General features: G+C 36.8%; 1 protein-coding gene, 1 non-coding gene and 1 pseudogene across 2 annotated transcripts; 1 reads left to right on the top strand and 2 right to left on the bottom strand.

Annotated features, from left to right (window-relative positions):
- Positions 1-30,993: 30,993 nt before the first annotated feature.
- LOC110580719 lies at positions 30,994-31,441 on the bottom strand (annotated as a pseudogene).
- A 13,662-nt stretch (positions 31,442-45,103) lies between these two features.
- C5H12orf40 (chromosome 5 C12orf40 homolog) lies at positions 45,104-114,076 on the top strand. The gene is made up of 13 exons (XM_021690396.1): positions 45,104-45,165; positions 46,771-46,810; positions 50,533-50,671; positions 54,718-54,865; positions 55,247-55,280; positions 56,382-56,566; positions 59,362-59,481; positions 78,286-78,815; positions 79,047-79,116; positions 80,188-80,248; positions 96,510-96,573; positions 103,408-103,490; positions 113,609-114,076. Exons 1-13 carry the CDS (start codon positions 45,104-45,106, stop codon positions 114,074-114,076), a joined length of 2,004 nt encoding a protein of 667 aa, XP_021546071.1.
- Positions 114,077-114,533: 457 nt separating this feature from the next.
- LOC123324985 lies at positions 114,534-114,638 on the bottom strand. Its single transcript, XR_006540159.1, has one exon. It is a non-coding gene; the product is annotated as a U6 spliceosomal RNA (small nuclear RNA).
- Positions 114,639-144,179: the final 29,541 nt, after the last annotated feature.

Here is a 144,179-nt window from a genome sequence, read left to right as displayed (position 1 = left end):
TCCGCAGAAACCGCAGAGGCTTTCGGGAGGCTCGCAAGAAGCCAGCCTGGGCGCAGAGGCTGTCGGGAGGCTGGATCAGAGCGCCCCAGGGGCCGGGAAGAGGTCGGCTGAGGCTGAAGAAGCTGTGGAGTGGCAGAGAGCAGAGACGTCTGAGCTCCCGCCTTTGGGGCCTCAGAAGTTTCTGAGAGATGAATTGGGTCGGGGGATCCCGGTGAGTTGTGCTGCTGGAGCTTGAGACTTAGGCCTTGAGTCCCTGTACATTCATTCCCGTAAATGGCGCCTCTTTCCTAATCCCTGGAGGGGCAGGCATAGCCTGAGCTGGAGAGACCTTGCCACCAGTGTGTCTTTTCATTGGTAGCCGAGCTGGGAGACCCTAGTCACCACCTCTCTGTTATAAACCAAAAGTAAATCGGTTCTCCCCACAGTCTTTCCAAAGGCTTCATGTGTGGGGCCCACCGTGGGTGAGGTTTTCTGCGCTCAGTCCCCCGTGTCCCACGTCTTCCTTCTCTAATGAGGCCTCTCAGCACCTGAGCCCCCTTCTGCCTTCTTCCCGCCTCTGCCTCTCTCTCGGGAGAAATTTTTTTTCTCAGGCAATATATAGTTTCTGCATGAAGTTGGAAAGTACTATGGAAGAGACCATTCCTTGCTGTCCCTAAATCCATTGGGGGGGGGGCGGTGGCAGTATCAATCATAAATTTAATTTAGTTTGCTTTTTTAAAGGGAGGTAAAGTGAACAGTTTTAAGATTTGTTTGAGAGAGAGCAGGCGCGCGCATGCGCGCATGTGAGCTCAAGCGGAGGGAGGGGCAGAGAAAATTTTCAAGCCGACTCCCCTACTGAGGAGGGAGCGTGACTTGGGGCTCTATCCCAAGACCCTGAGATGATGACCTGAGCTGAAATCAAGAGTCTGTGGGTTAACCAGCTGAGCCACCTAGGTGCCCCTAAAGTGAACAGTTTTTAATTGCAATAACTTAGAATTTGCAATTTATTTTGTATTTAGCATTAATCACATAAAGCATGATGGGTTGACAGTGTAGTTTTATATAACATTTTCATTACTATTGGCCTACAGTCCATTAGGATAGAAATAATGTGGGCCTGTAATTTCATTTGATGAAATTCCTTGAGGAAAGGAATTTTTAAAATTGAAATACTAATCTGTTAAATACAATTTTCATCACAAGTAGACCTAGAGGAGTGGTGATATGGTTAGAATATAATACATTTACATTCTAAGGAATTTTGTAAGGAGAAAGACAGCTTTTGTGTACACCAAGTATTGTAACTATGCCCAGTAATTTTAGCAGAAGCATTTATTCTGTTGAAGAATATGTTAGCATTGTATTTTAGAAATGTCTCTGAATTAATTCTGGCTGGTGTTCTAGCATCACATTTCTACTTTGGAGAAAATGGAAAATTCGCTTACAGGCTTCGCAAGATTTAGGTGATATGTGATTATAATTTGATGTTTTTGAATTTGACAGTCTTTAAAATGTGAATATTAAATGAGATATGAAATCATTTTACAAATGCTTAAGTACTGTTAAAATGTAGGTGCTATTATTCTCTCATATATTTAAAACTTCTGGCTATTTAAAGAGTAATATTTTAGTTGCTATTGGGAGGATGCAAAAGCAATATACTGCAGGAAACTTAGTCGAGCGGTGTGTTTCTCAAAATGAGGTAGTGCTGTGCCTGGAGGTATTAGGTACCACTGGGGCTTAAGAAACCACAGAAGAAACATGACACCTCTCCCTGGAGCATCAGTTTTACTCAGGGATTAGAGGAGAAAATATTTTTAAATTTAAACAAACATGGATACATTATGGAGTAAAGTGCGAAACTCTTGCGATACTATAAGGTAAAATCTGCAATTTTTAATATATTTTCTTGGGGGAATGGACTCCTTAGGTTAAACCCCAGATTGGTAATGATACAATGAGTATTTCCATTTTCTACTATCACAGTAGCAAGGGTGAAAAAGATTAGTTGATCATGATATTATGATCATGAGGCCCTAAAGGGCCTCAGAATAAGACAGTGCTTAATGACTACTAGCTGCTGATTAGAGCTATTATAGAACAGACATTTTAATCCATATCCCAGTCCATCCTAGAGTACTTGTTTATTACCCTCCATTATTAGAGTTTTTTTTTTTTTTAAAGATTATATTTTATTTATTTGACAGAGACACAGTGAGAGAGGGAACACAAGCAGCGGGAGTGGGAGAGGGAGAAGCAGGCTTCCTGCTGAGCGGGGAGCCCGATGCGGGGCTCGATCCCAGGACCCTGGGATCATGACCTCAGCTGAAGGCAGCCGCTTAACGACTGAGCCACCCAGGTGACCCTAGAGTTGGTTTTTGGTTGAAAATTTTGAGAACTGTTAAGAACTTAAATATAGACAAATGAAATAAAAGCTCCATCAGAACTCCCTGGGGGGGCAGGGAGAACTCCCTCAGAGCATTCAACATTAATTAAACAAATAGGTTGTCACATCCCTCCCTGTTTAGGGCATTGTTAATCTCTGTATGGGGTGGGGGAGGGAAATTCAGAAAAGAAAAAGATGTAATTTTGATCCACAAAAATAATCTGTGGTAGAATGGTGAGAATAGAATTAGGTAAATGACTATAATACTGAATAGTTAAATAGCACTTAATATTAAAACAAGCACTGTTATAAGTGCTTTTTACATATTAGCTCATTTACTCTTAACAAGAATCTCATGAGGTATATACAGATGTTATCCCTACTTTAGTGATGGGGAAACTGAGGCACTGTTAAAGTTAAGTGACTTTCCCAAGGTCAGCCAGCTGATCAGTAGCAGAGTTAGGATTTGAGAACAATGTGCTTAACCACTATGCTTTGCTGTGTAGAAACATGAGTATTGTAAAAGTGGCACATGTAAAGGGCTGTGGATACTTAGAGAACAGAGAAACAGGAAATTACATGGAGCCTTGAAGGCTAGTAATATTGCACAGAACAAGCACCACAGAGAAGCAATGAAGCACAGGTTCTTAAAATTTGAAAAGGAGGTGAGATAAATAATTGATCAAATTGGAGACCTAGTTTTTAGCAAGGCTTAGAAGAGATGGGTTGAGAGGGGAGGTATTAAAGAAATTGAAAGGGTTATTTGTCAGACAGCCCGTGGGTCTGCATTAACACAGGAAACCAGTAAGGGGCTTTACACATTTTTGATAAGGGAATTAAAGAAGCAGGTTATAGCAGTTTATGTTTTCATCATGGCAGTCTGATTGTATACACAACATGGAAGCAGAGTATTCTTGTATGTTGTAGGAACCTGATAAGTTTAATTGCAGAATCATTTGGTAGAATTTTTATTTAATTTTTTTAAAAGATTTTATTTATTTATTTTAAAGGGGGGCGGGTAAGGACAGAGGGAGAAAATCTGAAGCAGACTACCTGCTGAGCTTGTAGCCCCATGCGGGCGCGATCCTGCCACCTCCAGATCATGACCTGAGCTGAAACCAAAAGTCAGACGCTTAACCGACTGAGCCTCCCAGGCGCCCCAATAGGAGAATCTTTATAATTGCAAAGGTCTTTACAGTTTTTCTTGGCATAAAACAAACTTGGCATTTGATTTTTTGCTACTCTTCAGCTTGGGGACTCTTACAGTCATACATAAAGTGTCTTTTTTTGTGTGTGAAATAAAAAAGGGAAAGGATTGATGGCTAGGGAAGAAGTAAGCTTCCCTCATATTTTTCTTTTCAAAATTACTTGCTTTGGCTTTAGTGTTATAGTTTGTGGACATTTTTGCAAGATATCATAACATTTCATTTCAGTCTCATTTTGGTTAGAGATTTGGTCTGAGAGTAATTTACATGTCTATGATAGCAATTCCCAATCAGCTGTCTCTGAAACTTACTAATCTTGGTAATGTCAGGTTTTTCAATTTAATAGTCTGTTCTTTCTTTTTTTCCAAGATTATATATATATTTTTTATTTTAAAATTCCCCTCCCCTTTTAAGTCTTTCTTGACAGAGTTAAAATATCAGTCATTTGTCAGTCTTGCCAATTAAAGTTTTTTTTTTTTTTCTTTTACTTGTCTGGGAATCATTGCTCTAGAACTCTGATTCTTGTTTTATACTTCCTATAAGTCACTTAGACCCTGTATTTTCCTACTCAGATTGAGGTATAAATTTGAGACAGGAGAGGTATAACCACTGATTTTTTTTTTAAAGATTTTATTTATTTATTTGAGAGAGAGAGAATGAGAGTGAGCACATGAGAGGGGGGAGGGTCAGAGGGAGAAGGAGACTCCCTGCAGAGCAGGGAGCCCGATGCAGGACTCGATCCAGGGACTCCAGGATCATGATCTGAGCCGAAGGCAGTTACTTAACCAACTAAGCCGCCCAGGCGCCCTAACCACTGATTTTTTAAAATTTGGACATGATTCTCTTTTATTTTCCTATTTATTGGTCAGTGACTTGTTTCACCAAATTCATAGCCACCTCATACATGAAGGTGTTAGGAAGATCGAAGAAGAAGGAGAGTAAAAGGATGTATCCAGTCTTTGGGCTACAATATGCGTTTTAGATGAGTTCGACTGTAGATGGACTATATTGCACTATATATGAAGTATAAGAAAAAATTTTTTTAATTAGGGGAAATTAATTTGCAACTTAGATTGAATAATGCAACCAGTGTCATAAGATGGACACAGATAAATTTCTGTTTAAATTTAGGTAAGGGAGAGGTTTGCATTTGTAAATGTAGGCCTAGACCGTTTGTGCAAAATATTTGTTGAGTGCTGTGTACCAAGCACTGTGCCAGGTAGGCATGCAAAATAATGAAATTTAGTCTCTTTCTGAGAGATTTATATTTTATTGAGGGTGGGGATATGACATGCCATTAAGTTTGAAAATGTTTAAGGGGTCAAAATGCATGCTTTAAGAAATAGATACTCTGAACAATAGTAGAATATAGGATAGTTTTAGCTGAAGCTTTGGCAGTTAGAAACAAGAATAAAGGATAGTTTAGATGGAGAAAACAGATGCAAATAAACATTACATAAGTAGTTGAAGATAAGATTATATATTTAAATATTTAAAATGTGTATATGTGTCTGCTTGATAGTGAGGTTGAAAGCCAGACTGAGAAGTTGAAATTTAATCTGTTATTGAGTCATACAAATTTGGAAGTAACACAATCAAAATTGTAATGACTGTGTTATTAGTGTTATGTAGTTTGGAAATAGTGGAGGAAAAACTTTTAAGATAATGATACCAGTTAGGATTCTGCTGGGGGAAAAAAAAGTTAATACTACTTTTCCATTTTCTGGTATCACTGTATATTCTCCAATTCAAATTAACACAAGTCCTAACTCGTTTTGTAGGTTTCATGGGCCGTGTGATTTTGGGTTAATTATTAACCCTCTCCATACAATGGCAGAACCTTCTGTATGGAAAAATAATGCAAAATCACAACTACAAAATTAGATACAGGGCTTGGAAGGGGCATTTTCATGTTAAGGGCCCTGAAGCTTAACCTTAATTAACTTTACAATAAACTCTCTTTATAGTAAATTAGTCTCTGTGCATCTTTATCTGTTAAATGCACTGTGAACATTGCCCCGTTTGCCTGATGCAGTCATGATTTATGCTAGCGGTCCTAGAGGCATGCCCAGTTTAGCATGTGTCTAGGGAGTTTTTGTTTTTTAACTAAAGAAACTACCATTACTGTTTCTGTTAAAATGAGCCCAGATAGATTCAATGAGTGGCCTATTTTTTTTTTTTAATTTCTGCTGCCATGGTCTGTATTAGTGCATGAGCCGAGTGTGCAGTGAAGAGAGTTCTCACTTTAACATGTGGTTAAATCTAAAGACATGCAGGGCGCCTGGGTGGCTCAGATGGTTAAGCGTCTGCCTTCGGCTCAGGTCATGATCCCAGCGTCCTGGGATCGAGTCCCGCATCGGGCTCCCTGCTCCTTGGGAGCCTGCTTCTCCCTCTGCCTCTCTCTCTCTGTCTCTCATGAATAAATAAATAAAATCTTTAAAAAAAAAAAAAAAAAAAATCTAAAGACATGCAATGATAACTCGGGAAAGACACTTTCCAGATCGAAGATAATTAACTACTCTTTTTGAAGACAGAACAGAGGGCACTAGTTGATAGGGTGTGCTAGGACATGAGCAGCTAGGGACAATTAACTTGCTGGTTGGGTTGCAGAGGTATTAAATGCCGCTGTCCCTGCTGGCCAGTTGTACCAGCTAGTTGTGCTATAGCAAGCTAAAGTCTGAGTGATTTGTATAGCTGCCATACCAGAGGGTGGGGTCAGTATGAAACATGGGAAATTTTAGGTTAGATGCAAGTGAAATTATAAGGAATAGAGGCTAAGCTCCTATCCTGTTAGAGAGCATACAAAGAGTAGTAGGAATTTGTTGCTGTAATGGTTTTTGTCAACTATTTTTTTTATATTGTTTGGTAATGCTTTTGTAATCTTTTTGGTAGCAGAGAACTCAAAGGAAAATTAATGCTTAAAAATAAATTAAGTACTGATATTTTGTTTATAAGTTGATGATGAATGAACCTGTAAGTTATGCACAAAATTTTTACCAAGAATTTAGCATCTCTCCTGTTTATATCATTGACTACATGACAAGCTGAAGACACAAATCTACTGAAAAAGCATCAGGATTTACTTTGAGATTTAGTAGTTATTTATTTATTTATTTTTTAGAGATTTTATTTATTCATGAGAGAGAGAGAGAGAGAGAGAGAGAGAAGCAGGCTCCCAAGGAGCAGGGAGCCCGATGTGGGACTCGATCCCAGGACCCTGGGATCATGACCTGAGCCAAAGGCAGACGCTTAACCATCTGAGCCACCCAGGCGCCCCAGATTTAGCAGTTATTTTAAGGAGATGATAGTGGCGAACAATAATTTGACACATGTAACTGCAGAACATTGAAGATAAAAATTATATCTGCAATGATAATGTGAATACACATTTGGTGGATTAAAGCCTCATGTGTTAAAGAGGGTTCTTACTAAATTATATAACCTATGTGACCAAGGTATACTTGGATTGATTGTGGTTTACACGTATTTCATAGTTGCATCCAAAGAAGCTTGATATTTTACCAAATGGAAGTTGCAGTTATCAAAATTTTGAACAATTTTATATATGCACAGTTAATGTAACTGAATTACAGTGTTTCTGAGACAATACTAATGTTGAAAAATACTTTGGCATGTCATTATAAGCTCTCTCTGCTGCCTTTCATTAATTGAATTTCATAAACATTTGAGTCTTTGAAGAATTACTTTGTAAATCAATCCATGTGTCTTACAGTGCTTTGAACATTTTTATAAGCAAGTCCTCTAAATTTTGGTGACATTTTGTTAAAAAAAAATCTTTATTCAAAATAAATAAGTCTTTATCCCATAAATAGAGTGGAAAAACTTGAACATTTGAAGCTTTAGTGAATTAAAATTATTGAAAATAAAGTTTTTGAGATTTAATTGTGAATAGCCTGAAACATACATTCATGTTGGGGTATCATTCACTTTCTAAAATCTCTTCCACTATGTGACTCAGGAGATGGCTGCTCATGTTTATCATTGTAGCCTGTAACTGTGAAATAATGTTTTCTTTGTGAAAATACTATAAAAATTCAGTCTGTAAGAACTTACTTAATTTAGGCCCTGTATTTTCAGTATTAGATTTCTGCCTTATTGATTTGACAATTTTTTCTCAATACCTTACCTTTTATAATTTATGCATCTCTAAAAACTTTTTTCTCGTATTATAAGAAAAAAATTTATGTAAAAGCCATAATGTTCTACATATATCGTTACTATTCCTGACACATCAGGTAGACCTGTCTTAGTTTTGTGGAAAGCCAATGTAAGTACTTTTTCTAGGCTAGTTACTGTCCTGAATCTTAATAAGTTTGCTAGCTAACAATGTTGGATTATGATGTTTTAGATTAAATTAATTTCAGTGTAATACGAGCTATAAAATACTGTTTTTCGTTTGTTATTGCTCTATTTTATTTACATTTTCCACTTTTAATCACACTTAAGATACTATTATAAGATCTTAACAGTCTGGAAACAGTTTCTTTTGCATGGCACCATGCCACTAAAAAATAAATTATGCAGCAAACTAAAAAGCAAAACAAAAGAAACAAAAAACAATTCAAGACAGTTAAGACATATGATACCCATAGTATTTAATTCATATTGTAGTTTCAATATCTCCTGCATACTCCATGTAAAATGTATGTTAGTGTTGTTTTTTATCTTTGTCAACCTCTTGCCTTTGTGTCTTTTTTTTTTTTTAAGAAAGTATTTCTTCAGCCCTTTTCTTTAAATCTTTCCTTACTAGAAAGCATAGCAAAGGGCAGAATGCTCTGATACATTACTGTAGTCAGCATGCTTTTGTTTCTTTGTGTGTTTCTGTGTCTCTCTTTTCTCACCCCTTATCCTTTTTCCTCCTTCCCTCCCCCATCTCTTAACTTCTTTCCCTCCCTTAACCTTTTTACACCTCTCTATTTTACTGTATTCTTTCTTACAATGAATAATCTAACAAATATCTATATTCCTGCTTCCCAGAATTGATAACTTGTAGAGTGTTCTGTGAACAGGTTATGACCTACTACTGATTTTCTTTTAGTGTGTAGCTATAATGGCAACTAATATTGTTCATTCTTCTATTGAAAGAGATGGCTGCAATATATTTTTGAAAAAATCCATTTCCCTGAATAACATAGTAATTGCTGTTAAAAAGATTAGCCTCATTCCCACCTCCACACCTCTAATTACCTAGTAATTTAAATTTAAAGGCAAAATTTAGAGAAACTCTTAGTTACATAAATGCATATAAATTTCATGAAGAAACTTGCATATGATTAGGGCCTTGAGGGTATTGAAAGTTTTGAATACTGAAGTGTGGTGGGAGAAGTGTCCATATAAGAAGAATAAAAGCATATACTTTAATTTGATTGGGTGTTAGAATGCATGAAGTAGAAGAATGGAAATAAGGTTGAAATCTGAGTTGTGGACAGACTATGGAAGTCATGTCCCTGAGTGATAATCAGAGCTGTGTTTATTGGGATTCCAAAATAGTGAAATGTATTGGAGAACATTTGAATAAAATCCAGGAAATTCTAAAATATAATTATGGTAGTTAGCTACATACTTAATATTGCAGTTGTCAAAGTAACAGATGACTTTTGGGGGATTCATATTATATAATGGCAAACTGTCTTAATTATGTGCACGTTTTTCTTTGTCAGGTGTAAAATTCTAGCTCCCCCTTTTATTTAGGGGCTATGTTCTCCCTTTGCTGTCTTATTTTTTTCTAGCTTTATTGAGGTAAAATTGACAAATTGTAAGATATTTAGAGTGTGCAACCTGATGATTTGATATTTGTATACATTGCGAAGGGATTCCCATCATCAGGTTATCACATCCATCACCGCTCGTATTATTTCTTTTGGTGAGACCATTTAAAATCTATTCTCAGTAAATTTCCATTATATATTACAGTGTTACCAACTATAGTTACCATGTTATACATTAGATCCTCCACCTCATTCATCTGAAAAACTTTGTAACCTTTAAAAATTCTTTCCCTGTTTCCCCAAACCTCCATCAATCACTTTTCTATTTTCTGTTTCTGTGAATTTGACTTTTAAAAAGATTCCCATGTAAGTGATACCATGTGGTATTTTTCTCTGTCCAGCTTATTTCATTTATCATTATGCCCTCTACGTTCATCCATGTTATCACAAATGTGGTTTTGATGTTTTTTGTTTCTAAAGGCTGAATGATATTCCATTGTGTGTGTATATGTGTGTACACACACATATACACACAGTACACCACATTTTCTTGATCCATTCCTCTACTGACAGACACTTAGGTTGCTTTCATATCTTGGCTATTGTGAATAATGCTGCTGTGAACATGGGAGTAGAACTATGTCTTTGAGATATTGAATTCTCTTTGGATATGTACTCAGAAGTGGTATTGCTGGATCATATGGTAGTTCTGTTTCTACCTTTTTGAGGGAACTCCATACTGCTTTCTATAGTGGCTGTGCCAATTTACATTCCCACCAACAGTGCAGAAGGGTTCCCTTTTCTCTACTTCCCCAGCACTTATTATTTCTTTTCTCTTTGATAAAATTCTTCCTAGGTATAAGGTGATAAATCATTGTAGTTTTGATTTGCATTTCCCTGATGATTGGTGATGTCGAACACCTTTCACGCTCTTAGCCATTTGTATGTCTTTGGAAAAGTGTCTGTTTAGGTTCTTTGCCTGTGTTTTAAAATTTTTATTTTTATTTATGTTTTAAATAGGCTCCATGTTCAATGCAGGTCTCGAACTCATGACCTCAAGATCAAGAGTCATGTGCTTTACAGACTGAGCCAGCCAGGCACTCGTATGATTTTAAAGTTTTAATTCCAGTATAGTTAACATAGTGTTATCTTAGTTTCAGGTGTACAATATAGTGATTCAGCAATTCTGTACATTACTCAGTGCTCGTGATGGTAGTGTACACTTAATCCCTTTCACCTGTTTTACTTTCCCTACCTTCCTCCCCTCTGGTAACCATCAGTTTGTTCTCTATAGTGAAGAGTCTGTTTTTGACTTTGTCTCTTTTTTTTTTTTTCTTTGTTTTTTAAATTCCACATATGAGTGGAATCATATGGTATTTGTCTTTCTATCACTGGCTTATTTCACTTAACATTATACTCTCTAGATGCATCCATGTCACTGCAGATGGCAAGATTTCATTATTTTTTATGACTGCATAATATTCCATTGTATGTATGTTCCACCTCTCTCTTTTTGATTTTTTATGTTTTTCATTTTTTTAAATTTAATTTAATTTTATTATGTTATGTTCATCACCATACAGTACATCATTAGTTTTTGATGTAGTGTTCCATGATTCATTGTTTTCTTATAACACCCGGTGCTCCATGCAGCACATATCCTTAATGCCCATCAACCGGCTAACCCATCCCCCTGCCCCCCTCCCCTCTAAAACTCTCAGTTTGTTTCTCGGAGTCCGTAGTCTCTCATGGTTCGTCTCCCCCTCTGATTTCCCCTCCTTCATTTTCCCCTTCCTTCTCCTAATGTCCTCCATGCTATTCCTTATGTTCCACAAATAAGTGAAACCATATGATAATTGACTTTCTCTGCTTGACTTATTTCACTTAGCATAATCTCCTCCAGTCCCATCCATGTTGATGTAAAAGTTAGGTATTCATCCTTTCTGATGGCTGAGTAGTATTTCATTCTATATATGGACCACATCTTCTTTATCCATTCATCTGCTGAAGGACATCTTGGCTCTTTCCACAGTTTGGCTATTGCAGACATTGCTGCTATGAACATTGGGGTGCATATGGCCCTTCTTTTCACTACATCTGTGTCTTTGGGGTAAATATCCAGTAGTGCAATTGCTGGGTCATAGGGTAGCTCTATTTTTAATTTTTAGAGGCACCTCCACACTGTTTTCCAAAGTGGCTGTACCAACTTGCATTCCCACCAACAGTGTAAGAGGGTTCCCCTTTCTCCACAACCTCTCCAACATTTGTTGTTTCTTCCCTTTTCAGTTTTTGCCATTCTGACTGGTGTTAAGGTGGTATCTCAATGTGGTTTGATTTGAATTTCCCTGATGGCTAATGATGATGAACATTTTTTCATGTGTCTGTTAGCCATTTGTATGTCTTCTTTGGAGAAGTGTCTGTTCATGTCTTCTGCCCATTTTTTGACTGGATTATTTGTTTTTTGGGTGTTGAGTTTGAGAAGTTCTTTATAGATCTTGGATATCAGCTTTTTGTCTGTAATGTCATTTGCAAATATCTTCTCCCACTCTGTGGGTTGCCTCTTTGTTTTGTTGACTGTTTCCTTTGCTGTGCAGAGGCTTTTTATCTTGATGAAGTCCCAAAAGTTCATTTTTGCTTTTGTTTCACTTGTCTTTGGGGATGTATCTTGAAAGAAGTTGCTGTGGCCGATATTGAAGAGGTTACTGCCTATATTCTCCTCTAGGATTTTGATGGGTTCCTGTCTCATATTGAGGCCTTTCATCCATTTTGAGTTTATCTTTGTGTGTGTGGTGTTAGAGAATGGTCGAGTTTCATTCTTCTGTATATAGCTGTCCAATTTTCACAGCACCATTTATTGAAGAGACTGTCTTTTTTCCATTGCATATTTTTTCCTGCTTTGTCAAAGATTATTTGACCATAGAGTTGAGAGTCCATATCTGGGCTCTCTGTTCTGTTCCATTGGTCTATATGTCTGTTTTTGTGCCAGTACCATGCTGTCTTGGTGATCATTGCTTTGTAATAAAGCTTGAAATCGGGCAACGTGATGTCCCCAGCTTTGTTTCTCTTTTTCAACATTTGGCGATTTGGGGTCTTTTCTGATGCCATACAAATTTTAGGATTGTTTGTTCCAGCACTTTGAAAAATGTCATTGGAATTTTGATCGGGATGGCATTAAAGGTGTATAGATTGCTCTGGGCAGCGTAGACATTTTAACAATGTTTATTCTTCTGATCCATGAGCATGGAATGTTTTCCCATCTTTTTGTGTCTTCTTCAGTTTCTTTCATGAGTGTTCTGTAGTTCCTAGAGTATAGCTCCTTTACCTCTTTGGTTAGGTTTATTTTGAGGTATCGTATGGTATTTGGTGCTATTATAGATGGAATCGTTTCTCTAATTTCTCTTTCTGCAGTTGCATTGTTAGTGTATAAGAAAGCAACTGTTTTCTGTGCATTGATTTTGTATCCTGCCACGTTACTGAATTGTTGTATGAGTTCTAGTAATTTGGGGGTGGAGTCTTTTGGGTTTTCCACATAAAGTATCATGTCATCTGCGAAGAGAGTGAGTTTGACTTCTTCTTTGCTAATTTGAATACCTTTTATTTCTTTTTGTTTGATTGCTGTTGCTAGGACTTCTAGTACTATGTTGAACAATAGTAGTGAGAGTGGGCATCCTTGATGTGTTCCTGATGTTAAGGGAAAGGCTCTCATCTTTCCCCCATTGAGGATGGTATTCACTGTGGGTTTTTCATAGATGGATTTTATGAACGTGAGGAATGTTCCCTCTATCCCTATACTCTGAAGAGTTTTAATCAGGAAAGGATGCTGTATTTTGTCAAATGCTTTTTCTGCATCAATTGAGAGGACCATATGGTTGTTCTCTCTCCTCTTATTAATGTGTTCTATCACACTGATTGATTTGCGAATGTTGAACCTCCCTTGCATCCCGGGGATAAATCCCACTTGGTCGTGGTGGATGATCCTTCCAGTGTATTGCTGGATCCTATTAGCTAGGATTTTGTTGAGAATTTTGGAATCCATCTTCATTAGGGATATTGGTCTGAAATTCTCCTTTTTGACGGGGTCTTTGCCTGGTTTGGGGATTAAGGTAATGCTGGCCTCATAGAACGAGTCTGGAAGCTTTCCTTCTGTTTCTATTTTTTGAAACAGCTTCAGTAGAATAGGTATAATAATACCTATTCTTTGAATGTTTGGTAGAATTCCCCAGGGAACCCATCAGGCCTTGGACTCTTGTTTTTTTCCGGAGGTTTTTGATCACTGTTTCAATCTCGTTACTGGTTATTGGCCTATTCAGGTTGTCCATTTCTTCCTGTTTCAGTCTTGGGAGTTTATACGTTTCCAGGAAGGCATTCATTTCTTCCAGGTTGCTCAATTTACTGGCATATAGTTGTTGATAATAATTTCTAATAATTGTTTCTATTTCCTTGGAGTTAGTCATGGTCTCTCCCCTTTCATTCATAATTTTATTAATTTGGGTCATTTCTCTTTCCTTTTGGCTAAATCTGGCCAGTTTATCGATCTTACTAATTTTTTCAAAGAACCAGCTTCTATTTTCATTGATCTGATCTACTGTGTTTCTGGTTTCTAATTCACTGATCTCTGCTTCTAATTTTAATTATTTCTCTTCTAATGCATGGCTTAGGCATCGTTTGTTGCTTTTTCTCTAGTTATTTAAGGTGTAAAGTTAGTTGGTGAATTCAGGATTTTTCTTTTTTTTTGAGTGAGGCTTGGATGGCTATGTATTTCCCACTTAGGACCGCCTTTGCTGTATGCCATAGGTTTTGGACCAATGTGTTTTCGTTGTCTTTGGTTTCCATGACTTGTTTAAGTTCTTCTTTTATTTCCTGGTTGACCCAAACATTCTTGAGCGGAGTGGTCTTTAGCTTCCAAGTGTTTGAATTTCTTCCAGGTTTTTTCTTGTGATTGAGTTCCAGTTTTAAAGCATTATGGTCTGAGAATATGCAGGGAATAATCTCAGTCTTTTGGTATCGGTTGAGACCTGATTTGTGACCCAGTGTGTGGTCTATTCTGGAGAAAGTTCCATGTGTGCTCGAGAAGAATGAGTATTCTGTTGTTTTAGGGTGGAATGTTCTGTATGTACCTATGAGGTCCATCTGGTCCAGTGTGTCATTCAAAGCTCTTGTTTCTTTGTTGATTTACTGCTTACATGATCTGTCTGTTGCTGAAAGTGGAGTATTGAGGTCTCCTACAATTAACGTATTATTATCAGTATGAATATGACTCTTTATTTTGGCTAACAGTTGGCTGCTCCCATGTTGGGGGCATAGATATTTAGAACTGTTAGATCTTCTTGTTGGATAGACCCTTTAAGAATGATACAGTGTCCTGCGTCTCTAACTACCGTCTTTAGTTTAGAATCTAATTTGTCTGATACAAGAATTGCTACCCCAACTTTCTTTTGAGGTCCATTGGCATGGAAGTTGGATCTCCATCCCTTCACTTTCAGTCTGGATGTATCTTTAGGTTCAGAATGAGTCTCTTGTAGACAGCATATGGATGGGTCCTGTCTTTTTTTTTTTTTTTTAAAGATTTTATTTATTTATTTGAGAGAGAGAATGAGAGAGAGAGAGCACATGAGAGAGGGGAGGGTCAGAGGGAGAAGCAGACTCCCTGCCGAGCAGGGAGCCTGATGCGGGACTCGATCCCGGGACTCCAGGATCATGACCTGAGCCGAAGGCAGTCGCTTAACCAACTGAGCCACCCAGGCGCCTGGGTCCTGTCTTTTTATCCAATCTGCAACCCTGTGCCGTTTTACGGGAACATTTAGGCCGTTCACGTTGAGAGTGATTATTGAAAGATATGAATTTATTGTCATCATGTTGCCTGTTAAGTCCTTGTTTCTATAGATTGTCTCTGTAAATTTCTGTTCTATATCACTCTTGGGGTCTTTCTCCTTTTATAGAATCCCCCTTAATATTTCTTGCATGGCCGGCTTAGTGGTCACATATTCTTTCAGTTTCTGCCAGTCTTGGAAGCTCTGCATCTCTCCATCCATTCTAAATGACAGCCTTGCTGGACAAAGTATTCTTGGCTGCATGTTCTTGTCGTTTAGAACCCTGAATATGTTTTGCCAGCCCTTTCTGGCTTGCCAGGTCTCTGTGGATAGGTCTGACGTTATTCTGATGTTCCTCCCTCTGGACATAAGGATTCTCTTCCCCCTAACTGCCCTTAAGATGGTTTCCCTGGTTCCAAGATTAGCGAGTTTTACTATTACATGCCGGGGTGTTGGCCTGTTTTCCTTGATCTTGGGAGGGTTCCTCTCTGCCTCTAGGACACGAATGTTTGTTTCATTCCCCAGATTAGGACATTCTCAGCTGTGATTTGCTCAAATACATCTTCTAGTCCTCTCTGTCTCTCCACCCGCTCAGGGATTCCAGTAATTCTGACATTGGAACATTTCATGGTGTCACTTATTTCTCTGATTCTGTTTTTGTGGATTTTGAGTTGTTTCTCCTCTTTTTCCTTCTTTTCTATTAATTGGTCTTCTAGATCACTAATTCATTCTTCTGCCTTGCTTACCCTAGCTGTTAGATTATCTAGATTAGATTGGATCTCATTGATAGCATTTTTAAGTTCTGCCAGTTCAGCTTTCATTTGTGCCCTTTAGAGACTCTATGTTGCCATTAATCGATTTCCCCATTCCTGCTATCATCTTCGTAACTGTTACTGTGAAATCCATTTCTGACATCTTAGTTATATCTGTATCCATTTGTAAATCTGTGGCAGAAGTCACAATCCCTGCATCTTTCCTATTTTGGGGGTTCCTCCTCCTAGTCATTCTGTTGAGGGGTGATTAAGGGAATGTACAGAGTCCAAATTATTGACCACAACCCAAGCAAGATGCACCTGTTTTATAGGGACCTTAGGGTTGTCAGCCTCTTGTTCTCCCAGCCTGTCTTCTGTGGGAGGGGCCTGCCAGGCTCTTACTCAGGCAACCCTGTGTGTGCCCTGCCTGCTGTGGCGGGGGATGGGTGCAGTGAAAACCATTTTTCGGGGGCTTTTATTCTCTGGTGTCTTTCTGCGTCTCTTCCGAGAATCAGAGCAGAAGAGATCATTTCCAACCCTCTGTCTCAGAGTAGAGCAATCACAGTCTGTTCTTCAGTGAGCTCTCCAGGCCACACTCTCCGTTTTTGTCTGTGCTGCTATAAACTGAAGCGTCCTGGGTTGTGCACCCCTTCAGCAGTGCTCCCAGTCCTCGCGTCCAGGTTGGGGCACATCTCTGCCCTTTGTGCTTCTGAAACCACCAGCCACCCCCAGTTTGCACACGTGGCCCCACCCCTCCAGGTTTCAGTCGGGGCGCTGCCCTAAAGTCCTTTTCTTGCTGCTTCTGGTCTGTGAGTCTGTGCCCTGTCCCCAACGTGGGAGGCTTTCACTCACTGGCATTGCAGGATCCCCACGGCTCCCTTCCCCTTCCGTTTATCTTCCGATATCTGTCCGTGGAATCATGGTTCCCCGCTCCATACCTCAAATCCAACCGTCTGCAATATTCTGTTTGTAGAGATCCAGATCTATCTTCTTACATCTCAGGCTGATTTCGTGTGTATTCAGAGTGATCTGGTAGATACCCCGCTCAATTCAGGGGACTGGTTGGAATAGGGTCCACTACTCCTCTACCATCTCTTCCCCAATCCTACATTCCAACTCTCTTTAAAACTTATTTATTTAATTTAAATTTAGTTAACTATATTATTAGTTTCAGGGATAGAAGTTAGTGATTCATCATTTGCATATAACACCCAGTGCTCATTACATCAAGTGCCCACCTTAATGCCCATCACCCATTTATCCCTTCCCCTCACCAACCTCTCCTCCAGCAACCCTCAGTTTGTTTCCTAGAGTTCAGGGTCTCTTAGGGTTTGCCTCCCTCTCTATTTTCATCTTTTATTTTTCCTTCTCTTCCGTTATGTTCATCTGTTTTGTTTCTTAAATTCTACATATGAGTGAAATCCTATGGTATTTGTCTTTCTCTGACTTATTTCACTTAGCATAATACTCTCTGGTTCTATCCATATCATTGCAGATGGCAAGATTTCATTCTTTTTGATGGCTGAGTAATACTCCATTGTGTGTGTGTGTGTGTGTGTCTGTCTGTCTGTGTGTGTGTACAGCATATCTTCTTTATCCATTGATGTGTTGATGGACATCTGGGTTCTTTCCATAGTTTGACTGTTGTGGACATTGCTGCTATAAACATTGGGGTGTATGTGCCCTTTTGAATCACTATGTTTTATACTTTGGATAAATACTTAGTAGTGCAATTGCTGGGTTGTAGGGTAGCTCTATTTTTAACTTTTTGAGGAGCCTCCATACTGTTTTCCAGAGTGGCTGCACCAGTTTGCATTCCCTCCAACAGTGTAAGATGGTTCCCCTTTCTCCATATCCTCACCAACATCTGTTGTTTCCTGAGTTGTTAGTTTTAGCCATTCTGATCAGTGAGGTGGTACATACCACCCCTTTTTTCCATTCATCTATTGATGGACTCTTGGGCTACTTCCATAGTTTGGCTATTGTAAATAATGCTGCTATAAACATGTATGTATCTCTTTGAATTAGTGTTTTTGTATTTTGGGGGTAAACACCCAGTAGTGTGATTGCTGGATCATAAGGTAGTTCTAATTTTAACTTTTTGAGGAACCTCCATACTGTTTTCCACAGTGGCTGTACCAGTTTGTATTCCTACCAACAGTGCAAGAGGGTTCCTTTTTCTCCACATCCTTGCCAGCGGTTGTTGTTTCTTGTGTTTTGGATTTTAGCCATTCTGACAGGTGTGAGGTGATACTGGAATTTTGATTTGCATTTCCCTGATGATCAGTGATGTTGAGCATCTTTTCATATGTCTTTTGGCCATCTGTATGTTTTCTTTGGAGAAATGTCTTGCCTATTTTTAAATTGGCTTATTTGTTTTTTGGATGTTGATTTGCATGAGTTCTTTATATATTTTGGATACCAACCCTTTATTGGATATCCAGTTTGCAGATATCTTCCATTCAGTAGGTTATATTTTAGTTTTGTCAATTGTTTCCTTTGTTGGGCAGAAGGTTTTCATTTTGATATAGTCCCAATAGTATATTTTTGCTTTTATTTCACTTACCTCAGGAGACATACCTAGAAAAATGTTGCTATGGCTGATGTCAGAGAAATTACTGCCTGAGCTCTGTTCTGGAATTTTTATGGTTTCAGGTCTCAGATTTAGATCTTTTTTCCATTCTGAGTATTTTTGTGTATGCTGTAAGAACGTGGTCAAGTTTAATTCTTCTGCGTCTAGCTATCCAGTTTAACCAACACCACTTGTTGAAGTGATTGACTTTTCCTATTGTGTATTCTTGCTCCTTTATCATAGATTAATTTGCCATATCAGTGTGGGTTTGTTTCTGGACTTCCTTTTGTGGTCTGTTTATCTGTGTGTCTCTTTTTGTGCCAGTACCATACTCCTTTGATTACTACAGCTTTGTGGTGTAACTTGAAATCTGGGATTGTGATACCTTTATTTTTGTTCTTCTTTTTCAAGATTGCTTTGGCTATTCATGGTTTTTTTGTGGTTCCATACGAATTTTAGGATTATTTGTTGTATTCTTTGAAAAATGCTGTTGGTATTTTGATAGGGATTGCATTAAATCTGTAGATTGCTTTGGGCAGTAGGGACATTTTAACGTTTGTTCTTCTAATTCAGGAGATGGAATCTCTTTCCATTTGCATCATCTTCAATTTCTTTTATCAGTGTTTTAGTTTTTGGAGTATAGGTCTTTCACCTCTTTGGTTAGGTTTATTCCTAGGTATCTTATTATTTTTGGTGTAATTGTAAATGGGGTTGTTTTCTTAATTTCTCTTTCTGCCGCCTCATTATTAGTATACAGAAATGCAACAGACACCTGTATATTGATTTTGTATCCTGCGATCATACTGAATTCATTTGTCAGTTCTAGCAGTTTTTTGGTGGAGTCTTTAGGGTTTTCTATATATAGTGTCATGTCATCTGCAAATATTGAACGGTTTACTTTTTCTTTACCAGTCTGGATGCCTTTTATTCCCTTTCCTTGCCTGATTGCTGTGGCTAGGACTTCCAGTCCTATGCTGAATAAAAGTGGTAAGAGTGGACATCCTTGTGTTGTTCCTGATCTTAGGGGAAAAACAAAAACTTTTTCACCATTGAGGATGATGTTGGTTGAGGGTTTTTCATATATGGCCTTCATTGTATTGAGATATAGTTCCCTCCAACCCTACTTTGTTGGAGGGTTTTTATCCTTAATGAATGTTGTACTTAATCAAATGCATTTTTTGCATCTGTTGAAATGATCATATGGTTTTTATCCTTTCACTTGTTGATGTGGTTTATCATGTTGATTGATTTACAAATATTGAACTACCCTTGCATTCCAGGAGTAAATCTCACTTGATCATGGTGATTTTTTTTTTTTTAATGTATTCTTGGATTCAGTTTGCTGATATTTTGTTAAGGATTTTTGCAGCTGGGGCGCCTGGGTGGCTCAGATGGTTAAGCGTCTGCCTTTGGCTCAGATCATGATCCCAGGGTCCTGGGATCGAGTCCCACATCGGGCTCCTGACTCAGCGGGGAGTCTGCTTCTTTCTCTCCCTCTGCCGCTCCCACTGCTCATGCTCTCTCTCTGTATCTCTGTGTCTCAAATGAATAAATAAAATCTTTAAAAAAAAAAAAGGATTTTTGCAGCTATGTTTGTCAAAGATACTTGTCTGTAGTTTTCTTATTTTGGTAGTGTCTTCATCTGGTTTTGGTATAGGGTAATGTTTGCCTCATAAAATAAATTTTGAGGCTTTCCTTTCTCTTCAATTTTTTGGGCGTAGTTTGAGAAGAATAGGAATTAACTCTTGTTTAAATATTTGATAGAATTGACCTGTGAAGCCATCTTGTCCTGGACTTTTGTTTGTTGGGAGTTTTTTGATTACTCATTCAATTTCATTGCTGGTAAATTGGTCTGTTCAGTCTTCTATTTATACCTGATTCAGTTTTGGGAGGTTATGTTTCTAGGAATTTATTCATTTCCTTAGGGTGCCCAGTTTGTTGGCATATAATTTTTCAAAATATCCTCTTATAATCCTTTATATTTTCTTTTTTTTTTTTTTAAAGATTTTTCCATATTTAGAGAGCAAGTGAGCACGAGCTGGGAGAATAGAGGGGGAGGGAGAGGGAGAGCGAGAAAGAATCTAAAGCAGACTCTTTGCTGAGTGCAGAGCCCGATATGGGGCTCTATCTCATGGCCACGAGATCATGATCAGAGTTGAAACCAAGGGTCAGAGGCCCAACCAACTGCACCACCCAGGTACCCCAATTTCCTTTTTTTTCTTTGAAGATTTATTTATTTTAGAAAGAGAGTGTGTGCAAGCATGAGTGGGAGGGGCAGAGAGAGAGAGAGAATCTCATGCAGACTCCATGGTGAGCATGGAGCCTGACATGGGACTTGGTCTTACGACTCTGAGATCACAACCTGAGCCAAAACCAAGAGTCAGATGCTTAACTGACTGCTCCACCCAGGCACCCCTAATTTTTTGTATTTCTATGGTATTGGTCATTTCTCTTTCTCTTTAAAAATATGTTTTTCTGATTTTTTTTTCCTTAAAGATTTTTTATTTATTTATCTGAGAGAGAGAATGGGAGATAGAGAGCATGAGAGGGGGAGGATCAGAGGGAGACGCAAACTCCCTGCCGAGCAGGGAGCCCGATGCGGGACTCGATCCCGGGACTCCAGGATCATGACCTGAGCCGAAGGCAGTTGCTTAACCAACTGAGCCACCCAGGCGCCCCTGTTTTTCTGATTTTTTGATGAGACTGAAAGTTTATTTCTTATCTTTTCAAAGAAGCAGCTCCTGGTTTCATTGATCTGTTCTACTGGTTTTGTTTGTTTTCGTTTCTATTTCTTTTATTTCTGCTCTGATCTTTGTTATTTCCTTCCTTCTATTGGTTTTGGGTTTTGTTCTTTTTCTAGCACTTTTAGGTGTAAGGTTAGATTTTTCTTCATTCTTGAGGTAGGTCTGTATTGCTATAAATTTTTCTCATAGAACAGCTTTTGCTGTATCCCAAAGATAATGGACTGTTGTGTTTTCAATTTCATTTGTCTCCATGTATTTTTTTTGCTTTCTTTGATTCCTTGGTTGACCCATTTATTGTTTTGTAGCGTGTTATATCTCCATGTATTTGTATTCTTTCCAGATTTGTTCTTGTGGTTGATTTCTAGTTTCATAATGTTGTGGTCAGAAAAGATGCATGGAATGACTTCAGTTTTTTTGAATTTGTTGAGACTTGGCCTAAAATGTGATCTCTTCTGGAGAGTATTCTTTGTGCACTTGAAAAGAATGTGCATTCTGCTGTTTGGGGATGGAATGTTCTGAATATATCTTAGACCCATCTGGTCCAGTGTGTCATTTAAAGCCACTGTTTCCCTGTTGATTTTCTGTTTGGATGATCTATCCATTGATGTAAGTGGGTGGTTAAAGTCCCCTACCATTATTGTATTATGATCCATTACTTCCTTTATGTTTGTTATTAGCTGCTTTATGTATTCGGGTGCTCCCATAAATACTTACAGTTGTTATATTTTCTTTATGGATTGTTCCCTTTATGATTATGTAGTGTTCTTCTTTGTGTCTTGTTATAGTCTTTGTTTTAAAGTCTCTTTTTTTTTTTTCCGATTAAGTACTGCTACCCCAGCTTTCTTTTCACTTCCATTTGAATGATAAATCCTTCTCCATTCCTCCACTTTCAATCTACATGTGTCTTTAGGTCTGAAATGAGTCTGTTGTAGGTAGCATATGTATGAGTCTTGCTTTTTTAACCCATTTTTTAACCCATGTCTTTTGATTGGAGCGTTTAGTGTATTTATACTCAAAGTAATTATTGATAGGTATGTACTTATTGCCATTTTGTTACTTGTTTTATGGTTGTTTTTGTAGTTCTCTGTTCATTCTTTTGCTTTCTTTTCTCATGGTATTCTGGCTTTATTTAGTGATGTCTTGGGTTACTTTTTCTTCAGTTTTTGCATATCTATTACTGGTTTTTGATTTGTGGTTATCCTTAGGTTTTTTTTTTTTTTTAAGATTTTATTTATTTTAGAGAGAGCGAGCATTCACGTGCTAACAGGGGGGTGGGGTGGGGTGGGGAGGTGTAGAGGGGGAGTGAGAGGAAGAGGAAAAAGAATCCTAAGCAGACTCTATGCTGAGTGCAGAGCCCAATGCGGGGCTTGATCCTATGACCCTTAGAACATGACCTGAGCTGAAACCAAGAGTTGGATGCCCATCCAGTTGAGCCACCCAGGTGCTCCACTGTTAGGTTTTTATATAACATCTTCCATATATAGCAGTCTGTATTAAGTTGATGGTCACTTAAATTTGAACCCATTCTTTACTCCTCTCCTCACATTTTAGGTACAAGGCATCATACTTTACATCCTTCTATTTTGTGAATCCCTTGACTGGCTTTTATAGATATGTTTAATTTGAATGCTTTTGTGTTTCCTACTTCTCTTACTACTGAGTGTGGTCTTTTCCTTTCCATTCAAAGAATCCCCTTTAGCATATCTCATAGAGCGGTTTAGTGGTCATAAATTCCTTTAACTTTTGTTTTTCTGGGAAACGGTCCTATCTCTCCCTCTAGTCTGGATGATAGCCTTGCTGGGTAGAGTATTCTTGGCTGCAGGTTTTTTCTTTCAGTACATTGAATATGTCATGCTAATGCCTTCAGGTCTGTGAAGTTTCTGCTGAAAAATAGCTGATAACCTTATGTGATTTCCCTTGTATGCAACTGTTTTCTTTTCTCTTGCTGCTTTTAAAATTGTCTTTAAATCACTACTTTTTACCATTTTGATTGCTGTATGTCTTGGTGTGGACCTCCTTGGGTTGATTTTGTTGGGAACTCTCTGTGCCTCCTGGATCTGGATTTCTGTTTCCTTTCCCAAATTTGGGAAATTTTCAGCTATCATTTCTTCAAATAAATTCTCTGCACTCTTTTCTCTGTCTTCTCTTTCTGTAATGCAAATGTTATTACACCTGATGGTGTTGCCGAGTTCCCTAAGTCTATTTTCATTTTTATTATTTTTTTTCTTCTCTTCTATTCAGCTTGATTGCTTTCCATTACTTTGTCTTCCAGGTTGCTGATCTGTTCTTCTGTTCCCTCTAGTCTACTGTTTATTCCCTTTAGTGTATTTGTAATTTTTAGTTACTGATTCTTCATCCCTGATTGGTTTTTGTTTTGTTTTTTTTAAAACTTACTTATCTTTTTAACTTTTAAAATATTTTATCTGACAGAGAGAGTGTGTGCACACGAAGGGGGGGGGGCAGCTGGCAGAGGGAGAAGCAGGCCCCCTGCTGAGCAGGGAGCCTGATGCAGGACTCTATCCCAGGACCCTGGGACCATGACCTGAGCCAAAGGCAGATGCTTAACTGACTGAGCACCCCAGGCGTCCCCTTTTTTACGTTTTCTATCTTTTTGTTAAGGGTCTCACTGAGGTCCTCCCCTCTTTTCTCAAGTCCAGTGTTATCTTTATGACCATTATTAAATTCTCTATCCTTGCATATTATCTGTTTAATTTAGTTTTCTGGCTGTGATTTTGCCCTGTTCTTTCATTTGGGACATATTCCTCTGTCTCCTCATTTTGTCTCTGTGTGTCTCTTTCTGTGTGTTAGGAAGTAAGCTACATCTCCTGCTCTTAAAAGTACTGGCCTTATGAAGAAGAGGTTTTTGTAATGCCCTGCAGTGCAGTATCCCCTGTTTAGCAGAACCTGGCACTTCAGGGGTGTCTCCTGTGTGTTTGTCCCTTGCTGTTGTTGCAGAGCCAGTGTTGCCTTCAGTCCAGTCATCTGAAATGGCTTTCTTTGCCTATTGTGGGCAGGGTTAGGTCCCTGTGTTTTTAGTGGGCCTGTCTGGGGCTGCCTTGGTCTTGATTTGAGTCAGACCAGGCATTTGCCAGAAACGCAGTAGCACTGAACTGCAAGGTTCTTTCCCTGTGTTGTCCCCTCAGAAGCTTTTGCTGGTGGGTGGAGCCTGCTGTCAGACCAGATTACTGTCCCCAGTCTACTGCTGGGGCCATAGTCTGACTGGTGTGTGTAGTTATCTTTCCCTCTCACTGGGGCAGGAGTCACTTTGGAGTGGTACTGGCCCCTATTGGGGCTGCTTGCACACTGCCAGGCTTGTGGCACCACTTTGGATGGATCTGGCCAAGGGTGTATTGGAGAGGGCAGTTGGACAGGAAAAGGCAGGGGCATTTATGCTTTTGGCAAGTTAGGTAGCTAGTGTTGGCACTGTGTTGATTTCTGCAGGTATCTAAGGGTCTAGGCTTCAGGGTTGGGGCGGGAAATGGCACCTGCCAGACCTTTTGTTTCCAGAGAAATCTCCCAATGATCCCTACCCCTGCAGCATACACTCTGAGATTAGTAAACAAATCTCCCTCCCATATACCTCAGGTATTTTTTCAGACTGCTCCTTCAATGCTGTATCATCACTGGGCTGTTGTGCTGTGTCTTTAAGGGTGGGGACTCAGTTTCTTGTTGCCATCCTGGCTCTCCCAGAGCTGAGCCAACTCATTTTGTAAATTCTAGATGTTAAGCCCCCCTGATTGTAAGAACTCATGAAATTATGCCCCTCTGGTTTTCAGAGTCAAATATTATTGGGCTTGTTTGTCCCAGTGTGGGTCCCCTATGCCTGGGGTACCTGGTTTGGGGTCCTTTCCTCTCTCCTCTTCTCATGGGCAGTGTCCCTCCCTTCCAGGCACAGTCCCACAGGTCCATTTAGCTCTGGACTGCATCTCTGCCCTTCCTGCCCTCTTTGATGTGGCCTTTTTTCTACATTTAACTGTTGAGAGTCTGTTCTGCTAGTCTTGCATCATTTTCTGGGTTATTTAAACTGATGTGGGTGTTATCTAGTTGTATCTGTAGAATGAAGTCAGCTAAGGGTCCTGCTACCCTGCCCATGACCGATGGGCAGGATGAGCTGCCTCTTTGCCTCTTTTTAAATTGAGTTAATTTGTTTTGTTTTGTGTGTTATTGAGTAGTATGAGTTTTGTATAGATTGAGTATATTTACATCTTATCAGATAAAACATTTGCAAATATTTGGTCCCATTCCTTAGGTTGCCTTTTCATTTTGTTGATTTCTTTTGCTGTGTGGAAGCTTTTCAGTTTGATGGGAGTTCTATTTATTTTTGCTTTTGTTGTCTTTGTTTTTGGTTTAATCTAAATAATTTATTGCCACAACCAACGTCAATGAGCTTAACCCCCTGTGTTTTCTTCTAGCACTTATGTTTTCAGGTCTTAGGTTCATGTCTTTACTTCATTTTGACTGAATTTTTGTGTATGGTGTAAGATAGGGGTCCACTTTCATTTCATTCATTTGCATGCGACCATCCAGTTTTCCCTACCATTTATTTTAGGACAATTTATTATCTTTGCACCATTATATTTTCTTGGCTCTTTTGTCATCAATTAATTTATGACATATATGCATGCTAGGCTCTCTGTTTTATTCCAGAATCTCAGTCTGTATGTCTACATTTATGCTAGTACCTTAGGTTTGTCAGTCCCTGACTGATGATGGTGTGACTTAAAATTTTTTGACTTTACAATGATGCAAAAGCAGTATGCATTCAGTAGAAACCATACTTTGAATTTTGAAGTTTGATCTTTTTCTGGTGGGTGGTAGTATGTAGTATGATACTGTCTCAAGATGCCAGGCAATGGCAGCATGTTGTAACTCCCAGTCAGCCATGCAATCAGGAGGGTAAACAATGATACACTAACAACCATTCTGTACCCATACAGCCATTCTCTTGTTCACATTTAGTACAGCATATGATAAGTTACATGAGATATTCAACACTTTATTATAAAATGGGCTTTGTGTTAGATTATTTTTCCCAACTGTAGGCTAATGTAAAGTGTTCTGAGAACGCTTCAGGTAGGCTAGGCTAAGCTATGAAATTTGGTAGGTTAGGTGTATTAAATGCATTTTCAACTATAATATTTTCAACTTAAAATGTCTTTATCAGAATGTAACCCTATTGTAAGTCAAGGAAGATCTTTATAGTTTGAATGAAGTGTGATGCCTTTAGCTTTGTTCTTTTTCTGAAGATTACCTTGGCTATTTGGGGTCTTGTGGTCCCATACAAATTTTAGTATTGTTTGTTCTATTTCTGTGAAAAATTCTATTGGAATTTTGATGGGGATTGCATTGAATCTGTAGATTGTTATGAATAGTATGGACATTTTAACAATATTGATTCTTCCAATCCATAAGCATGAAATTTCTCACCATTATTTGTGTATTCTTCAGTTTCTTTCATCAATGTCTTGTAGTTCTCAGTATACAGATGTTTCGTCTCCTTGGTTAAATTTATTTTATTTATTTTTTTTTGCTGCTATTGTAAGTAGGATTGTTTTCTTAATTTCTCATTTTGATAGATTGTTGTTAGTGTATAGAAACACAACTGATTTTTGTATATTCATATTCTGTAACTTTACTGAATTTGTTTATTCTAACAGGTTTTTTTTGGTGGAGTCTTTAGGGTTTTCTGTATATATCATGTTATCTGAAAATTAATACAATTTTACTTGCTCTTTTTTGTTTTGGATGTTCTTTATTTCTTTTTCTCTCCTGATTGCTCTGGTTAGGACTTCCTTGTTATGTTGCATGAAAGTGATGCAAGTGGGCACCCTTGTTTCTGATCACAGAGGAAAAGGTTACAGTGTTTCACCTTTGAATGTGAGATTTGCTATGGGCTTGTCATCTATGGCCTTTATTATGTTGAGGTGTGTTCTTTCTGTACTCACTTTGTTAGGAGTTTTTATGATGAAAGAATGTTGAATTTTGGCAAATGCTTTTTCTGTAGCTATTGAAATGATCATGATTTTTAAGTTCCTTTTGTTAATGCATTTTGTCACATTGATTTGCATATGGTGAGCCATCATTGCATCCCTGGAATGAATCCAGCTTGATCATAGTGAAGGATCTTTTTGCTATTATGTTAAATTTGGTTTGCTGATATTATGTTGAAGATTTTTGCATTCATGTTCAACAGGTATATTGGTGTGTAATTTTCCTTCCTTGTGTGTCTTTGTCTGGTTTTTCTATCAGGGTAATGCTAGTCTGGTAAAATGAGTTTAGAAGTGTTCTGTTTTTTTTTTGGAAGAGCTTGAGAAGGATTGATACTAGTTATTTTTTAAATGCTTGGTAGACTTCACCAGTACAGCCATCTAGTCTTTGTTCTCTATTGGTTGATTTTTGAATACTGATTCAGTCTCCTTAGTATTGGTCTATTATGATTTCCTATTTTTTCATTATTCAGTTTTGGTAGATTGTATATTTCAACAAATTATCTATTTCTTCTCAGTTGTCCAATTTGTGGTTTATAATTGTTCATAGTAGCTTCTTATGATGCTTTTTATTTGTATTATGTCAGTTGTAATGTCTTTTCCATTTTTTATTTCATTCATGTCTTTTTTTTTGATAAATGTAGCTAATGGTTTGTTAATTTTATCTTTTCAAAAACTCACCCGCTATTTTCATTGATCTTTTCTATTGTCTTTTTAGTATCTATTTCATTTGTTTTTACTCTCTGTGCTGTAGACTTGTTTCTTCGAACTTTGTGCTTTGTTTTTGTTTTGTTTTGGCTCCTTGAGGTGTAAAGTTAGGTGGTTTTTTTGAGCTCTTTCTCTTTTTCTTAATATAGGCATTTATTGCTACCAAGAACTGCTTTTGCTGCATCCCATAAGTTTTTGTATGTTGTGTTTTCATTCTCATTTGTCTCAAGATACGTTTTTATTTTGTTTTTAATTTGTTCTTTGGCCCATTGGTTGTTCAGGAGGATGTTTAGTCTCCACATAAATGTGTTTTTCAGTTTTCTTCTTGGAAGTGATTTCTTGGTTTATTTTTGTTTTGTTTTGTTTTTTAAGATTTTATTTACTTTATTTAGAGAATATGCATGAGCAGGGAGAGGGGCAGAGGGAAAGGGAGAGAGAGAAAATCCCAAGTAGACTGCATGCTGAGCATGGACCCTGACGAGGAGGGGAGAGCTCTATCTCGTGACCCTGAGATCATGACTTGAGCTGAAACCAAGAGTTGGATGTTAACTGACTGAGCCAGCCAGGGACCCTGTGATTTCTAGTTTTATGCCATTGTAGTTGGAAGAGATCCTTGATATGATCTCAGTCTTCTTAAATTTAAGACTTATTTTGTGGATTAACAATTGATCTGTCCTGGACAATGATCTGTGTGGGCTGTATATTTTGTTGCTGTTGGATGGAATGTTCTGTAACATGTTCTTTCTGTTAAGTCCATCTCATCTAATGTATAGTTTAAGACCAATATTTTCTTACTGATTTTATATCTGATTCTGATGTGTCTGTTCCCCACCCCTGGCCCCACCAAGCAATTCTCCAAAAGTAGCTTGGTGTCCTACAATTAGTGTCATACAATTAAACTCATTTATGACAGTATCTAGCTGGAGATAATGTTAGATTCCTACAAAACTGTTCCTGCCCCCTGCTTCAGTCACCAATAGCAAGTCCTGGTTGTCACCTGTGCTTCTGACCAACTGGCTATAGATTGGAGATTCCATTGAGGCCCTCGTTGGGTTCAATGGATTTGTTAGAGGAGCTCACAGAACTCAGAGAAACATTTTATCTACTTGATTACAGTTTTATTTTAAATGGATATAGTTCAGGAATAGCCAGATAGAAGAAATACTTAAGGCAAGATACGGGGAAAGAGCATGGAATTTCCATTCCATTCCATGGAATTTCCATTTCCTTTCCATTTCCATTTTCCCAAATCTCCATGTGTTCACCAACCTGAAAGCTCTCCAAACTCAGTCCCTTTGGTTTTTATGGAGGCTTAATTATGTAGGTGTGATTGATTAAATCACTGGCTATTATTAGTTAATTCAACCTTCAGTTCCTTTCCCCTCCAGGAAGTTAAGGGGGTGAGACTGAAAGTTCCAACTCTCTAATTACATGGTTGGTTCTCCTGGCAGCTAGTCCCCATCCTCAGGTGTGTTCCAAAAGATACTTCGTTAACATAACAAAAGAACCTTTTCCTTTTTTTCCTTTTATCATTTTATTTATGTTATTTTTTTTTCTTTTTTCTTTTTTCTTTTTTTGCTCTCATTAAGAAATTCCAAGGGTTTTAGGAGCTCTGTGCCAGGATTGGGGATGAAAACCAAATATACTTTTCTTGTTATATATCAGAGTATCATAATGATCAGTCTTTTGTTGAATGTGGATTATTGAAGTCTCGTGCTGTTATTCTGTTGCTGCTTCTTGCTTCAGCTCTGCTTATATTTGCTTTATAAATCTAGATGCTCCATTGTTGGGTGCATTAGTGTTTACAGTTGTTATATCTTCTTGATCATTTGACCCCTTTGTCATCATGTAATAATTTTCTTTGTCTCTTGTTACAGTCTTTGGCTTAGAGTCCATTTTGCTTGATATAGGTATGCCATTCCAGCTTTCTTTTGGTTTCCACTTGCATGAAGTATCATTTTTCCATCTGTTCACTTTCAGTCTGTGCATGTCCTTAAAGCTGAGGTGTGTCTTTTACATGAAACTTCTAGTTGGGTCATTTAAAAAAAAAATCTAATAAGTGACTCTATCTTTTGATTAGAGAATTGAGACCATTTACGTTTAAAGAAATTATTGATAGTTATGGACTTACTGTTGCCATTTTGTTAAGTGTTTTTTGGTTGTTTTATTTCTCTATTCCCTTTTTTCTCTCTTACTCTATTGCTTTGTAGTTTGATGATTTTCTGTATGGTATACTTTGATTCCTTTTTTAAAATTTTTCTTTATAGGCTTTTATTTTGTGTTTATCATGAGGCCTATATGAAACATTACAGTCTGTTTTGAGCTGATAATAACTAACTTGAGATGTACGTCAAAGCTCTCCCACTTCCATGTTTGTGTGTGTGTGTGTGTTTCAGACTTTAAAGATTTTTTATTTTATTTTATTTTATTTTTTATTTATTTATTTGAGAGAGAGAGAATGAGAGACAGAGAGCATGAGAGGCAGGAGGGTCAGAGGGAGAAGCAGACTCCCTGCTGAGCAGGGAGCCCGATGCGGGACTCGATCCCGGGACTCCAGGATCATGACCTGAGCCGAAGGCAGTCGCTTAACCAACAGCCACCCAGGCGCCCATGTTTCAGACTTTAAAGTAATGTCTACACCCAATGTGAGGCTCAAACCCATAACCAGGAGATCAAGAGTCTCACACTTCCCGTACTGAAACCCCCACATTTTTTGATGTCACAATTTGCATTTTTTCATTCTGTGTCTGTTGTCAGATTATTGTAGTTATATTGTAATCCTATTTCTTTCATAAGAGAATTATAAGTGATTGCCCACCACCATTAAATTTGAATATTCTGAATTGATTTATATATTTTTCTTTACTAGTGAGTTTTATACTTTAATATGTTTTCCTGTTAGTAATATTTTTTAATTTCAGTTTGAAGAATTCCCTTTAACATTTCTGGTAAGGCTGGTTTAGTGGTAACAAACTCCATAACTTTTGTTTGTCTGGAAAACTCCATCTTTCTTTAATTCCGAAGGACAACTTTGCTGGTAGAGTATTCTTGGTTGGTAGGTCTTTTTTTGTTAGCACTTTAAATATATTGTGCTACTCTATTCTTTTTTTTTTTTGTAGTTTTATGGTTTTATTAACACAAATATGACGTGCACAATAAGCTGTCTATTCGTTTTCTTCGCTGCGCAGCCTGGCGTTGGGATTGGTGACTCTGATTGCCAGCTGGGCTGCTCTTTCCACAATAGCTTTGCGGTTCTTGGGGGAGATATTGTGAGCAATCTCTGCACAGTAAGATTTGCACATCAGCAGCACTTCAAGCTCCTTGACGTTGTGGACTAGGAACTTCTGGAAGCCACTGGGCAACATGTGCTTTGTTTTCTTGTTGCTCCCATAACCAATGTTTTGCATCAAGATCTGGCCCTTGAATCTTCTGCGCATCCTATTGTCAATGCCGCTGGGTTTCCGCCAGTTTTGCTTAATTTTGACCTAGCGGTCTGATTGGTGCCAGATGAACTTCTTGGTCCTCTTTTTAACAATCTTGGGCTTCACCAGAGGTCTGAGGGCAGCCATGATGCCCAATAACAGATGGCTGCCACCTCCGCAGGCAGCCCCGAGGAAGAGAGCTGTGCTACTTTATTCTGGCCTGCAGAGTTTCTGCTGAAAAATCTGCGAACAGTCTTATGGGGGTTCTTTTGTGAATAACAAGTTGTGTTTCTCTTGCTGCTTTTAAGAGTCTCTCTGTCTTTAACTTTGACAATTCATTATGATGTGTCTTGGTGTTTATTTTTTTGTATTCATCTTATTTGGTACTTTATGAGTTTCCTGGATGTGAGTCTGTTTCTTTTTTCTTGTTAGGGAAGTTTTCAGTCGTTATTTCTTTGAATAAGCGTGGGACCACTATCATGGGTATATTGGTTTAGCTAATGTTGACCCATATGTCCCTTAACAGTCTATTGTTTTTCATTCTTCTTTTTTTTTTTTTTTACCAGCTCTTTTAATTGGATGAATTCCACTGCTCTGTCTTTGAGCTCAGTGATCTTTTCTTCTACTTGATCTAGTCTTCTGTTGCTCTGTTGAATTTTTCAGTGAAGTTATTATACTGTTCAGCTCTGTTATTTCTGTTTGGTACTTTCTAATATTTTTTCTTTGTTGGAATTCTCACTTTGTTTATGTATTTTTCTGCTGACCTCAGTAAGCATCATTATGACCATTATTTTGAACTCTCTATCATTCAAATCAGTTATCTCCATTTCATTAAGATCTCTTTTGGAGATTTGTTTTGTTCCTTTTTTTGAAATATGTTCCTCTGTTTCTTAGTGTTCCTTTACTCTCTATTTTGGTTTCTGTGTATAAGTTAAAATAGCCATCTCTCCCAGTTTAAAAAAATATGTAATAATGTAATTAAAATTAAAAGACTTTTAATTAAAGTTTAGTTGACATACAGTATTGTAGTAGTGATTTAAAATCATATAAGTGTAGTTAATATCTGTTACATACAAAGTCATTACAGTATTGACTATATTCCCTATGCCATATTTTACATTCCTATGACCTATTTAGTTTATATAATTGGAAATCTGTACCTCTTAATCCTCTTCATCTAGTTCACCTTTTTTTCCCATCCCCCGCACCTCTGGCAGTCACTGGTTTGTTCTGTATAATTAGGAGTTTGTTTCTGTTTTTTTTTTTTTTTTTTAATGTTGTTTGTTAATTTGTTTTTTTTAGATTTCATGTATAAATGAAGTAAAGTGGTATTTGTCTTTCTTTGACTTATTTCACTTAGCATAATATCCTCTAGGCTATCCATGTTGTTGTGAATGGCAGGGTTTCATTTTTTTATGGCGGAGTAATATTCCATTGTGTATAGGTACCACATCTTTCATATCCATGGAAACTCAGGTTGTTTCCATATCTTGGCAGTTGTAAATAATGCTGCAATAGACATAGGAATGCATATATCTTTTTTAGTCAGTGTTTTTGTTTTCTTCGTGTAAATGCCTAGTAGTGGAATTACTGGATCATATGATTTTTTTTCACTTTTAATTTTTGGATGAACCTACATACTGTTTTCTATAGTGGTTGCACTAATTTACATTCCCACCAACAGTGCATAAGAGTTCCCTTTTCTCCACATCCTCACCAACACGTTTTTTTTTGTGTGTGTTTTGATATTAGCCATTCTGACTGGTGTGAGGTGATACCTTATTGTGGTTTTGATTTGCATTTTCCTGATGATTATTGATTTTGAATATCTTTTCATGTGTCTGTTGGCCATCTGTATGTCTTCTTTGGAAAAATGTCTATTCATGTCCTCTGCCCATTTTTAATTGGATTATTTTGGGGGGGGGTTGAGTTGTAGGAGTCTTTTATATGTTTTGGATATTAGCCCCTTATTGGATACATCATTTGCAAATATCTTTTCCTATTTACTAGGTTGCTGTTTTGTTTTGTTGATGGTTTCTTTCACTGTGCAAAAGCTTTTCGGTTTGATGGTAGTCCAGTTTATTTTTGCTTTTACTTCCCTTTCTAAGGAGACAGATTCAGAAAAATATTGCTAAGGTCGATGTCTAAGAGTTTACTGCTTATGTTTTCTTCTAGGAGTTTTATGGTTTCAGGTCTTACATCTACATTTTTAATCCATTTTGAGTTTATTTTTGCATGTAGTATAAGAAAGTGGTCCAGTTTTATTCTTTTCCATGTAACTGTCCAGTATCCCCATACTATTTATCAAAAAGACTGTCTTTTTCCTATTGTATATTTTTGCCTCCCTTGTCATAGATTAGTTGACCGTATAAACGTGGGTTTTTTTCTGGGCTATTTGGTCTTGGTGATGTATTTTTGTATCAATACCATATTGTCTTGATTACTATCACTTTGTAGTATACTTTGAAATCTGGGATTCTGATGCCTTCAGCTTCATTCTCCTTTCTCAACATTGCTTTGGGTATTCAATGTCTTTTGTGGTCCTATCCAAATTTTAGGATTATTTATTCTAATTCTCTGAAAAATACAGTCAGTATTTTGATACAGTTTGCACTGAATATGTAGCTTGCTTTGGGTAGTAAGGACATTTTTTTTTTTTTGAGAGAGAGAGAGAGCACAAGCAGGGGGCAGAGGGAGAGGGAGAAGTCGCTGAGCAGGGAGCCCAAAGTGGGGCTCAATCCCAGAACCCCGGGATCATGACCTGAGCCAAAGGCAGTCGCTTAACTGACTGAGCCACCCAGACATTCCAGTAAGGACATTTTTACAATATGAATTCTTCCAGTCCATGAGCACAGAGTATTTTTCCATTTATTTGTGTTGCCTTCAATTTCTTTCATCAAGGTCTTAATCGTTTTCAGAGAACAGGTCTTTCACCTCTTTGGTTAAATTTATTCCTAGGTATTTTATTCTTTGTTTTTTAAGACTTATTTATTTGAGGGACAGAGACTGTGAGCAGGGGGAGGGGCAGACGGAGAAGGAAAGAAGCAGATTCCCTGCTGAGGGCAGAGCCCAATGTGGGGCCGGGTCCCACAACCCATAAGATTATGACTGGAGCCAAAATCAAGGGTACCCACTTAACTGACTGAGCCACCCAGGCATCTCTATTTTATTATTATTTTTTTTGATGCAATTGCAAATGGAATTGTTTTCTTAATTTCTCTTTCTGCTATTTCATTTTTAGTATGTAGAAACACAACAGATTTCTGCACATTAATTTTGTATCCTGCAACTCTACTGAATTCATTTATTCTAATAGTTTTTTGGTGGAGCCTTTAGAGTTTTCTATGTATAGTATCATGTCATCTGCAAATAGTGACAGGTTGAATTCTTCCTTACCGATTTGGAGGACTTTTTCTTGTCTGATTACCACAGCCAGGACTTCCAATACTTGGTTGAATAAAAGTTGTAGAGTTGGATATCCTTGTTCTTCATTTTAGAAAACAGCTTTCAGATTTTCACCATTGACTATGTTGTTAGCTGTGGGTTTATCATATATGTCATATATTATGTTGAGGTATATGCCCTCTAAACCCACTTTGTTCTGAGTTTTTATGATGAAAAGAAATTGAATTTTGTCAAATTTTTTCTATTTCATCATCTATTGAGATGATCACATGATTTTTATCTTTCACTTTGTTAATATGATGTATCATGTTAATTTGCATATATTGAACAGTCTTTGCATCCCTGAGATGAAATGCAGTTGATTGGTGAATGATCCTTTTAATGAATTTTTAAAAGTTTTTGTTGTGTTTTGGTGTCAGGGTAATATTGGCCTCTTAGAACGAATTTGGAGGCAATCCTTCCTCTTCTGTTTTTTGCAATAGTTTGAGAAGGATAGGTATTAACTCTTATTTACATTTTTGGTAGAATTTACCTGTGAAACCATCTTGTCCTGGACTTTTGTTGAGTTTTATGATTACTGATTTTATTCATTACTAGTAATGGTCTGTTCAGAATTTCTGTTTCTTCCTGTTCAGTTTTGGAAGGTTGTTGTATGTTTCTAGGAATTTATTAATTTCTTCTAGGTTTTTAATTTGCCATATAATTTTTTGTAGTAGTTTCTTTTTTTTTTTTTTTTTTAAGATTTTATTTATTTGACAGAGCACAAGCAGAGGGAGAGAGAAGGAGAAGCAGGCTCCCTGCTGAGCAAGGAGCTGGATGTGGGACTCAATCCCAGGACCCTGGGATCATGACCTGGGCCGAAGGCAGCCGCTTAACCGACTGAGCCACCCAGGCATCCCTAATTTTTTGTAGTAGTTTCTTACAATCCTGTGTATTTCTGTGGTATCAGTTGTTAATTCTTCATTTCTGGTTTTATTTTTTTGAGCCCCATTCTTTGTTTTTCTTAGTGAATCTAGTTTAAGGTGGGTTTTTTTTTTTTTTAATTTTAATTTTTCCTTTACTTTTCAAAGAACCAGCTCTTAATTCATTGATTTATTTTATAGTCTGTATTTTATTTATTTCCATTTTAAGCTTTATTATTACTTTTCTTCTACTAACTTATGGCTTTGTTCTTTTTTCTGGTTCCTTAAGGTATAAAGCTATATTGTTTATTTGAGATTTTTCTTATTTCTTGAGGTAGACCTATATTGGTAAATTCCCTCTTAGAACTGCCTTTCCTGTGTCCCATAGAATTTGAACTATTGTGTTTCCATTTTCATTTGTCTCCAGATATTTTTTGGTTTCCTATTTGATTTCTTCATTGATCCATTGGTTTCTCAGTAGGATGATGTTTAGTCTCCACATGTTTGTGTTGTTTTTTTTTTCCAGGTTTTTTCTTGTAATTCATTTCTAGGTTATATTGTTCATATTGTACATTCCATGTGCATTTGAAAAGAATGTGTAATCTGTTTTGGGAATGTTTTGTGTATATATCTGTTAAGCCCATGTGGTCTAATGTGTTGTTCAAGTTCACTGTTTTTTTTTTTTTTTTTAATTGATATTTTGTCTGGATAATCTTCCATTGATGTAAATGGGGTGTTAAAATCCACTACTGTTATTGTGTTACTGTTAATTTCTCCCTTTGTGTCTGTTAATATTTCTTTTATGTGTTCAGATGCTCCTAGGTTGGGTGCAGATACTTAGAATTGTTATGTTGTGGTTTTGGATCGATCCCTATTTCAGTATGTAATACCCTTCTTTGTGTCTTCTTATGGTCTTTAAAGTCTATTTCTAAGTATTGCAGCCCCAGCTTTTTGTTCATTGGTTTGCTTCCATTTGCATGGAATATCTTTTTCATCTCTTCTCTTTCAGTCTGTATGTGTCTTTAGGTTTGAAGGAAGTCTTTTTGTAAGTTGGGCTTTTAATCCATTCAGTCAGCCTATGTTTTTTTATTAGAGCATTTAGTCCATTTACATTTAAAGTAGTTACTGGTTGGTGTGTACTTGTGCCATTTTATTCATTGTTTTCTGGTTGTTTTTGTACTTCTTCTTTATTCTTTTCTTACTCTCTTCCCTTGTGATTTGATGACTTTCCCAGTGGTGTTTGTATTTCTTTCTCTTTGTTCTTTGTGCATCTATTATAGGTTTTTAGTTTGTGGTTACCAGGAGTTTCATATATAATATCCTGTGTATATAGTAGTCTACATTAATTTAGGTGTGACTTAAGTTAGAACACATTCATAAACACATTTACTGCCCCCTCCATGTTTTGTGTATATTTTAGCTTTTTTTAGATTTTATACCTAAAATGTATATTTTTTCATATTTTAGATGTTTTATTTTGTGTATTTTCTAATATGTAGATATAATTGATTTTATTGCTTTTGTTTTTTGACTTTCATACTAGCTTTATGGTGACTGATCTAGTGTCTTTCCTATATATTTGCTTTTGCCAGTGCATTTTTTCCCTTCATTATTTTTCTTTGTTATGACCTTTTCTACTGGAAGAAGTCTCTTTAGTATTTCTTGTAAGGCTGGCTTAGTGGTGATGAATTCCTTTTTTGTTTGTCTGGAAACTCATTCTCTTTCAATTCTGAATGATAACCTTGCAGGGTACATTATTTTTAGTTGTAAGAACTTTTAGCATTTTGAATATATCACATACTTATTTCTGGCCTGCAATGTTTCTCCTGAAAGGAGGAAAAATCAGTTGATAGTCTTATGTGGTTTCTCTTGTATGTAACCATTTGCTTTTCTGTTTCATTTAAGAGTTTCTCTTTATGTTTACTTTTTGACATTTTAATTATTATATTTCTTGGTGTGGCCCTCCTTGGGTTCATCTTGTTTGGAGCTTTCTTTGCCTCCTGGACCTGGATGTCTATTTCTTTCCCCAAGTTAGGGAAGTTTTCAGTTATTATGTCTTCAAATAAGTTTTCTGCTCCATTCTATCTCTTTTTCTCTGAAACCCTTATAATATCAATGTTATTATCTTTGACGTTATTCCAGAGATCCCTTAAGCTATCATCATTAATTTTTTGTTGTTGTTCTTCTTTCGTTTGTTTTTGGGTGCTTTCCACTACTCTCGCTTCCAGATTGCTGTCTCTTCTTCTGCATTCTCTAATCTGCTATTGATTCCCTGTGGTTTATTTTTCATTTTAGTTATTTTTCAGTTCTGATGGTTTCTTTTTATATTTCCTCTTTGTTGAAGTTCATCCACTCTCCCCTCAAGTTCAGTGAACATCTTTATGACCATTAGTTTGAACTCTTTATTGGGTAGGTGGCTTATTTCTGTCTTGTTTAGTTTTCTGTGTGTTTTTTTAAAAAAAGATTTTATTTATTTATTTGACACAGAGAGAGAGAGATAGCGAGAGCAGGAACACAAGTAGGGGGAGTGGGAGAGGGATAAATAGGCTTCCTGCTGAGCAGGGAGCCTGATGCGGGGCTCGATCCCAGGACCCTGGGATCATGACCTGAGCCAAAGGCAGATGCCCAATGACTGAGCCACCCAGGTGCTCCTCTGTGGTTTTGTTTTATTCTTTTGTTTGGCACATATTCCTTTGTCTCTTCGTTTTCTCTGACTCTGTTTCTATGTATTAGATAGGTCAGCTCCTGGTTTTGAAAGTAGTGGTCTTACGTGGAAGGATCCTGTAGGGCCCGGTAGTACAGTTGCCCCTGGTCATAAGAAGCAGGCACTCTAGGGGTGTCCCCTGTGTGGGCTGCATGTACCTTCCTGTTGTGATTGGGCTGTGATTGCTGTGGGCTCCCTGATAGTTGGGGCTGGCCCTCAGCCCAACTGTCTGCAGTGACTGGCCCTGACTACTATGAGCACACTGATGGGCAGGGCTGGCCCCTGGCATGGCTGGCTGAGAGGCCCATGCTGATGGCTTGACTTGACTTCCCCTTCTTTGGGGCAGGAGCTGCTTTGGAGTGGCACTGGTCTGGCTGGGCTTCCTGCTGGGTGGGGCATAGTGGGAGTTGCTTTGGAGGGGTGCCTGTTGGGGCAGGTGGGTTAGGTAGTGCATAATTGCAAGGGAACGCCAGGGCAGGACCAGCAGTGCTAGCGAACTACATAGTGTCAGAACTGGCTCTCACAAGTATCTGGCCAGCTAGATTGAAGGAGGGCAAGAAAAATTGTGCCAGCATTTCCATTCCCAGAGAAAGCTTCTACAGATCCCTGCCTGTCTGGCACATGCCCTAAAATTAGTCAATAAATCTCCCTTTATTTATAAACCTGGTGCTTTTCAATCTGCTATTTTTGTGCTGGATCTTGGACCAACTGATATGGCATGCTGCCTCTTTAAGAGTGGAGTATTGGTTTTTCTATAGCCTTCTGGCTCTTCTGGAGTCAAGCCCCACTGACTTTGAAATCCTGACATTGTGAGGGCTTATCTTCTGGTGCAGGTTCTCAAGGCTGGGGGTGCCTGATATTAGGATCGATTCCCTTGCTGCTTACAAGGACATCCATCCCTGTGAGATCCTTCCTGTTTATAAGTTGTCTCACCAGAGGATTTCATTCTTGACACTATCTTGACAACAAAACCCTATCTCTGCTCCTGCTACCCTTCTCAGAGTGGCTGCTTCTTATGTCATGATCTCTGGAGGATCTGTTCTGCTAGCCTTCAAGTCATTTTCAGAGTCGGTTGCATTATATATAGTTGTTGCTTTGCTGTGTCTGTGGGAAGAGGTAAGCTCAGGATCTTCCTACCCCTTGATCTTCCCTAAATCTCCCTCTTGTCCCAATTTTGACAGAATGGTCTTTTGAAGGAAATGAATCTCCTTGATCAGCTAGACCCTACCTCCTAGTTGTTTCTCAAACTTTTGTCATTGTCCAAGTCTTCTTTGTTCTTAGTGTTTCTTAGTAGTAGATGGTGTGCCAAGACACATCAGTGTCCCAATGGGTAGGATTGCAGTTAGCACCTGGTTGCTAACCCTCAGGCAGCAGCTGGGTATGTTATGTATTTCAGCCCCTTCCAGGAAGAAACTGGGAGACGAGCTTTTTTGCCTGTTCCTCTGTGCTAGCCACTGGGTTATGTTTCTGTGCCCAGTAAGAACTCTTTCTTTGTTTGCTAAATTTCTGTGGTACTTGTGAATGCAAGCCCAAGTGATCAGGAGACTTATTCTTTGGGTGGCTGTCACAAAAGCTGTGGCTTTAAATAAGCTATACAAGCTCCTTCCAGGCAGATACTGGTGATTTGGTTTTACTGGAGTGGGCTGGAGTTCTGGAGAAAGCCTGAGAGATGTGTTCAGTCTTCCCAGGTCTCTGGGGAAGATCACAGCCTGCCTGTCGATGCCTGCTAGATTAGAAGCCTTGCCCTAAAGTGGTATCTTTTAAGGTAAGCAGATAAACCTTTTTCAGGGAACTAATGAGATTAAGAGATTTTGCCTGGTCACTACTTGCTTAGCCCTGGGGTGATAGGCAGTTAAGAATTGTTTCTTTGTTTACTAAAGTCCTCCTGGTTTCTTGAATGGAAGGAAGCCCCTTTGGCTATGAGTGTGAGGGCATCCCGTGACCATGGCACATACACATACACATAGCTGGGGCACACCATCTCCTTCTAGGGAGATATGATGTGCTGGAGTGGTTTGGAAAAAGGCAGGAGAGGTCTCCTCTGGCTTTCTCACTTTCTGGAGCGGTTTGCAGCCAGCCGCTGAAGTCTGCTGGAATTATAAGCCTAGATCTCAGGAAGGAGCTTGTCAAGTGTGCAGATAAACCTTTTTCTGGGAGGGCGCCTGGGTGGCTCAGTTGGTTAAGCGACTGCCTTCGGCTCAGGTCATGATCCTGGAGTCCCAGGATCGAGTCCCGCATCGGGCTCCCTGCTCGGCAGGGAGCCTGCTTCTCCCTCTGACCCTTCCCCCTCTCATGTGCTCTCTGTCTCTCTCATTCTCTCTGTCTCAAATAAATAAATAAAATCTTTAAAAAAAAAACAAAAAAACAAAAAACCTTTTTCTGGGAAAGGCTGGAAGATAGATGATTTACATACTCCATGATGAACGCTGAGGGGTAGCTGTGGTGAGTGCTACACACCCGTTAAGAATTTGCTTATGTCATGTTTGCTATAGTCTTGTGGGTCTCCTGGACACAGGCCCTGTTGGCTTTCAGAGCTGTGTTTTTGGGAACTTACCTGTCTCGTGAGGGCCCTGAAAATTGGAAGTGCTGGATATATGCAGTACAAACCATTTGCTCCTCAGGTCAAAACTAGGAATTGGGGGTTCCCACCCAACTATATGGCACTGTGCTAAGGGGGGAGGAATGTGTTTATGGTAAGAGTATGTCATAGCCTTTCCTACCTGTTCCAGTGTGGGTGTTTTCTCAATTATCTAGTATGTAGGAGTCACTCAGCTAGTTTCTGAACCTCTTTCAGAGGGAATGCTGCAAATGTAGCTGTACATATGGTGTATCTGTGGGAAGAGGAGGCCTCAGGAGCCTTCTGTATTGCCATCTTACTCAACCCTGTGGAACAACAAAAAGAACAACATTACAGTCTTATTTTGACACTGACCTAAGCAAAACCATTAGAAGCAACTATTAGGAATACACACACACACACACATACATACACACACGCACATACACATACACATCTGACAGCCAAATAAAAAATTACTTTTGGATCATCAACTATTTTAATTTTATTGTATAACATTTTAGAAGTAGATATTTGTACTCTTTGGCAGCCCAGCATCTGAGCCCCGTGTGTGTGTGTGTGGGCGGGGGGTATTTCCCACCTTACGAGGTATGGTGCTGGGCACAGGCCACCATCCTCTAAAGAATGTGGAAAAAAAACCCCCATAAAACCCAACGCAAAAAACACAACAAAACCCAGATAATGTGTTTCAGTCTGTTTTGCAGCTAGGAAATGGGCATATGATCTAAGCTCTGACTTCGATGCATTTGTCCTATACTTTGAATGAGCAGTTAGTGAAGCCAAAGAAAGAATACAGAGCATCTATTGTAGTTGCAGGCAGTTGTAGGAGCCGTAGCAGGATTGAATTTTCAGGGACAGTAATGTTAGTGATGCCAGAGGAGGTATTTTACTGTCCAGGAGTGGAGATGGTGAAGCTGCCTCGTTGGCCCCTCTGGCCAACTTAGTAGTCTTTAACTTTTAGCAAGCACCTTTAGTCCACGTGATTGGTTAAACCTTTCTTTGTGTAGCTATAGATCATGCATTGTTTCCCAGAAAGACTCAGAACCAAACCCTCTTGCACAGCCTCTGAGGACCACGATGATATCTGTAGCTGGCACCATTGAGTCTGCAAGCAATCAAGAAGTGTTAACAGACCACTGTGCTCCCCTTTTACTGATTTTTAAAAAAATTTTAAATTAAAAAATTTTTTAATTTTACTAAGTTTTTATTTAAATTCCGGTTAGTTAACATAAAGTATAATGTTATTTCCTGGTGTATAATATAGTCATTCCACATTTTCATAAAACACCCAGTGCTCCTCACAAAGTGCACTCCTTAATCCCCCATCACCTATTTAACCCATCCTCCCACCTACTTCCCCTCTGGTAACCATCAGTTTGTTCTCTATAGTTGGTTTCTTGGTTTTCTTCTCTCTTTTTACCCCCTATGATCATTTGTTTTGTTTCTTAAATTCCACCTATGAGTGAAATGATATGGTATTTATCTTTGACTGACTTATTTTGCTTAGCATAATATTCTCTAGCTCCATCCATGTCATTGCAAATGGCAAGATTTCATTCTTTTTGATGGCCGAGTAATATTCCTGTGTGTGTGTGTGTGTGTGTGTGTGTATGTATGTATACACACACCATATCTTCTTTATCCATTCACCAGTTGATGGACACTTGGGCTGTTTCCATAATATTGGCTATTGGTGATAATGCTGCTATAAACATCACAGTGCATGTATCCCTTTGAATTAGTATATTTGTATTCTTTGGGTAAATACCTAGTAATACAATTGCCGAATCATAGGGTAGTTCTACTTTTAACTTTTTGAGGAATCTTCATATTATTTTCCACAGTAGCTGTACCAGTTTGCATTCCCACCAGCAGTGTAAGAGGGTTCCCTTTTCTCTGCATCCTCACCAACACCTGTTGTTTCCTGTATTGTTAATTTTAGCCGTTTTGACAGGTGTGAGGTGATATCTCATTGTAGTTTTGCTTTGCATTTCCCTGATGAAGAGTGATGTTGAGCATGTTTTCATGTGTCTATTGGCCATCTATATGTCTTCTTTGGAAAAATGTCTTTTCATGTCTTCTGCCCATTTTTTAACTGGATTATTTGTTTTTTGGGTGTTGAGTTTGGTAAGTTCTTTATACATTTTGGACACTAATCCTTTATCAGATATGTCATTTGCAAATATTTTTTCCCATTCTATAGGTTGCCTTTCAGTTTTATTGTTTCCTTTGCTGTGTAGAAGCTTTTTATTTTGATGAAATCCCAGTAGTTTATTTTTGCTTGTTTCCCTTGTCTTTGGAGACATATCTAGTAAGAAATTGCTATGGCTGATGTCAAAGAGGTTACTGCCTCTGTTCTCTTCTAGGATTTTAATGGTTTCCTGTGTCACATTTAGGTCTTCCATCCATTTTGAATTTATTTTTGTGTATGGTGTAAGAAAGTGGTCCAGTTTAGTTTTTTTTTTTTTTTTTTAAGATTTTATTTATTTATTTGTCAGAGAGAGAGAGCGTGCACAAACTGGGGGAGTGGCAAGCAGATGTAAAAGCAGAATCCCTGCTGAGCAAGGAGCCTGATATGGGACTCAGTCCCAGGACCCTGGGATCATGACCTGAGCCAAAGGCAGACACTTAACTGACTGAGCCACCCAGGCATCTCCAGTTTATTTTTTTAAACTTTTTTTTTTTTGTAAGTAGGCTCCACACCCAGCATGGGGCTTGAACCCACAACCCTGTGATCAAGAGTTGCATGGTTCACTGACTAAGCTAGCCAGGCTCCTCCACTTTCATTCTTTTGCACGTTGCTATCCAGTTTTCCCAACACCATTTGTTGAAGAGACTTTTTTCCATTGGATATTTTTTCCTGCTTTGTCGAAGATAAATTGACCATATAGTTGTGGTTTTCCCCTTTTAGTGATAACTGCCCTAAATAAAGTTCCTTTAAAAATCTTTGGGGGGGGTGCCTGGGTGGCTCAGTTGGTTAAGCGGCTGCCTTCGGCTCGGGTCATGATTCTGGGGTCCTGGGATTGAGCCCCACGTCCGGCTCCCTCCTCAGCAGAGAGCCTGCTTCTCCCTCGCCCTCTGCCTGCCACTCTGCCTACTTGTGCCCTCTCTCTCTGTCAGATAAATAAAATCTTAAAAAAAAAAAAAAATCTTTGGGCTGGGGGAAATCTTTGTGCCAAGCAGAGAAACCTCAGATTTGGTTTTTGCGCAGGAGTCCACCTTCTCTCCAGGTGGCCAGCCTCCTGAATAAAGCTCAAATTCCTTTCCAGTTAAAACTCATCTCTTGAATATTGGCTTTTCAAGTGAAGAACAGCTGAATTTGGGTTTTCTGTAACAGTGGTACAATCAGTGGTGTCCAGTGTTGACCTGTGTCAGCAGTAGTGTCCTTATTGAAACTAATTATGGCATGGTTTTGACTGTGACCTCACAGCCTAGACTGTCTTGTTCCTGCAGGTTGCCAGATCTGCTTTCTCAGCCCTCTTGGCAGGTCTGTTGGCTACCCAGTTTTCTTTTATTTTTTATTTATTAAAAAAAATTTTTTTTTAGATTTATTATTTATTTGAGAGAGCATGAGCCGGTGGGGAGGGGCGGGGGGGGCAGAGGAAGAGGGAGAAGCAGACTCCCTGTTGAGCAGAGAGCCAGTGTGGGGGCTCAATCCCAGATCATGACCTGAGCTGAGAGCCAAAGGTAGATGCTTAACCGACTGAGCCACCTAGGCGTCTCTACGCAGTTTCCTTTTAATACATTTTTTTTCTGTTTAAATTAACCAAAGGTGCTTTCAGTTTCTTGTAACTAAAAATCCTAATTGATGCAATGTTTTTCTTTAGTGCAGCTAATTGAGAGACACTGTTTAGTAGCATCAGTTGCCATAATAACAATCTAAAATGTTCTATTTAAGAAATTACCTTTGACTTCTACATCAGGATCCTTTTTCACTTTTATATGGTAGTAGGCTGATACAGCAGCTGGTCTTGAGTTTTTGTTTTTTTTTTTAAGATTTTATTTATTTAATTGAGATAGAGCGAGAGAATGAGAGAGAACACAAGCAGGGCAGAGGGACAGAGGAAGAGGGAGAAGCAGTCTCCCCGCTGAGCAGGCACCAGATGAGGGACTCGATCCCAGGACCCTGACTGAGATCATGACCTGAGCTAAACGTTCAACTGACTGAGCCACCCAGGCGCCCCTTGAGTCCTTAATTGACTTTTCTTAGGCACATAGTGATGGGGATTATGTACTACAGAGAATTTGGTGAGAGCCTTAAGAGTGTCCTGGATAATAGAAAGTCAGCCTGGAATGAAAGCACTTGATATTTATGTATATAAAGACCATATTTAGACTTTGACTTGTCCCTAATTCTGCTGATCTTTATAGTGGGAACTGCTTATAGAATTGATATCTCTTCTTATTATCTGTATATAAACTGAAATGCTTAATATTGTTGGCTCTGTCATACTTCTTATATTTCTGAACTTTGAAAAGTCACTTGGCTTCTTATGCGAGTTTTTTGTAAATTTTAAAATGATGGAGAATAAACTAATCTCTAAGATCCTCTCCAGCCTTAACATTTGAGGTGTTAATGAAATGTAATTTACTTCCTTTTTCTTTTCTAAAGTTTGAATCCCAGCAATACACTTACGGTGCTGCATAGAACAGAATAGATTGGGTTCTTTGTTCAATGAGCTCAAAATGGTCAATTAAGACATAGCTTTTGGGAAATATGTTAAAGAACAAGTTTAGTAAGTGGCAAGTGTGAGGGTATTCAGTAACTTATGTAGTTTATGAAAATTTGGAAAAATTTCATTTGGAAAAATGAACAGCTTTGTGTATTCACAGTTGACATACTTGGAAAGCAGTGTAATGCACTGGTTAAAAACTTTAAAATCAGAATTCTTGGATTTGAATCTCCAATTTACACCAATCAGCAATGTGACTGTGGGCAAGTTACTTAACCTCTCTTAGTTTCTCCATCAGTAAAATGGGGATAAAAATAGGTCTTACCTTATGGAGTTGCTGTGAAGATTAAATGAATTTATACATATAAAGTGTCCAAAACATTTAGGGTGGTGCAAGATATATAGTACTTGTTAATTAGCCGTTTTTATTTTCATGTTCTTATATTATCTCATATAGCTGATATATATTTTATTTTATTTATTTTTATTTTACTTATAATTCTTGCACAGATCTTGAATTTGAGACCATAGTTTCATGTATATCCAAAAGCTATATTGTGCAGATCTTTTTAAATTGTCATGAATGTTTTATAGCGTTCCATTATTACTAATAGAGCAAATATTTATAACTGTTAAATACTGTACTGTCATTGGGATTCAGTGCAGTGTTTAGCACAAAGATCATAGGTATAAGGCACATCCATAATGACTAGCTATTTTTTTTAAACAAGTTAGTACACATAGCTGATACATTAATATAACTGAAGTTTCTCTAATAATAAACTTAAAATTTCCTTAGATCCAAATAGATTTTGATCTTCTCTCTATTCCCTCCTGATTTTAGTAGAATATTGAAATAATAAGGTAAAGCAAGAAAATAGCAGTCTTGACCAAGAATATTGCTATCAGATGAGAATGTTTCAGGGATACATCTTTTCCAATGCATTGCTTTCTCTTTGCTTATATTGATTTTATAATCCAGGTTTATTCATTGTAGGTCTAGAGTCTTTTCTACTATTTCTTGGATTTTCTAAGAAAATTTTGTGAAACAGTATATACTATAAATAACATTTCATAGTTTCTTTTCAGAAAATAATATAATTCTTACTATACTTTTAGATTTTAATTTCAAGTCGTCAATTCAGCTAAAATGGCAATCATTTTAGGGACTATTTCTTTAATCATAATATCTTTTGTCTTGCTTCCTTTTTCAGTACCAGGGTTCTGATCAAGCAGGAAAGGAGAAAGCAAAAGGTAAAGAAAATATATTTTTATTTATATTAGCCTTATGAGAACAGTGATCTTTTGAAGTGTTTTTTGAAGGTTAATAAATTCACCTAAGTAACTGGAAGGCCATCCAGTCTTCTCTGTCTTGTAGATAGTTTGATCAGCCAACCATTTTCTTAGGCAGGGACTTAAAGATCATTGTTGATTCTTGTTGTCATTCTAGTTCCAAAATATATCCCACTCTTTTTAAGGAAAGTCTCATCACTTCTCACTACCTGTCCTACGAGTACCCTGATTCAAATAATCATTTTTTAGTTTTTTTTTCTTACATCGGTTTTATTATATAAAGTTGAGCATGTATATATCTTACAGCCAAGCAGTATATATTCAAGAGAAACTCTTCCACATGTGTACTTTGAGACATATACAAGCTTGTTTGGATCATTGTTGTTAAGTAGCAAAAAAGAAAGAGAAGAAGGCAAAAGGGAGGAAGCAGAGGGGCAGGAGTATGGGGAGGGAAGGGGACCACCCAAATGTCCATTAGCAGTAGAATGGTTAAACAAATTGTGGCATACCCAAGTAATGATGTAGCAGTGAAAATGTATCAGTGTGTATTCACAGTTGACATATTTGGAAAGCAGTGTAATGCACTGGTTAAAAACTTTAAAATCAGAATTCTTGGATTTGAATCTCCAATTTACACTAATCAGCAATGTGACTGTGGGCAAGTTACTTAACCTCTGTAATTAATGTAGATTAATTAATGTAGATAAATCCCAAAAATAAAATGTTGACCAAATGAAGCAACTCAATGAATATAAGCAGTAAGATTCCATTTACAAAACATTCCAAAACAGAAAGAATATGTTCAAAGCTCATAAAATTTAAAGAAAGTTATTAGTGAAATGATGTCTCATTGTAAATTTAACTCCTATTTTCTTGATTACTAGTGAGGTTATCTGAAATTTTCATCCATGTTTCCTCTTTTGTGAAGTACTTTTCCAAGTATTTTTTCCATTTTTATGTTGTCTTTTTCTTATTGTCTTTATATATTTAGAATTCTTTGGTTACTCTGTAGCTTTTATTTTTACTTTCTTAATGCTGTCTTTTAAGGCAAGTTCTTAATTTTAATGTAATCAAATTTATCAGTGTTTTTTTTGCTTTAACTTTTATTCCTATGTAGTCTGTTCTTCACACAGCAATTAATAGGATCTTTTAAGAGCACAAATCAGAATTTTCGTTCCCCTGCTTAAAAGCTTCTGTTGTTTTTCATTGCTTTTAGAATAATACCTGACTTAACCATAGTCTAGAAGGACCTGAAGGATCTACGCCCTGCCTACTTCTCTGATTTTCTTACTACTTGCCCAGTTCATTTTATTTTAGCTACACTGACTTTCTTTCTGCCATTCTTCTTCTCTTTGTCCGGAATATTATTCCTCAAGATACTTGCGTGTCTGGCTTGTCAACATTTAGGTTTTAGCTCAAGTATCTCCTCTTAGATTGGCTTTCTCTGATCACAGCATCTAAGTAGCTTCCCACCCTCCAGTTTCTTTCTAGGACCATTTCTTACCACTCTTCTCTTTCATAATCTGGTATTTTCTTATAAATTTATTTCCTCTGTTCTCCCCCCACCTTCATTAACATATATTCATCAGAAGAGAGATTTTATTACTTTTGTTTATTTTGTATCTCCCATGCCTAGAATTGTGCCAAGCAATAACATAGGCATTCAATAAATAAACTATAATCTGTCCCTAGATTTTTTTTTTTTCGTATTCTAACTCTGGATCATTCTTGTGAATATTTATAAGAAAGGGAAAGACATATGGCCCTTCCCTGAACTGTCGATCCCTAGTTATGTCACTTTCCTATTCTTTGAAAATGTCATACCTTCCCTTGAATATTTCATGCCTCCTTTAAACCACTCTTCTCCAACCCTATTTTTAATCTCTTCACACTCATTAGATGACCTTGTCTTACATTTCAGAGGAAATAGAAGCTATCAGATGAGAATTATCTCATGTTATCTACTACCAGTTCTGTAAACTATCTTATATCTTCACTGATCTTCTCTTTCCCTTCTGTGATTGTGGAAGTAGTTTCCTCTTGTCAAAGGAAGGTCTATTTGCAGTCTGGATTCCATTTTTCTCAAGGACTTCACTGCATCAGTTACTTCTTCTCTTTCTTGTATTCTCAACCAGTCACTGTCAGCTGGAGGCTTTCCACTGATATTCAGACATACTCAATTTTCTGCTATTAAAACAAGTAAAGCCCTTTCTGGATCCTTTCCCTTTCTTGCTATGCCCCTTCACTTTTATCTCTCATTCACTTCTCAGTCCACTCAACAGTATAGCTTTTGCTAATGGCAGAGTAGCAGACATGGAAGGATAATAAAGGAAATTAAATTGAGTCTGGCTGGAGTTAGTTTCACACAGCTGCTTTTTCTTATCCTCTTCTCATTTCAGTTGACTTTTTTTTTTTTTTTAAAGATTTTATTTATTTATTTGACAGAGAGAGGCACAGCAAGAGAGGGAACACAAGCAGGGGGAGTGGGAGAGGGAGAAGCAGGCTTCCTGCTGAGCAGAGAGCCCGCCCGATGCAGGGCTCGATCCCAGGACCCTGAGATCATGACCTGAGCCGAAGATAGACGCTTAACGACTGAGCCACCCAGGTGCCCCTCAGTTGACTTTTAATGGTACTCAGCTGTGCATATCTTTAAGGCTTTTTTTTTTTTTTTAAAGATTTTATTTATTTATTTGAGACAGAGAGAATGAGAGAGACAGAGAGCACATGAGAGGGGGGAGGGCCAGAGGGAGAAGCAGGCTCCCTGCCAAGCAGGGAGCCCGATGCGGGACTCGATCCTGGGACTCCAGGATCGTGACCTGAGCCGAAGGCAGTCGCCCAACCAACTGAGCCACCCAGGCGCCCCTTTAAGGCTTTTTATATCTGTACGATAGCATACTCTGGGGGCGCCTGGGTGGCTCAGTCGTTAAGCGTCTGCCTTCGGCTCAGGTCATGATCCCAGGGTCCTGGGATCGAGCCCCACATCGGGCTCCCTGCTCCACGGGAAGCCTGCTTCTCCCTCTCCCACTCCCCCTGCTTGTGTTCCCTCTCTCTCGCTGTGCCTCTCTGTCAAATAAATAAAATCTTTTTTTTTTTTTTTTTAAAGATTTTATTCATTTATTTGACAGAGAGAGAGAGAGAACAAGTAGGCAGAGAGGCAGGCAGAGGGAGAGTGAGAAGCAGGCTTCCCGCTGAGCAGGGAGCCTGATGCAGGGCTCGATCCCAGGACCCCGGGATCATGACCTGAGCCGAAGGCAGCGGCTTAACCGACTGAGCCACCCAGGCGCTCCCAAATAAATAAAATCTTAAAAAAAAAAAAAAAAAAATGATAGCATACTCTGTAGAAAAACAAGTTTTTAACTTGTCAGATTTGTTTTATCACATTTTTAAAAAGCTTTATATTTCAGATAATTTTTAATCTTTTGATACCTAGTAATGCCTTCATAAAGTTCTATTTTAAAGGCATTACATTTACCAAAAAGATTTTAAGAGGCTGTGAAATTAAGAGTCTTTAGGCAAACTATGTCATCATGATTGATTTTAATTTATATGTAAGCATATAAAGGGGGTGTCAAAAATATAAAAATGTCAAGTCAATTAATTATTAAATGGCCTTATTGCTTTTTATTTTTTTTGATTTGCCTAATAACTTTTGTTATAATAACTTTTATTTTTAATTATTTTAGGAATATTTTGAAAAGAAAAGGTTAAAATCAAAAATGAAATTACTGGGAGTTTCATCCCCTGTCAAAAATTCCACTGTCAGTTTAGACCTCCTTAACCTATATATGGTAAATCACATATCTTGCCAGAAGAAAACACCTGGTAAGTCTTTCCATTAGCATTTTGTTTGACTCTAATGTGATCATAACATTCAGTTTTCTAATAAATTTATAATTTTAGAACTCAGAGGATATGGAAAGTAAACTAATTTTAAAACTTGGTTGCCTTCTTAAATTAGTTACTTTTTGATTAAAGTACCTTTGTCACTTTTTGCTTAAAATCTTTTTTTTTTTTTTGCTTATTCTATTTTTAAGTTATGTTGTTATATAGAATTAATTTTATAAGGTATGGTCAAAGTTATTATATTGCAGTTGTTTTAGTTACTACATTAATCTACGTAGGCTGATAGTTACCAAAGTTTAGCTAAAAGAGCAGGGAATAAATGTCTTTACTATCTTAAAGTATTTAGAGAATTTGTTTGAAAGGAGGCACTGAAAAAGATTTTTGCCTCAATGATTAGTTTCCTGTATCACAACTTGAATAATTTCTTAGGCATTCTTGGAATGTTAACTATAGTAGTCTAATACTTCAAAATAAAGTTCATTTTGCCTGTATTTTGAGCCTTCAAGCGAATAAAAAGTTTAGGCAGAATATTTTTTTTTCTCAAGGGAACTTGTGTCTGATATTTAATTTTTAAAATAAGTACTAAAATGAGAGCTTAAGAAATAAGATAGTTCATAAAGGAAGGATAGAAATTGATCGTAAGTGCTGTTAGTATATTCTGTTTTCCTTTCTCTGCCATTTTTATTCCTTAATGCAGATGGCGGCTCACACAAGCAAATTTAGTTATACGTTAGATCTAAATATGCTCTTTATGGACTTTAGGAATAAAAGTTTTGTTGTAAATCTGTTTGATGTATTTACCTTCTTTTTCTTCACTTATGTAATATAGTGTTGTCAGCCACAGTCATGACATTTGACATTAGATCCTCATACCTTGTTCATCTTATAGCTAAAGTTTGACCTGTTACCAACCTGTATTTCCCCTATTCCCTAGTCCCCAGCCCCTGACAACCACTTTAGTACTCCCTGTTTCTGTGAGTTTGATTTTCTTTTTTAGATTCCACATGTAAGTGATACCATGCATTGTCTTTCTCTAGCTTATTTCAGTTAACATAATGCCTTTAAGGTCCATCCAAGTGGTCATAAGTGGCAGGATTTCCTTAATGTTCATGGCTGAAGAATATTTCATCATGAGTATATATCTCACCTGTTCTTTTTCCAGTCATCCATTGACAGACATGAGGTTATTTTCATATCTTATATCTAGCCCATTGTGAATGATGCTCCTGTGAACATGGGACATGGGAGTACAGATATCTCCTCATGATTCTGTTTTCATTTCCTTTGGATATATACTCAGAAATGGGACTGCTGAATTATGTAGTTTTTCTTTTAATTTTTTGAGGAACATATATTATGTTCTCCATAGTTACTCCACCCATTTGCATTCCTATCAACTGTGCACAAGGGTTCCCTTTTTCCACATCCTTCCCAACACTTGTTATCTCTTGCCTTTTTGATGATAGTCATTCTAACAGGTGTGAGGTGATATCTCATTGTGGTTTTGATTTGTATTTCCCTGAAAATTAGTGATGGGCACCTTTTCATATGTCTGTTGGCCATTTGTATGTTTTCTTTGGAAGAATGTCTGTTCATTTCCACTGCCCATTTACAAAATTAGATTGTTCATTTTTTGCTAAGAGTTGTATGAGTTCATTACATATTTTGCAGTTTGAACCCTTATCAGGTATATGGTTTGCAAATATTTTCTCCCATTCCATAGTTTGTCTTTTCATTTTGGTAATGATTTTCTTTGCTGTGTAGAAGATTTTTAGTTTGATGTAGTTCCCCATGTTTGTTTTTGCTTTTGTTGCCTTTGCTTTTGGTGTCAAATCCAAAAAATCATTGCCTAGACTGATGCCAAGGAACTTACCCCTTATGTTTTCTTCTAGTTTTATGGTTTTAGGTCTTATATTCAACTCTTTAATCCATTTTGAGTTGAATTTTGTGTATGTTGTAAGATAGGGGACCAATTTCACTCTTTTTCATGAGGCTGTCAATGATGTCTTTGCCTTTATATATTTCCTTTCTTCCTCACTTTCTTTTCATTTATACGTTCAACATGTTTATTGAGTACCTCCATTAAGTAGTGTATTGGATGCTGAGAATAGAATAGAAAATGATGGGGTCAGGACACACTGTCCCAAAAATAAAGCATGTTGGCATACTAAAGATTTTAAGCTGAAGGAATTTGAGAAGCAGCATGTGCAGGAAGGATCCTCATGTGAGAAGTGTCCTCCCTATACCTGGAGGAAAGGAACATCTTTATCTCCAAGACAGAGGGACACTGAGAAGAATCTAAACAAATAAGCCCTGCTGTTCCCTCCTGTTGGCTAGATTTAGTTCATACCCTTTTTTGTTCGATCACATTTTCCCACTACTTTTCATTCTCCATCAAACCTAGCATAAAAATGCTCAGGTTTAACCACTTCTTTGGGTCTCCATTTCCTTATAAAGTTTTCCATTTAAAATTTATACTAAATGGTATGTTTTTTCTCTCACTAATCTGTCTTTTGTTATAGAGTTCCTAGCTGAGAATTTAGAAAAAGCATAAGTTTATTAGTGATGATATTAGGAGGTGGGGCCTTTAGGAGGTGGTTAGGTCATGATGGTGGAGCCTTCATGAATGGAGTTAGTGCTTTTATAAAGAGACCCCAGAGAGCTCTCTTTGCTTCTTTCACTGTGTGAGGACACAGGGAGAAGACAGCTCTCTGTGAACCAGGACTCAGGCTCTCACCAGACCCTGAGTCTGAGAGCGCTTTGATCTTGGACTGCCTGGCTGAGAAATAAATTTCTGTTGTTTTAACTACCCAGTCTATGGTATTATGTTAGAGCAGCCTGAATAGACTAAGACATTTTACTAAAAGGAAGGGCAGTGGTGCAGCTGGGCCTCAGAGACTGCTTGAATCAGGGACTTGCATATTTTTTCTCCAAGATTTTTTTCTCACTTTAGATATTAACTTTATTCTCTCAGATTGTCTTTTTCATTCAGGCTTAAAACATGACCTTAAAAAACTAATACTGCTCATCTCTCCTGTTTTGCCACAAGGGAAACACTGAGAGTTGTTTCTTTTGTTCTGAGTTTTTAAATTTTACTGGAAGTATGTTACCTTGCCCTACTGGTGCCAGGTCCTAGCAATGGAACAATTATTTATAACCACAGAGATGTGATTCTATTATTGGTTCATCTTGGGTCAGATGGTTCCCCTTAAGTCAATTATTTTTTCTAGAGACAGGGTTTTATAACAAGATAGGAAGTTCTCTATTAGAACTGTATAGTTGGGGCACCTCAGTGGCTCAGCTGGTTAAGCATCCAACTCTTGGTTTCAGCTCAGGTCATGATCCTGTGGTCATGGGATCAAGCTCCACACCAGGCTCTGTGCTCATTGCAAAGTCTACTTAGAGTCTCTCTCCCTCTCCTTCCTGCTCTCTCTCTCTCCTGCTCACTCTCAAATAAATAAATAAATAAATAAATAAATAAATAAATAAATAAATAAATAACTTTTAAAAAAGCACAGAAGAGCCCCTGTGTAGTTGGTATGTGTGTAAAAAAGCATTACCAGAAAAGGAGAGTGGTTAAAAAGTACTGAGCAGACCAAATAGTGATATCTTGTATAAGGAGAGAAAAGGCTTCTGTTTCCATAAAGTTTAAAGATCTAGTAAGAGAGATAGAATTAATCAGGTACAATAAACCATGGTAAGTGCTATAATAGAGAACATATGTAGTGCTATGGGCATGTATAACATAGCATCTGGTATAGTCTGGGGGGTCAAGGAAATCTTAGAGGAAGAAAAAAATAGAACTGAATCAGTATAGCCCCTTTCATGAGGACTATGTAAGATAATGAAAAAGATGATTTGAATTATCTGTGATAGTTTTTAGTACTTTAATGACTTCTAGCATATATAGAATATAGGTAGTTTTAGGAAATTTCTAAGATGTACACTTATTTAATGAACATTGTATATCAAACATTGCTTTTAAAAGATTTTATTGTTTTTAATTATAACTTTTTTCATTATAGAAACTGTGAGAAAACCAATCCACGTGAATATGCATAGAGACGTAAAAATGCCCCTAAGAAAGCATAATTTAGAACTTCCAATGACACCTCACTGTGTACCATCTAACCTCTGCATTGATGATATAGACAACAGGTATGTTTTATCAAGGTGGTATATTATTTAGGTATTTCAGTGGGTCATCATCAGTACTGTTTTATTCATTAGAAAATATGCAGAGGACTTTTCTTCTAGCTCTAGTTTTTGTTTGGCTGTTAACAGTATTATTAAACTATTAAGACTTTTATCAAATGAGCTAATGTCCATACTAAGTGTTTTGTATGCATAGTTTGACTTTCCTTATCCTCAAAATGTTTCTCTAGTAATAATACAATTTTTAAAAAATTTGAGAATGATTTAGAGTTCTGTATGTTTTCATGTATTTCTATAGAACAGTATGAGTTTTAAATATATGTAAAAAGGTAGTCAAATTTATTATCAGCTTTTTTTTTTAACCTTACATTTTTCTTTTCATTTTTATATACTGTCAAGACTAGGCAGCAAGAAAGAACTTGCCCCAGTTCAGGTGAGACTTAAAATTTTTTTTAAGTTACTTTAACAATTGTGGAATGCTACCAAATGATAGAAATTTTTCGAATATCAGGGAAAATTATTCTTTAAAAAATTTTTTTACAGTCTTTAAAAATTATTTTTAAAGTTTTCAATATATAGAACTTATACCTTAGGTATATTTTAACTGATTGCTTAAAGAAACCCTTTGGAGTTCTGGTAATGTAGATTAGGCCTGTGTGTACATAACATTTGTTACTGATGAGCTGCAAAAGATAATTCATTTGGGTATTCCTGCTTTGGGTTTATGTGATCATTGAGAAATTCATCTCTTCTAGCATAGTGACCATATGATTTTATATCAAATTGTGATTTTCAACATTTACACTGATAATAATAATCTTGGGAGATTATTTTTCTTTCAAGTATTGCAGATGATTTTTTTAGTAAATAAAATTTTAATCAATTAGAAAATATATAGATTGTGATTAAACCTTGAAATTTTAAGATCCAATGCTATATTATAATATATTTTTTAAAGATTTATTTATTTTAGAGAGAGAGAGCATGGGACTGGGAGGGGCAGAGGGAGAGACAGAGGGAATCTTAGGCAGACTCTGTGCTGAGTGTGGAGCCTAACACGGGGTTCAGTCTCACGAGACTGAGATCATAACCTGAGCCGAAACCAACAGTCAGATGCTTAACTGACTGTGCCACCCAGGTGCCTCAGGTCCAATGCTATATTATTAATTATTCTTTCTTTGCTTTGAATTGCCAAAATTAAACTGCATGAATGGCAGTGATACTAAAATCTCTTGGAAGTCTTTTTACCTGAATTGTGGGTCCGTGAAACTCAGATTTCTTGTCATTTGGAGATGGCATGAAGCTTGGAGGTTGAGGGGACCAGTTGAGAGAAAGGCAGATGGAAAGGAGCTCTTCAGTATAATTTTAGTTGATAACCTCTCTTGTCTTAGTAAGTCCTCTGAATTACTGATGACTTGCTTTTCCTTGGAGCTTTTTCTGCAGTCTGTGACCTTTTTCATTCCTATTTTGACTTTCCTCTTCTCAAGTTTATATATTTTAGCAGATCAAATGGTTTTATCTACTTTTCCTATAGTTGTTACAAGTCATGGACTCATATAGAATGTTTAAACCTCAGTTCAACAGAATAGAAAATTGTAGTTTCGCTCAACCATCTTTTTCAGCAGAATTATCTTCTAACAGGAATATTACAAAACAAAATGTCATTCTCAGAATAGCACCTAGTCCTCAGAAAGTTGCATGTGAAAAAAAGCAGAATGAGCAGATACATTTGAATCACTAGTCTTAGCATTTTATATCATTGTATTTTTATGATATGCTCTTTTTTTCTGTTCTTATGGATTTAAAAAATACTAGTTGTGAATTGCTATAGACACAGCCAAATTAGAGTATCAGTTAAGTATAATAATTCCTCTTTGGTCAAAATTTATTTGCTCTGTAGAAGATTATGAATCCAAAAATTGGAATCTTTTTAAAAAATCTTTGAAATCATCATTCTTTTATAAAATTACTGATAGTGAAATTGAAAATAGTTCAGTGTGTTTATATAATAGTTGATGATTGTAATCACAGTAAATAACTAGTTGGTGATGTCATGGTGGCCCCAATAGTCATGATATGGAAAGGGCCTTGTGAATTGCAGTATATAATCTCAGTGATGTCGTAGTAGTCCGTTAAAGAATGAGTTGTGATGGTTTGATTCTTTTTATGATTTGACAGATGACAACTGGTTATATGCACTTGAATTAAAACTATACAAATGTGTTTATATAGATAGAGATGTGTAGTGCTAAAATATTGTTTAGTCGTATTTTCTAAAGTTAAAAATCTAAAAAATCCAGATTTTAAAATTCTGAAATATATCTGCCATAAACTATAAAAAGTAGTCATTTTATTAGATTATATAGAGTTTAAAAAATAAATAAGTAAATAAAATTATTATTATACTAATGTATAATGGTAGTGGGGAAAATGGTTATAAACATGGTGTCTTGTTAATGGGAATACTCAGTTTTGAATTTCTTCCATTTTTAGCATGCATTGGTTTTATGCCATATTTATGTATTTATCATTTATAAACAAATTTATAATTTACAAATTTTATAAGTTATGATTACACATGGTACATTATATATAATATATAGTGATATCAATGATATGATTCAGTTTTATGAAAGTATTTATGAAAGTATGTTTTCTGTTTTTCAGAGAAGAGAAAATAAAGTATTATATTTCCAGTGATAGATGTTAGCCTTATTAATTTAAGGACCCATTAACTTTGGAATGATGCAATGAAAAACATTTAGTTATTCAGTTTGTATTTTATAAGACTAAAATTTGCATCCTAGATAGTTTATAGGATAGAGAATGTGTAACTCTCTGTAATCTCTACTTAAATAATCTCCTACTTTTAGGCTGCAGGTTAATGATTACCTTCAGAGGGGTAAATAATGTTTGTTTGTTTTAAAGATTTTATTTATTTATTTTGTCAGAGAGAGAGAGTGTGTGCTCACTTGAGCACAAGCAGAGGGATTGGCAGGCAGAGGGAGAAGCAGGCTCCCCGCTGAGCAGGGAGCCCAATGCAGGACTCGATCCCAGGACCCTGGGATCTTGATCTGAGCCGAAGGCAAACGCTCAACGACTGAGCCACCCAGGAGTCCCAATAATGTTATACTTTTTTTTTTTTTAAAGATTTTATTTATTTATTTGACAGAGAGATTGATAGCGAGAGAGGGAACACAAGCAGAGAGGAGTGGGAGAGGGAGAAGCAGGCTTCCCGCTGAGCAGGGAGCCCAATGCGGGGCTCGATCCCAGGATCCTGGGATCATGACCTGAGCTGAAGGCAGACGCTTAACGACTGAGCCACCCAGGCGCCCCCCCAATAATGTTATACTTAATACACAGAAGAGAAAATTAAAAAGAAAGGCTGATGTTCCTGTTCAAGGTGTAGTGGCACATTGTGAAGTATTAGAAAAGTGTTTAATTGCTTATTTAGAGGGATTTCAAGAAAAGTGAGAATTAAAATGAAACTATAAAATACAACAGAAAATGAGTTCAAACAACAGGTTAGAAGAAAAAGTGGGTTGGGGCTCACTGATCCCTAGAGAAGTAATATTGAGCCAACATAAAGTATTCTCTTCTCTTTTGGTTTGTGTGTTTCTCACTTCATGGGATGACTTTTTCTCTGTACCTCTGTCACTCTTTCTCTGAGGCTGAGCTATGAGATGTATTACCAGACTTTATTTCCAGGTCTCCCTGACTTTGGACTCCCCCCCTTTTTCCCCTAAGACTTTCAATATCTCTTTTTGTCTTCTCTTCTTTTTTTCCAATTTTGTGTCATTGATTGTTTTTGGACTTCTCATTTCTGTTTCATGGCTAGTAAATAAAATATGTTACAGATATAAATTATTATTGCTGGATAGATTAGTGTTGGGCCACTATAACATCTTACAGTTATGTGGTACCTTCCACATTAACAAATGGATTACCTCATCTGTTTTCCACAAGTCTTTCCATACGTTCCCCATTTTGCACTCAATGATACTGATATTCAGAAAGATTAAAGGAGCGTTCTTTAAAATTACTCAGTAAATGGATAAAACAGATAAATACAACTGTTTTTTGGGGAAAAATTACTTTCTTTCAGAGATCATTTGCTCAAGATCCTGGTGTCCTGGGTATTATATATATGTATAAGTTATTTATAATTATAATGTATTGTTTATAATTAATAATATATTTTAAAATTTTATTTAATTATATTTATAATATATATTAGTTATAATTAATAATATATGTATTTTAACTTCTGAGGAAATGGTTAGCACATCATAGTATCAATTCTGTTATTTTAACAGTCATTTAAATATTGATATTGCTTTGACTGTTAGCACAATATTTGTTTTGTTTTCAATAAGGACACAGTTACTTTGTTTTAAACTAGAAAATTCATTTTTTTTTTTTGCATATGGATATCCACTTAGATGACATGGTAAGTAATTTAAATTGTATACATGTATGTACATTTACCATTTTGGCAGGTTCTTCTTTCTTTTTCAGCTCAGTAAAGTTAATTATTCTAATTCCTTGGTTTCCAAATTAAATGAAAATCAAGATGCTCTCAGTCCAACATATAAAACAGCACAATTTAGGTCATTATTCGAAAGATTAAACAGGTAAGCAAAGATTTTTGAAGATTTTATTTATTATTTATTATTTATTTATGAGAGAGAAAGAGAGTGTGAGAGAGAGGGAGGGGCAGGCTGAGCTGAGCAAGGAACTCGATGCGGGACTCGATCCCAGGACCCTGGTATCATGACCTGAGCTGAGGGCAGACGCTTAACCGACTGAGCCACCCAGACATCCCAAGCAAATATTTTTAAAGGAAGTAAAGAAGTTGCAGCATTCTTTCTTTGAGTTATTAATTCAGTTTTAATGGACAAATATTTTTTAGAAATGTAGACAAACCTAAGTAATACTTCTAGAAAAACAATACTAGAAGTTAAATGTAGCATTTAATTAACAATTTTAAGTAATTATTTTCTAATGTGCACATTTACTTTTCATTCATTAAAAAAATATTTTGAGCCAAGGTGCATTGCATTTGTTTTATAATCTCCATGAAATACTAGTTCTTTTTCTGTATCATAAACATACTGATTTATTTTTCTTATTTATGGTAGTTGATCAGTGCCCCCTTTTATTTTCTAGTTGTCTGTATATAAATCCTGGTTCATTGTTTTAAAATGCATTAAACTTATAAAACCAGTTTGAATCACTCCTAGTAATCATGGTGAGAAACCTTGACTCTGTAATCCTATCCCAGTCTTTGTCATTTTAGTAAATGACATGACTATTCACTCAGTAGCCAACACCAAATAAAAGTCCTTGATAGCTTCCTTTTCTTCAACTCCCAGTTATCCATTTCATCAACAAAGTTTTGACAATTCTGTATTCTAATAAGCTTTAAAGTTACCTATTCACCTTTCCACCTCTGTAGGTTCCATCCCAGTCTTAAGCCACTACTGCCTCTTGCCTGGAGAATTGTAATAACCATGTAACAGTTCATTTTGTTTTCTGTTTTCCTGATATCCATTTTTTTTTTTTTTTTACAGCTCTATTAATGTATAATCAGCATGCAACAAACTGAATTTATCTAAAATGTGCACTTTGATAAGTTTTGACCTGTTCAAATATAATGAGCATATTCATCATCACCAGTAGTTTCTTTGGGCATCTTTGGGCATCTTTGTAATCTCTTCTCTGGTCATTTCACATCCCTTACTCTCATCCCAAGGCAACAGCTGGTCTGCTTTCTGTCACTGTTGATTAGTCTGTATTTTCTAGAGTTTTATGTAAGTGACATCATATACTTATGTTCTCTGCAGAAATGGGGAGACACTAGTCAGAGTGTACCAACTTCCAGTTATAAGACAAATAAGTTATGGGGATCTAATATACAACATAGTGACTATAAATAATACTTCATTACATACTTGAAATTTGTTAATACAGTATCTCATAAGTAGAGTCACCACATATACATACAAAGGTAACTATATGAGGTGATGCATATGCTAGTTAGCTTGATTGTGGTAATCACTTCCACAAATTATACTTACATGAAATCATCATGTTGAACACCTTAAATATATACAATTTATTTGTTTATTTTTATTTGTCAGTTATATCTCAATAAAGCTGGGGGCGGGGAAGATCATTTCAAACATACTGGAAGGTTTTCTCACATTCTTCCAAGTCTATAGCTCCCAACAGTAATCACCATTCTGCCTCCTGTCACCATACATTAATCAAGCCTGTCTTGGAACTTCATATAAATGGAATTTTAGACAGTGGTCTTCTTTTGGTATGGCGATTCATCCATGCTGTTGCTTGCTATTCCATGTATCAGTACTTAATTCTTTTTCATTTCTGCTTGTTACTGCACTGTATGAATATTATATAATCTATTTTTTTAAGTATAGCTGACATACAGTATTTCATTAGTTGCAGGTGTACATATAATATTCTGTTCTTTTTTTTGTTGTTGTTATTGTGGAATTGGGGATTTGTGGATTCCACATTTGTGAATTTGCCTATCTGCTAAATTTATTTGTAACTCCAAAATCAATACTTGTGGTACCTGAGCAGTTATTCGCCAACATGTGCTGAGTAGCAAAAAACTCGAGTTGCCTGAGAAACACACTTCCAGTCAAGGTGGGACAGGATAACACCTTCCTTCTTTCTTGTTTCAGTTCTGATACAGTAAATAAGCTTCCGTTGCACAGCCTATTTAGTGTTATGGTCTTCACATTTTTTAGCTTTTTGGTGGCAGTCTTTCAGTTTCAAGTGGACTTCAGGCTGGTGTATAAGTGCTGTCCAGTTTCCTAAGTACCAGGAGACTGCGATGCACCTTACAGAGAACAGTAGCAGACAGGCTGGGTTCAGGCATGACTTACAACACTGCTGGCCATGAGTTCAATGCGGACAAATCAACAACGTATTAATGCAAGTGGTCTTGCGGTGGCACCTCTGTGGCGCGGGCTCGGACCCTCTCCTTGTGTGGCTCCCAGTGAGGCCGCCCCTCCACACGGCCGCCGGGGGGCCGTGGCCTCGCCACCGTGACTCAGCTTTCCCGCCGTAATATTCTATTCTTAATGGACATCTGGGATAGTTCAAATTTGGGACTATTATGATAAGAAAGCTGCTGTGACATTAAAAAAAATAGGAGAAACACTTCATGCTCATGGATTGGAAGAATCACTAATTTTAAGATGGAAATTTTCCCCAAATTTCTGCCAGTCCCTAGCTCCTGGCAGTTCTACTCCTTGCTTCTTGGAATGTCACTTTTTAGAGTCCACATATAGGTGAGGTCATATGGTATTCGTCTTTTTGTGTCTGGCTTATTTTACTTAGCATAATGTCATCCATGTTCATCCATATTGTCACAAATGGCATGATTTCCTTCTTTTTTTATGGCTGAACAATATTCCATTGTATTTAATCTTCTTTAACTTCTCTTAGTGTATTGTATTATGCTTTCAATAAATAAGCCTTGTGCTTCCTTGGCTGAATTCATTCCTAAATATTTTATTCTTTTTATGCTGGTGTGAATGGTATTTATTATTTTCTTAATTTCATTTTTGGATTGTTCATTGCTAAAATATAGGAATATTTTTTTATATTGATCTTGTCTCCTACGACCTTGCTGAACTCATTATGAGTTGCTAGTGGTTTTATACCATACTGGATTATGTTGTCCATATATACAAGTATTTTTACCTCTCTTTTTTCAGTCAGGATGCCTTTTACTTCTTTTTCTTGTGAACTACAGTGACTAGAACCTCTAGCACAGTGTTGAACAGCAAGCAGGCAGGCAAGAGTGGGCATGCTTGCATTGTTTAAAGAAAAAGCATTTCACTATTATGTTAGCAGTAGGTTTTTTTGTAGGTGTCCTTTATCAGGTTTAGGAACTTCCCTTCTATTCCTAGTTCATTGAAAGTTTTTATCATGGACTTTGTCAAATGTTCTTTCTGTGTCCCTTGAGATTATCATGTAGTTTTTTTCCCCTTTATTCTATTAATATATCATATATTATTTTATTTTCAAGTGTTAAACCATCTTGGGTTCCTGGGATAAAAGCTGTTTGGTCATGGTATATACTCCTCTTCATATATTGTAAGATTTGGTTTGTTATTATTTGGTTGATGACTTTTATGTCTCTATTCATGAAAATTGGTGTGAATTTTTTTTTTCTTGTAGTGTCTTTGGTGTCAAAGTAATACTAACCATACAGAATAAGTTGGAAAGTGTGTCATCCTCTATTTAATGAAGGAATTTGTGGAGAATTGGTACGGTTTTTTTCTTTAAGTGTTTTTGCATCTGGGCTTTTCTTCCTGGGAAGACTTTTAACTACTAATTTTTTTTATGTCTGTTCAGATTTTCTAATTTCTTGAGTCAGTTGTAGTAATGTATGTTTTTCTAGGAATTTATCCATTTCATCTAAGTTGTATGATTTGTTAGCATAAAATTGTTTATAGTATTTCCTTGAGAACCTTTTAATTTCTGTAAAGTCACCAATGATGACCCTGATGAGCAGGGAGCCTGATGTGGGACTCCATCTCAGGATTCTGGGATCATGACCTGAGCCAGGCAGATGGTCAACCGACTGAGCCACCCAGGCATCCCTGATGTCCCTTCTTTAATTCCAGATCTGTGCCTTTGCTCCTTTTTTTCTTGGTCACTGTAGCTAAAGATTTGCTAATTTTATTGATATTTTTAAAAAACTAAGTTTTGTATTTCTTTAGTCTTCTCTATTATATTTCTGTTCTCCATTCCATTGATTTCTGCCTTAATGTTTATAATTTCCTCCTTCTGCTTGCTTTGGGTTTAGATTGCCTTTTTTTTTTTTGGTAGATTCTTAAAGTATAACCTTAACTTATGATTTGATATTTTCTTTCTATTTAGTATAGGCATTTAAAACTATAAATTTCCCTCTAACCAATGCTTAGAGGCCAACCAATGATTACTTGGAGGTTGTGTTTAAACATCTTGAGCCAATAAGGCTTCTTTTTGTGTGCAAGACCTCACATTCAGCCAGGGTTGAGTACATACCTGAGGCCCTCTCCTGAGTGTGTATACAGACTTACACATGTGTGCAGCCTTTCAGACCGCTGGGGTGTTTTGCAATTTATTAGAGCTCATTATGCCTGTTTGTTTCCTGGATCTCTCTGTGAAATTTCTGGGTGTTTTTTTTGCTTGCTCCAAATATTGCAGCCCCAGTTAGTTGCAGTGTTGGGCTTTCCTGATGGTTTGCCACCAAGGTAATGATTACCTTTGACAAATTCCTGGGCATGGGGCTCCCCTGTCTTCACTTCTAGACTACTGAGCCTTGGTAGAGCTACCAGCCATGGAGTAGGGGTGGAAGGAAGGTAGCTTCCTGAAGCTAAAACTCCACAGACTCCCACTGTTCCTGCTAAGGTTTAGTAGTTTTTCTTGAAGTACTGCTTCTCAGTTTATTGCATGCCTTTGTTACTCTCCAGATTTTGAAATGATTGTTTTTGCAAGTGTTATCTGCTTCTGTCATTACTTTTGGGGGGGCAGGATTTATTTGCCAGACTTTCATGCATCATTCCTGAAGTCCTGCCCCACACTGATTAATTTTTAAATGTTAAGTGAGCCTTGTATTCTGGAGATAAACCCTACTTGGTTACAGTGTGCTATCCTTGTTACACATTCTTAGGTTTGATGTGCTAAAATTTTGTTAGGAATTTGTGCATTAATCTTTATGAGGGATATTTTCTGTTTCTTTTTTTTTGATATCTTCATCTGGTTTTGCTATTAGCCTAATTGTTGATGTCATAGAGTAAGTTGGGAAATATTCTCTCCTGTGTAATTTTCTGAAAGAGTTTATGTGGAATTGGTACAGTTTCTTCCTTAAATGTCTGATAGAGTTCATCAATGAAGCCACTTGGTATGGAGTCTTTTTTGATGGGAAGGTTTTGTTTACTATAATTTCCATTTTTTTACTATATACAAGGGTAGTCAAATTATTATTTTTGAGTAAGCTTCGGTAGTTTGTCATACAAGGAATGCATCTATTTTATCTACATTGTAGAACTTATTGACTTAAAGTTATCCATAATATTCTTATTATGCTTTTAAAATTTTTAACATTTATAGTGATGTCTTTTCTCTTATTACTAATATAAGTTGTGTCTTATCCCTTCTTTTTCCTGATCATTGTTTTAAATTTAAAACTAATTGGCCTATAACATTATACTAATTTCAGGTGTAAAATGTAATTAAATATTTGTATACATTGTAAAATGATCACAATAAGTTTAGTTACCATTTGTCACATACAAAGTTATAATTTTTTTTTGTAATGAGAACTTTTAAGATTTACTCTTAGTAACTTTCAGGTATGCAATACAATATTATTGACTGTAATCACCATGCTGTACATTCCCACAACTTATTTATTTTATAATTAGAATTTTTTTTTCACCTCTTGACCCACTTCACCCACTCCCCAACTTACTCTCTGGCAAACATCAACTTGTTCTTTGTATCCATGAGTTTTGTTTTGTTTGCTTGTTTTATTTTTTAGATTCTATATGTAAGTAAAACTATATGGTATTTTTCTTTCGCTGTGTGGCTTATTTTACTTAGCATAGTACCCTCAGGTTCCACCCATGTTGTCACAAATGGCAAGATTTCATTCTCTCTCTCTCTCTCTCTTTTTTTTTTTACCTTCTTTCTTTTTTTCCTTTTATTCATTTGAGACAGAGACAGAGAGACAGAGAGACAGAGAGCATGAGCAGGGGAGAGAGGCAGAGGGAGAGGGAGAAGCAGACTCCTCGCTGAGCTGGGAGCTGGATGTGGGGCTCGATCCCAGGATCCGGAGATCATGACCTGAGCCAAAGGCAGACGCTTAACCATCTGAGCCACCTAGGCACCCCCCCCCCTTTTTTTGTTTTTACTTTCTTAATCAACATTTATGAGTAAAATAAAAAGTAGAAGAAACCAGGAGTGATTCCCTGGAGTTTGTCCTGAGGCTAAATTTCTTTTTTTTTAATTTATTTAAATTCAATTAGCCAACGTATAGTAAGTACATCATTAGTTTTTGAGGTAGTGTTCAGTGATTCATTAGTTGTGTATAACACCCAATGCTCATCAAATCACGTGCTCTCCTTAATGCCCATCACCCAGTTACCCCGTCACCCCACCCTCCTCCCTTCCACAACCCTCAGTTTGTTTCCCAGAGTTAAGAGTCTCTCCCTCTCTGATTTCTTCCCATTCAGTTTTCCCTCCCTTACCCTATGGTCCTCTGTGCTATTCCTTACATTCCACATATGAGTGAAACCATATGATAATTGTCTTTCTCTGATTGACTTATTTCACTTAGTATAATAACTGGAGGCAGTTCCATTCATATCGATGCAAATGGTAGGTATTCATCCTTTCTGATAGCTGAGTAATATTCCACTGTATATATGAACCACATCATCTTTATCTATTCATCTCTTGAAGGATATCTGGGCTCCTTCCACAGTTTGGTTATTGTGGATGTTGCTGCTGTGCATATTGGGGTGCATGTGCCTCTTCTTTTTTACTACATCTGTATCTTTGGGGTAAATACCCAGTAGTGCAGTTGCTAGGTCATAGGGTAGTTCTATTTTTAATGTCCTGAGGAACCTCCATACTGTTTTCTAGAGTGGTTGCCCCAGTTTGCATTCCCACCAACAGTGTAAGAGGGTTCCCCTTTCTCCACAACCTCTCCAACATCCGTTGTTCCCTGTCTTGTTAATTTTAGCCATTCTGACTGGTGTAAGGTGGTTACTCATTTTCGTGGTTTTGATTTGTATTTCCCTGACAGTAAGTGATGTTGAGCATTTTTTCATGTGTCTTTTAGCTATTTGTATGTCTTCTTTGGAGAAGTGTCTGTTCATGTCTTCTGCCCATTTCTTGACTGGATTATTTGTTTTTTGGGTGTTGAGTTTGAGAAGTTCTTTATAGATCTTAGATACCAGCTGTTTATCTGTTAAGTCATTTGCAAATATCTTCTCTCATTCTGTAGGTTGCCTTTTAGTTTTGTTGACTATTTCCTTTGCTGTGCAGAAGCTTTTTATCTTGATGAAGCCCCAGTAGTTCATTTTTGCTTTTGTTTCCCTTGCCTTTAGAGATGCGTCTTGCAGGAGGTTGCTGTGGCCAAGTTCGAAGAGGTTACTACCTGTGTTCTCCTCTAGGATATTGATGGATTCCTGTCTCACACTGAGGTCTTTCATCCATTTTGAGTTTATCTTTGTGTATGGTGTAAGAGAATGGTCCAGTTTCATTCTTCTGCATGTGGCTATCCAATTTTCACAGCACCATTTATTGAAGAGACTGTCTTTTTGGATATTTTTTCCTGCTTTGTTTAAGATTAGTTGACCATAGAGTTGAGGGTCCATTTCTGAGCTCTCTATTCTGTTCCATTGATCTATGTGTCTGTTTTTGTGCCAGTACCATGCTCTCTTGGTAATCACTGCTTTGTAATAAAGCTTGAAATCGGGCAACGTGATGCCCCCAGCTTTGGTTTTATTTTTCAACAATCCCCTGGCTATTCGGGGTCTTTTCTGGTTCCATGCAAATTTTAGGATTGTTTGTTCCAGTTCTGTGAAAAATGCCGATGGTATTTTTATAGAGATTGCATTGAATGTGTAGATGTCTCTAGGCAGCACAGGCATTTTAACAATGTTTATTCTTCTAACCCATGATCATGGAGTGTTTTTCTATCTCTTTGTGTCTTCCTCAATTTCTTTCATAAGTGTTCTGTAGTTTCTAGAGTACAGATCCTTTACCTCTTTGGTTAGATTTACTCCTAGGTATCTTACGGGTTTTGGTGCAGTTGTAAATGGAATCAATTCCTTAATTTCTCTTTCTTCAGCCACATTGTTAGTGCAAATGCAACTGATTTCTGTGCATTGATTTTCTATCCTGCCATGTTGCTGAATTCCTGTATGGGTTCTGGCAATTTTGGGGTGGAGTCTTTTGGGTTTTCTACATAAAGAATCATGTCATCTGCGAAGAGAGAGAGTTTGATTTCTTCTTTGCCAGTTTGAATGCCTTTTATTTCTTTTGGTTGTCTGATTTTTGAGGCTAGGACTTCTAGTACTATGTTGAACAATAGTGATGAGAGTGGGCATCCCTGTCATGTTCCTGACCTTAAGGGAAAAGCTGTCAGTTTTTCCCCTTTGAGAATGATATTTGCAGTGGGTTTTTCATAGATGGCTTTTATAATATTGAGGTATGTTCCCTCTATCCCTATAGTTTGAAGACTTATTCAAGAAAGGATGCTGTATTTTGTCAAATGCTTTTTCTGCATAAATTGAGAGGATCATTTGGTCCTTGTTTTTTCTTTTATTAATGTGATCTGTCACGTTGATTGATTTGCGAATGTTGAACCACTCTTGCATCCCAGGAATAAATCCCACCTGGCTGTGGTGAATAATCCTTTTAATGTACTGTTGGATCCTATTGGCTAGTATCTTGGTGAGTATTTTGGCATCCATGTTCATCAGGGATATTGGTCTGTAATTCTACTTTTTGAAGGGGTCTTTAGCTGGTTTTGGGATCAAGATAATACTGGCCTCATAGAATGAGTTTGGAAGTTTTACTTCCATTTCTATTTTTTGAAACAGCTTCAGTAGAATAGGTATTACTTCTTCTTTAAATATTTGATAGAATTCTCTTGGGAAGCCATCTGGCCCTAGATTCTTGTTTTTTTGGGAGATTTTTGATTACTGCTTCAATTTCCTTGCTGGTTATTGGTCTGTTCAGATTTTTTATTTCTTCCTGGTTCAGTTTTGGTAGTTTGTAAGTTTTCAGGAAGGCATCCATTTCTTCCAGATTGCCTAATTTATTGGTTGGCATATAGTTGTCATGGTATATTGTTAGAATTGTCTCTATTTCCTTGGTGTTGGTCATGATCTCTCTCTTTTCATTCGTGATTTTATTAATTTGGGTCCTTTCTCTTTTCTTTTGGATAAGTGTGGCCAGAGATTTATTGATTTTTTTAAATTCTTTCAGAGAACCAGCTTCTAGTTTCATTGATCTGTTCTACTGTTCTTCTGGTTAGGGCTCTGATCTTCATTATCTCTCTTCTCCTGCTGGGTTTAGGCTTTGTTTGCTGTTTTTTCTCCAGGTCCTTTAGGTTTAAGGTTAGCTTGTATATTTGGGATTTTTCTAGTTTTTTGAGAAAGGCTTGTAATTGCTATGTACTTCCCTCTTAGGACTGCCTTTGCTGTATCCCAGAGGTTTTGAACCGATGTGTTTTCATTCTCATTAGTTTCCATGAATTTTTTAAGCTCTTCTTTAATTTTCTGGTTGACCCATTCATTCTTTAACAGGATGCTCTTTAACCTCCAAGTGTTTGAGTTCCTTCCGAATTTCCTCTTATGATTGAGTTATGGTTTCAAAGCATTGTGGTCTGAATATATGCAGGGAATAATCTCAGTCTTTTGGTATCAGTTGAGACCTGATTTGTGACCCAATGTGTGATCTACTCTGGAGAAAGTTCCATATGCATTTGAGAAGAATGAATATTCTCTTGTTTTAGGATTGAATGTTCTGTATATATCTGTGGAGTCCATCTGGTCCAGTGTGTCATTCAAAGCCCTTGTTTCTTTGTTGGTCTTCTGCTTAGATGATCTGTCCATTGCTGTGAGTGGGATGTTGAAATCTCCTACGATTAATGTATTATTATCAATATGTTTCTTTACTTTGGTTTATATAATTGGCTGCTCCCATATTGGGGGCATAAATATTTACAATTGTTAGAAAATCTTGTTGGATAGATCCTTTAAGTATGATATAGTGTCACTCTTCATCCCTTATTACAGTCTTTAGTTTAAAATCTAATTTGTCTGTTAGGAGGATTGCTACCCCAGCTTTCTTTTGAGGTCCATTAACATGGTAAATGGTTCTCCACCCCCTCACTTACAGTCTGGAGGTGTCTTTAGGTCTAAGATGATTCTTGCTTTTTTATCCAATCTGATAACCTGTGTCTTTTGGTTGGAGCATTTAACCCATTTACATTCAGAGTAACTATTGACAGATATGAATTTAATGCTATTCTATTGCCTGTGAAGTCTCTGTTTCTGTAGATCTGTCTCTGTTTCTTTATGGTTATATTACTCTTGGGGTCTCTCTTCACTTACAGTACCCATTTAATATTCCTTGCAGGGCTGCCTTGGTGATCACATATTCTTTCAGTTTCTGTCTGTCCTGGGAGCTCTCTCTCTTTCCTTCCATTCTGAATGACAGCCTTGCTGCATGTTCTTCTCATTTAGTACCCTGAATATATCTCGCTGGCCCTTTCTGGCCTGCCAGGTTTCTGTGGATAGGTCTGATGTTATTCTGATGTTCTTCACTCCGTATATAAGGAACCTCCTCTCCCTAGCTATTCTCAGGATAGCTTCCCCCCCTCCCCCACAGGATTTACAAGCTTCACTATTATATGTTGGGGTATTGATCTATTTTTGTTGATTTTGGGAGGGGTCCTCTCTGCCTCTTGGACATGAGTGCTTGTTTCCTTCCCCAGATTAGGGAAATTCTCAGCCATAATTTGCTCGAATATACCTTTTAGCCCTCTATCTCTCTCTCCACCCCCTCTGGGATCCCAATAATTCTGACATTGGTTTGTTTCAAGGCATCATTAAATTCTCAAAGCCTTTCTTCATGGGCTCTGAGTTGTCTTTCTCTCTTTTGCTCAACTTCCTTCCTTTGCGTCACTGACCCTAGCTGTTAGAGCATCCAATGTAGACTGTATCTCATTCATAGCATTTTTAAATTCGGCCTGATCTCATTTTTGCCCTTAGAGATTCTGTACTGTCATTTTTGCTTTTCTCAAGCCTAGCTATTAACTTTATAATTGCTATCTTGAATTCCATCTCTGATATCTTACTTATACCCACATCGATTAGCTCTGTGTCAGAGAACATTGCCTCTGGTTCTTTCTTTTGTTGTGAATTCCTCCTTCTGGTCATTTTGCCCAGAGAAGAATGGGTAAGCGAATGAGTAGAGTCCAAAATATCAACCACGACCCAAGCAAAATACACACTAGACAAATCTGAAGTGGTCAGAAGCCACAACAGAAAAAGCAAACAAAACCAAAAGAAACAAAACAAAACAAGGGGGTGGGGAGGGGAAGAGACTATACTCTCGCAGGGTGGACAAAGCAGGGTGATCTACTTGTTCCTGATTGTATTTTGGTCTGTGTGTTAGAAGACACCACATCCCAAAATTCCAAAGAAAGGAAAGCTTATATATATATATATATATATATATATATAAATAAAATTATATGATTATAAATATAGAATATAAATATAATTATAAATATAAAAATTATAAATGTTAAATATATATTTACAAATAAAATTGAGTAGAGTGAAAAAAAGACTAAAATTAAGCATATATCTATAAAATGTAGATGCAAAAAAATAAGTTAAAAAGCAACTTAAAACCATAAATTGGTAAAATAAGAATCTAGTTGAAATGGGAAAAAGGTAAAAAAAAAGAAATGGAAAATTTTAGATTGAAAGATAAGTCATGAGGAAACACCTGGAGCTCAATATACTATTTTCTCCTGGCACTGGAGTTTTACAGTTTTGTGGAATCCATACAGTTGTAGTACAGCTGTTCTTCCAGTCTGTCTTCTGGGGGAGGGCCTGTTTTGCTGTTTCTCAGTGGTCTTTGCCTGGGCCAAGTTGCACCTCCCCTTGTCAGAGGAATGGGCTCAATGTAAGCTGGTCATCTTTGTGGCTTTTGTTTCCTGGAGGCTTTCCGCCCTCTTCAGAGGGTCAGAGCAAAAATAGCCGTGCTGGATCTCCGGCCCAGACCCTCAAGATCCCAGTCCCCCCTCTTCAATAAACCCTCTGGGTCAAACAGTCTTCACTTCTGTGTGTGCCAAACTCCGCAGACTCCTGTGGTACGTGCCCACTGCAGTCCTCCTGGGGTGTAGTCCCAGGGAACCGTCACTGCTCCCAGGTTACGGCTGTCCTTTCCAGGGCCCTGAGAGCTTTTGCCCAGTTGTGGGTGCAGCCACTTCGCCCCTCCCAGGGGATGGTAAACAGCCCACACGTTCCAGTCCTTCTCAGGGTGCTCAGGCCAAGAGTGGTCTCCTAACGGTCCGGGCTTGTGGTTTATGGTGACCGGAGCTGAGAGTCCCTCCTGGGCTCTCTGACCATAACTAGTTTCCTCAGTCCCCTGCTTGGGCACTCTACTGTTTGATACACCCCTGTTCATTCTGTGTCTCCTGGGATCCTGAGACCACAATGACCCACCTAGAATTCTGCCCTTTTCATCCCCCGAGCCCCTTTCACAAAGGGATCTCTCTCACTGGAACAGATTTCTAAGGATTCTGATTTTGTGCTCCAGTGTTATACCACTTTCCAGTAGCCAGCTTATGGAGGCTCCCTCCTTCCTCCATTTATCTTCCAGTACTTCTCCACATTCCAATACTCCATACATCCTACCTTACAAAAAGCCCTCGCTTTTCTGCTTTTAGAGTTCCAGATATATTTTCTTATATCTCAGGCTGATTTTGTGGGTGTTCAGAATGGTTTGATAGATATCCGGCTAAATTTGAGGGACCTGATGAAATGAGGTCCCCTACTCTTCTGCCATCTTGCCTCTTCCTCTCATTCTTTTTTATAGTTAGTAGTACTCCATTACAGACACACACACACCACATCTTCCTTATCCATTTATTTATCATTGATGGACACTTAGGTTGTTTCCATATCTTGGCTATTATAAATAATGCTTCAGTGAACATTGGAGTACATATATCTTTTTACCTTTTTTCCCCCTGGTCATTATGATATAGAGATTCACTAATTTTATTTATCTTCTCCCAGAATCATCTTCTAGTTTCACATATTTATTTTCTATTTTTTATTTCATTGAATTCTGCTCTTTATTGCCTTTTGCCTATTCCTTTGTATTTAATTTAGTTTTTTTCTATTGTCTCAGGGTGAAAGCTGAGGTCATTGCTTTGAGGTCATTTTTCTTTTCTAATATAGGTGTTTTCACGCTATAAATTGTCCATTAACTGCTCCTTTTGCTGCATCCTACAAATTTTGATGTTTTAATTTTCATTCAATTGGAAGTGTTCCTAATTTTTCTTTTAATTTCTTTTTCAATCCATGAGTTATTTAGAAATTTGTTGTTTGGTTCCTAGAAATCCTAAGGCATTCCTGTATCTTTCTAAATTAATACCATTGTGGATAGGAAATATCCTTTGTATGATTTGAATCCTTTCAAATTTATTAAGACTTGTGTTATGGTCAAGAGTATGGTTTATATTTAATGTGGTAATTGATATGGTTGGATTTAAGTCTGTTCTCTTGTTTTTTTAAATTTTTTTAAAAGATATTTATTTGAGAGCGAGACAGAGCGAGCGAGCGAGAGAGCACATGAGTTCTCTCATGAGAGGCTGAGGGAGAGGGAGAAGCAGACTCTCCACTGAACAGGGAGCCTGATGTGGGACTCGATCCCAGGACCCTGGGATCATAACCTGAGCCAAAGGCAGGTGCTTAACTGAATGAGCCACCTGGTGCCCCTAAATTTGTTCTCTTGTTTTTTATTTGTCCCATATAATGTTTCCTTTTCCTCTTTATCTGCCTTTATTTCGTTTGATTGTTTTTTATGACTTAATTTACCCCTTTTGTTGGCTTATTACTTATAACTGTTTTGTTTTTCAGTGGTTGCTTTAGTTTATAGTATATATTTTAATTTATCACAGTCTGTCTTCAAGTTATACAACTTCACATATAATAACATAATAGTATGCTTTCATTTCTCCATTCTGGCCTTTGTGTATGTTCATATATTTTATTTCTATATATGTTACAGATCCAATAATACATTATTGCTCTTTTTAAAGAGAGTTATAAGAAAACATATTTTTTATATTTAAGCACAAATTTACCATTTTTGGTGGTCTCGATGATTTTGTGTAGATCTAGAATTTCATCTGGTGACATTTTCCTTCAATTCTAAAGACTTTAAAATTTCTTCTAGTATAGGTCTGCTGGTGATTCATTCTTTTTATCTTTTGTGTACTTGTCTTTATTGTACTCTTTTTGAAAGATGTCTTTTGACTTGCATTGTTTCTAACTAGAAATTTGCTGTCATTTTTATCTTAGTATCTGTATATATAATATATAATTTTTCTGTTTTTAAGATTTTTCTATCATGGATTCTCTGTCATGCACCTTCTACCATGGATTTTTATCCATTAATTAGGATGTTCATTTTCTTTCCACTTCTTGTGTTTTGGCTGTGTGGAGCTTCTTAAATCTGTGGACTTACTGTTTTTATCAAATTTGGAAACAGTTCAGCCATTAATTTTTAAAATATTTTTTCTGATTCCTTTTTCCTCTTTGAGGACTCAGATTACATTAAATTAGTCCACTTGAAGTTGTGTCCCAGTTTACTGATGCTTTGTTCATCTATTTTTAGTATTTTTTCTTTCTGTGTGTTTCACCTTATATAGATTATATTGCTTTATCTTCAAAATCACTAGTTGTATCTTCTTTGATGTCTCATCTGCTCATAAATCTGTTCAGTATATTTTTCATTGCTGTAAGTTTCATTCAACTTTTCTTTATATATTCCATGCATTTATTTCAACATGCTCAGTCTTTCCTCTATCTTCTTGAATATAGGGAATATAGGCACGGTGACTTTTTTAATATCTATGTCTACAAATACTATCATTTGTGTCATTTCTTGGTCTGTTTCTAATAATTGATTTTCCTTCTCATTATGGGTTGTACTTTCTGTTTCTTTGTATTCCTGGGAATTTTGTTTGGATTCTGTAAATTCTGAATTTTCATCTTTTTGGTGTCTGGATTTTTTTTTTTTTTTTAAAGATTTTATTTATTTATTTGCGAGAGAGAATGAGAGACAGAGAGCACGAGAGGGAGGAGGGTCAGAGGGAGAAGCAGACTCCCCGCTGAGCAGGGAGCCCGATGCAGGACTCGATCCTGGGACTCCAGGATCATGCCTGAGCCGAAGGCAGTCGCTTAACCGACTGAGCCACCCAGGCGCCCTGGTGCCTGGATATTTTTGTATCCCTATAAATCATCCTAAGCTTTGTTCTAGATACAGTTTAGTTATTTGGAAATACTATGATCTTATTGAGGCTTGCTTTAAATTTTGTTAGGCAGGACTAGATATACCTTTAGTTTTTGGTTAATTTCGCCCTCTGCTGAGGCAATATACCCTTTGAATACTCTGTGATTCCTTCTGAATTACGAGGTTTTCCACTCTGGGTGATGGGACCACAAAATTTTCCCATCTGTATGTGAGTTCCTGGACTTGTTCCATCTTATCCTGTTAGATATTCTGTCCTCCTCCCTACCTCCAGCCTTGGGCATTATTTCTTCATATGCATGTGCTGATCAGTACTTAGCTGAAGATTTGAGAACTTGCCGTAGATCTCTAGAGTGCTCTCTCATTGAAGCACTCTCCTAGTGATAATCTGCCCTGTGAACTCTATCCTCTGTATTCTTTCTGAAACCCCAGCTCTGTTTTCTCAACAAAGGGATCTGTGAGCTCTAACTGGGTTGTCCCTTTATATTCTGTGGCTTGTATACTTTCTGCAGGCAGTAGGCTAGGAGCAGTCATGGGGTTCACCTCATTTGCTTTCTTTCTCAAGAATCATTATCCTGGGGGCACCTGGGTAGCTCAGTCATTAAGCGTCTGCCTTCAGCTCAGGTCATGATCCCAGGGTCCTGGGATCGAGCTCAGCATCAGGCTCCCTGCTCCGCGGGGAGCCTGTGTCTCCCTCCCCCACTCCCCCTGCTTGTGTTCCCTCTCTTGCTGTCTCTCTCTGTCAAAAAATAAATAAAATCTTTAAAAAAAAAAAATCATTATCCTGTTCTACCTGATGGTCCATGTATGAAAACTTTTATCTCATATATTTTGTCCAGTTTTTTAATTGTGTCAGTCAGGAGGGTAAGTCTAGTTCCTCTTGCTTTGTATTGGCCAGTTGGAAGTTTTGAAACTTATTCACCTAGCAATCAAACTGATATTTTTCAAGGCAAAAAGCAAGTCAGTTTTACTTTTGTATTTAGAACCTTTCAGTACTTCTTATTGTTCTTTTAAAAAAATAAAGCTCTATTCATATGACCGAGTAATTCCACTACCACGTATCCAAAGAAAATTAAAACACTAATTCAAAAAGATGTATGCACCCCTTTGTTTATTGCCGCATTATTTACAAGGGCTAAATTATGGAACCAACTCAAGTGTCCATCCATAGTGGGTAAAGAAGATACACACACACACACACACACACAGACTGGAATATTACTCAGCCATAAAAAAGAATGATATCTTGCCATTTGCAACAACATGAGTGGATCTAGATAGTATAATGCTTAGTGAAACAAGTTAGTCAGAGAAAGGCAAATACCATATGATTTCACTCTTGTGGAATTTAAAAACAAATGAACAAAGAAGAAAGAGACAAAAGACCAGATGCTTTATTTAGAGAACAAACTGGTGGTTACCAGAGGGGAGGTGGGTGGGTGGGGGTGAGTGAAATAGGTGAAGGGGATTAAGAGTACACATATCATGATGAGCACTGAATAATGCATAGAATTATTGAGTCATTATGTTGTATACCTGAAATTAATATAACACTGTATATTAATTATGCTTGAATTAAAAATATTAAGTTCTGTGGGCCTTTTAAGACTTAGGTCATAGGTTTTCATAGGTTTTCCTTCACTGATTCTATTCAGTCTTTCTTTTTTTTTTTTTTTAAGATTTTATTGGAGAGAGAGAGTGAAAGAGAGCACAAGCTGGGGGGGCGGGGCAGAGGGAGAAGCAGACTCCCCACTGAGGAGGGAACCCAACTTGGGGCTCCATCCCAGGACTCTGGGATTGTGACCTGAGCCAGAGGCAGATGCTTAACTGACTGAGCCACCTAGGCAACCCTGTTCGTTTCTTTTTGTTCCTCAAATGTGTGGCAAATTTTGCATTTGTGCTTATTATTCTATTCCTTTGGAATATGCTTACTACTTTCTTCACATGTTTAACCATTCTGTGTTTTTCACTTATTTATCACTTCCTTACTAAGGACTTTTCTGACCAGACTATCTGATACAGGACTTCTAACACAAGTTATCCCATCACATGATCTTGTAACATCTATAAAGGCAGTGTAATTATCCTTTTTATTTGTTTATTTCTGTATTTCTTTTTATCCTTTGTACTTATTAATGGTTAATTATTTATTATTTTCCTTAACTAGAATATAAGCTGTATTGTTTCCCTGCCACATAATAGGCATACATTAAATGTCTGTTTAATATACATAGATAAATCTTTCTTTACATTTATTTTTTTAGAGTAATAAAAATTTCTCTGGTGTTAATGTTGTATATTATTGCATACTATAGGTTATGCCTTTTGGTATAATATTATCGCATTATGTTGCCCAAAACACCAATGAGACCTGTGTTGATTAACAGTGTTGGATCGTGATCTGTGAACATTCATGGGTAAAACATCTCTCTCTCCTTAATGGCAAATTGAATTCTTTTATTTCTCTGTCCACAACACATGGCATAGTGTCTGGAACACAACAAGTGTACCTGCTTGTTAGGTATTTAATAAATAACTTAAAAAATAAAATTGGAAAATCTTTCAGAATTCTAGCGGCTTATATTTCTTTTCTAAATTTCTTTGGTACCTCCAGTCTCTGGAACAACCCAACCCCCAAGTAAATTTGTTGGTAGTCAGTGACAACAAAATTTGAAATATCTTGATTTCTAATTATGTCCTATGATAGCTTTCATTTGATACAAGTTAGACATAAAGTAGAGTTAAAAAGGGACTTAAAATTTATCTAGTCTAACCTTTTCATCTAATTTATTTTATATCATGGCTTTATTATATATGCATTTGTATCACATTTTTCTGCCTTGGGAACTTCAGAGTTGTTAGGCTGAGAAAAATCTGTTATGATATTCTCATGACTATTTGATTTTAAAACAGGATAATTTTCCTCTTCACAGTCTTTAAATATCTTTCTCTGGTTAAATGAAGCAGCAGCTACACACAGTAATTGTCTAGGTTATTCACTAGATCTTATTATGGAAGACAAGACAGACTATAGGTTTTTGTTTTAATATAACAGTAAATTGAACCCATGCTAATTTTTCATTTTGAAATACTGAACTAAGTGTAGATTATTTTTATACTCACTAAGGTACTAGAAGAGTACATTAGATAAATTTCGACCCAAAGCAATATTCTACCCAAAATTCTACCCAAAGCAATTTAAATTAAAAAAATTAAAACCTAGTCTAGGTAAATATTAGTAGTTACTCAGTATGTTCTCTAAGAATTTAATTGTTTTGAAATGAAAATGCTGTATGTTTTTCTTGCTAAATATGTTTTTATTTATCTTCAAGTCCAGGCAATAGGAATTTCCTTACTGAAAGACCTGTTGTGGTTATGGGTGAAGAATGTGGAAGCATGGATGAGCAAAGACAGTCAGACTTCATTACTGAAAAACAGTCAGTACAACATATTTGGGGAGAAAGTAGAAGAGAGCTTTCAAATTTTTTTGAAAGTGTGAACCAGCCAAAAGCCAGCCTTATATCAGAGAATTGTAACTCTTTTATTAGTGAAAATGTCATCAATTTATTAAGCATAGATCAACAGAGGATAAAGAAAACCTTTGACAAGTGTGGTTATGACAGTATGGGAGATATTTGTGCAATCACAAGTTCTGATAAAAATGATTCAACTGATAGATGCGTTAGAAGAATTTTTACAGATCCAGTGTTGACTCTTAGTAATTCTACTTTTAATAAAACAAGTTATCCAGAAAAGTGTCAGCCAAACAAGAGGTATCAAAAAGAGTACCACAGTAATGAAAGAAATACTCTTAGTACATCTTTTGAAAAGGATTGTTATGCAGCCAGCTTTGAAAAAAAAGGTGAGTGTTATATGGAAAACATAATCTTTTGGGATTTTTTGTTTTCAATTTGTGTGTGTGTGTGTGTGTGTGTGTGTGTGTGTGTGTAAGAACAGGAAATTAGAAACAGAATGACATTCTATTACATGACTTTTTGAATCAGTAATTTTATTCTATGTGGTTTGTAAGCTTCAAATTAAAAAACAGTCTCTGTTAAGGTTTTGAGTTCAGTGCATACTTTTATTTTTAAAGGAAAATTTAAAAGTGATTACCAAGAGAAGACACCACAGAATGGAAGCCAGAAATATCCAGTGAATCATATGTAAGTTTTTAGGTAAATCTGGGGAATGCAAATCAGGATCTATTAGTATAATGCATGTTGAATGTTGGAATTGATGAAAAGTGAGTAGGCATATTGCTCTCTGGGGGTGGGTAGACCAGCCTCAAGGATGGCTTCTCAGCTGTCAGAATCTTGGTAAAATCACCTTATTTGAGAGTATGGTGCCTATATTTGCTATTGCAAAAATAACTGGAATCTTAGTATTAATTAGGTTTGAGAAAACTGACTTCTGTGTTTAAGAAACTTACATACTCACAAGAATGCAGTTTATTAATTTACAGTAAGAAATAGAAGAGTCACATGTATAGGAATGCTTACTTGCATGGTAAGCATATTTTCTAACTTTTGGCTCAGCTCTCCATGGGAAGGTTGTTTGGTTAGTATAGAATCAGAGCAAGAGAGTGATAGAATTCAACTGTAATGGCATAAGCATATTAACATTTTATGGGACTGTTTTTATAGGGAATTAAACAAAATTTCTGGTTTCAGAATAGCCCAAACTTTCTTGGTAATAATTGTGATTTAGTCAGATCTTGGTAACTGAAAATCATGAACTAGAATATATTTTTATTTTGAAAGTACTTTCTTATGGAAATATTTAAAATATCTATAAAAAGAGTATATAGATGCTATTTTTATGGGATTGGCACAACAAATTAATTAAAATACAGATTAACAACTTATTTAATAAAATCAATAAATTAGCTGCTTTGTTGTCAAATTCCCAAATATTCAGAAAGGTGTGAATGAAAAACAACATGGTAGGCCTTGAATTTTAAAATTTACTTTATGAAAGGGATTTAGAACATGGTTCTCAAGTCTGGCTGCAGGTTCACATCACTTGAGGGGGGTGACTTTTTAAAATTAAAAATACCAAGTTTGATCCACACGTAATAAATAAGCTCTTTAGGTTGGAGCTTATGAATCTTTGTTTTTCAAAAATCTTCCCTTATAATTCTGATCTGAAGCCAACTTTGGAAACCATAATTTAGAATACTAATTTTCAGCAGGAAATAAAGCACACTTTAAAAGCATCTTATTTATGATCCTTAGGGGTAATATCTCTTTGGAAGAATTGCATTCTAAGCAATCGTGGGAGTTTGGATTTGGTGAGGTAAAGTACATCTTCCATTATCTTTCCAATTAAGTCAGTTGTTATTATGTCATATATTAGTACTGGCAGTTTACTTTGGTTTAAAGTTAGCTTTTATCAAAAAAATTTCTTCTGAGATTAATACTTTTTCTTTGTTATATTTTTTTTATTCTGGGGAAATTATAGCTTGGGTTTAGAAATAAAATTAACACCTTTCAGAACTTGTAATATGCTTTAAGACAAACCAATCTAGATATTTTAAAAATTCTTTCTATAAGTCCTATAAAATTTCTTCCAAGATGAAAACAGTTAGGTTTCAATGTGCTATGGTCAACATAGTTATATGTTTAAGAATACTGAAAGAGCTATAAACATTGGTTTTGTAAGTTGTAACTGCTGCTCATAATAAGGGCATGTGATTGTTAAAATAGTGCAGGCTTTGTGCTAGGAGCTTTATGTACTTCATTTCTAATCTATAAGAGCCTGATTCTGTAAGGTCTGCAGTGCAAAAGAGACTCAAGTTCAGAGAGATTAAATAACTTGTTCAAAGTAACATGCTCAAACCAGGATTCAGACTCTTTACTATTTTTTTTTTTTTAAAGATTTTATTTATTTATTTGAGACAGAATGAGAGAGAGAGAGAGAGCGCGAGCACATGAGAGAGGGGAGGGTCAGAGGAAGAAGCAAGCTCGCTGCCGAGCAGGGAGCCCGATGCGGGACTTGATCCAGGGACTCCAGGATCATGACCTGAGCCGAAGGCAGTCGCTTAACCAACTGAGCCACCCAGGCGCCCCAGACTCTTTACTATTTTAAAAAATTTTATTATTTTTAAATTTATTTTAGAGAGAAAGAGCAGGGGGAAGGGTAGAGGTAGAGGGACAAGCAGACTCCCCACTGAGCAGGAAGCCTGATGTGGGGCTTGATCCCGAGACCCTGAGCCGAAATCAAGAGGCTGATGCTCAACCAACTGAGCCCTTCAGACTCTTATTTGACACTATATTTTCTACTACACTGTTTTCTCTTTTTATCTTCAATAAATATGCATTGAATGCATATTATAAATTCATTTAATAGACTTTATTGTGTCTTTTATATGCTAGACACTGTGCCTACAGTGGTGAAATAAGTTTTTGTTCTTCTGATGCTTACATTCTATTATGCACAATATGATGAAAGGTACAGCGATGAAAGGACATGGAACCTATCTTTAGGAAGCTATAGCCTAGTAGCTAGACTGAAACAAACAAAAAACCTAGTGCATTTAGATACAATTGCTCCAATTGGGGTTTTTACAAAAGGCAGTTGGAACTCAGTAAAAGACACTTCTAAGTTTTCTTTTAGGAGTTTTATGGTTTCAGTTCTTAGATTTGGGTCTTTAATCCATTTTGAGTTCATTTTTATATATGGTGTAGGAAAAATGGTCTGTTTTTATTCTTTGGCATGTAGGTGTCCAGTTTTCCCAATATCATTTATTGGAAAGACTCTTCCACATTCTATATTCTTATCTCCTTTATTGTAGATTAATTGACCATATAGATGTGGGTTTATTTCTGGTCTCTCTATCCTGTTCCATTGATCTATGTGTCTGTTTTTGTGCCAGTACCATACTGTTTTGATTACTGTAGCTTTGTAGTATATCTTGAAATCTGGGATTGTGATACCTTCAGTTTTGTTCTTCTCAGCCTTAGCAACATATTTATGGCTATGTTTCCTCAGGCAAGGGAAACAAAAGTGAAAATGAACTAAAATACACCCAAATAAAAGGCTTTTGCACAGCAAAGGAAACCACCAACAAAATAAAAAGGCAACCTACTTAGTGGGAGAAAATATTTACAAATTACATATGTCCAATAAGGAATTAGTGTCCAAAATATATAAAGAACTGATACAACTCAACACCAAGCAAGCAAACAATCTGATTAAAAAATGAGCAGGGGACCTGAATAGACGTTTTTCCAAAGAAGACAAACAGATGGCCAAAAAACACATGAAAAAATACTCAACATCACTAATCATCAGGGAAATGCAAATCAGAACCACAATGAGGTATTACTTTATGCCAGTCAGAATGGCCAGTATCCAAAAGACAAGAAGTTACAAGTGTTGGTGAGGATGTGGAGAATTAATTTTAATTTTTTATATTGAAAATGCACTCCCTAAAAATATTTTTTTCATGAGCAATATGTGCAAAACTTCTGGTTTCCTGCCCTAAAGCCTCAACTGCAGAAATTTAAAAGTTGCCTATGAGAGTTCCTGCCCTTCAGTTTTAGCTTTTCAAGGATAAATTTGAATTACAAACTCATATTCTTTGATTTACACAATCCTTGGGTCCTTCTGGTACCTAAGATGGACTTTTTACTGCTTTGTAGAGAATGCAGTTTCATAAAATACATATCAAATTCATCCAAATAGTCAGTCATTTAGCTGTTTGGTTTACTTACACATTCTATCGTGGGCTGTGAGCAAAATAGCCAAATTTGAAAAGGCTGCTGTTTATAATTTAAGACAGGGACCCCTAAATGACTCCTTTTTGGTATGCTTCTGAAAAGGTCAGGCACCAACATGTTGGTATGAAAAAAAATTGGTGCAACCACTATGGAAATCAGTATTGAAGTTCCTTAAAAAAGTAAAAATAGAAATACTGTACGATCCAGTAATTCCATTACTGGGTATTTACCCAAAGAAAACAGAAATATGGGGTGCCTGGGTGGCTCAGTCATTTAAGTGGCTGCCTTTGGCTCAGGTTATGATCCCAGTGTCCTGGGATCGAGCCCCACATCTGAGTCCCTGCTCAGTGGGGAACCTGCTTCTCCCTCTGCCTGTGCCCCTTGCTCGTGCTCATTCTTTGCTCACTCTATCAAATAAATAAAATCTAAAAACAAAAAGTTTTAAAAACAGAAATACTAATTTGAAAAGATGTATGCATCCCAATGTTTATTGCAACATTACATACAGTGGCCAAGATATGGAAGCAACCCAAGTGTCCATCAATAGATGAATGAATAAGAAATTGTGGTATGTATATATATGTGTGTGAGTACACACATATACACACACACAGTAGAATGTTACTCAGCCATAAAAAAAGAATGTGATCTTGCCATTTGTGACAACATGGATGGACCTAGAGAGTATTACGCTAAGTGAAATAAATCAGAGAAAGACAAATACCATATGATTTCACTTCTATGTGGAATATAAAAAATAAAATGAACAAACAAAAAAAACAAGACTTTTAAATACAGAGAACAAACCGATGGTTGCCAGAGGGGAGGTTGGTGGGGTTAGGCAAAATGGGTGAAGAGGATTATAAAATAAATAAGATATAAAATAAAATAAGTCATGGAAATGAAAAGTATAGCATAGGAAATATAGTCAATAATATTGTAATAATGTATGATGACAGATGGTAACTATAGTTATAGTGAGCATTGAGTAATGTATAGAATTGTCAAATGAGTATGCTATGTACCCGAGGCTAATATCCTTTATGTCAGTTATACTTCAATAATAAATAATAAAAAAGGCAGTTCTAAGTTTCATGGGCAGTCAGAGGACGATGTGATAGAGGAGAAAACTTTTGATCTGGGGGTCAGTAAGTTTACCAAATGGACAAACTTCCTTCATCCTATGAAGAAGGAGCAATATAGATAGAAACTAAGAGGTGAAGGAATAAAGCTTGTTTTAGAAACTGTAAGTAATTTGTTTCATTCTACTTATTGTTATTGCTACTACTGCAGTATAAATTATAAGGGGTGGAGGGATAGCAAGAAATAATTCTGGATGTTATAAAGGACCAGGTCATGAAAGACCTTGTATCATATATAACAGGTTAATTTCCTACCACCAAACAGAGAGCCACTAAAAAAATTTTAGCAGAGGAATATGATAACATCTGGGTATTAAAAAGTTGAGGAGTGGCAGTGAGGATGGAAACAGGGAAGAGCTATCACAGAGATTTAGAAGATCTAGATTTGAGAGAACTTGATGATTAGTTAAGTGAGAAGGAAAAAATTAAAGACCTGTATTTATGATTTGGGTAAATGGGTAGTTGATGGGATGATGCCATTCACCAAGATTGAAAACATGAGAGAAGGTTGCAGAAAAGGTTAACTCTCCACCAAATTTTATGTGTACCCTCTTTTATAGAATAGAGCTGTTAATATGAAAGGGCTACCCTGCCAAGGAACACTTTCCCCAATCTTCCATTCATCTAAATTTGGCCATGTGGCTCAATAATAGAATGTTATCAGAAGTGATGTGCATTATTTTCATGCACTACAAAAAGTGGAGATTCCTTCTCTGTGTTATCCTTCTTGTGAGGGCTAGGTGGTAGTGAAGCCATAAGGAATGTTTGCAGCCACAAGGTGGGAGGGACTGAGTCTCTAAATCACTAGATAGAAGAAAATTACCTACTGACTAGGAAAACTTATTTTAGATTATTACATGAGGAAGAAATAATTGTGTTTAAGCATTATATATTTTGTGATGTATTTTTAATACATCATTTAATACATCATTTAATACATTACTCTAATTCAGAGGGAGAGATTTCTAAGAGAATATCAGTTAAGTGTTGACCTGTTGAGGTTGATTGAAGTTTTCTCAAAAATCTGTGATATATATGAAGATGTGTCGTAGCCATTTATATATACAGAGCTTGCAGTCAGAAGAGGCTTTTTGTATTCAGTGAATAGGTTGTAATTCAATACATTTATGTATACATACGTGATTTCCAAGAGAAAATTTTAGAACAAGAACAAAGAGTCCTGAGAAGCCACAACATTTAAAGTTGGAGGACGCGTAGTAGAAGAGAAGCCAGAAGAAGAGACAGAATGAATTGTTAGACAGGTTTGAGGAATTCTACTAAAAGAATGGTAGAAAAGAAAAATAGATTTTCAAGGAGGAGGAATATGGTCAGTAATATCAGATGCTGTCCTATGACTCCTGGAACTTCTATTTTCCCAAAAAGAATAATATAGATATATTCTCTTGAAGGAATTGTCAGCAGTTTAGAATACTTAAAAAAAAAACCCTGTTTGACTACATTTATGGCAGCTTGAATATGGCTAGAGCAAGTCAGAAAAGAAAATAAGCCCATTGGTGGAGCCTGAAGGGAATCCGGTGCTATGAGGAGTTCTTTGGGTAGATCAGCATGGAGTTTTAATTTGTGATGTATGGGCAGGGCTAAAGGTATAGTGAAAACCCTGGTTAAAATCTTAAATTCTGCAAGAGCAACCAAGGCAGGAGTCAAAAGAGGAAAGGACGAAGAGGTAGGAGCAGAGGAAAGGCAGAGTTGTGCCTGCCCACTGGCTGCATAAAATCAGAACAGGTAGTTGCTACTGAGGCAGAATTAATGAAGAAGCAGAAGCACACAGAAAAAAACAAAATTCCATCTTGGATGGCAGATAGTAGGGAATGGAAAGAGTAGTGGTGGTCCAAGATCCTTTTGTTGGTTGTGGAAGGGAATATGAAAGAAAAAGGTCTTGGAGGAGTATAATTATTTTTATTAAGATTTAATTACATATAACAATTTATTACTTTCTTGTGTACTACAACATAATGATTGATAAATGTATAAACTGTGAAATAATCATCAGAATAGGTCTAGTTAACATCCATTACCATACCACAGTTAAAAATCTGTTTTTTCTTGTGATGAGAACTTTTAAGATCTACTCTCTCAGCAAGTTTCAAATATATAATACAGTTTTACTAATTATAGTCACCATGCTATACATTACATCCCCAGGACTTACTTATTTTATAACTGAAAGTTTGTATTTTTTGATGCCTTCATCCCTTTTGCCTATACCCCACCTCTGGAAAACACCAATCTGTTCTCTGAATCTATGAGTTTGTATTTAATTTTAATTTTTTTTTAGATTGCACATGTAAGTGAGATTATATGGTATTTGTTTTTCTTTGTCTAACTTATTTCACTTAGCATTAACGCCCTCAAGGTCCATTCATGTTGTTGCAAATGGCAGGATTTCCTTCTTTAATATAGCTGAATAATATTCTATTGCATATGTATACCACATCTTCTTTATACATTTTTCCATCTGTGGACACTTGGTTCATTTCCATGTCTTAGGTATTGTAAATAATAGCAATGAACAAGGGCGTGAGGATAATCACTTCGAGTTACTCTCTTCATTTCCTTTGGAAAAATTACCAGGAGTGGAGTTGCTGGATCATATATGGTAGTTCTGTTTTTAATTTTTGAGGATACGCTACACTGTTTTCCATAATGGCTGACCAGTTTACATTCCCACTAGCAGTAGACAGGGGTTTCCCTTTCTCCACATCCTTGCCAGTACTTGTTATTTCTTGTCTTTATGGTATTAGCCATATTAACAAATGTGAGGTGCTGTCTCATTGGGGTTTTGATTTGCACTTTCTTGATGATTCATGATATTGAGCACCTTTCTGTGTACCTGTTGGCCATCTGTATGTCTTCTTTGGGTAAAAGTCTGTTCAGTTCCTCTGCCCATTGTTTAATTAGATTGTTGGTATTTTGCTTTGAGTTGTATGAGTTCTTTACATATTTTGGATATTAACCCCTTATCAGATAAATGGTTTACAAATACTTACTCCCATTCTGTAGGTTGACTTTTCATTTTGATTGTTTCCTTTGCTGTGTAGAGGTGTTTTAGTTTGATGTAGTCTCACTTGTTTAGTTTTGCTTTGATTGCATTTGTTTTTGGTGTCAAATCCAAAAAAATCATTGTTAAGATCAATGTCAAGGACATTTACCCCCTATGTTTCTTCTAGCAGCTTTATGGTTTCGGGTCTTATGTTCAAGTCTTTATTCCATTTTAAGTTAATTTTTGTATATGGTTTAAGATAGGGGTCCACTTTCATTCTTTTGCATGTAGATGTCCAGTTTTCCTAGTGCCATTTATTGAAGAGACTGTCTTTCCCCTATTGTGCATTTTTGGCTCCTTTGTTGTAAATTAATTGGCCATTATGTATGTGTATTTTCTTCTCAGCTTTCTATCATGTTCCATTGGTCAGTGCCTGTTTTTATGCCAGTACCATACTGTTTTGATTATTGTAGCTTTTTTAAAAAAAATATTTATTTATTAGAGAGAGAGAGCGCGAGCACAAGCAGTGGGGAGAGGCAGAGGGAGAAGCAGACTCCCTGCTCAGCAGGGAGCCAAATACAATGCTAGGCCCAATAATCCCAGGACCCTTGGATCATGACCTGAACTGAAGGCAGACTCTTAAATGACTGAGCCACCCAGGTGCCCCAGATTACTGTAGCTTTCTTTTTTTTTTTTTTTAAAGATTTTATTTATTTATTTGACAGAGAGAGACACAGTGAGAGAGGGAACACAAGCAGAGGGAGTGGGAGAGGGAGAAGCAGGATTACAGCAGAGCAGGGAGCCTGATGTGGGGCTCGATCCCAGGACTCTGGGATCGTGACCTGAGCCGAAGGCAGATACTTAATGACTGAGCCACCCAGGCACTCCTCGATTACTGTAGCTTTCTAATGTTGTTTGAAATTAGGAAGGGTGATGCTTCCTGCTTTGTTGTTCTTTCTCAAGATTGCCTTGGCTATCCAGGGTTTTTTATGGTCATACAAACTTTAGGATTATTTGTTCTACTGTGAAAAGTATCATTGGAATTTTGATAGGGATTGTATTGGATCTGCTTTGGTTAGTATGGACATTTTAACAAGATAAATCCTTCCAATTCATGAGCACAGATTATCTTTCCATTTATTTGTGTCTTCAATTTCTTTCATCAGTGTCTTACAGTTTTCTGTGTACAGATCTTTTACCTCTTTGGTTAAATTTATTCCTAGGTATTTTATCCTTTTTGATGCAGTTGTAAATGGGATTACCTCCTTAATTTCTCTGATAGTTCATTATTAGTGTATAGAAGTGCAACTGATTTTGTGTATTGACTATGTAACCTGAAACTTTACTGAATTTATTTATTATTTCTAACAGTTTTTTGGTGGACTGTTCAGGATGTTCTATATATAGTATTATGTTATCTGCAAATGAAGGTAATTTTAATTGTTCCTTTCTGTTTTGGATGCCTTTTTTTTTTTTTTCTTGCCTGATTGCTCTAACTAGGACTTCCAGTATTATGTTGAATAAAAGTGGTGAGAGTAGACATCCTTGTGTTGTTTCTGATCTTAAAGGAAAAACTTTCAGCATTTTACTCTTGAGTATGATGTTAGCTATAGGCTGAACATATATGGTTTTTATTCTGTCAAGGTATGTTCCCTCTATCTCTTTTGTTGCAAGTTTTAATCATGAATGGATGTTGAATTTTGTCAAATGGCTTTTCTGCCTTTTTGAGATGATCATATGATTTTTATCCTTCAGAGTTGAACCATCTTTACAATCCTAGAATAAATCCCACTTGATCATGGTATATAATCCTTTTAATGTATTGTTAAATACAGTTTGCTAATATTTTCAAGGATTTTTGAATCTGTGTTCATTAAGGATATTGTCCTATAATTTATTTTCTTGTAGTGTCCTTTTCTGGTTTTCTTATCAGGGTGATGCTGGCTTCATAAAATGGGTTTGGAAGTGTTCCTTTCTCCTCTGTTTTCTAGAAGTGTTTGATAAGGATTGATAGTAATTCTTTTTTAAATGTTTGGTGGTTTGATAGAATGCACCAGTGAAGCCATTGGTTCTGGACTTTTGCTTGTTGGGAAGTTTTTCTTTACCAGTAACTGGTGTATTCATATTTTCAATTTTGTACTGAATCAATCTTGGTAGATTGTATGTTCTCGGAATTTTACTAATTTCTTCTAGGTCATTCAGTTTATTGGTTTATTGTTCTTAGTAGTCTCTTATGATCTGTTTTTCTTTTATCAGTTATAACATCTCTTTCATTTCTGATTTTGAGTCCTCTTTTTTCCCTTTTGATAGCTAACAGTTTGTCAATTTTTTTTATATTTTCAAACAACCAGCTCTTAGTTTCATTAATTTTTTCCTGTGTCTTTTTAGTTTCTGTTTCATTTATTTCCACTCTGATCTTTGTTATTTACATTCTTCTACTAACTGTAGGTTCAGTTTATTAGTTTCTTGAGGTATTAAGTTAGGTTGTTTGAGATATTTCTTGTTTCTTAATATAGGTGCTTATCAACACAAACTTCCCATTTAGAACTGTTTTTGCTGTATGCCAGAGTTTAGGTATTTTGTATTTCCATTTTTATTTGTGTCAAGATACTGAAAAATACTTTTTGATTATTTTTTTCAGCCATTGATTGTTTAGGAGCATGTTGTTTAATTTCCATATATTTATCAATTTTCCAGTTTCCTTCTTGTAATTTTTATTTTCATAACATTATGATTTCAGTCTTCTTAAATTTATTAAGACTTGTTTTATATGATTTCAGTCTTCTTAAATTTATTAAGACTTGTTTTTTGGCTTAAAATACAATCTATCATGGAAAACATTCAATATGTGTTGAGAGGAATGTGTATGCTATTGTTTTTGAATGAAATGCTCTGTATATACCTGTTTTTGAATCTGTGTTCATCTGGATTAAAGTATCATATAATCTGCAAAGAGTGAGAGTTTGACTTCTTCTTTGTTGATTTGGATGCCTTTTATTTCTTTTTGTTGTCTGATTGCTGTGGCTAGGACTTCTAGTACTATCTTGAATAGCAGTGGTGATAGTGGACATCTCTGCCATGTTCCTGACCTTAGGGGGAAAGCTCTCAGGTTTTCCCCATTGAGGATGATATTGGCTGTGGGTTTTTCATAGATGGCTTTTATGATATTGAGGTATGTACCCTCTATGTCTACACTCTGAAGAGTTTTGATTAAGAAAGGATGCTGTACTTTGTCAAATGCTTTTTCTGCATCTCTTGAGAGGATCATATGGTTCTTGTTCTTTCTTTTATGAATGTATTGTATCACATTGATTATTTGCAGATGTGAACCAACCTTGCAGCCCAGGGATAAATCCCACTTGGTCGTGGTGAATAATCCTTTTAATGTACTGTTGGATCCTATTGGCTAGTATTTTGGTGAGAATTTTTGCATCCATGTTCATCAAGGATATTGGTCTGTAATTCTCCTTTTTGATTGGGTCTTTGTCTGGTTTTGGGATCAAGGTAATGCTGGCCTCATAAAACGAGTTTGGAAGTTTTCCTTCCATTTCTATTTTTTGGAACAGTTTCAGAAGAATAGGTATTAATTCTTCTTTAAATGCTTGGTAGAATTCCCCTGGGAAGCCATCTGGCCCTGGGCTTTTGTTTTTTGGGAGATTTTTGATGACTGCTTCAATTTCCTTAGTGGTGATAGGTCTGTTCAGGTTTTCTATTTCTTCCTGGTTCAGTTTTGGTAGTTGATACATCTCTAGGAATGCATCCATTTCTTCCAGATTATCTAATTTGCTGGCATAGAGTTGCTCATAATATGTTCTTAGAATTGTTTGTATTTCTTTGGTGTTGGTTGTGATCTCTCCTCTTTCATTCATGATCTTATTTATTTGGGTCATTTCTCTTTTCTTTTTGATAAGTCTGGCCAGGGGTTTATCAATCTTGTTAATTCTTTCAAAGAACCAGCTCCTACTGTCGTTGATCTGTTCTACTGATAGCCTTTTTGATTTCGACTTGGTTAGCCAGAAAGGGTTTCTCTAATATCTTCCATGCTTTTTTCAGTCCCAGCAAATATCTTTAAAATCATCATTCTGAACTCTAGTTCCGACATCTTACTAATGTCTGTATTGATTAGGTCCCTGGCAGTCGGTACTGCCTCTAGTTCTTTTCTTTGATGTGATTTTTTCCGTCTTGTCATTTTGTCCAAAGGACAATAGATGAATGAGAGAACAAAATGCTAACAGGGTAACAACGACCCCCCAAAAATATACAGTAAACAAATCAGAAGAGACCTGAAACCAGAGGAAAAGAAAGAGAAAGAAAGAAAAAAGAAAAAAAAGAAAAAGATAAAACAAACAAACAAAAAAACCAGAATATGATCAAATATGATCAGGCTGGTGCATAGATTAGTGCCACACACTAGATTTTGGGCATATTTTGTTCTGTTAGAAGGAAGTGCCTCCCAAAATTTTAAAGAAAGAAAAACTTATCTATGTACAAAAATAAGGGTTAATACGATGAAGGGATGGAATATGACTGTAAAGATGAAAATTATAAAAGATTTTATAAAAGGAATTGATAAGTAGTTGGTTGAGGGGCGCCTGGGTGGCTTCATCGTTAAGCATCTGCCTTCAGCTCAGGTCATGGTCCGAGGGTTCTGGGATCGAGCCCGACATCGGGCTTCCTGCTCCGCGGGAAGCCTGCTTCTCCCTCTTCCTCTCCCCCTGTTTGTGTTCCCTCTCTCGCTGTGTCTCTCTCTGTCAAATAAATACATAAAATCTTAAAAAAAAAAAAAAAAGTTGGTTGAAAAAAGAAAGAAGAGGATTTAAAAAAAAATAAAAAGGGAGAGAATGTGATCAGGTAGGAGACTAGAACAAAGCCATACACTAGAGATTTAGGGTATATTTTGGTCTGTTAGAAGAAACTGTATCCCAAAATTTTAAAGAGAGAGCAACTTATATATATATATACCAAAAATAAGGTTAACTACTATGAAGGGATAGAATATGACTGTAAAAATGAAAAATAAAAAAGGTTTTTTAAAAAAGGGATTGATAAGATGTTGGTTGAAAAAGGGAAAAGGAAAAATTCAACAACAAAAAAAAAAGGAAAAGAAAGTTAAAAAAAAATTAACTTTGAAAGACTAAAGAATCATGGGAAAAAAGCCATGAATTCTATGTGCAGTATTCCCCCTAGTGCTAGAGTTCTGCTGTTCTCATTGATCAGTAAACTTGGTCTTGGCTGGCTGTTCTTGCTGATCTTTTGGGGGAGGGGCCTGTTGCTGTGGTCTCAGATGTCTTTGCTGGAGGCAGAATTGCCCCGCCCTTGCCCAGTCCAGGCTAAGTTATCTGCTCGGGTTTGCTCTCCGGAGCTTTTGTTCCCTGCAAGCTTTCGGTACAGCTTTGGAGGATGAGAGTGAAAATGGCGGCCTCCCAGTCTCCACCCCGGAGGAGCTGAGAGCTCGGGGCCCCACTCCTCAGTGAGCCCCCAGCGAAAAGCAGTCAATCACTCCCGTCCCCCTGGTCTCTGGGTGCACTCCGTGCTCACCCGGCCTGTGACCAAGCGTTTCTATCTCTTGCTCACTACCCCGTTTGGAGTCTCCAAACCCAGCCGATTCCTGCGGTGCGCTCCTGTGGTGCGCTCCTGCGCCACTTACCCCCCGGGGAGAAAGGGGAGTCTACCTGGATATGCCGTTTTTTGGGTCCCTCCTGGAGGAGCAGTGGCCCAAATGTGCCATGGATCATGGTTTATGGCAACCCCGAGCTGAGAGCCCACTCCTCGGCTCCGTCTCTGCAGCCAGCTTCCCTGCTCTGATACCTGGGAGCTCTGCTGCACTCAGGCACCCCTGGTCTTTCTGTGACCCCTAGGGTCCTGAGACCACACTGTCCCAGTGAGGGTTCCACTCCCCACTTAGCTACTGGAGCGACGTCCCTCAGCGGAGCCGACTTCTAAAAGTCCGATTTTGTGCTCTGCTGCTCTATCACTTGCCGGTAGCGGCTGACGGAGGCCCCCTCCCCTGCCGTCTGTCTTCCCGAATACCGCCTGGGATTCACTTCTCCACATGTCCTACCTTCCAGAAAGTGGTTGCTTTTCTGTTCAGAGAGTTGCTGATATTCTTTTCTTCGATCTCCTGTTGAGTTTGTAGATGTTCAGAATGGTTTGATCCCTATCTAGCTGAATTCCTGGGACCAGACGAAATTTAGGTCTCCTACTCCTCCGCCATCTTGCTCCTCCTCCCCCTGGTCTTATGTATTTATTAACAAATTACTGTAATTGTTGTTTTTGCTACTTTTGTCTTTAACCTTCATACTAGCTTTGTAAATGATTAATCCACCCCCTTTACAACATTATTTTGAATTTTAGTATATATTTACCTTTACCAGTAAGTTTGTACTTTCATGTTTTCCTGTTACTAATTGATACCTTTTATTTCAGCTTCAAGAAATCCCTTTAACATTTCTTGTAAAGCCCAGTCTAGTGATGAATTCCTTTAGCTTTTTGCTTATCTGGAAAGCTCTTTATCTCTCCTATTCTGAAGGACAGCTTTGCTGGGTAGAATATTCTTGGTTGGTAGTTTTTCCTTTCAGCACTTTGAGTATGTCATGCCACTTTCTTTTGGCCTGCAAAGTTTCTGTTGAAAAATCTGATGATAGTTTTGTGGGGTTTACCTGTATGTAACAAGTTATTTTTCTTTTGCTGCTTTTAAAAATTTTCTTCTTGTAATTTAATTACAAAAACATAATTTAATTATGTGTCCTAGTGTGGTTTCTTTGGGTTAAGCTTATTTGGAACTCTGTTTCCTTCCCCAGGTTAGGGAAGTTTTTGGCCATAATTTCAAGTAAGTTTTCTGTCCCTGTCTCCTTTTCCTTTTGGGGCTTCTATAATATGGATACTGGTTTATTTGATATTGTCCCATAAGTGCCTTATGCTATTTTCACTTTCTTTAATTCCTTTTTTTTGTTGCTCATCTGATTTGACAAATTCCACTGCCCTTTCTTTGAGTTCCTGATCCTTTCTTTGGCTTTATCAAGTGTTCTGTTAATCCTTTTATTAATATTTTTCAGTTCAGTTACTATATTCTTTAGCTCTGTGATTTCTGTTTGGTACTTTCTTATATTTTCTGTTTCTTTGTTGAAATTCTCACTTTGTTCTTGCATTGTTCTCCTGATCTCAGTGACAGCATCTTTATGACTGTTATTTTGAAATCTTATTGGGAAAATCACTTATCTTCATTTCACTGAGGTCTTTTTCTGAGGCTTTATCTTGTTCTTTTGTTTGTAACATATTGTTCTGTGTCTTCATTTGCTTTGACTCTGTGTTCATTTCTACGTGTTAGATAAAACAGACACCTCTCTTAGTCCTGAAGGTGGGGCCTTAAGTAGGAAATAAAACCTATGTTTCAACCCTGCCCTATCTCTTGGTTGCCTCTCAAACTTTTGTGATTTTCCAAGTAGCCTACTTTATTTTTAGTAGTTCCCAGTAGTTGAGGGTATGCCAAAACCTGCCAGTGTCCCAATGGGAAGGATCTCAGTCAATACTCAGATTCAGTTTGATTGGAAGCTGCACCCTCAGGTGGGAGCTTTGAAAGTATGCAAATGTACCTCTTTCATGGCCAGACTTTGAGATTCGCATCTGTCTGTACCCTCTGCGCTAAGCCCTGGTGGGATAGCCAGTTAAGAAGCCTTTCTTTGTTTGCTGTCATCCCGTTGAATCTGTGAACCTAAGCCCTGCAGGCCATCAGAACCACGCTATCAAAGGAGGTGTCCTCTGAGCAGCAACCACAAAAGCTGGGATGCTGGGTGTTTGTATAAGCTCCTTTCTTAGAGACACCAGCAATCTGGGGTAAGGCAGAAGGAGGATGAAGGTGGTACCTGCTGGCCTCCACAGAATCTGGAGAGGATTTCAGGTGGCTCCTCGATATGTGTTTAATTAGAAGCTTGCTCCTCTGGCCACAGGTATGAAGATAAGCTAATACAGGCCTCTTTCACAGAAGAAATGGGTGTTTCAGTCAGCTGTCTCATCACTGCTCCCATGGTTGGTAGCTGATTAAGAACTCTTTTTCTGTTTGTTGCAGTCCTGTGGGACCTGCATACATAAAGCCCCATTGGCTATCAGAGCTGATGATCAAGGGACATCCCATGGGTGGTAGCTGCAAAAACTGGGGTTCTAGATGTGTGCATCAGGAGTGTTTTCAGGCAGTACTCATGACCTGGAACAAAGTAGAAGGAGAGTGTGAGGATGGTGCCTGCTAGGCTCTACAGTCTTTGGAGAGTTTTCAGTAGGCCTCTAGATGTGTGTTAAATTAGAAGCCTGTCACATAAAATATATAGTATCAGAGCAAAATGCAGTAGAAAACTCATTCAGAAAACAGAAGAAGAGGAAATACGGACTTACTGATCCATACCAATTATGAAATCCAGCTTGGCAGGGATTGTGAAGGCTTGTTCTCCTGGGGTATGGGAGAAATTCTTTGAATAATTTAGTTTCTTATCTTTAGGATGATCTTTTCTGTCATTTATCCTCTATAAGCAGATCCGACATAGGTATTGGTTTATGTGCTTGCCTTGGGGTCTGTATAACTGTCTCAACTTGTGTGTTGTGGTGCAAGTTTGGGGCTTGAGTGTTTTAAGAGTTGAATATAATACTTTTTAAATGATTGAATAGTGAGATTAGAGAAAGAGGCTCTGCTCCATAAAGTTATTCAGGACCCCAAGCTGATGGGGGCTTTGCTGTCTTTAACTGGTGGTTTCCACACTTATAGTGTATGTTGATATCAGATAGCAGAAGGGAAACAGAAGTAGAGGATTGTGGAGAAAATTTTTATGGGCCAGGAGTAGTAGTGGTGTACACCACTTTTGCCCATGACCAGAACTTAAATCACATGTCCAAACCAACTCCAAGGGAGGCTAGGAAATGTAGTCTAGCTGTGTATGCCTAAGAGGAAAGGGAAATAGTTTGGTGAACAGCTAGACAGTTTCTCCTTTATCCTGCCTGTCTTTATTAAAACACTCTGTCTTACCAAAAGAGAATATATATTTTTTCTAAGTCCATGATACATTTGCAAGTATAATTCATGTAGTAAGCCATAAAGAAAGATTGAGATTTGTCTAAGGAGAGATTCATAGTCACAGTCTCTAATAATTCATTGAGTTGGAAATCAACAACAACAAAAGATGTTTAACCTCCTTAGATTCTTGGAAATGAAACACTCTGGGTTTTAAAAAGAAAAAGAGAAAAAAAAATGGAAAATGAAAATAGAAATTTCATAGAAATTGATGAAAATGAAAACCAATGGTTTGTTTTACAGAAAATTTATATTTTGTGGGCTTTTATTATTTAAAAAACCTGAAAATATATAAACTGATATCCAACTTAAGATATCCAACTTAACAGAATAAATCTCCAGATTGCTTTCATATTTCTGTCTCTTTGAACTTCATTTACTATGATTACCTCAAGCCTTTCCTTTCCATCAGTTTTCTTAGCAGTGTCTATTCTGTTGCTTGCTGCTTCAAAACATATTTAAATTTTGTTATTGTTTATCACAGGCAAATTTTTCTTTGTAGTTTTAAGATCTTTGTTGAATTAAAGTAATATAAAGGAAAAGCACTGTAAAATGAATTGGTGAGATTAAAAGGGAGATATAAGTGGGTATTAACTGTTTATACTTGGGAATTGTTAAAATTTTGTTTTTCTTCTAGATTCTGATGGAAGAAGGAGGAACCTGTTCTTTAAAAGACAGACCAACATCTGCTAAGAAAATCTGTCAGCGTAACTATAATGAATTTTATTCTTTAAAAAAAAAAACAACCTAACATTAAATGAAAATCAGTTAAATTTTGTGGAGCTTTTTTTTTTTTTTTCAGATTTTTTGCCAGCAAATATTTCATAATTTTAGAATATATTAGCAGTGCAACTGACTCTTTAAAACTGCACTATTACACATGAGTATATATAGTATATATATATATAGTTTAGTGAATAATGAAACTGATACCCTGATACATTAAGAAATAATGTATACTCAGTACATTTGAAGGTCTTCTCAATTGCATTTACCTATCCTGCCCCCTAGAGGTAACTATTATCCTGAATTCATTTTTTGTGATATCCCACATAGTCTTTTCCATTGCTTGGTTTTGAACTTTCTGCAAATTGTGGCAAATTCTACATATTTTTCTGCAATTTTCTTTTTCTTTGTTGTTGTTCACCCAATAATATATTTTGGGGTTTGTTTACTTTGATAGTTGTGACTCTAGTACATTTCATTATTTGTTTACTACTATAAGCCTTCTATTTTGTGAATGTAGTATCGCATCTTATTTTTACATCCTCTGGCAGTGATTAGGTTGTTTGGATATTTTGGTATGATAAACAGTGCTGCTTTGGCAATTCTTGATACTTCTTCTGGCACACATGTATAAAAATCTCCTCTATGATACAGTTCTAGGAGCAGAATTGACTAGTTCATATGATATGAGCATTTATATCTTTTCCAGGTAATGCAAAATTATTTTCCAAAGTAGTTGTATCATTTTAAACTTTCACTAGCAAGAGGTAGGAGTCTTAGTTGTTACATAGTCTAACTCCAGGTCAGCTTTTTATCATTGTTGGCAGTCTGAAATCTCACTGTAATTTTAATTTATATTTCCCTAATTATTAATTAAGTTGATTGAACATCCATGTTCATCTGTGAAATGCCTTTCAAGTCTGTTGCCCATGTTTCTTTTAAAAAGTTTGGCTTTTCTTATGGGATGTGTCTTTTATATATCTGTATGTATATATTCTATATATCTTTTATAGATCCTAGATATTGCTTTAGGTCCATGTGTAGCAAATACTTCATATTTGAGCAATCTTTTTATTCTATGCTGCCTTTTTATGGACAAAAGTTTGACTGTTTTTATATAGTCTGTGATGGAATGATTCTTCAGGATATCTAGTCCAGTAGGATACCTAGAAATTTTTATGGATTTTTTTTTCTTTTAGAATTAGTTTAATCTTTTGAATATGTAACACATTGGTTTGGTTTCTGTCCCTATCTTTGCTGCTCTCTTTCCTTCTGCATCATATAAGTAGCTGTTTTTTGTTGGTTTTTGGTTTATCATTCCAGTTTTTTCCCCCAAAATAAAGCCTAAAAACATATAAATGCACATATACATATGAATCTTAGTCCTTGCCTTTCTCACTCCAAATGTAATAATACTGGATATTTTATTTAATATAGGGTATTTTATTAAATTAATGAAACAGATTAATTTAATAAAACATCCTATAGTGTTCGCTATGTTAGTGTTAGACATTCTGTCATCCTTTTTTTATGACATGTAGTAATCCATTATGTGGATGGATTATAGTTTATTCAGTCAATGCCCTGTTGATGGACATTTGGGTTGTTTCCAGTATTCTCTTCTTACAAATAATGTTGCAGTGAACCACACTATGCATATGTTGCTTAATTGTGGAAGTAGGGTAATTTCTAGGAGTGGGATTGCTGAGTCAAAGGGGAGATACATTGGTTTTTTTAACTTCTTTTTTTAAGTAGGCTCTGTGCCCATTGTAAAGCCTGACACGGCCCCTGAATGCACAATTCTGAAATCAGGACCTGAGCCGAAATTAAGAGGCAGATGCCCAACAGACTGAGCCACGCAGGCATCCAATACACTGCGGCTTTTTGTAGTTATTGCCAAATTCCCTGTCATACCATTTGGCAATCCTACCAGAAATACTCCTTTTATGCCACAGACACAACAGGAGTTGTGGTCTAGCTTAGAAATTTTTTTGTGAATCTCACAATGATAGATAGATAGACATTTGAGTTTTTACTTCTCTTTCTATGAGTGAAATTGAGAATCTTTTAAAAGTGTTCAGTGGCTGTATTTACATTTTTTTTTCTGTGAGCTCTCCATTCATGTCTTTGAGGGTTTGTTTTTTTTAAAAGATTTATTTATTTATTTGAGGCAGGGAGGGCAGAGAAAGAGGGAGAGAGAAACCCAAGCAGACTCTGCGCAGAGCACAGAGCTCAGTGTGGGTCTCAGTTCCCACGACCCTGAGATCACAACCCAAGCCAAAACCAAAAGTCAGACACCCAACCAACTGTGCCACGCAGGTGCCCCATGTCTTTGAGTTTGGGGCATTTTTTCTTATATAAGAAGAGCTCTATATATATTAAAGAGATTTAGGCCTTTGTGATATATCACAAATATTTTCTCCTAGTTTATTATTGGATTTTATGTTGTTTTTACTTTGCTTATGATGTTTTCTGCTTTTGCAAAAGGCTTAACATTTTTTTATGTAGTTAATTTTATCAATTTCTTCCTTTAATACTTTTGGATTTAATTAGAAAGACTCTACACTCCCAGATTATAAATGAATTCACTTATATTTTCTTCTAATATTAGCATGATTTTATATTTTTACATTTAGGTCTTTAATCCATTTGGAGTTTATCCTGAATTAAGGTGTGAGATATTTCTCTCTTCAGGTTTTTAAAATGCATCTTTTCCCTAAGTACTTGTGATACCACTTTTTTTATATAGTAATTTTCTATATGTACTGGGGTCTGTTTTGGGGCTTTCTATACTTTTCATTGCTCTTTCCTAATCTTCATGTTCCAATACCATACTATTTTTATTATGATGACTTTATAGTATGTTTAATTTCTAGAAGAGATACACCTCCCTTTACACTTTAAAAAAAAAGGTTTTTTCTGGCTATTTTTTTTTTTATTTTTTCATATAAACTTTAAAATCAACTTGTCTAACTCCAGAGAAATGTTTTAATTTTTATTAGGAAAATGTTAAATGTATATATTAATGAAGTGTGAATTGTCAACCTAATGATGTTAGCCTATCTAAGAACAGGGGATGTTCTTTAGTTGATTCAGTCTAATTTTGTATTTTTAATATTTGTTTAAATGACGTTTAGGCACGTTAAAGTTTTTATTTATTTTAATTTTTTTTTTTTAAGATTTTTATTTGGAGACAGCGAGAGAGGGAACACAGCAGGGGGAGTGGAGAGGGAGAAGCAGGCTTCCTGTGGAGCAGGGAGCCTGATGTGGGACCCCATCCCAGGACCCCGGGATCATGACCTGAGCTGAAGGCAGACGCTTAATGACTGAGCCACCCAGGCGCCCCACTTTAAAGTTTTTAAGTAGATTACTGCATGTGTCTTGTTAGATTTATCTGTAGGTACTTTTGTTGTTTTGTTGCTGCTTTAGTGTGGTATGTATCTCATGTTTTTTATATTAAGTAGGATTCTGGATTTTGAGCTTAGGCACATGTGTGTTGATTATTTTATTGAGAATTTTTTAAGGAAATGATTTTGGGGGAAATAAGTAATTTGGGGAAGAGTAATTCTTGGCATCTCTAAAAATGATTATTAATTTTTCTTCATGGATTTTTTTTTATAGTGGCAAAAAACCACATAACATAAAATTCACCTTCCCAGCAATTTTCACACCTCTGCTCCCCTTCCCCCACAGCCCCTGCAACCACCATTTAACTTTCTGTTCCTATGAGTTTGAATATTTTAGATATATAAGTGGAATTATGCAATATTTGTCTTTTTGTGACTGGCTTATTTCACTAAGCATAATATCCTCAAGGTTCATTCATGTAATAGTATATGGCAGGATTTCCTTCTCTTTTAGTGCTGAATAATATTCCATTGTATGTATATACCACATTTTCTGTATCCATTTGTATGGAGACATCTAGGTTGCTTCCACCTTTTGGCTACTGTGAATAATAACTGTAATGAACACGAGTGCACAAATGTCTCTTCAGGGTCCTGTTTTCAATTCTTTTGGATATATACCCAGAAATGGGATTGCTGGATCATATGTTACCTCTGTTTTTATTTTATTTTATTTTATTTTATTTTATTTTTTTATTTTTTTTTTAAAGATTTCTTTGACAGAGAGAGACACAGCGAGAGAGGGAACACAGGATTGGGAGAGGGAGAAGCAGGCTTCCCGCAGAGCAGGGAGCCCGATGCGGGGCTCGATCCCAGGACCCTGGGATCATGACCTGAGCTGAAGGCAGTCGCTTAACGACTGAGCCACCCAGGTGCCCCTGTTACCTCTGTTTTTAACTTTCTGAGGAACGTTTATACTGTTTTCCATGGCAGCTACATCATTTTACATTCCCACTTATAGTGCACAAGGGTTTCAGTTTCTCTACATCCTTGCCAACACTTAACTATTTTCTGGGTTTTTAAATTCTTATAGGTTGGCCATTCTAATGGGTGTGAGGTGTGATACCTCATGGTGGTGTAGATCTTTTAAAATGGTGAATTTTACTAATGGATTTTGTGATAGGACCATCCTAGCATTTTTATAATACATCCTACCAATTTATGATTTTGTTTGCTATTCTATTTTACTATATCCTGTTTTAATTTAAAATTTGAAATTTTAGTGTTTATATAAGATTTTTACATTGATAATGTGAGATTTGTCTTTAGAGTATGTGTAGGTATGCGTGTTTGCAGTCTTTCTTGTGTTTTGGTATTAATGTTATATATCAGATTCACAAAGAATTTTGAAGCTGTATACTTGTCAAAATTGAGGCTATTTGAAAGATTTCTTGAAATTTGCATCCCTTGCCTCTTCACCCCAATTTCACTGCTTTATTGCAGATCCTCATCACTTCATGACGAGTTTATTGAGTTAATTTTCTAACTGACCTGCTTTTATCCAGTCTCACCCTTCTTTAATCTATCCTCAGTTAGATGCCTTGGTAAATAATCTAAAATGCAAATTCCTTTAATATTAGAGTGTATCCTTATACTTTCTTTTTCTTCTTCTCCATAAGCTATTTTTCATCTTGTCTCTGGACAATGTTTATTCATCTTTCAAAACCTATTCTTTATACTGTGCTTTTTCTTCTTCTTTTTTTTTTAAGTTTTTTTTCATTTATTTATGTATTAGAGCATGAGTGGAGGGAGGAGTAGAGGGAGAGGGACAAGCAGACTCCATGTTGAGCACAGAGCCCAATGTGGGGCTTGGTCCCACGACCCTGAGATCAGGACCTGAGCTGAAACCAAGAGTTGGATGCCTAAGCAACTGAGCCAGCCAGACACCCTATGCTGTGCTTTTTTTGTAGCTGTTCCCAACTCTCTCTTTGAGCTTACCACACTTAGTTCTCTGTTACTTTTGTACCTTCTGTGACTTCTGTTGTTGCACCCAATTTTGTGACTCTTTCTTTTAAACAGTATTAATATGTCTTTCTCCATTAAAAGATTCTGAACACTTTGAGCACTGTAGGCATGTCATGTTTCCCTACTATTACAGTGCCATACATAAAGTAATTACTCAGTAAGTGTTGAACTGAATTGACATTTCGATCTGCATGTCTTTTCTTACACTGCTGTAGGTATGATATTCTTTCAACAGACATTTGTCTTCTATTCTAATGACTCTGGGTTTACTATACCTATGAAGTGAATGAACCTTACTAGGGGGAATGCTCTTAGATTATGGTGTTAGTAAAATCCTACCATTTACTTTTCTGTACTCTGCTTTCTACTATCAGGGAGAACCTGATCTACAGGTATATAAATTTCCTTCTAGAATGATGAACTAAGGGTATCTGAGTTCAGCTAAGTTCTCCCTGTCTCTCAGCTGACTGATGGTTAGATTCTGTTTCAGAGAACATTAGTCCTGATCTGAGGCATGCATAGATAGTACTTATAGTTTTTTGCATACAGGAGGGCATGTGATTTGATATGAGTTGCCACTCCACATTCCATTACCTTGCGCTTTTCTTGATAGCAAACCCATTTTCACAAACAAGGAGAGGAGTCGTTGAAGCTACTGTCACTCTGTAGTATTTTTGCATTATAAGGAGTCATAACCTACTTCTCAGGTGCATCTTTAAACTTTACTTGCAATCATAAGAGAACACATTAAGCAGATAATGGAAGAATATCATACTGGATGCTTCAAATTGATTTTTTTCATACAATTTTGATTGTACGATGAATCTTCATTTACTGGATTAGCAAATATCTGTTCCCTTGGGACTTAATAAACTTGGCTTATTCTTCCTTCTTGCAGTTGACGCTTTAAATTATTTGTTCATAAAAAATGGTTCATCTATTGGAAAAAAAATCAATCCAGTTTTCTTTATTCTTTCTTCCCTTATGTTATATACTCTTATTTTACTTATAGATACAAATGTTTTGAATGTAGAATAAACTCATAATACCTGTCAGAAGTGCAAGCTGCCAAGTATGCAAGATTTTAACTAGTTTTTGCACACTTTAAAATGCCCTATAGAGGGGCGCCTGGGTGGCTCAGTCGTTAAGCGTCTGCCTTCTCAGGTCATGATCCCAGGGTCCTGGGATCAAGCTCCTCACAGGGCTCCCTGCTCAGCGGAAAGCCTGCTTCTCCTTCTCCCACTCCCCCTGCTTGTGTTCCATCTCTTGCTGTGTCTCTCTCTGTCAAATAAATAAATAAAATCTTTTAAAAAAAAACAAAGTGCTCTGTAGAATGTCAGCTAAATTTATTTTACCAGCAAATATCTTCTGCCTGTGTACATATTTTATAGAGCATTAACAAATACAGTTCTTCATCAATTAAACCTTTATTTTCAGATCTTGATTCTTCACAGAGTAGTCAATCTACCAGTTACTCTCCAAGGCCAACAGATAGTTGCTTCAGTTCTAGTTCAGAGATGGTAAGTTACTTTTCTCTTTGCTTATTAATTTATGCTATGCTAATTTGGAATTACTTTATTTGTCAGTTTTCCTTTACATTCTGAAAAAAGTTTTCAGTAAGTGGTGAAAATAAATGTAAAGAAAATATTTAAAAATATTTAAAATGTAAGAAACTTATAAACAGAAATGTAAAATTGAAATTAAATGAGTATCATTTACATTTATAAAAACGATGTGTTCATTGTTATTTACAAAAGCCAACCTTATCGAGATATGTATGTGTATATGATAAAGTTGTATTTTTTAAAAATGCTTTTTAAAAGTTCCTACTTACAATAATTGAAAACTAAAATAACTAAGAATATATAGAAAAAGTCTGAAGACTTATATGAAGAAAACTATAAAATGTTGAGTAATGTAATCTGAATAATTGGAATGACGTTTATGTCCTGAGTAGGAGGGCTGCATTTCTCATAAATCACATGTTTCTTTTTTTAAAAATTTTATTTTATTATGTTACCATACAATACATCATTAGTTTTTGATGTAGTGTTTCACGATTCATTGTTTTCGTCTAATACCCAGTGCTCTATGCAGCACATGCCCTCCTTAATACCCATCACCAGGCTAACCCATCCCCCCAACCCCCTCACCTCTAAAACTCTCAGTTTGCTCCGAGTCCACAGTCTCTCATGGTTCATCTCTCCCTCCTATTCCCCCCCTTCATTTTTCCCTTCCTTCTCCTAATGTCCTCCATGCTATTCCTTATGTTCCACAAATAAGTGAAACCATATGATAATTGACTTTCTCTGCTTGACTTATTTCACTTAGCATAATCTCCTCCAGTCCCATCCATGTTGATGTGAAAGTTAGGTATTCATCCTTTCTGATGGCTGAGTAATATTCCGTTGTATATATGGACCACATCTTCTTTATCCATTCATCTGTTGAAGGGGATCTTGGCTCTTTCCACAGTTTGGCTATTGCGGACATTGCTGCTATGAACATTGGGGTGCATATGGCCCTTCTTTTCACTACATTTGTCTTTGGGGTAAATATCCAGTAGTGCAATTGCTGGGTCATAGGGTAGCTCTATTTTTAATTTTTTGAGGCACCTCCACACTGTTTTCCAAAGAGGCTGTACCAACTTGCATTCCCACCAACAGTGTAAGAGGGTTCCCCTTTCTCCACAACCTCTCCAACATTTGTTGTTTCTTGCCTTGTCAATTTTTGCTATTTTAACTGGTGTAAGGTGGTATCTCATTGTGGTTTTGGTTTAAATTTCCGTGATGGCTAAAGGTGATGAACATTTTTTCATGTGTCTGTTAGCCATTTGTATGTCTTCTTTGGAGAAGTGTCTGTTCATGTCTTCTGCCCATTTTTTGACTTATTTGTTTTTTGGGTGTTGAGTTTGAGAGGTTCTTTATAGATCTTGGATACCAGCCCTTTATCTGTAGTGTCATTTGCAAATATCTTTTCCCATTCTGTGGGTTGCCTCTTTGTTTTGTTGACTGTTTCCTTTGCTGTGCAGAAGCTTTTTATCTTGATGAAGTCCCAGAAGTTCATTTTTGCCTTTTTTTTTCACTAGCTTTTGGAGATGTATCTTGAAAGAAGTTGCTGTGGCTGACGTCAAAGAGGTTACTGCCTATGTTCTCCTCTAGGATTTTGATGGATTCCTGTCTCACACTGAGGTCTTTCATCCATTTTGAGTTTATCTTTGTGTATGGTGTTAGAGAATGGTCAAGTTTCATTCTTCTGCATATAGCTGTCTAATTTTCCCAGCACTATTGAAGAGACTGTCTTTTTTCCATTGCATATTTTTCCCTGCTTTGTTGAAGATTATTTGACCATACAGTTGAGGGTCCATATCTAGGCTCTCTATTCTGTTCCATTGGTCTGTATGTCTGTTTTTGTGCCAGTACCATGCTGTCTTGGTGATCACCGCTTGAAGGGTGATCAAGCTTGAAATTGGGCAACGTGATGTCCCCAGCTTTGTTTTTCTTTTTCAACATTTCCTTGGCGATTTGGGGTCTTTTCTGATGCCATACAAATTTTAGGATTGTTTGTTCCAGCACTTTGAAAAATGTCATTGGAATTTTGATCGGGATGGCATTAAAGGTGTATGGATTGCTCTGGGTAGCATAGACATTTTAACAATGTTTATTCTTCCGATCATGAGCATGGAATGTTTTTCCATCTTTTTGTGTCTTCTTCAGTTTCTTTCATGAGTGTTCTGTAGTTCCTATAGATCCTTTACCTCTGTGGTTAGGTTTATTCTGAGGTATCTTAAGGTTTTTGGTGCTATTGTAAATGGAATCGTTTCTCTAATTTCTGTTTCTACAGTTGCGTTGTTAGTGTATAAGAAAGCAGATTTCTGTGCATTGATTTTGTATCCTGCCACATTACTGAATTGCTGTATGAATTCTAGTAATTTGGTGGTGGAGTTTTTTGGATTTTCCACATAAAGTATCATGTCATCTGTGGAGAGAGTTTGACTTCTTCTTTGCCAATTTGAATACCTTTTTGAATTTGTTGTCTGATTGCTGTTGCTAGGACTTCTAGTACTATGTTGAACAATAGTGGTGAGAGTGGGCATCCTTGTCATGTTCCTGATCTTAAGGGAAAGGCTCTCAGCTTTTCCCCATTGGGGGTGACATTCGCTGTGGGTTTTTCATAGATGGATTTTATGAACGTGAGGAATGTTCCCTCTCTCCCTGTACTCTGAAGAGTTTTAATCAGGAAAGGATGCTGTATTTTGTCAAATGCTTTTTTCTGCATCAGTTGAGAGGACCATATGGTTGTTCTCTCTCCTTTTATTAATGTGTTCTATCACACTGATTGATTTGCGAATGTTGAACCTCCCTTGCATCCCGGGGATAAATCCCACTTGGTCGTGGTGGATGATCCTTCCAATGTATTGTTGGATCCTATTAGCTAGGATTTTGTTGAGAATTTTGGAATCCATCTTCATTAGGGATATTGGTCTGAAATTCTCCTTTTTGATGGGGTCTTTGCCTGGTTTGGGGATTAAGGTAATGCTGGCCTCATAGAACGAGTCTGGAAGCTTTCCTTCTGTTTCTATTTTTTGAAATAGCTTCAGGAGAATAGGTATTATTTCTTCTTTGAATGTTTGGTAGAATTCCCCAGGGAACCCATCAGGCCCTGGACTCTTGTTTATTGGGAGGTTTTTGATCACTGCTTCAATCTCGTTACTGGTTATTGGCCTATTCAGGTTGTCCATTTTTTCCTGTTTCCGTCTTGGGAGTTTATACGTTTCCAGGAAGGCATTCATTTCTTCCAGGTTGCTCAATTTACTGGCATATAGTTGTTGATAATAATTTCTAATAATTGTTTCTATTTCCTTGGTGTTAGTCGTGGTCTCTCCCCTTTCATTCATAATTTTATTAATTTGGGTCCTTTCTCTTTTCTTTTGGATAAGTCTGGCCAGTTTATTGATCTTATTAATTCTTTCAAAGAACCAGCTTCTAGTTTCATTGATCTGATCTACTTTGTTTCTGGTTTCTAATTCATTGATCTCTGCTCTAAATTATTTCTCTCCTAATGCGTGGCTTAGGCATTGTTTGTTGCTTTTTCTCTAGTTCTCCATGGTGTAAAGTTAGTTGTTGAATTCGGAATTTTTCTATTTTTTTTGAGTGAGGCTTGGATGGCTATGTATTTCCCCCTTTAGGACCACCTTTGCAGTATCCCATAGGTTTTGGACCAATGCGTTTTCGTTGTCATTGGTTTCCATGACTTGTTTAAGTTCTTTTATTTCCTGGTTGACCCAAACATTCTTGAGCAGAGTGGTCTTTAGCTTCCAAGTGTTTGAATTTCTTCCAAGTTTTTTCTTGTGATTGAGTTCCAGTTTTAAAGCATTATGGTCTGAGAATATGCAGGGAATAATCTCAGTCTTTTGGTATCAGTTCAGACCTGATTTATGACCCAGTATGTGGTCTGTTCTGGAGAAAGTTCCATGTGCGCTCGAGAAGAATGAGTGTTCTGTTGTTTTAGGGTGGAATGTTCTGTATATACCTACAACGTCCATCTGGTCTAGTGTGTCATTCAGAGCTCTTGTTTCTTTGTTGATTTTCTACTTAGGTGATCTGTCTATTGCTGAGAGTGGAGTATTGAGGTCTCCTACAATTAACATATTATTATCATTATGACTCTTTATTTTGGTTAACAGTTGGCTTATGTAGTTGGCTGCTCCCATGTTGGGGGCATAGATATTTAGAACTGTTAGATCTTCTTGTTGGATAGACCCTTTAAGAATGATATAATGTCCTTCTGTGTCTCTAAGTACAGTCTTTAGCTTAAAATCTAATTTGTCTGATATAAGAATTGCTACCACAGCTTTCTTTTGAGGTCCGTTGGCATGGAAGATGGATCTCCATCCCTTCACTTTCAGTCTGGATGTATCTTTAGGTTCAGAATGAGTCTCTTGTAGACAGCATATGGATGGGTCCTGTCTTTTTATCCAGTCTGCAACCCTGTGCTGTTTTATGGGAACTTTTAGGCCGTTCACATCGGGAGTGATTATTGAAAGATAGGAATTTATTGTCATCATGTTGCCTGTGAGGACCTTGTTTTTATAGATTGTCCCTGTAAATTTCTGTTCTAGATCATTCTTGGGGTCTTTCTCCTTTTATAGAATCCCCCTTAATATTTCTTGCATGGCCGGCTTAGTGGTCACATATTCTTTCAGTTTCTGCCAGTCTTGGAAGCTCTGCATCTCTCCATCCATTCTAAAGGAAAGCCTTGCCAGATAAAGTATTCTTGGCTGCATGTTCTTGTCATTTAGAACCCTGAATATGTTTTGCCAGCCCTTTCTGGCTTGCCAGGTCTCTGTGGATAGGTCTGATGTTATTCTGATGTTCCTCCCTCTGTACGTAAGGAATCTCTTCCCCCTAACTGCCCTTAAGATGGTTTCCTTGGTTCTAAGATTTGCAAGTTTTACTATTACATGCCGGGGTGTTGGCCTGTTTTCCTTGATCTTGGGAGGGGTCCACTCTGCCTCTAGGACACGAATATTTGTTTCATTCCCCATATTAGGGAAGTTCTCAGCTACGATTTGCTCAAATATATCTTCTAGTCCTCTCTGTCTCTCCACCCCCTCAGGGATTCCAATAATTCTGACATTGGAACATTTCATGGTGTCACTTATTTCTCTGATTCTGTTTTCATGGATTTTGAGTTGTTTTTCCTTGGCCTCCTGTTTTTCCTTCTTTTCTGTTAATTGGTCTCTTAGATCACTAATTCATTCTCTGCCTCGCTTACCCTAGCTGTTAGATTGTCTAGATTAGATTGGATCTCATTGATAGCATTTTTAAGTTCTTCCAATTCAACTTTCATTTCTGCCCTTAGAGACTCTATGTTGCCATTAATCAATTTCTCCATTCTAGCTATTGTCTTCACAATTGCTACCCTGAATTTCATCTCTGACATCTTGGTTTTATCTGTATCCATTTGTAAATCTGTGGCATAAGTCATAGTCTCTGAGTCTTTCGTATTTTGGAGGTTCCTCCTCCTAGTCATTCTTTTGAGGGGTGGTTGAGGGAATGTACAGAGTCCAAATTATTGACCACAACCCAAGCAAGATGCACCTGTTTTTAGGGACCTTCAGGTTGCCGGCCTCTTGTTTTCCCAGCCTGTCTTCTCGGGGAGGGGCCTGCTGCACTGTTACTCAGGGAACCCTGTTTGGGCAGAGTTGCCCTGCCCCCTGTGGCGGGGTCTGGGCTCAGTGAAAACCAGTGTTTAGGGCTTTTCTCTGGTGGCTTTCCCTGGCGGCTTTCCATGTCTCTTTTGAGAGTCAGAGCAGAAGAGATCGTTTCCAGCCCTCTGCCTCAGAGCAGAGAGATCGCAGTCTGTTCTTCAGTGAGCTCTCCAGGCCACATTATCTCCATTTCTGTCTGTGCTGCTATAAACTGCAGCGTCCTGGGTTGTGTGCCCCTCAGCAGTGCTCCCAGTCCTCACCTCCAGGTCAGGGCATGTCTCTGCCCTTTGTGCTTCTAAAACCACCAGCCGCCCCCAGTTCGCACGCGTGGCCCCCCGCTCCAGGTTTCAGTCTGGGGGGCTGCCCTAAAGTCCTTTCCCTGTCGCTACCAGCCTGTGAGTCTGTGCCCAGTCGCCAGTGCTGGAGGCTATCACTCACCAGTGGTGTAGGATCCTGACGACTCGGCTCCCTCCCCCTTTCATTTATCCTCTGATATCTGGCTGCAGAATCATAGCTCTCTGCTTCGTAGCTCGAAACCAACTGCCTGCAATATTCTGTTTGTAGAGGTCCAGATCTATCTTCTTACATCTCAGGCTGATGGTGTTCTGGGTGTTCAGAGTGGTCTGGTAGATATCCAGCTCAATTCCAGGGACTGGTTGGAATAGGGTTCCCTACTCCTCCACCATCTTTTCCAGGTTCTAAATCACATGTTTCAATGGAATTCTCCTTTATTGAATTCTCCTCCATTAAATCTTCCACTTTTTTTTTGGTTGTTGTTGTTTTGGCTCACCATCCAAACTGCTCTTGCTAAGGAAGAACACCAGTGACCTCTATGTTGCCAAATTCATTGGTCACTTTTCAGTTTTTATTTTATGAGAACTAATAATACTGGTAGAGTGATTTATTTTCTTCTTTTTGCTTTTGTGATAGCACAGTATCTTGGTTTCCTTCATACCTCTTTGAATTCTACTTTATGCCTTTGCTGACTCTCTTCCATCCGCCTATATAAATGTTGTAATGTTTAGGGTTTGCTACAGGACTCTTTTCTTCTCTTAACTTACACTCTAAACTCTACGTGATGTTCTGTATCCCATTGACATATGCTATCTGACTCATGACAGTTTTCAACATTATCACTTTAGCCCAGATCCTTATTTAGATATCCAATTTCCTGCTTGATATATCTTCTTGGATATTTCACAAAAATCTCCTTTTCTTCACACATTGAACTGAACACTCCTGGTCTTTGCCCCAAACCAGTTTTTCTGATAATTCCTATATTAGTAGTTACTTTTTTAATCCACTCAATTGCCCATGCCAAAAATTTAGTTAACTTTGCCATTTCTTTCTGCCTTATCAGTTTTCTTAACCACAATCATTCCATCACTTCATCCAATCAGTTCTACATCCAAAATAAATTGCATATTCATCTACTTTTCTCAACTTCTGCTGTTAGCACACTAGTCTAAAGTATCAATATATTGTTCTTGCACTATTGTGGTTGTCTCCTGGGAGATCTCTCTACTTCCACTCTTGCCCCACGTTTTTTGTTAGCAGTCAACATGATCTTTTGAAAACCTAAATTGAATCATGTTATTTCTGTGTTCATCTATTCAGTGGATTTATAGAATTTATTTATTTATTTTTTTAGATTTTATTTATTTATTTGAGACAGAGAGAATGAGAGAGAGAGAGCACATGAGAGGGGGGAGGGTCAGAGGGAGAAGCAGGCTCCCTGCCGAGCAGGGAGCCCGATGCGGGACTCGATCCAGGGACTCCAGGATCATGACCTGAGCCGAAGGCAGTCGCTTAACCAACTGAGCCACCCAGGCGCCCGATTTATAGAATTTAAATGACTTAGTGGTTACAGGCCATGTATAATCCGGTCTCTGGCTACATCTTGAACTTCCAGTATTCTCCCTTTTACACCACATTCCACATGTATTAACTTTTCACTTTCCTTAGCTTGTCAGTCTCTTTTCTGTTTCAGGGCCTTTATATATCCTGTTTCCTTTACCTTACTCTTATTCATCCTTTAAGTCTCAGTTCAAATATGTGACTTCTTCTAAAAGCCCCTCCTTGGCTCCTCAATCTAAATTAGGTCCCTTAGGGGGTGCCTGGTGGCTCAGTTGGTTAAGTGTCTGCCTCTTCTCCCTCTACCCCTCCCCCTGCTGCTCTCTCTCAAATAAAATAAAAATTAAAAAATAATAAATTAGGTCCCTTAGATATACTTTCAAAGTGCTTCATACTTGTTCTTTATAATGCTTTTCTCAACTTGTAATTATATCTACATGTATATGGTTATTCAGTTAATATCCTTTCCATCCATGAGAATGTGTGCTTTATTTTTTTTTTTTTAAGATTTTATTTATTTATTTGACACAGAGAGAGAGAGAGAGAGAGAGAGAGAGAGCGAGCCAGAGAGACAAGTGGGGGAAACAGCAGAGGGAGAGGGAGAAGCAGACTCCTCACTGAGCAAGGAGCCTGATGCGGGGCTCCATCCCAGGACCCTGAGATCATGACCTGAGCTGAAGGCAGCTGCTTAACCGACTGAGCCACCCAGGCGCCCCGAGAATGTGTGCTTTAATAGGGCAACATCCATGTCTGCTTCACTCACATTGCAGATGCTAAAGGAATATTTTCTTGAATAAATGTATCGAGCTTGTTTTCTTTAATGTGTGCCCAGCCAGTCTCAATGCTATTTCTTGGGCTTACTTTTTCTATTTTAGTGCCAATCCACTGAGGGCTACACCTCATTTTAGGGTTTTTATGTTAACTGCATTTTTTTTTTTTAAAGCTGGAATAATCAGTACTTTAAATAGAATTTTTGTTAAAAAAATATTTTGGTTAGTTCAGTAATTAAAAGATAAATTTTTCATGAAGTTGAAACATTCAAGCTAGCAAACTGAAATCTACACCTATTAAAAGTTTTTAAATTTGTCTTTTTAGATCTAACAGCTGAGATATTTATTCTTTTTTTAAAATCTATTTCTTTTTCTTTTTTTAAAGTAGATCCAACACGGGGGCTTGAACTCACAACCCTGAGATCAAGACCTGAGCTGAGATCAAGAGCTAGATGCTTAACAGACTAGGCCACTGCTCTGAGATATTTATTCTTATTTAACTTTTCTTTTGTCTATTTGATTTCCTTTTAGCTGATACTCTCCTTAAATTATACCTTTCATGAGACTGGGCCCATAAAAGATACAATATAGATATTTTTTTACTTAATAAGTCAATGAGTGAATAATTTATTAATACCTTTGTGAAAGGGTAGGGGGATGATGTAGGCTTTTATTATGGGGATTGATAAGAGACAAAATTCCTCTTATCTTTTTTAGCTCTTTTGCATTTTTAAGATTTTTTTTTTTTATTTGACAGCACACAGAGTGTGCGAGAGCGCACAAGCTGGGGGAGCTGCTGAGGGAGAGGGAAAAGCAGGCTCCCCACTGAGCAGGGAGCCCTACATGGGGCTCCATCCCAGGACCCTGGGATCATGACCTGAGCCGAAGGCAGACACTTAACAGACTGTGCCCTCCAGGGGTCCCTCTTTAGCATTTTTAATACAAGAATTATTATTATTGTTCTTGCTATTTTAAAAGTCCACAAACCTCCTGGAAGTGGTAGATTATTACTGTTTTTTAAAATTTTAATTCCAGTGTCATTAACATAGTGCTATATTATTTTCAGGTGTACAGTATAGTGATTCAGCAATTCTATACATTACTCAGTGCTCATCATGATAATTGTACTCTTAATCTCCTTCACGTATTTCACCCATTCCCCCAAACCACCACCCCTATAATTAAGAGTCTGTTTTTTGATTTGTCTCTTCTTTTTCTTTGTTCATTTGTTTTGTTTCTTAAATTCTACATATGAGTGAAATCATATGGTATTTGTCTTTCTCTGATTTATTTATTTCATTTAGCATTATAGTCATTATAGGTCCATCCATGTTGTTGTAAATGGCAAGGTTTAATTCTTTTATACGGCTAATATTCCATTATATATATATATATATATATATGTATGTGTATATATCATATCATCTTTATCCATTCATCTGTCCATGGACACTTGGACTGCTTCCATAATTTGGCTATTGTAAATAATGCTGCAATAAACATAGGGGTGCACATAACTTTTTGAATTAGTGTTTTTGTATTCTTTGGTTAAATGCCCAGTAGTTGAACTACTGAATCATATGGTAGTTCTATTTTTAATTTTTTTGAGGAATCTCCAGAGGCAGTAGATTACTGTTTGAAGACTGTTTGCTGGTATACCAGTTTTGAATTACAACCTGCCAAGTATCTTCTGTATTTTGAAATTTTCTGTAGTATGAATTTTGAGAATGCTATGAAGTGATTGAATGATTTTTGTAAATTTAAGCAAAAATTTACAGCAAAAGTACTAAATTTCTTTTAGCCATCTGAAGATGAAGATCAAATATTGCAGCAAATTGAAGAATCAAATAGGAGGTCCATCAGAATCAAAGAAACAACTAATAATTTTTATCTAGAAATGATGCCAAAATTTCCATGTGGTAGGATTATTAAGAACAATGCCAAAATTCATAAACAAAATGAGAATCGTCACCAGTTCTCAATGAAAAATAAGACAGATCAGATTCCACAGTCTCAGTGTAATTCAGCACACATATTACAAAACAAAACCAGTAATAACTGCATTCTGCAGGTTGCAAGATGTGATGCATGGGTACAAACAGGCTGTGAACCTGCAATGGAAGAAAAATCAGATGCTGCTGTACAGTGTGATATAATTTCAAAATGTAAATGTAGAAGTAATGTGTCTTCTCTTTGTAATGTTGAAAGGTGCAGTGAAGATATTAAGGCAGATACCACTGGAGGGCAGGAAATCCTTAAGAACAACTAATATTCTAAAATCTCAGCCTAAGATTTAGCATTTCATTTAATGTTCAGAATTTCATTAACATAATAAGGAAAGAGAATATATAGCTAAGCGCAAGGTGAAAGTATTTACAGGATATATTTATGGCTTGTTTTAAAACATTTAAATATTAATGTATACAGTTCATTTTACATAGTTTTTTAACATATACATAGATATATGTTCAAGATACACATAGTATGTCTTCAAGTTTTTAGAAAATAATATATATGTAAATTTACTGTTTATAATTCTCATGGTGATTATTATATTATGATATGCTGCTATTTATGGATAAAAGTATGCTTAATTGCTTCCTTCCGTGTTTTCTTTATTTTAAAATTTAGTGCAGCTGCATCTGTTACCAAAAATGTTCTCTTCCAAGATTTTAAAACAGAAAATAAGGCTAAATAATATTAAATATGTTTTATAATCTTATTACAAGAATTTTGTTAGTTACTTATATTATGATTTTGCATGTCATCTTGGTGCAGGGGCCATGCTAATCTGTATTGTTCCAATTTTAATATGCTGCCAAAGTGAGCATTATTAGCCACTTATATTAAATATTATACCATCATTAAAAAATTCTGGCATTAATTTTTAGATAAAATTTCTATTTTGTTTGGATAATATTTTTTGTTGGAGCTTATATTAATTCAAAGGAAAATGTTTTTCTCTTCACGAGATAAAAAATATTTCAATGCCTTTGTAAAAGAAATGTCCAACATTGGAAAAAATGATTTATATTCACTAATTTTAATCTTGCTAAGATTCTTTTAAAAAATATTAGAGTTTCTCATTTATAAAATACAGGTTTTGTTTCCAACATATTATTTTTTGTTTCAAGATTTTAAAATGTTCATACTCTGGAATTGACCATTTGTATGGATATATTACAAATTGCACAGCAGAGGGCATTCTGAATGATACATAATTGAACCAAAAATATAGTTGGTAGGAGTTTCTGTGCCTTTAAAGAAAAGGGTGATGAGATATTGAATTGTTACATGCACACATATCATTCAAAAGTTTGTGCTGCAGGGGTGATCTAAAGCATAATGATTTAGAAACACCAAAAGCTGATGTTTAAACAGTAGTAATCTTAAGTTTTTAGCTAGTTTTAGGAAGTTATTTTTGCAGACTCAGAAAGCTCAAGGAGCTCGTAAGTAATTTTCTTAAAGTATAGTAATCATCTCATGAAAGGGGAATATAGTTATCTGATGTACATTGATAGTTTTTCAAAAGGCTCGATTTTCATTGTGATATTAAACAAAAAGTATTCCATCATGGATTGATTATCCTGAGCATTATTTTGCAAAATATGACATAGCAATGAAGATCAATATATAGAAAAAAAAGAGCCTTTACTGGTGATACTAGAATAAGATCGAGCTGTGATTCTTAGATTGGTTTCAAATATCAAATAAATGGATTTTTTTCCAAATACTAATCAAAGTCTACCAGTACTGAAAGCACATTCATTACAAAAATCTACATGTAGTTATATTTTTATCAATATCATAATGTGGCAGTTAAGCTCAGTAAGGTAAAAGAAATGTCAGGGCTTTTTAGTGCAGTGACCACACAGAATAAAGTGCAGTGTAGTAAAGAATATAAACTTGCCCAAAAAGAGATCTGCCCTTTGCCCTTGGCTTTTGGGATATAATCTCTAAACCCTTGGAGTGTCATTCATGCATGATACAAATGTATTTGTTAGCCTCGGGATTTGGGGCCAAGCTAGATAGTAACAGTGTGATTTAGAATGAGACTTGGGGTCAAGCTGTATCAGCTCAACGTCGTCTTTTTTTTTAAGATTTCATTTATTTATTTGACAGAGAGCGAGAAAGGGAACACAAGCAGGGGGTGTGGGAGAGCGAGAAGCAGGCTCCCTGCTGAGCAGGGAGCCGATGTGGGACTCGATCCCAGGACCCTTAGATCATGACCTGAGCCGAAGGCAGACGCTTAACGACTGAGCCACCCAGGAGCCTTCAGCTCAACTTCTTAAGGCTTTTAGAAACTGAGGTCAGCATATGGGCAGTCAGCCATGCCACTGTGATGGAGGCCCAGTAAAGACTCCAGACACTAAGGTTTGGGTGAGCTTCCCTGGTTGGCAGTATTCTGTGTGTTGTCACATATTAATACCAGGAAAGTCCTTGACTCCATAGGAGAGGACTACTGGAAACTCTGTATTTATTACTTCCCTAGAGTGTGTCTTGTATGTTTCTTCCCTAGGCTGATTTTAATCTGTATTCTTTTCCTTTAATAAAGTGTAACTGTGAATATAACAGCTTTCAATGAGTTCTGAGTCCTTATAAAGCAGATTATTAAATTTGAGGGTGCTCTTGAAACCCCTGAAGTAAGGGTAATTTTGTGGACTCTTGCTAACTCTTTAGGTGCTTTAAGAGGATAAAAATATTGGAAAGGAAAGTGAGTATAGATTTACAAAATCAAAAGGACATCTCTTATCTCTAGTTGAATAGATTGTAGCATACTTCTCAAAACACAATATGATTTAGGTTTTTCTTTGGTGAAACCATTTAATGAAAAGAAAACTGAAGTTAAACAGCTTTCTTTCCATATTCACAACTTAAGATGTATATAAAACAAAGTGAATTCTAGCTGAGGTTTATCCAAATGAAACAAAATGGAAAGCTTAATGATTATGCACACATTTGTAATGTAAACTACCAATCACAGTGACTGCAATGACTGATGTATATGATAACTGATCTGGAGTTGATATGTAATGGATTTGTGAAACAGTGCTTTATTTTGGTCAGAATTAATTACTCTAGTAAGTTGCCATCTGTAATAGTAGGAAGCTATCTTTAGGGATAGTCCTCATGTAATTTTCTTTTATAGCACTTAACCATAATTGTAATTTATTTGTGTAATTTCTTGGTTAATGTTTATTTTCCCCATGATAGCATATATAGCAGTGTAGCAAATGCTGTCCTTGCTCTGCTCACATTTCCTTGGCACTTTCCATTTCAATACATGCCAACCTGATTTCCAGCTGACAGCACCTGTGACTTACTTCCTGAGAGGTTTCTCTTGGCCGCAGACACTTGCTCTGCCTGTGTGCAGGCAGGCAGGAAGTACCAGAGAATTAATGCTGTTTGAGAGAAGTCTTTTAAAACAATAACTGATGGGAGTTGGTGGGTAAATACTCCAGTTTCCTTGCCTCTTGTGCACGATAACTTCCTTGAAGCATTTTCTGCACCACTGGGTACTCAAGGTGTGATCCACAGACCTGTAACATTAATGTTACAATTGCACAGGAGTGAGTTAGAGGAGCAGATTCTTAGAACCCACCCCAAAACTACTGAATCAGAATCTCTGCAAATGGGGACCAAGAATATATGCTTAAATGGGTGATATTTATACACTCTAAAGTTGGAGAGACACTATTCTTCTGGAGTTCCTCAAAAGGGTGAAGTTGCCTACAATAGTAACTTGCTTGATAATAAACCCTTTATCAGCTTCCTTCCTTTCCTTTCTCACTTCCCTACTTCCCTACCAGTCTTTCTTGAAATCACACCCCCAAAAAACTACATGCACTTAAATGTTGCATTCAGTTTTGCCTTGTAGTTTGCTTCTGGGAGAATCCGTATTGACAGGGACCATGACAAATAGATGCATGAATTCTCTTTGTAGGTGTGACTCACCTACTTGCTACTTTTTCTAGTTTTATGGTTCTCTAGTTCCAGTTTTCCATCCATTTCTGCCACCTGCTGAAAACTCAGTCTATCTAGCAGCATATTAGACACAAGTGAAGAGAGAATTTTTGAAATGAAATATATATCAGAATAAATTGTCCAGAATGCATAAGAGAAAGAAATAGAAAATATGAGTGAAACAATAAGGAGGATAGAATAAGAAGCTCCAACATCTACTAATTGAAGTATCCACAGCAGAGGAGAGAATGGAATAGAGGCATAATTTAAAATGATAATGCCTGATAATTTTTCAAAATCGATCAGTCATACTAATTCACAAATTCAAGAAGTCTAACAGTTTCCAAGTAGGAAAAATAATATGAAATCCATGTATAGACCCAGTATAATAAAATGGCAGAGCCTCAAAGAATATCTTGAAAGCAGCTGGAGAGGAAAAAGACTACCTTCCTACTAGGAGAGCTGCACTGTTAGATGACTTTTTAATAGCATTAATGGAAGACAAAATACAGTGTATTTATACTTTCCAAATCCTGACAGAAAAAAGCTGTCATTCTAGAATGACTTCTGTTTCCTTCCCTATAGCTCCAGCATTGTTTGAAACCACCAAACATTTAGGTCTATGATTTATTTCTAGCTTTTATTTATTTTGTACCACATAAGGTCAAAAGTTTTTTGTTTTTTTTTTTAAATATAGGTATCTAATTGCTCCAGCAGCATTTGTTGAAAGACAATTCTTGCACCCAATGAATTAACTTTATGCCTTTGTCAAAAATCACTTGACTATGATGTGTAGGTTTGAACTCTTTATTATATTCTACTGTTTTTATTATTTTACCTATTTATTATGATCTGTGTTCTAATATATATTACAGATATATCTCTATATTTCTTATGTGAAGAACACATTGTCTTGATTAATGTAGCTTTATAGTAGGTTTTGAAATCAGTTTTGCTACCTGTTTTTTAAAATAATTATTTTGGCTTTATATGCATTTCTATATAACATTTGGTCTCAGTTCGTCAATTCTACAAAAAAAATCTAGTTATATTTTGATAGGGATTGTGTTGAATCTGTTACTAATTTGGGAAAAATTGACATCTTAATAATCTTGAGTTTTGCAATTAATGAATATGTTATATCCACTTATTTAGGTTTTAATTTTTTCTACCAAACTTTCGTCTAGACTGCAGCTTCATGAGCAAAATAAATGTTGTTTTAAGCCACTGAGTTTTGGGGTTTGTTGCCCAATAGTAGATAATCAGAGCACATTTTAGTACCTGGAAGTGAGGTGCTGCCATAACAAAAACCTAAAACATAGCTCTGGGATGGAGTGGCAGGCTGAAGCTGGGAGGATCTTGAGAAAATGGTTAAAGTGTAGTAGCCTTTGAAGAGACTGTTAGTGGTAACCTTATGTTAGTGGTTCATCAGTGAGGACTGAAAGGAAATTGAGGATAATGTTATTGAAAGTTGGAAGAATGGGACGTTTATTATGTAATGAAGCAACACTGTCACCTGTAGGAATGCAGAAAATAGAACTAATGAAGAAATAGAGCTACAATTAAAATTAAGGAGATTTCAAAGTGTTATAGTGACTTCTAGCTGCCTGTAGTAAAATGCAAGATGAGAGTGTTAAGCGAAAGAAATACTTTTGTATATAATGAAGTTAGGACTTGCTGGAATCAAAAATAAGACTTTTTTATTCCAGTTTCTTCAGATGGCATACAATGCTAAAATTATGAAAAGGCTTTTGAACAAAGGTCAGTTGCAGGACGATATCAGGAATATAGGGAATAAAGATGATGACAAAGGTGTTATTGTACAACTCTTTCAAGGACTTCAGAAAGATTTGCGGTAGTATCTCAAACAGATAAACATCTTTAAGGATCTTAAAGGACATGAACTGCACATTGTTTCTATTCAACAACTTGGCTTTTAAGAACATCAAGGACAGGAAGCCAAAGATAATGACTTACCTTTTTTTAAGATTATTTGAGAGAGAGAAAGCGTTCAGTGGAGAGGGGCACAGGGAGAGGGAGAGCAAGAATCTTAAGCAGGCTCCACGCCCAGCCCAGAGCCTGATGTGGGGCTTGATCTCATGACCCTGAGATATGACCTGAGCCAAAATCAAGAGTTGGATGCTCAACTGACTGTGCCACCCCAGTGCCCTGAGAATGACTTATCTTGATGAATTTTGTGGATGTAGCTTTTTTCTAATAGGGTGAACCCCAGTACTATTCATAAGAGACCTACAAAGTTTTATTTTTTTGTTCTTTTAAAAGATTTATTTATTTTAGAGAGAGAGAAGCAGACTCCCCTCTGAGCACTGAGCCTGATGCGGGGCTCGATCTCAGGATCCTGAGATCATGACCTGAGCTGAAACCAAGAGTTGGATGCTTAACTGTGTCACCCAGACACCCCTAAGAGACCTACAAAGTTTTAAGAGAAGTGTACTTGCAGAAACACTGCCTGCTTGGACTAAAAGGGACAGAGACAGTACAACGTAAAAGAGGCATTTGGACTTCCAAAGTACTACTTGCAGGAAGTAGGCTGATGAAACTACTTAGCTGCAAACATAAGCAGTTTTTTTTATGGAAAATGATGATGAAGGGGGTTGAACCATGAGCTCAGAGGGTAGAGTTAAGATATATAGACATGCTGTGCTGCATCAAGGGACTATCAGTATATGCCTGACTGGATTTCAGAATTGTTATTGACTGGTAACTCTTGTTACCTCTATTTCACCCCTTTTCAATAGAAAAGTCTATAAAAATTACCTTATGCCTCTTATACCATTGTATTTTGATGTGCAGAGGATATATAACTTATCTCTGTAGTTTCCCAGGTCTTCAGATTGAGAATAGTTATACTTGGGGAGCTGTGCTTGATAAATAGTATCTGGAGAGTGTCATACACACTTGGATGAGATTCTGGACTTTGAACTTTATGTCTGGTGCCATAACAGGTGAGACTTTTGCCTGGGGGGAGGTCTTGGGATGTGGAGTCTATAATTTGCATGCAGAAGGAATATAAGTAATTCAAGGCCAGAGGATATGTTTGCACTTTGACTCCCCTTCCACAAACAGTAGGGTCTAATTACTCTCCTCTTAATATGAGTGAGCCTTGATGACTTATTTCTAACAAACAATGAGATAGAAGTGATGCTGCATGACTTCCAAGATTATATCACAAAAAGTAATATAGTTTCCAGCTGGTGCTCTCTTTTTTCTCTCTTTCAGGACACATACCTCTACTGCCCTGAACTGCTATTTAAGAAGTCTGGCTGCTACTAAACCTCCATGCTGGAGAGACCATGTGGAAAGACCATATAGAGTAAGCTGCCTGAGGAGCCCCAGTCTTTTGGGTCTTCTCAGCCTGGACACCAGATGTGTGAGCAAATGAACTATCCCTCTGCTTTTAAGCAGCCCCAGCCAATAGTGTATAGAGAAGGTGTCCCTGCTAGCCATGCTCATGTTGCATATTTGTGATCAAAGTATGTTGTTTCAAGCTAATAAAAATTTGGAGGTGATTTGTTACATAGCATTAGGTAACTGAGATAGTTCATGTTTACAGGTCTTACTCTCCTCAGTGCTACATTTACTGATGAGAGCTAGAACCCTGTTTTGCAATATATTTTTTAAATGTATATGTCCTAAAATAGTGCTTTTCATACAACGGGCACTCAGTAAATCCAGTTGGTTCTGTAAAATGGATTGAAGCAGAACCAGCCCACATGTAGCTAGCTCTCATTCTAGCATTATAGCTGTTATCACCTCACATTTCTCCTTTAAACCTTTGTTCTTATTGCTTTGTTTACCTTACTTTCTGACTTTGGCTCTAGTTCATAACTTTTATATCTCTTTCACTTCATCTTGGTTTTTATTCCTTAACCTAACTTTTGCCTTATGACCTGATAATGATAATAACTACTAAAATGTACTAACCTATATATAAATTTTATAGCTCAAGAGCCACTGTATCCCTTGGAAATAGTGCCTAGTACATTTATATAAAACAATTTGTGGATTGACCTTACCTATGTGAAAGACACTGAAGTAATTTATAGACACTACCTCTTTTAATCCTCACAACAACATTATGAAGATTATCCCCATTTTATAGATAAGGAAATTGAACTTTAAATTTGTGAAGTGACTTTCCCAGGTCATCCAGTCAGTGGTAGAGACAAGATTCAAATCATCTAACTCTATAAAGCCTATGCTTAATGACTATGCTTTACCTCATTTTGATGTTAACATAGGTTTCTAGTTGTTGATCATGGACTTTGCCCACACCCTTTATTTGGTTTGCAATTTAGCCTTGCCTACTCCAGAACTGATGTCCTATTTGCCTCTGATTTGTATGTTGCTACATTCTATCCTGTAGTGCATTTTTGGGGGTCCATGGAAAGAATCTACCATTTAAAAATATAATTATGTACACACAAAAAATCAGAACCAAGACCTATTTCAGTAATATGGAGAATAACTCTGCTTTTTTTTTTAATAGAAAATATGTAAAACCTAATATTCACTGAAGCCATTGAACTATTTCCATGCTTGAAAAAATAGAACCTGTAAGAATGAATGGGTAAGACTAATGACAGTTCTTTCTGATGTTAGATTTCAGTTTTAGAATTAGACATTTTAAACCTCGCTCATATACCAGTACTTTTTTTTTTTTTTCCTGTTAGGGTGAAATCATTTGCTCACATTGCAAAGTCTATTTTTCTGTTGCATATTGGCATAATAGTTAACTCTTTTGGCTGCTATTGGTCATTGGGTTCTCAGCCAAATTATTTGGTTCTCACTAATACTTTGGTGTCATTGAATATGTTGTATGTGAACCATATTTGCCTCTTGTTTGTTGCTTTAAGGATTTTTATTGAAATGTAATTTATGAGTTAGAGAAAAGGTGAAGTATAAAAATTGAGAGTGATTAACAAGGTAGACCAAAAGAGAATTTAGCAACATTTGAAAAATCAAAGTACAATGAAGTGCAAAGATATCTTTTTCCTGTCATAACTTAATTGCAGTTGACTCTTGAACAACACAGGTGTTAGTGGTGCCAACCCTCCTGTAGTCAAAAAGCCACATATAACTTTTGACTCCCCTAAAAACTTAATTACTAATAGCCTACTATTGTGGCCTTACCGATAACATGAATAGTCAATTAACACATTTTTTGTATGTTATATGCATTATATACTGTATTCTTAAGTAAGCTAGAGAAAAAATGTTATTAAGAAAATCATAAGGAAGAGGAAAATACATTAATAGTACTATAAAAAATCCAAGTATAGTGGACCCCTGCAGTTCAAACCTTGTGTTGTTCAAGGGTCTACTGCATACTGAAACTTTATTATGTTTGATATTAGTTAATTCCAGTCTGTCTTTAATAGTTGATAATGGGGCACTACTTCATTTTATGTAAGATCAGATCCAAGGATCATGATTTTCCATATCTGTTTTTACTTGGAAATTACTTCATCTGACTTTACATGATGTGACACCCCTCCCAAAAATTGCTAAGTGGCATTTTCCAAATTACTTCATAATGGCTCTAAGTAATGACTTCTTTGTTCAATACCCATGAAGGTAACATATTTCAGTTTATTTCTTAATCTAGAAATCTTTTCTGAATTTCACTGTAAAATGTAGAATAGTTTTTGCCATGTTGTATACAATGCCTAGAATAAAGTGTATCTTACAATAGGTACTTATTAAATTTTTGTTGAAGGAATGAGACTCTTCTCTTGGGTAGATTTGGTCACTCTGCAGTCACTGGAATGACAGAAATGGGGATGTTTTTAAGATGGCCTAGACTTATTTTTATTTACCATCTCATATGGCTCCAACAGGAATTAGGCTCTGAAGCGTTTCACAAGCCATCTAATTCAAGGCCTTATGTAGCCAAAAGTTCCTTCTTTGCTATCACACCAGGCCTACTTCCTTCTCAGCTTATTACCATTAATAACAATAACCAGTATGTGTTCTACACAGCATATGTCATCCTTGGCTAATCACCCCATAATATTATTGATTGAAGTGAGCATTTGTAGCCTAAGAGAGAAAATATTGAGTTCCTCCAAATTCTGTGATATTGGAACTCATAAGTAGCAGAAAGAAACTAGACTGTTTAAAGCCAACAGATTCTATTAAACCGTAATTATTAAATGTTCTTTAGTGGCATTAACCTTCATGTTTTTATAACGTGAAATAAAAAGATGACCATTGTAAATGAAATGGCTGATGAACTAATGATGTGGAACTGAGACCCAGAGTTGCAGAGCTCTTTACAACTAACTGTGGGTTTGGGGTAGGGGTGCTATTGTAGAATCACTATAACATGTTGTTTTTTATAGCTATAAGGTCATATTTATCTTTTTTTTCTCCTTTGCAATGTGGTGAGGTCAGTGTTTACAGCCTGTTCCATACAACATTTCCAGACATCTAGTTAAGTTTCAAATGTCACTGGGATGGCTACACATATTTTGGAACATGCAGCCTTAACACATTAAAAAATCCTGCAAGGTAAAGAAAGTATATATATTTTCCAGAATTCTTAACCTCTAAGTCCTCCTTTTGCTCTTCATATAAAAATGTAGTTAACAATTATTTTTAGAGGACTTAAATATGTATGTGCAAAAACCTAGAGGTTATGGGAGATACAAATTAATTGAGATAGCCCTTTTCCCAGTGAGTTTTTAATTTAATAAAGGATTAATTCCTTTGTTCATTCATGTGTACTCAGTGTAGGCACTGTGAAAGCAATGACCAGAAGAAAACAAGATAGATTGATCCCTAGTCACATAAATCTCATGGTTTAGTAGGAACTACCATAAAGAGAATACAGAATATCATGATTGAATTATTTATAGAAAGAGAGTTAAAATATATCACTTTTAGCTAGGATGCTCAGGTAAGGCTTTCTGGCAGGTATACTTACAAATATTACAAGTCACTGGGAAATAAATGCTGTCTTCATTTTTGAGCAGAATGGATATAAGAGGGGTAGAAACCAAATGAAATACTGAAGATTGTAAAAATGGTCATGATTCTCTATCCCTCCCTACAGTCACAACTGGTACATTATAATGTTGCATGTTCTTCAGTTAAGAGGTGGAATCTATTTCTCTATCCTTGCAATTTGGGTAGGTGTCATAAGTTGATTTTGCCTATAAAATCTAGCAGATGTGACTTTGTGTCAGTTCTGAGCCTAGACTCAAGAGGGCTTGCATACTTATGCTTTCTTAAAAGGATGCTCAGCTGTGTTGGAAAATTCTGGGCAAGCCAGCTGAAGGATGAGAGACCACATAGAAGAGCGATGAGCCATCCCAGCTGAGGCCCTCTTGGACAGCTATCACCCCACCCACCCAGTAGCTGACCTCATGCATTAGTGAGCTCAGCAATAACCCAGTAACCACCCATCTGGGCACAGTCTGAATTGTCAGCCCACCAAATTATGAGCTAAATAAATACTTGTGGATGTGAAACCCCTGCATTTTGGGTTGTATTTTACATAGCAATCATTAGCTGATGTAGCTTAGTTAATAAGTAAAAGTGCACAGAGGTGGGAGGGTTGGGGTGGCTGGGTGTTAGACACTGGAGAGGGTATGTGCTATGGTGAGCACTGTGAATTGTGTAAGACAGATGAATCACAGACCTGTACCCCTGAAACAAATAATACATTATATGTTAAAAAAAAAAAAAAAGATAGTAGGAAGGGAAAAATGAAGGGGGGGAAGTCAGAGGGGGAGACAAACCATGAGAGACTATGGACTCTGAAAAACAAACTGAGGGTTCTAGAGGGGAGGGGGATGGGGGGATGGGTTAGCCTGGTGATGGGTATTAAGGAGGGCGGCATGTATTGAATGGAGTACTGGGTATTATATGCAAACAATGAATTATGGAACACTACATCAAAAACTAATCATGTATGGTGACTAACATAATAAAAAAAAAAGAAAAAGTGCATGTAGGGAAGAATGTTTTAATTACCAAACTCTCAATACCATTTGTACGGTATACATACTTCTGGAAATTTTTTTAGCAAGGCAGTTTTATTTTCTGGGGTGAATTCCTATGGCAAATTTCTTGTGGCAAACATGGAGTTTGGATTTATAATATGCACGGATTATGTTGCTTTCCAAAAAGTTTGTATCAGATTAATAGGAAACAGCGTGTATCCAGTTTCACAGAAACAGCGTGTTGTAATTTTTTAATGTCTTTGCTTATATGTTTTGATTTTGGGGGGGCACTTTGCTAAGTAAAAGTGATATTAAGGTTTTCTTCAGTTTATATCTTGGTATCACTTACAAGGATAATTTGTGGTCAGAAATAAGAATCACCAGAGGGAATCAGTGAGGCCCTTGCTTTCTATAGTTAAATAATATAGTGAGGAAGAGGGGGCGCCTAGGTGGCTCAGATGGTTAAGCGTCTGCCTTCGGCTCAGGTCATGATCCCAGGGTCCTGGGATCGGGCCCCACATCGGGCTCCTGGCTCAGCAGGGAGTCTGCTTCTCCCTCTCCCTCTGCCTCTCCCACTGCTCATGCTCTCTCTCTCTCTGTATCTCTGTGTCTCAAATGAATAGATAAAATCTTAAAAAAAAATAAATTAAAAAAAAAATAATATAGTGAGGAAGAAAGAATGTGAGATTTAGAGTCTAAGCAACTCTATTTGCTCAGAAAATATGATTTGCCTGATTTTTTTTAGATTAAATTTTCTCAACTTTTTTCTTGCTTCCCCAAAACTAAGAGATAATGTTTAAAATTCAGCTATTTTTTTGTAATGAAATGAAAGCCACATGAAGGAAGTCTAATTTGTGTTATCTGAATAAACTGTATTTTTAAAACTAGTGTATCTTGAGTTTGAGTAGTCATTTCATGAACAAAAGTATTCCTTTAAATTCTTAAATATATCTTTAATTTATAGAAAGGATTTCAGGTTTTCTTAACATTTCTATATCTCTGGAAAAAATATTTTCTTATGCCTTTAGAGTTTTTATTAAATTTAAATCTCTCTTATTCTACATTCTAAATGGACTTTGAAATTCTCATGGGTTGATGTCCTTAGCTTACATAGGACCTACCATAATCCTGGGGACATCCAAGCATATCAGTAGAATTCAAGTAGCCTGGTCATCATCTTACCAGGGAATATGATGAGAGTGTTTTTTGCTGAGGAGAATCAGTATTACTGAGACTAGAATTTTATTACATGATTAATTTAACAGGGCTTGGGATATGGCTGGATATAGAGGTGGCAGACAGTACAGTGATTATTAATGTTTTCTTTTTCTGTTTTTAAGATTTTATTTGAGAGAGTGTGGGGGAGGGGAGCAGAGGGAGAGGAACAAGCAGACTCTACACTGATTGTAGCCTGACGTGGGGCTCGATCCCATGACCCTGAGATCATGACCTGAGCTGAAATCAAGAGTCCGACAATGAACTGAACCACCCAGGTGCCCCTAATGTTTTCTGATTTGAGCTAGCTTGATAATTAAATTAATAGGTTAGTTAATTTATTTGTATACAGTGCATATTTTATAATTGCTTATTGATGATAGCAAGGTTATGTTACTATAAACTATTTTTGAGATGTGGCATATTGCTTTTTAAAATTTTACTTAAAAAATTTTTATTCCAGTATAGTTAACATACAGTGTTACATTAGTTTCAGGAATACAATATAGATAATTCAACAATTCTATACATTACCCAGTGCTCATCAAGATAAACATACACTTAATTCCCTTTACCTATTTCGCCTTTCCCCCACCTCCCCTTTGGTAACTATCGGTTTGTTCTCTATAGTTGAGTTTGTTTTTTGGTTTGTCTTGCTGTTATTTCTTAAATTCCACATATGAGTGAAATCATATGATATTTGTCTTTTTCTGACTGATATACTGCACTTAGCATTATACCCTTTAAGTCTGTCCATGTTTTGCAAATGGCAAGATTTCATTCCTTTTTAATGGCTGAATAATATTCCATTACATGTATATACCACTTCTTTATCCATTCATCTATGGATACTTGGGACCCTTGGGCTGCTTCCATAATTTGGCTCTTATAAATAATGCTGTAACAAATATAGGGGTGTATATATCTTTTTGAATTAGTGTTTTATATTTTTTGGGTAAGTACCTAGTGGTGCAATAACTGGATCATATGATAATTCTATTTTTAGTTTTTTTGAGGAACCTCCATACTGTTTTCCACAATGGTGACACCAGTTTGCATTCCTACCCACAGGGTAGGTTCTTTCTCCACATCCTTGCCAACACTTGTTGTTTTTTGTGTTTTTTATTTTAGCCATTCTGACAGGTGTGAGGTGATGCCTTATTGTGATTTTGATTTGCATTTCCCTGATGATGAATGATGTTGAGCATCTTTTCATGTGTCTGTTGGCCATCTGTATGTCTTCTTTGGAGAAATGTCTGTTTATGTCTTCTGTCCAATTTTAATTGTATTATTTGGTTTTTCTGGTGTTGAGTTGTATAAGTTCTTTATGTATTTTGGATACCAACCCTTTATTGGATTTGTCATTGCAGATGTCTTCTCCCATTCAGTAGATTGTTAGTTTTTTAAATTGATTCCTTTGTTGTGCAGAACCTTTTTATTTTGATTAAATCCCAATAGTTTATTTTGCTTTTGTTTCCCTTGCCTCAGGAGATATATCTAGAAAAATGTTGCTTTGGCCAGTGTCATAGAGATTACTACCTGTTCTTTCTTCTACGATTTTTATGGTTTCAGGTCTCACATTCAGGTCTTTAATCTATTTTGAATTTATATTTGTATATGGTGTAAGAAAGTGGTCCAGTTTCATTCTTTTTGTATTTAGCTGTCCAGTTGAACATCATTTTTTGAAGAAAGATTTTTTTTTTCTATTGCATATTCTTCCTTCCTTTGTGGAAGATTAATTGACCTTATCGGTATGGGTTTATTTCTGGGCTCTTTATCCTGTTTCATTGACTTATGTGTCTGTTTTTGTGCCACTACCATACTCTCTTTGGATTACTACAGCTTTGTAGGATAACTTGAAATCTGGAATTGTGATACCTCCAGTTGTGTTTTTCTTTTTCAAGACTGCTTTGGCTATTTGGGGTTTTCTGTGGTTCTATACAAATTTTAGGATTGTTGGTTCTAGTTCTATGAAAAATGCTGTTGGTATTTTGATAGGAATTGCATTAAATCTGTAGATTGCTTTGGGTAGTAAGGACATTTTAACAATTTTTGTTCTTCTAATCCATGAGTGTGGAGTATCTTTCCATGTTTGTATTGTCTTCAGTTTCTTTGGTTTTACAGTTTTCAGAGTACAGGTCTTTCACCCCTTGAGTTAAGTTTATTCCTTGGTGTTTTATTATTTTTGGTGCAACTGTAAGTGGGATTGTTTTCTTCATTTCTCTTTCAGCTGCTTCATTATTAGTGTATAGAAATGCAATAGATTGGGATGCCTGGGTGGCTCAGTCATTTAAGTGTCTGCCTTTGGCTCAGGTCATGATCCCAGGGTCCTGGGATCGAGTCATACATTGGGCTCCTTGCTCAGCGGGGAGCCTGCTTCTCCCTCTGCCTGCCGCTTCCCTTGCTTATGCGTGCACGTGCTCTCACTCGCTCTCTGACAAATACATAAATAAAATATTTATTTTATTTTAAACCCTCCTGGTTTCATTGATCTGTTTTATTGTTTTTTAAGTATCTGTTTTATTTCTGCTCTGATCTTTATTTTTGCCTTCCTTCTACTGGTTTTGGCTTTTTTGTTCTTTTTCTAACTCCTTTAGGGATATGGTTAGGTTCTTGGAGATTTTTCTTCTTGAAGTCGCCTGTACTGCTATAAACTTCCTTCATACAGCTTTTGCTGCATCCCAAAGATTTGGACTGTTGTTTTTTCATTTTCATTTGTCTCCATATATTTTTTTGATTTCCTGATTTTTTGGTTAATCCATTCATTGTTTAGTAGCATGTTATTTAACCTCCATGATTTTTTGTTGTGGTTGATTTTTATTTTCATAGTGTTGTGGTTAGATAAGATGCATGGTATGATTTTGATCTCTTTGAATTTGTTGAGACTTCATTAGTGGCCTAATATGGGATCTCTTAAGAGATTCCATGTGCACTTGAAAAGAATATATATTCTGCTGTCTTAGGATGGAATGTCCTGAATATATGTTAGATACATCTGTTCCAGTGTGTCATTCAAAGCCACTGTTTCCTTGTATTTCCATTTAGATGATCTTTCCATTGATGTAAGTGGGGTGTTAAAGTCCCTCCTATTATTGTATTACTATCAGTTACTTCCCTTTTGTTTGTTATTAACTGCTTTATGTATTTGGGTGCTCCCATGTTTGGTGCATAAATATTTATAATTGTTATATCTTCTTGTTGGACTATCCCCTGTCCTTCTTTGTATCTTATTGTTACAGTCTTTGGTTTAAAGTCTTTTTTATCTGGTATAAGTATTGCTACTTGGTCCTTTTTCACATCTGTTTGCATGTTAAATTCTTCTCCATCCCTTCACTTTCAATCTGCATATGTTTCTAGGTCTAAAAGGAGACTTTTGTAGGCAGCATATAGATGGGTCTTGCTTTTTTATCCATTCCATCACCCTATGTCTTTTGATTGGAGCGTTTTTTTCTTTTAGCACTTTGAATATATCATGCTACTGCCTTCAGGCCTGTGAAGTTTCTGCTGAAATATTAGCTGATAACTTTATGGGATTTCCCTTGCAAGCAACTGTTTTCTCTTTCTGCTTTTAAAATTCTTTCTTTATCACTACTTTTTACCATTTTAATTACTGTGTGTCTTGGTGTGGACCTCCTTGGGTTGGTTTTGTTGGGGACTCTGTGCCTCCTGGATCTGGATTTCTGTTTCCTTCCCCAGATTTGGGAAGTTTTCAGCTATTGCTTCAAATAAATTTTCTGCCCCCTTTTCTCTCTTTTCTCCTTCTGACGTCCCCGTAATGAGAATTATTATGCTTGATCGTGTCTCTGAGTTCCCTAAGTCTGTTTTCATTTTGTATCATTTTTTTCCCTCTCACCTATTCAGCTGGGTTGCTTTCATTAGTCTGCCCTCCAGGTCGCTGATCTGTTTTTCTGCTTTTTCAAGTCTATTCCTCTTTAGTGTATTTTTAATTTCAGTTGTTGATTTCTTCATCTCTGATTGTTTCTTTTTTGTTTTCTGTCTTGTTGTAAAGAGTCTCACTGATGTCCTCTGCTCATCTCAAGTCCAGTGAGTATCTTTATGATCATTATTTTAAATACTCTATCAGGCATATTATTTACCTATGTTTTGCTTAGGTGTCTTGCTGTGCTTTTGTCCTCTTCTTTCATTTGGGACATATTGCTGTGTCTCCTCATTTTATCTAAGTATCCTTGTCTGTTTCTGTGTTTTAGGAAAGTCAGCTATGTCTCCTGCTCTTGAAAGTAGTGGCCTTATGAAGAGGTCTTGTACTGCCCTGTCATGCAGTGTCTCCGGTTCATTAGAACCTGGCACCTCAGGGGTGTCTCCCATATGTGTTGTGCATGCCCTGCTGTTGTGGTTGAGCTGATGTTGCCTTCAGTTTAGTCATCTGTAGCTGCTCTCTTTGCTTATTGTGGGAAGTGTTTGGTTCCTGTGCTGTTAGTGGGCCAGTCTGGGCCCCCTTGGGCTTGAGTTGTGTCAGACCAGGTGTTTGCCATGGATGCAGTAGCACTGAACTGCAGGGCTCTTTCTGTTTTGTCCCCTGAGAGGCTTTTGTTGGTGGCTTGAGCTTGTAGTCAGACTAGTTGTCTGCCCCCAGCTCTGCTGGAGCCACAATCTGACTGGTGTGTGTAGTTCTCCTTCCCTCTCTCTGGGGCAGGAGTCACTCCGGAGTGGTACTGGCCCCTGTTGGGGCTGCTCGCACACTGCCAGGCTTGTGGCATTGCTTTAGGTGGATCAGGCCAAGAGTGTATTAAAGGGGGTGGATCCACACAAGCTGTCAGCAAGGTTTATGCTGGTCTGCTGTGGAAGGAGATCTGGAGGGGGCATGTCTGCAGGAGAATGCAGGGTGGGGCTCATTTTTACCAAGTTAGTTAGCTAGTGTTGGTAGGGTGGGAGGCAGGGGAGGGAAGTGGCTCATTTGTTGTCTGTTCTCCCTCCCCCTGCTTCCAAGTCTCCCAAGGATCCCTGCACCTACAGTGCGTGCTCTGAAATTAGTAAACAGATCTCCGTCCTGTATACCCCAGGGGATTTTCAAGCTGCTGCTTCTATGCCGTATCTCTGTGGGGCTGTTTGTTGTACTGTCTCCTTAAGAACAGGGACTCAGTTTCCTCTTGCCCTCCCAGCTCTCCCTGAGCTGAGCCCATTGATTTTTAAAGTTCCAGGTTTTAAGTCCTGCTGGTTGTAAGAACTCACTCTTCAGCCCCTCTGGTTTTCAGAGCCAAATGTTATGGGGATTCTTCTTTCCCCTGTGGAATCCCTGATGTGAGTCTGTTTCACTCCTCCTTCTGCACGTGTGGTGTCCCTCCCTCCATTGGACAGTGTGGAGGTTCCCTTTAGCTCTGGACTGTATCTTTGTCCTTACTACCCTCTTTGATGTGGCCTCTTCTCTTTATTTAGTTGTGGAGAGTTCTGTCAGTCTTCATGTTGTTTTCTGGGATATTTACACTGATGTGAGTGTTATCTGGTTGTATCTGTGGGATGAGGTGAGCTTAGGATCCTCCTATTCGACCATCTTCCCCAGAAGTCTGGATGCCTTTTTTAGAAAGGCCAGTTTGTCAGGTTCCTCTCTACAGTTAAACACCTTTTCCCCCCCATTTATGGAGGGAGGAAGAGGTCATGTAACTGCCAGTTATACATGTTATGTTTATTAAGTATGTTGATAAATGAACTCTACTGTCTAGCAACTTGAAGGCTTTCCTGTTGGCACTTGCAGGTTCCTTGAGACTTCTGATTAAACCTTAGAAATAAAGGTAATTTGTTTATTTTTGGTTTCTAAAGGTACAGCTGCCTTGGAGCTCTGGGACTTGCTCGTGGTGAACACCTCTGACAAGACTTCAGTGTCTTCTGGTCACTTGCCCAGTTATTCCTTCTGGTAGGAAAAGGGCTTCTTAAAGCACATAGAAAGGTATTATGTCTACCTCATCTGGAGTTTTTAAAATTGTATTTTACGAAGTTGAGGAAGCTTACTAGGTTTCCAGTCCTGTATGTAAGGGGCTTGGAAGGTCATACTCCATCCTGACAAGTAAAAAGGTGAACAAATTGAAAATAAACAACTCTTGAAAAGTGAGGTCACAGGGCAAATCACTGCCCCCACAATTGGAGAAGACATGGAGAATCACAACTTGCCTAAGCAGAAAGTCAAGAGCAGAAACATTTATGGGAACCAGTGTCAAGGTAGGAAACCTAAACTAATTGATGGATTGCTGGAGGCTCAATGTAGACAAGTCTGAGAGCCAAAAATTCCAGAAGGGTGTAGTCATAGTGAGGCTTCCTTACACTTTTCTGAGTTTTATTTCTAAGAGCTCTACCAGGTTCTAACAGTGAAGATTGGAGAAAAATTCTCTGAGGCACCTGGCAGGAGGAGGGGAAAAGGAATCAATTGTAAATACGCCATAGCAAGCTATTTTTTTTTTTTTTTTTTTAAGATTTATTTATCAGAGAGAGGGAGAGAGAGCACAAGCAGGAGAAGCAGCAGGCAGAGGGAGAGGCGGGATCCCTGCTGAGCAAGGAGCCCGATGCAGGACTTGATCCTAGGAGCCTGGGATCATGACCTGAGCCGAAGACAGACGCCCAACTGACTGAGCTACCCAGGTGTCCCACAAACTATTCTTAACAAGGCCTGCCCTCAAGAGAAAGTATGTTACCAGAGCCTAACTTGGTTGGGCTTTATCAGAGTCTAATTGACCTGGGGGAAAGGAACTACCTAACTCCAGCTCCTTCTAGCCATCCTGTCCCACCAAAGGGGAAGAAAAAACTGAAAGTTTTTTGTGAAGTTTATATCCCAGGGGCACAGGCTCATTAAGACTGAGATCTGCTGATAGGATTATGGAACAATTCCTCTTCTCCCACACCTTACCACTACATCACTAAAGGCCTATTTACTGGCCTATTTACCTTTTATCTACTACATCATGTCCAGGTTTCAACAAAAAATTACAAAGTATACTAAAAGGAAAAAAACAGTTTGAGGAGACAGCAAACATCAGAACCAGATTCAGATATAGTAAGGATGTTGAAATTATCAGATTGAGACTTCAAACAACTATGACCAATATATTAAAGATTCTAATGGGGGTGCTTGGGTGGCTCAGTCGGTTAATCTGCCTTCAGCTCAGGTCATGATCCCAGGGCCTGGGATTGAGCCCCGCATCGGAGCCTGCTTCTCTCTCTCCCTCTGCCTGCTGCTTCCCCTGCTTGTGCTCTCTCTCTGTCAAATAAATAAATAAATATATATATTTTTTTAAAAGACTCTAATGGAAAAAGTAGGCAACATGAAAGAGCAGATGGGTAATGTAAGCAGAGAGATGGAAATTCTAAGAATAAAACATGCTAGAGATAAACATTGTAACAGTAACAAACATGCCTTTGATGGATTCATTAGTAGACCAGACATAGCTCAGGAAATAATCTCTGAACTTGCTATGTCAGTAGAAACTCTTAAAACTAAAAAGCAAAGAGAAAAAAGATTTTAAAAAATTGCATAGACTATCCAAGAACTGTGGGATGAGTACAAAAGTTATAAGGGGAATACTAGAATGGTAAGAAAGAGGAATAGAAGAAATACTGCAAGTCATAAGGACTGAGAATTTCCCCAAATTGATGTCCGATAACAAACCCAGGATCTAGGAAGCTCACATAAATGCCAAAAAAACCCACTAAAACCAAAACCACCACCACAACAAAAAAACCCACAACTACACCCAGGCATGTCATATTCAAACTGTGGAAAATGAAAGATGGAAAAAATCTTGAAGCTGGAGGAAAAAAAAGACACCTTACTTAAAGAGCAAAGATGGGTATTACATCTGACTTCTCAAAAGCAAGAAGAGAGTGGAGTGAAATATTTGAAATGTTGAGAGAAAAAACCCACCACCCTTGAATTCTGGAGCCTGCAAAATTATCCTTCTAAAGTGATAAAAGACTCTTCTCAGACAAAAATTGAGGGAATTTGTTGCCAGTTAGACCTGTGCAAGCAATGTTAAAACAAGAAAAGTTCTTCAGAGATAAAGTGATACAGGTCAGAAACTTGGATCTGCATAAAGAAAAGAAGAGCATTAGAGAAGAAATGAGTGTATAGGAAAAGCTTTTATTTTTCCTATTCTTAGTTGATTGAACAGATAAGTTTGTTTAAAATGACAGCAAACGCAACAGTGTGTGCAATGTATAGCTTATGTATAAGTGAAATTAATGACACCAGTGACATAAGGGACAGAATTAGGAATATCGGACTCTTCTAACCTGTGAAAGAGTATACTATTATTTGAAAGTGGACTTGAATTAGTTATATATGTACATTGCAGACTCCAGGGCAACCACTAAAAAAGGGAAAAAAGTATAGCTGATATGCTAAGAAAAGAGAGGAATGGAATCATATAATATGCTTAGTGATAACCACAAAAAATGGAAAAAGTAGAAAACAAAAATAGGAATAGAGAACAAAGACAACAAATAGAAAACAGTAACAGATACGGTAGATATTTCATCACCCTAAATGTCAGTGGTCTAAATATACCAATAAAAAACAAATTGTCAGTGGATCAAAAACAAGACCCAACCATATGTTATCTTTAAGAAACTCACTTTCAATATAAAGGCACATGCAGATTAAAAGTAAAGGGATGGAGAAAGATATACCATGCTAACATTAATCAAAAGAAAGTTGGAATAGTTAAATTAATTTCAGACAAAGCAGACTTCAGAGCAAGGAAGCTTATTAGGATTCTGTGGGTTAATTTGTAAATTTGGGCATATTTTGGAAATTACTGATCATTTTAGACTTTAAATTCCGACCTTTTCACATTTACCTCTAAATGTTATTGTCAGTTTTATCCAGTAGTTATGTTTTAGTTTCTAAGTCCATAACCAGTGACCCTGCAGGAAAAAAAAGTACAAATATTTTCAGGTAGAGACAGTTATAAAATTTTCCATGATAAAGTTCATTGTAAAAAAGAAAATTACTAGTACTTGTTAAAAATGACTTTGGTACAAACTGACCTTTCTGTTCTACTTAAGTTACTTCCTGTGACTCAATTATTTCTTCATCCATACAATAAGGGTAATAATGCTACTTTTGATACAGGGTTTCCTGAAGATAAAATAATGTGTATAAAGTATATAGCATATAAGTGTTTTTATTCCATAAAAAAATGTAGAAATAGAGTATTATAAAAGATGCAAATTTCATCCCAACCTTGCTATCCTATTTAGATTTTCTCCTCCTCTAACAGGAATAAGAAACCAAACTTATCATCCAGATGTGTTTATGTGAATATACATGTCTTCATATAGCATATGGAATTGGATGTTTGATTAAAACAGCTTTGCTATACAGAGATTGATTTATGAAACATGCTGATATTGGCCTGGTAATATGGTATCATTTTAATCATTTTTTTCCAGCCCAGTTAAAACTTCCCACTACTCCTTTGTAGGCCACAGGAGCACCTGAGATGCATGCATCCATTTATTCTTTAAATATTTAGTGAGCACATACTATATACTAGGCACTGTATGAGGTGGAGAGTCAGTAGTGAATAGTGCAAATTCCCCGCTTTCATGCAGTGTATATTCTCATGGGAGAAACAGATAAGAACTAAAAATAATTTTCAAATAGTGATAAATACTAGGAAGAAAATAAAACAAGTTTACATGATATTGGGGAGGAAAGGAGTGATTAAATTGAATAGTCAAGACAGGCTCTCAGAGGAGATGATTTTGAGCTGAAACCTGAATGACAAGAAGGAATGAGACACAAAGAATAGGGCAACAAGCATGCCAGGCAGATGTAACACCACATGCTAAGCCTCTGAGGTGGAAATGACTTAGCTTTATGAATTCCTAAGTAACTTGCATATAAATCCACTTAGTTTACTATTCACTAGATGAGCTCACCATTTGAAAGAAAATGCAGCGGATTCCTTTTTAATGTGATGATTTAAAAAATTGTATGTAGTGGTTCAACTATTGTGTGCTTAAGAATCATCTGGAGAGTTTAAGATACAGTTCCCTGATCTAAAAAAGCTGAACTTGTGAAAACAGTAGAATGGTGGTTACCAGAGACTGGGGGGTGGGGGGTGGGGATTGGGGAGATGTTGTTTAGGGGTACAGATTTGAAACTAGTAGACAAGTCCTGGAAAGCTAATGCACAGCATAGAGATTATCGACAATAGTATTGTATTAATAAACTTTAGAGTAGCTAAGAGACCGTATTGTTACCACAGAAAAGAAAGGATAATTATGTGATGTGGTAGAGGTATTAGCTAACACTATGGTGGTAAACATTTTGCAATATGTGCATCAAAGCAATGCATTGTATACCTTATACAGTGTTATATGTCAATTATATTTCAATTAAAAATATAGTTTCCTGGATTATATCCCCAGATATTCTGATTCAGTAGGTCAGGTGAGGCCCATAGATTTGCATTTGTAACAAACTCACAGATGATGCCAGTGCTTCTGGTTTGAGGACCATGCTTTGAGAACCACTGTTCTAACAAATCTGTTTTGGGTTTAGTATCCATTTGCTAGAAGTGAACCATGTCAGTATCTTCTTTCATGTAAAAAATTAATTTGCTCTGCAGGCTGCTCATCATGCAGTTTTTGTAAATGTAGTGGAAAAGCGTATGAAATATTAAAGGTAAGAATAGTATCAATGTTTCATGTTGAATTCATAGCATTTATAATAGCTTAATTTCAATATAGCCACTTAGTGAAGGGTTAATGTCATTTTTCATTTGGAGAGAATTTTTTTTTAAAAGATTTATTTGAGAGAGAGCGCATGAGCACACGAGTATGGGGAGGGAGAGAATCTTCAAGCAGACTCCCAGCTGAGTGCAGAGCCTGATGTGGGCTCCATCTTATACGACCCATGAGATCAAGACTTGAGCCAAAATCAAGAGTTGGATGCTCAAATGACTGAGCCACCCAGATGCTGCCACCCCTTTTCCCCTTTTTAGAGCATTTGGAGAGAATTTCGAAAATTATTTTTTTAAATGCTAAAAGGAATTTAAATGATAGGTTACCAAGAGATATTCTAAAATTATTTTTGTTTCTTGACTCAGAGATCACATACAGAGAAACTGTGTATTAAATCCTGTTAATCTGGAGACTGTGAGAAGGTTGTGCTTTTCATTAACTGTGCCATTCAGGAGGATGCTCAAGGGAAAGAGGTGGAGAAGGGAAGAGGAACATCAGGCTAGTCAGCCATATCAGCGCAAACCATTCTGGTCAGCAGGAGCTTGGCTGCTGCCGTCATACACCCTATATGACATATGTCAAGCCTGTGTGCTCCTGCCCCCAGTAGTTATTCTCAGGAAAGGAATTTATAAACACATTGCTTGTGCTTTGGACAGTGCGACCTTAGCATCAGGGTTAGCATGTGCAGGATGACACTGAGAACAGCCAACAGTTACCCAGCACTTACTACGTGCTATTGCTCTAAGTGCTTTAGATGATTAATGTAACCCCCATAACAAATATAGGAGGTAGATAGTAACATCTCTACTTTATAGACAGGAATTGAGGCAAAGAGTAAGTCAGTAATTTAGGTTACCAGGCAGTAAGTAGAAAAGCTGGGATTCAAAGCTGGCAATTTGTATTCATTCTGATTCCTTAAACAATGTACTATTTGGAGAAAAATCTCCAAAGGTCTTCAGAATTTGTGTCTATAGACCAGGTTAAAGTGAGATATCTGATTCTTCCTCTGCATACCTTTTAAGTAATAACTAACACAGGAATTCCACAATGTTTATTTTGTAGTCTTTCTGCTTAGGTCTGACCAGAAGACATTCCAAATGATGACGGAGAGACGACTATTGGTGTAGTCCACACAGAGAGAAGTTCTGTACTACTTCCTAGTTTGTGATCTTGGGCAAGTCATCAAAATGTTCTGAACTTAAGTTTAGTACCCATAAAAGCACTACAATGTTTACCCCACAGGACTGGATAGTTAAATGAGGACTTTGACCACTGATGCAAATATGTACTGCAATATTTAGGTGTCCTGGTGAGTAGAACCTTTATGCGTAATTTATGGGATTTTCTTTGGGTCATTCTGACTGTAGGATTTTTATCTTAGTTGCTGGCATCAAAATCCTTGATTAAATGCAACTCCACTTTTTTTTTTTTTAAGCAGGAGAAAATAAAATTTAATTTTGTGTGCATGGGGAAACCACCTAGACATGAGACCCCCATATTGTAAGCCTTTGGACAAGTGGATCTAGTGTCTTTATGGGATCTCCTCAGGCTGTTTCTACATTTGGGCTCAGGATGGCACACCCTAACTAACTATGGAGGTAAGTCTAACAGTTGCCCAGATCAAATAGTAGATAATTTCTCGCTAATAAAAGCTACAGTTAGGACAAAATGACAATGGAGAGCAATAGAATTCCAAAAGGAACTGTCAACAGGTCATCCAGCAGGTATTTTGTGTTATTTACAAAGCAAATACAGTTTTTGTCAACGCAACATAATGGCTTATGTCACACCTGGTATGTATGTATGTATGTATTATTTATTTATTTATTTATTTTAGAGAGCACAAGCAGGGGGAGGACAGCAGGGGGAGAGGGAGAAGCAGGCTCCCCACGGAGCAAGGAGCCCGATATGGGGCTCGATCCCAGGACCCTGGGATCATGACCTGAGCCAAAGGCAGACGCTTAACTGACTGAGCCACCCAGGTGCCCCATTGTCACACCTGTTTTGACAACAACCAGAAATAATATTTCAAGGGTTCCTAAAGCACTTCATTTCAAAGTTTTATATTTACTATTTAGAATAATTCCTTGGAACAATTTTTGGGTATTATAAATTTTTTTTAAAAGATAGTTGAGGGGCACCTGGGTGGCTCAGTTGTTAAGCGCCTGCCTTCAGCTCAGGTCGTGGTCCCAGGGTCCTGGGATCGAGCCCCTCATTGGGTTCCCTGCTCGGCGGGAAGCCTGCTTCTCCCTCTTCCACTCTCCCTGCTTGTGTTCCCTCTCTTGCTGTGTCTCTCTCTCTCTGTCAAATAAATAAAATCTTTAAAAAAAAAAAAAATAGTTGAGTTTACCCATTATTAAAAGAGGTAAAATATCATTAAAATGAGGACTGCATAAATACATAGAGATAACGAGGTAACTAATTTTGTAGATGCCTTTCCTGGGTAACCTAGATCCTAAAGTCAAAGGAAGAGAATTAGAGAAAATACAAAAGTGCAAAGGAGATAAATGACTAATGAATTGTCATAACTTTTATTTGATTATTTTCATTTACAGTTCTGGCACTGACACTTTTTTTAAAAAAAGATTTTAATTTTATGTAAAGATTGAACTTCAATAAAATAACTTAAAAAATTTACATATACATCACTAAATTTCCATAAAATATACAATACTTTTGATACAGCTATAGATTAGAATGACTTTGAAGGAAATGATACATATTCATAATTTTTAAGAGAGATCCCATATGTCACATGTAAGAATAAATATTTATATTGAATTTTCCAAGACATGGGAAATATTAAATACTATATAACATGCACTCAAATTAAAATATACATTTTGAAATACATATTTTAAAAGCATAAAACTTTTGATTTAATCTAGATGTACATTAGAGCTTCTAAATAGAAATTTGAACATTTATTACAAATAAAGATACTATAACATCAAATGAGATACAGTCCAAAAGCTGCTAGGAACCAGTTTGGACATGTAGAATATAAAGTTCTACTTTGGCTAGAGTTAAGTCTCATTTTTTTTAACCTTCAAATGAGATGGAATGATGTTAATTTTACTAAAATTGTAAAACTTCACAAAATATAGGTGTTTAAGTACTTGTAAGCTGCATTCCTTTTTCTCATACTGACATGACAAAAATCAAACACATGAACTGTGAAATAAATATATGAATATTACTACTAAATGAAAGTAGTTATTGAACATTTCATAGACCAAATCACTCAAGTGCAAGACTGCTTTATACATATAAAGATTTATAGGAAATTACACCATTTTACACTCACAGGCAAATTAAGAGGATAAAATTCTCTCATGTACTTCTGACCATCATTGACACTCTTACAAAAGAGCTCTTTAATGAGTATTGGCATACAAATATTTCCCTAAAAGATAACGTAAAAAGAGTTGATAGCAGTTAGCTATTTGGCATTTTAAAATGATTGCTATTTCCAGAAAACAACATTTCTCACCCAGAAGAACTGAATGTACTGATAATTGATACGTTGCTACCACCTGATCACTTCATCAAATTAGCTTAACATTTCTGTACATGAGGCTAAGAAAATTGATAAGAAAAGTGACAGAAAACAGGACATTAAAAATAATCCAGAGAAGAATTCTAAGTCTTTTCATAAGCAGCAGCTATACGTGAGCTATACATTTCATCCACTATTTAATAGATTTTGCTGTAAAGCACATGTTATGAATTCTCTGCCATGGGCCTGCTAGGTCATTGTTTTATTTGCAGTTAGTAAAAAGATATAAACTGAAAACTTGTTGCAACAAGCTGTATAAGTGAAAGCTGTAAGGTGCTTAGTATAATTTGAGATTTTATAACCAGGAGAGTGGTCAAAACAAAACTGATTATAACAAAAATCTCATTAATTTTTCTTAATTACTGTGCCTATAAAACAATCCTTCCATTCCCCCTAATTGCATGACAATATTTCTAAACTGTATTAGTGTCATTAAGTTGTGAGACTTTCTTAGATAAGATATAGTGTTTTTTTAGAATATCCTCCCCCTAGAATCTATGATTACATTTCAATTTTACTTTCCAATATAAAGCAAAAGGGTAAATTGTCAGTTTACATTTTTCCTGTTCATTCTTCCTCTAGATTATGGATTTTGAAATGATAGTAAACAACTTCTAAGTTTTTTGCTTTAATGGAATTCTCATTTTAGAGTGAATAATTTAAAAAATATTTAGATTCTTATATACTAAAATCTAGCTCAGTGGTAAAATTATGAAAAAGCACTTGACAGCATATGGAAGTATTACCGTTTAAATTTAGTTTTGATTTAGATCTTTTACAAATACATTAAAAATCATGTTTTGGGTAATTAACGACTAAGGTGCAACAGTCAAAATTATTAGGAATGTCTGTATTGAAGAAAACTATTAATACCAAATCTTTAAAATTTATCTGACATCACATTCAGACCTATGTGTTCAAATGCAGATAAGGGGTTATATTCTCTTTAGTCTATGGCAGATCTCATCAGCCACCAAGCTAAGCCTCAAATAGGGGTTATGACTTTCTTTACTATGTGCTCCTAAAACATAATATGTCTCTATTGAATGTGCAGCATGCTTAGAAGGAAAACTTAATTTCAGTTAAAAGCGTGATGCTTAATCTGTTTTAATATGGTAGTTCAAATCATACCATATATAAATTGTCCTACAAAATATATATTTGATGATATGTCAAATGGAATGTTTTCCAGTTGATAGTGGTAGCCAAAGATGCTGAGAACTTAAAAGGTACATAATATTAAAAAAACCTGCAAAATTCAAACGCTTAATTTTTAAATATACTATAAAGGTTCACCAAATCTAAAAATAATACTCTAATTGTATAAGGTTTCTTTTTAAGTAGTTGTTTTTAAAAAAATTATAAATAATCTTTATACTGTGCCACTCTGTCTTGTACTTCAAAGATAAGGAATATTGTCTTTATCACTATATAAATAACAATAGTTAACTAACAAATAGTCCTTTAAAGGAGAGGTTGAAGAGAATAGGGGAGGAGAACTGTGGCTAATTTTCCCTGTTACTCTGTGCATTTATGGATATAAAGTTGAATATACCGTTTGCTTATGTCAGGGAGAACAGGCCATGTTCTGCTTTAGGAAATAATAAAAGTCCAGTTGCTCCTTTAATAAAGTTACTGTGCATTCAGCCCAGCTGAGTACAGAAGCATAGAGTTAAGGCTATGTATATAATAAAGAGAAGAATAGAGGCAATTATTTGGATAAATCAGAAAAATACATTTTTAGAGAGCACTTTATTGGTCTAAATATTTTTTCTTCCCATCATATTCTGATTTTACCACATAATAGCTCATTTTCCACTTCACTTGTGTGAAGTATTACACAGATAAGAAATTTTTATGGGATAAGAAATATCAATAATTTTATATTAAGTCACATATGCTTTTCTGGGGGAAAATCAATATTAATATACCCTTAGAAATCAATTGTCAAAGCACCTAATTCAGGGGAAAAAACTCAATTTTTTTTATTGTATGAAATGATCAAAAGGAGAAAACTTTTTTTTTTAGCTGAAGGATTTTTAGGCCAGTAAAGTGACAGTTCAAGCACTGATCATACCCCCGGTGGCTATGAGAACAAACCTCCTTGGCTACATTCTCAGTTTTGATAATAGTGATAGGAATAAGCCAGACTTCAAGCAAAGAACAAAACATCTTGGAGACTGGCAGAAACACACACTGAATTTAGAGATAGCCATCTTTTCACTCCAAAGAGCACCTTAAAATCCATCAAACTTATATATTCCTATCTGGCCACAGATGATTCATTCATATTTTCACTGGAACTAGCAAGTAATTTTGTATATTCTGTATAGTTCCTAAGAGTAAAAATTAGAGTTCATTGATTAACGAGCATTAAAACCAATGAACACTTTGAGAAGACACTGTAGAAATGTATGCTATATTAGAACCATTAATCTGTTCCAATAGAAAACCCCAATTTTTAGACAAGAAGGAAAAAAATCCAAGCCAAGTATGAGAAAAAGGAAACACCCACAGACAAATCTGTATCTTTTTTTGATAAATTGTCAAGGAAAATGAGAAAAGGGTGTGCAAAATAAAAACGAGTTTATGTTCTTAAAGTAAGAAAAGACTAGTACTTTTAAGAGTTAATAAAAAGCTAAGGAAAAAATAAGTCTCACTATTTAAAACATCAATGACAGCAGGATTATCTGTCACTGATTTTCTTTCTTTTTTGTTTCAGGAATTATTTGATTAAAAGAAAGGGAAAAATAGTCTGCTAGCAGCTATTTATATTAAAACAAATGAAGGCACAAATTAGTAGGACTCCAGAGGCGATGAGTGAAGGCGTGGTGAGTATAAGGTGATTTTGGTATGAACAGAAACCCTGAAATATAGTTGAAGATCTGGTGCTATTTTGTGTTTACAGTTGCATACCTAAGTAACGAACTCAAATCAGGGATCCATAAAAATGTTTTCTTTCTTACTTT

This window comes from Neomonachus schauinslandi, chromosome 5 (assembly GCF_002201575.2).
Source record: "Neomonachus schauinslandi chromosome 5, ASM220157v2, whole genome shotgun sequence".
NCBI lineage: Eukaryota > Metazoa > Chordata > Mammalia > Carnivora > Phocidae > Neomonachus > Neomonachus schauinslandi.
The sequence above is the reverse complement of the archived record's forward strand: the minus strand, read 5'-3'. Positions and strand labels throughout refer to the sequence as shown.

Coding starts and splice junctions, on each gene's coding strand:
- C5H12orf40 (XM_021690396.1), top strand. CDS start 45,104: ATGGGGATTATGTACTACAGAGAATTTGGTGAGAGCCTTAAGAGTGTC. Junction 54,866..55,246: donor AACAGGTATGTTTTATCAAG/GTGGTATATTAT, acceptor TATACTGTCAAG/ACTAGGCAGCAAGAAAGAAC. Junction 79,117..80,187: donor AAATATCCAGTGAATCATAT/GTAAGTTTTTAG, acceptor TATGATCCTTAG/GGGTAATATCTCTTTGGAAG.